The sequence below is a fragment of the Sylvia atricapilla genome, chromosome 13 (genome assembly GCF_009819655.1).
Source record: "Sylvia atricapilla isolate bSylAtr1 chromosome 13, bSylAtr1.pri, whole genome shotgun sequence".
NCBI classification, from domain to species: Eukaryota; Metazoa; Chordata; class Aves; order Passeriformes; family Sylviidae; genus Sylvia; species Sylvia atricapilla.
The window spans coordinates 14,325,191-14,445,784 of NC_089152.1; the positions used below are offsets into that span (position 1 = coordinate 14,325,191).

General features: G+C 39.3%; 2 protein-coding genes and 1 long non-coding RNA gene across 3 annotated transcripts; 2 read left to right on the forward strand and 1 right to left on the reverse strand.

Moving 5' to 3' along the window:
- Positions 1-1,500: 1,500 nt before the first annotated feature.
- Positions 1,501-108,347, reverse strand: LOC136366792 (uncharacterized). The gene is made up of 3 exons (XR_010744584.1): positions 108,153-108,347; positions 6,890-7,115; positions 1,501-1,577 (listed from the first exon to the last, which is right to left on the reverse strand). It is a non-coding gene; the product is annotated as an uncharacterized lncRNA (long non-coding RNA).
- On the forward strand, positions 10,465-37,278 carry LOC136366811 (neuronal acetylcholine receptor subunit alpha-7-like). Its single transcript, XM_066328054.1, has 6 exons — positions 10,465-10,712; positions 11,537-11,714; positions 28,352-28,396; positions 32,161-32,270; positions 37,091-37,170; positions 37,265-37,278. Exons 1-6 carry the CDS (start codon positions 10,465-10,467, stop codon positions 37,276-37,278), a joined length of 675 nt encoding a protein of 224 aa, XP_066184151.1.
- CHRFAM7A (CHRNA7 (exons 5-10) and FAM7A (exons A-E) fusion) lies at positions 38,159-43,907 on the forward strand. The gene is made up of 5 exons (XM_066328520.1): positions 38,159-38,461; positions 38,850-39,044; positions 40,281-40,367; positions 41,010-41,119; positions 43,209-43,907. Exons 1-5 carry the CDS (start codon positions 38,230-38,232, stop codon positions 43,725-43,727), a joined length of 1,143 nt encoding a protein of 380 aa, XP_066184617.1. The 5' UTR covers positions 38,159-38,229; the 3' UTR covers positions 43,728-43,907.
- Positions 108,348-120,594: the final 12,247 nt, after the last annotated feature.

Below are 120,594 nucleotides of genomic sequence, written 5' to 3' on the forward strand. Positions count from 1 at the left end.
TGGTTTCAAATTCCCAGAAGCAGAAGAACTCTGTAAACATGTCCTTGCTACACTCTAGTTCTAGTGGAAGCACACCAATACAACTTTGCTGGATGATAAAACAATTACCAGGTTTACAGTATCCCTGTTAAATAGGGATTATAACAATTCAGCTTAGAGGAGTGGCACACTATTAATTTTAGTCATCTCTCAAGACTACACAGCGCAGCTATGACACAGCAAGTGTGACAGTCACCAGCAGCCCTAACCATCCTCAAAAACCAACCTTTCAATTAAACCACGGCAGCAAGTAAATGCTATTTCTACAAAGCTTGCAGCTTGACTGTTTTATAAATGAGTATGTGGGAAGCAATGTGAAATATCAACTGATAGTTAATATTTAAATTACTGCTCATTTACACTTAAGGCAAGTTTCATTGCTATTTGCAGAGAGTTTCAAAGTTCAGATTTCTGTGAATCACTTCAAGAACTTTTATAAATAACATCGTATTATAAGAGGAAAAAAATAAAACCAACATGTGATGAATAAAACTTTCTCCCAGGAGAAAAGAATGTTTTTAAAAGACAGTGATCATTTTTTTACTTGTAGAAAGAACAGGCTCTTTGGTCTGTCTTAAAAAAGCATTCAGGAAGAGGAATGCTTCTGTCCCAGATGCTTAACGTTATAGAATTCATCCATAAAAACCAGGAAATTGATTGTACATAGGATAATCTGCAGTCAGAAATAACAATGCCTTTGCACTGTCATCATTCACCCGCAGGGTGGTTGGGCACTGGAAGAGGCTCCCCAGGGAAATGGTCACAGCACCAAGGCTGCCAGAGCTCCAGAAGCATTTGGACAACGCTCTCAGACCCATGGGGACTCCTGGGGTAGTTCTGTGCAGGGCCAGGAGCTGCACATGATGATCCTTGTGGGTCCCTCCAGCTCAGGATATTCCATGATTCCATGATCAGATACTTAACTAACGATAGTTTATGCCCTGCACATAAACGTGCCTTCTTATTAAGACTCAATTCCACCAGTAGTACACGCATCAATTTAAACAATCATACTCGTTTTTCCTAGTCAATTGTGAATCCATTTCTCTAAGGCACTCTGGACAGACATGGCTTGGATGCCTTTAGCACAAATGGAGAAAGAGGAGCACACTTGAGTCCTGCATGCATTCCCAGTATTTCTTCACCCCTCTGCCTTGGATGGCTCTCCACCCACGTACTGCTCATCTCAGAGCCTGCTCCAAGTTTTCCACATGTACCTACCAGGCATCTTAACTGGGGAACTCAAAGTTTAGTACCACAGCTTGGAATGAATCCAGGTTCCTTTTCTTAGTTCTTGATCAATAAAGCAATGAAGAGGAGATTGAGAAGCACAGCTCTGGTAAATATTTCATCAAATTTCATTTTGTTTCTATTTAATGGGATTTTCCTAAAGGAAGACTCTAGAATCATGTGGCTCTAGCAAGATGTTCAAAGAGAAAAATTCAAATCTTACCTGGCCATCATCTTCCAACTTGCTTTGTGTCTCAGCCCTACCCTTGACAAGGAAATTCTAATTTTCTTCACGGTCTATCCAGTCCCTGTGGAGGAAATTGGATGCATTGAAAATATCTCAATAATCCTCACTGGTTTATGAATTACAGGAGTACATTTCCTAAATATGTGCTAACACCAACAATAAGATGCTCTATGAATTCCCAGATGTAATCAAAACAAAAAAGAGAAAAGAACCCCGAAACCAGCAGTTCTGCAATTACTTCCTTTTCTGACAAAACAAACATCACTGAAGTTTAACCCAAATTCGGTTAATCTTTTCACTAAGGACATGCCATACTAGCTAAGCAGATATCACTTCAATTCAAAAAGGGGGAAAGCTGAATATATATATAAAGAGAGTCAACACTCTAACAAAGCCAATGCTCTCAAGATAGCACCTCAGTCTCGTCTTTTCCTGTCCTTAGTCATAAAACTCAGTCAGTCTCCCTCAGGTGGGAAACCTGTCAGCAATCCTGCCCTTCATCACCTGGGCACTTCCACACTCACAGAACAACTCTATTTTCTCCTCCTCCTAAAGCAATGCTGTCACTTCCTCTTCAAAACTAGGAAAATGCCGCAATGAAACTGGAATTTGGGGCTGAGTCTAGCAATACAACGTGCCAACCACACAAAGTGTAGAGCAGGGTAAAAAGGCAGGAGCACAGCCAGAGCAGCTCAGGAGCTGTGTGAGGCCCAGCAGGACTCCTCGGGCTGACAGCAGCCCTGCAGCTCAGCGGTGAGCAGCAGCGTATCCCCGCCAGGCTGCTGTGCAGGAACACCAGCAGCACTGCCACCAGAGAGCCCCGAGAGCTGCAGCACCTGTGCCTGCCTTCCACACAGCCTGCTCAGCTGAGCTCCCTCTGCCAGGGAAAGCTGGGGAAATGTGTCTGGAACACATCCAGCTGGGCATTTCGGGACTTAGATGTTCGCAACTTCAAAATCAACTGTTTCAATGTGTCCGTTACACAATAATTGAACTTGAAAAATTAAAATTAATACTAATGGTAGGGTAAGATTTTCAAACACAGTTTGGTAATTTATTATTTCTTTTATTGCCAGGAATAAAATGCAGCTACCTGCTTAGAAAACTCACTTTCGGGCATTCAAATTTATTGGGTCCCCCTAAGACTGAAACTCCCAGGCGATCAGAACCTCCTTAAAAAGTATGACATAGGCTCTAAATCACTGCAGGGCTTTTAAAAAATGTACTAACATTTTCTTATGATCATCACCACGAAAACATTGACATTTTTGCATTATAAAAATCAGCACCAGAGACAATCAATCAACAAAGAGATAAATTAAATTATTACTCAAAACATTCAAGCCATCTCAGCTACTTAGAGGCTATCCTTGCAGCCTGGCATGAGCAACGTCACTGTTGCCTCTGACCTGCCACATTGCATTATCTTCACAATTAACCAAGAATCCAGAAGAACAATTTTGACCATGATAAAAAGATAGCCTTGAATAACAGCCATTAAAGAAACCCACTGAATTTTTATTTAGGCATCCCAAAAGATTTAATAGGAGTAATAGCTTCAATTAAAAAATAAGGTTTACTTAGGTAAATTAGTGAAAGCGAAAACACAGTTTTAGGTAAGTAGGTTTTCCATGTAGAGAGCAAAACCAGACAAATCTCTGAAAGTTTGGTTTCATTAAAAGGCATCTGGGTATGCAAACATCTCTAGTTAAAAATGAACTTAAAACGCAAAAATAGAAAGCTGCTGTAAGCTTCTTTTTTTATTTGCCTGGCTCAGGTAACCGTGAAAATTTTTCTCATGCTCTCATAGCATAGCAAACAGATCAAACTCTAGACCAATAGAGTTATAAAATTAAGGATTTCATGTCTTATATCTGCATTAGCAAGATATGCAGAAAAATACACTCCTATATCTGTGTGAGGCAAAATTCTCTCTGAACATAAGAAGACATTCCAAAAACGTTGGTCTAATTGGTAAGGAAATTTTAAGTCAGATTTTAACTTTGTTTTTATCATATTTTTAAACTTCTAATTAGTCATTTAAATAATCAGTGGTCTAGAATTTCTCCTGCACAACAAATGCTTAAGCAAATACCTGAAAGCTTATCCAAGCTTGAAAAATCCACCTACCTAATTAAAAGCATTGAAAAAACCAGACAGTTGATTCCTCCCTCTCTGTCTCCATTCTCCCTTTTTTCATCCTCTCTGTCATAATAAAAAGACATTTCAGAAAAAAATTGTCCATAATAAATGTATGAACTATCCGTGGTCTTTTAAATCTAGTTTAAGAAAAATACACTGAAAGCAATTTGCATCCAGTCATGACTAACAAAAACCCTTTTGATGTTATTGGAAAAGAGAGAAGTTTTATTTTGAGAGCTAACTACCACCAAAATCAAAGGCAGGTCTAACACTGGAGAAGTCAGTGCATGTGTCTATTGTGGCTGCTCGCCCCCAGCTGCCTCGTTAAATGGTTCCTCAGACATCAGTGCTGGGGCTGCGCTTGGCCCTTTACTCTGCCAGGTTCTCCAGTGCCGAGGACGTGAATCACCGATGGCCGAGGGCTGTATTTCCTTAAATATGTGATTAATTCACATCAAGCCCCGATGCGTGGCCGATCAGCAGGAGCTGGTGTGAGGGGAGCGCTGGGCACTGAGCTGTGTTTGTCACTCGCCTCGGTCCCTGCTCCCGGCCCTGGGCACACCCACCTTCCCTCGCTGGCCTCGCAGCTGACGGAACACCGGCTGGGCTTGGAAGGCAGCGATGAGGAGGGAGAAGTCCCACTGGCTGTGTCACAGACAATACCATCAGAAGGCCAGCTGGAAGAGGGATCCGCTTCTCCCACACACTTGGCCACTCCAGGCAGCCCAGGCGCGCTCTGCTGCTCACGTTTGCTGTGTTCGGGAAATCAGAGCACGGCTGCTGCACGCTGCGCTGCCCGTGGGGAAAAACACGGCAAAGCCACAGCCCATCTGCAGGCCTCCACAAACACACCAATGAAGTCTGTATTTCCGGATTCAAGTAAAATAGATCATATCTAGTGGTTTGAACTGCTTGTCGTGAACTTTCCATCAAACCCTATATTTAAAGGAGTTTCAGTTCCTCCTCCAGAGGACCACAGCTCTTCATCAATGAAACAATCTAGCAGCTGCTTCCAGAGCTCCTCTGAGTCCAGTAAGGAACCTCATTCTGAAAATCTGCCTGTCTCTAAACGATCCACAGCCTCCAAATACGCTGTGTTCTGACAGCAAATATTATTCATTTTTGTTTCCGTTCTCTGAATGCTCCCATTTGCAACACTTTCCATGAAGGACTGTCACCAGCTGGCCGGAGACAGCGTTTCGCACTGAGCCATGACTGGCTGCCACTCTCCAGTGCTGCAAGCAATGAACTCCTCTCTGAATTCCTCTCTGGAGTCTCTGAATTTCTCCCTGTCTCCAGTCACTCACCGGGGCATTTGCCCATTGCAGCCCTTGGAAGCCCTGCTGCTTCTCTCAGTGTGCTGTGCTAGTACAGAGGGGCAATTAGAGAGAGCACAAGATCTCATTTCAAACACAAGATGGAACGTGATGTTTGTTGTTGTACATGCTTGAAAAATATCAGCTTCACCAGCCATTGGTTAAAATAAATCATACACGGAGTGCATGTCCTTAGAAGTGATACTGAGATTTTGCACAAGTTAGGAAGGAATATTAGGAGTGCTGGTTTTATGCAAGGTAAGAAATACAGTTGTAAATTCATAATCCATGCATTCCAAGACAAAAATTAAAAAATTATTTCTCCCCAAAGTCATATTTAAAATGTATGTGTTTGATGAACTGAAACTTAACCATAAGGATTCTAAAGGCCAAAATTCAATATTCTCTAGCAGACGAGGGCAGCCTGAATAGTTTTCCTTTTAGAAATCTTGGCTGTAGAAATTTGGCTTTGCAAGACTAAACTCTCCCATGTCCCCTGCCTCAAATATAAGTCCAAGGTTTAAATTAATTTGCTCTCAGTTTTGCTACAACATTCTGTCTTTGAAAGAGTTTGAGCTTAGCTTTATGGTCAAAAGCCTAATTAGAATGGTCTTCACAGACCAAGTGACCATTTTTGTGGAATTCATGTTAGTTATTTAAATTGCAGCAGATGGTAATTTTTTCAGGACAGAAAAATTTCTAGTGTGTTGCTTTAGGACAAGATAAATAAGGTTGATCTTCAGATGCTTATAGATGAGGATCTGTTAAAGCTGTAGGCCTAAAATGCAGATTTCCTGTCAACTTTAATTACCTTCTGTGAACCCTAAATTATGTAGTTGTTTAAAATAAACCAGGGTAAAGAAGTTTTGTCAACTTTCTGTTGTTCACACTCATACAAAAAGATGGCAAAGTGACACTGTAATGTGACTTGTATGTCAGTGAGAAATTAATGCCAAGCCCTGGAATTACAAAGTGCATCAGAAGGACTTGACAGAGGCTGAAATGAGAGGAACAATAATTCCTTATACAGAAATCAAAGTGCAAATGTGCTGAGCACGATGTCAGTGAAAACGTGATATGTCTTTGGGCAGAGAAAAGCACCTGTAGGGTAGATACGCTGAGAAGTCTCTGTACTTACAGCATTTGAGATGTTTCATTCACAGGAACACAGAGGTCCTGCCACTGCTGCTTAATATGCTCACATGTTAATGCTAATAATGTGTATGCTAACAGTAATAAAAGACAAGCATGAATTTTGAAAAATGTTTGCATTATAGAAATGATCACAGGTCTTACTCATTAGTTATGCAGTCATTAGGCAAATTTGACAAATGCTCATTCTTCACATCTGAGCAGTGTTCAGGAACACTCTCTGTAATTACTATTTACAAAGTGGCAGGGCAGCAGCTTTGTTATTTTTAAACAACAGAATAGTCTTATCCTTCCCAACAGATGACAATTTGGAGAATGGATTGTCTTCTGGAAATCACATACTGGTGTAGGAACTAAGACTTTGGGGAAGACATTGCCCTTATGACCCTCTGTTCAAATTAGCATGTAGAGAATATAAAGTTTAATCACAAAATTAACCATATTTAGGATCACTAATTCATCCTTCAATAGAAGACTCAAAATCAAAACTACTTGCTACCTCCTGCAAGGAAGCACCACATAATGTTTCAGGACATTTCACAGAAAAAAAATCAAGCTCATCATGTGTACATTCTCAATCCCTGAGACTATTCATTGGGCAAAGCAAACAACAGAGAATAACTAATAACATGGGATGCAATCACTAGGACTATCTAAAAAAAAGCAGCTAACAAATAAAGAGGTAATTTAACTCAACATTCAAGAAAATGTCGGCATCGAACATGTGCTGTAAGCTACCACTTAAAATCCCAGCCTATCTTACCTATTTCTCAAAAAAGAAGGAAAAGCAGATTATTTTCTGATATGGAGCCCCAGGTCATTGCAGTTGCACAATAATTAGATCAGAGTCAGAAAGGGCTGCAGTCACTGTAGATGGATATAGTACAAGATGGTCACTTCTTCACTATCAGCCTCTTCTCAGGGCTATTTTATCATCTCCTGTCACACTGTCACATCAGAATGATGCACGATTTTGTTCATCTGCAAATCTGTTCAAAGAGAAAAAGAGGATATTTCTTGCAATTCTGGGCAACTGCAATATCTTGTAATGACTGCACGAGTCATTTTGAATGTTCTTCAGTCCCTGCCTCTTTTGACCGACCAGCACACAAGATTAGCCTTGTGAACTGAACTGGGAGGACAGACTTTGGGTATAAACAATCATCTTACAGCCATGATGAGGGTCTCTTTCATACATACACTAACCCAGAATCCTGTAGCTGTTTCTCTAGTAGCTCTGTGCCTCTCTCAGACTCAAAACAGACCGGAAATAGCACTTGAGTGAAGTGTTTTGTACATTGACATATTTCTTTGCTCATCAGATAAAGAAGAAATAGACAGCACACCGGTACTAGATGCACACTATTACCACACACATTCTATGCCTGACCTTGATACATGTGACATGATCTGTGCATGATGTTGTGTCCTTGAGCACTTGGTTATTCACAAACAGACAGACACACAATTGGCTGTCTCTAATTATACCCCACGTCTGTGAGAAACAAACAGACATTAGGGGCTTGTTTGTATTCTGGCAAACACCCAACCAAGGTGTGCTGGGAGACCCACAGTGGGTTCTACAGCCTGTAACTGGAAAGTGAACTCACATTCATCACTGTGTCTCAGAAGTTATGGCCTAGGGAGGGGAAATAGCCGCCTCCAACTCACCTGGCTGGCTAGCAGAGAGAAGAATCAAAGCTCAGAGAAGAGTGGGCATTGTCTCCGGTGGGCTCTGCAGGCAAAGAAACCTCTGCTGGCCACAGGCTGTACCGCTTGCTTTTAAGTTGTAAACACCAAATTCTAGAGATAACCAGTGCCATAAATAAAGGCTTTTAGAGGACTTCAGTATACTGGTTTTTAATCTTTCTTTGCTAGTATCTACATAATATCTATGTTTGTGAAATTAACTTTTATTAGCCAGGATGTCTACAGAAAGCAGATAAGACCTTTTCCTGACAGTTGTGTGCATTCACAGCAGACTCTCTGACTTGAAAGGTAAAACCTTTAGTAAGAATTCACTTGATTGAACACAGTTTAGTTCAGGAGTTGAGGGGCTGATTGCTATTAAAGAACATCAAAATAATTCCTTCAGTGTCTATAAAATTCAATTTCCTAAAATCAGATGAAAATGAGACTGCCACAAATAAAATATAAATCTAGATTTATCAAAGAAATAGTTAAAAATTATAATTTCCTCCCTTATACTACAGGAATTTGGGGTTTCAGCAGCATCCCCTGAAGGGTTTGCTTTTTGAGACCCTGTGTTCATCACAGAGACATGAGGCAGCTGTCAACAAAGCAAAGTGTAAAGCAAAAAAAAAGAGCCAACAGTAGAGGTCAGCCATGAACTGTAGATTTCCTCTCCAATTTTCTTGTCTGAACAATTCATGCTGTTTACTGAACACCCAAAAATATCTGGGGCACCTGTGCCAAAACAGCAGTGGATAACAGTAGAAGGAGGAAAGAAAATTAGTCTTCTTTCCAAAATGAGACAAGGCAAAAATCCAGATCCTAAAAGCACTGCCAGGGGAGGGCTGAAGTACAAATGAATAATAACACTCGTTTTTTCTGTGAATCACACAGAGCTCCCCTAGCAACTCACTCTTGTCTGCTGGTCCAAAAAGGTCAGTATCTCATGGAAAAAAAAAAAACCCAACAACAAAAGCCTCCCCCAAAAAACAGCTATTACTTGGCTTTTGGAGAGTTAGCTTTACCACTTGCTGGTTTCTATTACCCCTTGGTAAAGCTGCTTTTTGGCTCATTTGAATAGTGGAAGGTTTCAGTCCTGCTGTATTTGACAGCTGGAACACGTGATGAGGCAATTGCTGAACTACTCAGGTTCCCCCAAGATGCATCTGCTTTTGTGCTCAAAATTTAAAAACACTTAAACAGTAGCTACATAAATTAGGTCAGTGCTTAAGCCAATACAGATAACCTCGATTTTTAAAGCTGAGAATTAACATGGGCTAAATAAACTGCTAAATAAACTTTGAAAAACAGGCACTCAGTTACCCCTTGCAAATGACAACATTTTTCAATACCATTCTTTTTTTTAAGTGCAGCTGCCTAGGACATTCATTTAATGTAGCAACTGGATTTGAAGGGCAGGGATTTGGACTGAAAGAAATAACCCATCTATGGTCTCAAAATTGCTCTTAGAGTTGCAGATGGGAACCAGACAATCAACAAAATGCGTTGAATTTTCTAGGCCCGCTTTCCAACTGTGGTGCATTATACCTGTACCGTGCAGGAGCTCAGGCACCATTTTACTGTCATGTTTGCCAAGCGCTAAACACAATGCCCCTCGGCCGTGGCTTTTCCCCCCCGTATCGAGACAAAACATCCAGCACCTGAGCCCCCAGCCCTGCATTTCTGCTGGGGATTTAATAGCTACATGTGCAACATCACTGTGGCCATTGCTCTCCCCCTCGACGTGATCTAAGCCAAGGTTCTGGCTGAGGCCAGCAAGGACTGGCCCTGCCCTGGTCCGTGCCCTGGCTGCCTTCTCCTTCCGCTGCCCCGCTCAGCCCCGGCAGGGGTTATCCTGCACTCTGCTGCCCCTCGGGCTAATTCACGCCTCCACAACAGCAGCAGCGGCTGCCGATGGTGAAGGAGGATGCCCTGTGCGGAGGAGGGCCGGGGAGCGGTGGGGGCTCGGGGCAGCTGATGCCCTTTGTCCTTTGGGGCAGCGCGGGCAGGGCGCGCTCCCCGGGCCGGCCGCCGTGCCCCGTTCTCCGGGCCCGAGCCGCCGGGGCTCCCGATGCCCTTTGTCCTTTGGGGCAGCGCGGGCAGGGCGCGCTCCCCGGGCCGGCCGCCGTGCCCCGTTCTCCGGGCCCGAGCCGCCGGGGCTCCCCGCGGTGCGGGCTCGGGGAGGGCAGCGGGCGGGCGCGGCTGGCGGGCAGGGGAGGGGGCCGCCCCCGCTCTCGGCTCTATAATGCCGGGGCCCCTCGCCCAGCGCACCGCAGCAGCCTGCCGGCGGCTCCGCTCCCTCCCCTCCGGCCCGGCGACGGCGGAGGATTAGGGAAGGGAGGGAAATCCATCAGGCGAGAGGCAGGGCGGGGAGGCGGGCCGTCAGCATCCCTCCGCTCCGCTCCGCCCGGGCCGGCGGCGCCGTAGGGTGAGCTCCGGTGCGGGCGCAGGAAGGGGCCGAGCTGCCAGAGGTGCCCGCGGCTCCCGGCGGCTCCCGGCGGCTCCCGGCGGCTCCCGGCGGCTCCCGGCGGCTCCCGGCGGCTCCCGGCGGCAGGATCCGCGGCTCGGGGCTGGCGGGGCGCGGCGGCGGGAGAAGCCGCCGCTGCTGTTGGCGTGTCCGTGCCTCCCGGCGCCGGCTCTCCCGGGATGGGCCTCCAGGAGCTGGCGCTGTGGCTGCTGGCGGCGGCGGGGATCGTGCGCGGTGAGTGGGCGCCGGCCCGCGGGCAGCGCCGGGAGCCGCGGCGGGGCGGGCGGGGACGGCGGCCGCGGGTCCTCCCGGCACGGCGCCTCTCCGGCCCCGGCGTCACCCGCTGCCCCTTCCCGGGCCCCGGCCCGGGCCGCGCTGAGGGCCGGCCAGCGCTGGGACCTGCCGGGAAGGGACACGGGAGAAGGACGTGGGGATGCGGGAGCGAACTCTGTCAGTGGTGGTTGTCCCAGGGCAGAGGCTGCGGCTTTTTGTGAGGGGAGTTGAGGAGTAGAAAACTGGGAAGAGGGAAGTCCCTCTGGAGTGGGACAGGGAGGGCTCCCATCCAGAGCACCTGCTCTATCCTGTCGCACGTTCCCCTTCATTTGAAAATTGCCTCTGTCCCTGGTCTGCTCTGCTCCATTCATGTAGACCTACTCCTCTCCAAAGAAAGACGGCAGAATAAGCATCCTCCTTGGATTTGAAGTGTAAAAAGGATAGAAATTCCCTAATATTAGCATTATATTAATGTAGTGCCTATCATCTCTGTCAGGAACGCCGTACCCCACTTCATTTATAACTGCATGAACAGAGAACAAAGCGAAACTCCTGCCCCAAAGAGTTGTCTGTCTGAAGCAGCCCGAGAGCAGTGTTCAGTCTAACCTGTGGCCATTTTTCTTCCATTGTCTTGCTGATGCTCTCTGCCGTCTCTCTGTTCTGCTTTTCTGGTTATAGCTGTGCCAGGACAGGGGGCAAATCACGGGTACTCTATTTCCTCTCCATCACTTCTTGCTGCTGAAGGGTGCATACATTGAGAAAGCATCATTAGCATTTAGAATGTATCACTCCTGGCCAGTCAAGAAATGATCAAAGAGGTAAACCCCTTTACAGGCTGGGGATTAGGATTTTGCTGTAGGAGCTAATGAACTATTTGAAATACAGTGGCATTTTTTTCTGGGAATGCAGTAGGTGTAATAATAGGTACATAATATCTGATAGGAGTGAAAAAGCATGCCTGAGCTTTTTCTGATGTAGAATCCTTATTATTTATCTTTTTGTTCCTGTGCCCAAAGAGTCCCTGCAAGGAGAGTTCCAAAGGAAGCTTTACAAGGAGCTGCTGAAAAATTATAATCCGCTGGAGAGACCAGTTGCAAATGATTCCCAGCCACTCACTGTCTATTTCACTCTCAGCCTCATGCAGATCATGGATGTGGTAAGTCTATAACCCTCTAGGAAACTGTTTCAAAGGGTGGATTTTTCCTTCCTAGAAGGGACATTTGAGGTAGCAAGCAAGATTACAAGAAATTGAAACGGATAACTAATTCAAGACACAATACCAAATTTTGTCTGCATTTTGAAAGAACTAAACTTAGAAGTACAACTTACCTCTTTCTTAGATCTCTTGTCAGAAATTCCCAACATTTTTAGCAGTAGAAAATATTTCAAGGGGAGCTCAAAATGCACACTTTGCCTTTCAAATTCTTATCTGTCCTTAAACCAACAAGCAGTACACTCTGGGAGGGATTTGCAAAACCAAAGTTCTTGATTTCTGGTGGTCACTTAAGAGCTGCCTATTTTGGAAGATGGAGGGGAGAGGAAATCCCAGGAAAATCCAAGTTACGTTATTTCCTTTGCTGTGTAGACAAGATCACTACATTCTAAATGCTTAAATAGCTACTGTGTTTACAACCACACTTGATTGGTGTATCAATAGGTATTCCTGTGCTGTACTTGTACAATGCATTGTAGGATCTTTTGGGGTTCAAATGTGACTAATTTAAGCTTTGCTGTGTCATAGAGGCACAGTGACACAACTCACCATATAAGTGGGTTTACAGTATTTGTTTTTACTGAATTCAACTAGCTATGACAACTAATAAGGAAGTTAAAGTCTTAAAATGTACTTAACCTCAAAATTCCATTATTTTCCCATCAGATGCCTAAAATTCAAGACACAGAGTTAATTTCTTCTGGAGTTGTTAAACTTAATTTAAACCCATACAAAATGAAATGAAAATATCCACAGATCTAGCCAATCTGGGTGTAGTCAATGACTGGCAGTCTTGGCCAATATGATTCAAAAGGTAGCTTTTGGTCCTATGTGCCTTGCAAGAACCACCCTTCACAGTCAGTCAGAAACCTTCATTTTTGTACTGGCTGTTTAGTTACAGCTCATTCTGCTTGCCATAAAACTCACTGCATTTCTTTCTCTGAGATCTGGGATTGACAGCCAAAGAAAGAAACCAACCATGAAGTAAATTAAGCTTCACGCTATAAAACAAATGAGTTTTCTTCATTGTCAACAAGAGGCAAATGCTGGTGGGAATGACAGCTACTTGCAATAACAATTACTGGCTTAACAAGCTAGAAACAAAACGTGTCACCATCATACTTTCCTGTAGTTTATACATTCATTTTAATGGCTTCTCAGCTGATAGCCACTGAGTCTAATTGGGAGTTAGACCTCTCCAGAGCCAATCCATCAAATCCCTGCCAGAACAGATTGAGCCAGGCTGGATCCTGGTTGCTGCTCTTCCTTAGGTGAAGTCTCTTCCATTCCACTCTGACTTTACTGACATGAAAAGGGAGAAGGTATATGAAATATTTTCTAAATACAATGGATGTTTCCTACCTTATATTTCTAGTTTTAACCTGTCCTAGTAAAACTAGAAATTTTCTACCTCGTCATTGTAGATATGTTTTTCTTTTAATGGTATTGCACATTAATATGCATGCAAGTATGAGCAGTGCATAATGACGGATCTGTAAGTGCCAATTGCCCCAGCTTAGTGGAGTTCACTAGAAAATAGAATTAATTAATTGTCTAATGAGAATACAAGCTGGCATAGTAAATTATCCAAAATGTTTCTAAATGGGGAGGAAAAGCAGTGGCAGCATGAGAAAAATGCAGTTTGGGGATGCATGACTGAAGAGGAGAGCTTGGAAACCAAGGGATTGCTTAGAGAGGAAGTGGGAGTACATAGTAGGCTGAGGTATAGCAAAAGAATTTGGAAGAGAGGTGGAATTTAGATGGGAGAGGATGGGATGCAAAATGGAAATAAAGTAAGAGGTTTGAAAGAGTGGACTTCAAAAAGAAAAGTCTTTAGAGATGAAGACTAAGGCACACCTTAGTGGAAGGAGAGGAAGAGGGGCTAATGGATGGTCATAGCTTCAGTACAATGGCAGTAAGAGTAAAGAATAGGATGGAGAGAAGCTACTTATTTTTCTTTACTTCCCACCCCTCAATCTGGCATAAAACTGGTCTTTGGCTTCTGCTTGTCTGGTTTTTCAGTGCTGGCATGGGATCTTAACCTGATTTAGGCTTACGAAAATTTCCAGCATATACATTTTTGAGAAACAGATGGATGAAATACAATGATATGATATGATATAATTTCCACACTGGAAAAAATTACAGCCACCACATTTTTAAACACTGTATGGAGGTAAATACCTTCCAAGAGTGTTGTTTTCTCTTGTAACATCCATCCCAATAATAGTATCAGAGGAGAATATTCAGCCACTGCCTATTGGTTTGGAGGGAGCACTAGGAATAGACTCAAAAGCAGCGCTGTTCTTATTCTGCTACTTCTCATACAGAATACTGAATGGCATAGAAAATCAAATGCAGTGAGCATGGGGGGAGAAGTTTGTGCCTAGCCTGGCATTTTTACAATAGACATATCTGTATCAACTGTAAGCTAATACAATTAAAAGAAACATATCAGAGGGTATTTCATCCCCGAAAGTCAGAAGATGAAACCTTAGAAGTTAAGTGGTCACACATTTATACTGCAAATGACTGCTTTGAGACACAAGTATGAGGAACTGGAATACACTGAGGTACAGAGTGATAGTTCAAACACAATTTTTACTGCTATCTAAATGAGTAGAAAAATCACAGTCTTATTTGAGTTTGGACAGGGTCTCTAGAGGTCATCCTCTACTGCAAAGGTGTTGTAAATGGATCATGTTACTCAGGACTGTGTCCAGTCAACAGCTGAGCACTTTGACAGCAAGTTTCCACAACCTTCCTGGGTAGACAGTGTTCAACTACAATCATGGTAGATTTTTCCTGAGATCTAAGCATAACTTCCTATTTTTCAGCTTGGGAACAGCACTAAAAAACAGTTATAGAAAAATGAGACACTTTTTCTTCTTCAGGAAAATAATAATAATAAAAAAATATACTTTTGGTGAAGTATTCCAGATTTCTTAACCATATTCACAAAGTGTGTATATTTCTGAATAAAATAAGAGAAAGCTAGAGAATGAAATCTTGGTAAACCTACATGGCAGAACTCATTCCTAGAGTAGCTGTCAATGGTTCACTCTCAATATATGTTTTTCAGCTTTCTGACTGGAATCTAGAATTTTTACCAGCTTTCTATGTGGAACTTGGGGCAGCACTTTGGGAGTGTCCTAAGCTGATCTCAGCCTTTGCTCCTGGAAGAAATCTCTGAGTTCTGGGCTCATGCTCCCACAGCTTTGGCTTGCACCGGTGCCTCTCTGAGTGAGAGTTACCTTATCCTATTTTGAGGGGTCAGTTCTCTACATGACCTGTGCTTTGGCTGTAGATCAGCTTAAACTGCTCACAAAACTACTTGTGCTGGTTCTTCACTTAACATGTATTTCAAAAAACACAAGTAAACTCCATCTCTGATTCTAGTTGCAAAACTTGGGATCAATACCATCTTCGCTTGTGACTTCAACAAGACTCATGGTGACAAACATTTTGGTGGGTATGAGTGTGACCATTTTGGTCTACTCTGAGCATAAATAAGTTAATTTTTTAGAATCAACATTTAATAATTTATTTAAGGAAGTTGAATTAAGCTACTTATCTACATGAATATTCAAATTCTTACTTATGTTGCATAACACTATTTAGTCAGGAATCTTTCATGGTTCCTGAAGACACTTGCTGGCTAATTAAATCATTTACTACACAACAGTTTTTGCTTATTTTTCCATTTTCCTTGTTCCCTTTTTTAAAAATTTCTAGTTAGGGGAAAGAAAAGCGCTGAATAGTTGTTTGTATGTAGTGAGCAGCAGCAGAATCTCAAGGGAAATCCTGTTCCTTTAGGCTGTTCAACTCACTTGTGCAGACCAAAGGATAAATGAAAGCATGCAAACTTTTTTACATTTATGTGAACTTAGTCAAGTTTGCTTATCCTACATTGCCCTTGGTTACTTGCATGACTTAGTTTTATATATTCAAGGGCTTTTGTCCTTGTTTCGTTTTACACAGTGAAGTGATCCAGCTGACTACAATGACTTACATACAAGGCTTTGCAAAGCCTCTGCATAAAGATCTGCAGTTCAGTAGTTGCAATCCAATACCCTGGACCCACTGGGCAAGATAGTAATGTTAAATATCTTGAAATTTTGAAAAATAAATTATGCTGTCATTCAAAGAAGCAGAACGGCTTCTCTAAAGAAACAGACTAAAAAACAATCATCTTGCCTGCCAAAAGAGGGGAAAAAAAACCAAAAAGAAATTTAAATCTGGAAAAATGAATAAAGCAACCAAATCAAGAGGCTCATTGAGAAATGGTGCTAATGAAGTTCCTAAGCTGTTTATCAGACCTCAGCAGCCTTTTGCAAACAATGGTTGGGGCAGAAGCTCATCAAATCTGCATTATTCTTTTAATTTTAGCATTCATTTGTGTACATTAGAAAATATCTCTCAAAGCTTTATTTTCTTCTCAGTTTGCTGCTTAAACTTTTTTTCCACCATGCTAAAGGGAGAAACTGTTTGCACTTTTATCTTGCAGCCATTTCTATTCCACCATAATTTATTCCTGAGAGTTTAGAAAAGTGGAAAGGTGCTGGGATATGCCTTCTGATATTTTTAGTTAGTTTAATACCATGAAAGTTACTGGATTATAACAGAAAACAGAGTATTCTATTTTTCCATGAAATCTGAAGAACAGATCAGGCAAGAGTCTAAAATATTCTGATAATTGATCTGCTTTAACAAGCAGACAACACCTCTCCCTACCCTACTGTGGTGAGATATTAATATACTAAAAGAAACCACAACGTTATTTCTGTGATATTTTTCTACCTTTTCCATGCTTCTAAATATCTTCTGTATTTTTTAACTCTTCTGTCAGCATTTCACCTAGTCTCCTCAAACAGTGTTAGATCCGGAAGGATATTTTAAACACAGGAGGATGTGTAGGATGGAATGGGAAGCAATGAATGTACACTAATTAAAGACAGTTTGCAGGAAGGAAAAAAGGACTGACTAAAGGCTATAAAAAACCCTCCTGATAATAGTTCACTTGAGGACATTAGAGGTGCTCTTTGTATGTGAAAATCAGAATTTCTATTCTGCTTTCTGGTTCTACAGGAGAGATGTTTGGAACTTTTTTGTAATATGAATCAGATGGGGTTTTTCTGTTTGTGTGGGTTTTCTTTCTAATACGAGTAAAGTGAAGCAGTTTCTCAGACATTTTTCTTATTATTCATGATACAAATAATCAGTTTGAATCATAAAAACCCAGTACCTCGTATTTAGTTTTCTAACTGCATTGGTATAGACGCCCCATTAACTTCAAGAGTGACTAAACATGTAATTCTATGTGGGTTGTGATGAAAAGGGCTTGTAACCCTCTTGTGAAAAGCATGGCTAAGGTACTAGGAAACAGATTCCTCTGTGAACTGCTGTAGAGCACAGGGACCACCACATACAGCCTTTTACACAGGGCCTCTTACTGGAACAACAGAACCTGCAAAGTCACATCATCCAGTAATTATTAGTAGTCCTTAGTAATCAGTTAATGAAACAAAACTACAGTGCAAGATGGGAGTCAGATCTGGGTAATACTTGGTCTTATACAAAGCTTTTAATTCACAGAAGTTTGGGACTGAAATGAATATACTCCTTGTAATATTCAGAGTTATTTCTCTTTTTAAAAAAAGACTGCCATGTTCAAATACCAGACAGTTAGGATGTCACTATTTGATACACAAGTTCACATTTTATTTTGACCAGTATGGATCATCTTGTTACTGTCTGTAGTAATTTGTACGGGAAGATTGAAAGACCAGTATTTTTCTTCATAAATGTTCTTGTCCTTGGCTAGTGAACACCACTGATGTGCACTGGCCAAGGATCTGGCTCCCTGAAGTACAAGTGCTAGCTGAGCATTTGGAGCCCTGCGTGTCTGGTGATGGTTTCCCTGCTCCTGGGAGAGCTGCAGGCTCACTCCCAGCCCAGGACTGTGTGCACAGTTTGGTCTCTGCTCACACACACCAATTACATGCTCCATAAACTGCTGCTCCTTGGGAAAGCCTCTTCTGCTGGGCACAGGGAGATGGGCCCTGCCTTGGCTCCTCCTGGGTTTGATTTGCAGTGTCAACATGCCCCAGAAGGGAGATCAAATGCGGGTGGCTGCCCCTGCTGAACACATTTCTTTTCTGGGAAGGCTTTTGGAAGTGCTGTGGGAGGATGCTGTGGGCTGGGTGAATTATGTGGGTGAAAGCAGCTCCCAAGTAACCATCACGGCCTCAGCCCCACTGCTGTAGTGTGATCTGTGTGGGTCTGTAAGTTGGCAGGAATGTGCTGCAGCAATTTTGGGGAGGATGGCAGGGGAAGGCAGGAAGTGCTGCTGAAGCAAGGTGGTATTTCTGTTGCTGCTCTCTGGCTCTGCTCAGGGCTGCATTCTCACAGCCCTGCAGATACACTGCCTGCTTTTCTCTCAGCAAAGCACATGTTATCAAAAGTTTCCAGTCATTTACAAATCCAATATTGCTGACAGCAGTTGAAAAAAGTATTGTCAATGGATTGGAAGCAAACAATTCTGTATCGCTGAACAGCATATTAACATAAATACATTCAAATGTTAATTGCTTCAAATGTTAATTACTTCAAATTTAGCTGATACAGATGTGAATTCTTCAGTTTCTCCTGAACTCTCCACCATATTCAGTAGCCTGAATAGACTACTAAACAATCCAACTGTTCTAAATCTAAATATATCTGTGAGTTACAAAAATGAGAAAGAAAGAGAAAGAGAAAAGGAAGGGAGGAAGGAAGGAAGGACTCTCACAACATGTAGGCAGCCAGGAGCCTATTTGTACAAGCACTTATTTGGAAAAAAATCTTTTAAAATTCACTTAGAATTTTAATTACTTAAATAATTTACTTTACCATGTTAACCGATTTATTTTTAATTTATTCAAAATTAAAAGATTTATTTTCCAAGAATTACCAGACGCAGCCTGAAGTAAATGTCTATTCAGCTTTAAGCTTCACTTGTGCTTGCATTTTCATGCCTGTTACTGCAACTAGAATTTTATTTGTATAGAGGAAAGGCTGGTAACCCTGGCTTCAACAACAGCTAACTGTGAAGCACCAAGAGCCTAGAATGAAGCCGTGCTGCTGCTGCTCATTAGCAGCAAGATAAGAATATGATGATCTGGTAGTGAAGCCACATTTACACGGTTTATAATCCTGTCTCCTCATTCGCTGTGTCCTCCTCATAAAAACTCCCCTGAAGGAAGAGGATCAATAACCATGTGCAGACTTGGGGGACCACGCACATGTTTAATTACACAGCACTGCTACTTTGAACTTTTATTGGCTTGTTGTCTGCCTTCAGTCAGAAGTGTTTGCACATTCCTGTGCTTGGCATCCCCTTAATTATTCTCAGTAACTACACAGGTGTGCTGCTTTCAGGGTTTGAGAGGAAGGCAGGCAGGAAGGAAGGAATGAGGTGTCATAGTCACCATCTCCAAAACTACCAAATGCAAGAATGAGGACAGAGAAGGTAATGAGCACTGACAGACCTCAAGAAATACAGATGAGCATTTTTATGTATTTTAGAGTGCTCACTCCATCTCTGTCCCCACAGACAGAAATAATCTTTTCACAGAGGAGAATTTGCTCTTTTGTGCTGTGGAAAAAGCAGCCTGAAGGACCGTGTAGGTGTTCTGACATTTCAGTCATGACGCTTGTTGCATTTGTGAAGAAACAGAGATATGGTTGATTTCCATCAAAGTATTCCTCTCAGCTAAGCTCACAGTTTCTCAGTGCCTTTGTAAGTGATTCTGTATAGGCATATCAGAGAAGTGGGGGCAGTATGGATTTTCATGGAAAGCAGGAAATGAAGACCCTTAAAGAGGACTCTTGAATGTGTCCCTCAGAGGACACAGGGTATGGAATAACTGGAACCTCTGCAACATGATTAATCTCGAGTTATTGGAGTGTCTTAGCAATACTTCTGCTAAGGGAGTTGCCGGGACATTCAGCAGGATAAGCAATGTGTTTTGTACTCTGCCCTTCCCCAGGAAGTTTTTTAACTGCCATGATGATGTCTGTGCTGTCTCCTAGATTGATCAGACAACCCAAGATATCCAAGGTAACGGGTAATGTTACGTATCACAGGAATTTTGGAGCAACTCTCCTTGTTTAATTTTCCTATACTTGGGAAGGTGGAGGTGGGATGTAATATAGTTAGAGACACTGTCTGGGATGAGTAATAGCAGTTTGCTATGTGACCCTCTGAAGCTGGCTTTACCTATGTCCATTTGTAGTGCACATAACTATTCCTTGTGGTTGTGTAAGATGTCTCCGTGGTTCTGGTGCTCCTCAAAGGATTCAGCTGATGCTAAGTCATGGAAAATATGCTCAGGTGTGGAAATTTTTGTTGCTGTTACTCACAAAAATCAGATAGATGAATGGCAGCAGCAGGCTGGTGCTGGAGCTGTGTGCCCTGATCACACACAGGAAGAGACAGCTTTAGGTTCAGCTGCCTGTTCTCCCATAACTTTCTCTTGCCTCCTTGAAGAAATTCCTTCCACTTCAGTCTGCTGGTACATTCAAGTGTAACAACTTGACCTTTCAATTTCAGGTTTTGCAACGAACCTCTAGGAAAGTGAACCAAGTTCAAAGGTTTTGATTCCCTCTGGTTTTAACACCATGTAATGAGTGGGGCTATGGGGGCTCTATTGTTTGTTCTTATCTTGTGGTACTGTTGGTAGTTCCCAGATTCCAGCATGTTCAGAGCTGGGATGCCTATCTGTGTCAGACTGGCAATGGTAATCAGCACCTAGAGCCAGCATTTAACCCTAATTCAGGGTTCAGTCCTCTCAACAGGAGTCTGCTGTGAAATACACTGGAACCAGGAATTATTTGTAAATAAAGCAACGGAAGACAGTTATTACTTTGCACGTTTGCAAGAAATTTAACTGCACTTTAGGCTCTATGCTATATTCAAAAATTGAACGGAGTGAAACCTACAATTAATCAAGACACAGAAATTCATAAGGTAACTTGAAAAATGCAACTTGCTCTTCAAAATATGTTTTTTTATGCAAGATGTGCTGATGTGTGTGATTAGTTATGCTGTACTCTGCTCATTTCATATGCCTTATCCCTGCTTGTCTTTGCAAAGATGAATGTGTTCATATCTAAATACAATCTCTTGTTAACAATGATGTACTGAAAAAAAAAAAAAAGAAGATAGACTGCTGTTACAATTACATCCCCATGGTAACAAAAATGGTACATCATGAGACTCTCACGTATATATTTATAATCTCAGCTTCTTTTTCCTGGAACTCGGTGAAAGCCAATTCTCCAGCCCATTGCCAGGACAAAGCCCTGGTGCAGCCAATGGCAGCACACCTCTCAGACCTAATAGAGCATATCTGGAACACCAAGACCTTCCCACATCCTGAGAAGGCTCCTCACACTCTGCTCAGAGTTAAGGTCACTCTTTTATGCTCTTTCTGCAGCAGCTTTTTGCTGTGATGGATTTGCATCCATCTGGGGAGACCTGTGTATGGTGTGAGTAAACTGCCTTGCTTTTAAAGTAATATAAAGAAATTGTGGAGAAAGCAAATGCTTTTTGCAAAAGCATGTAAGACGAGTTGGTGTGGAGAAAATACTGGCCTTTTTCAGACACAAACAGTGCAAATTAAAAAAAAAAAAAAAAAAAAAAAAAAAAAGGAGGGCAAAACAAACAACCTCCCTCAAATTTTACCTGAATTAGGTGAAATCAGAATCAGACTCTTTAAACTCAACCTTAACCCAGGTAAAATTCAAATTGTATTTTTCTAATTTTTTTTTAAAAAAGGGGAGATATTCAAAAAGCCAAAATTTAATATCTACTCCTATCCCAGCAACACAAAATGCTCTAGTACTATTTTAGCATTTTAACTTTAGAAACCTTTCAACTTTCACAGAACTTTAGCTCTAAGCAGAAGCATACTTGTCTGTTGTATTCAGGTTTACTAAACCAGGACATCCATATATAACAATTAAATATCTCAGCCCCAGAAAGCCATTTATTGCCTTGTTCCTCATTAAATTTACAGTCCAAAGTTATCTTTCCTAAAAAATCAAAACGGATAATGGCAGCAATCTGTGCCCGTCTGTGTTATCCCTATCAACAAAACTCCACTTTTCCCAGTCAGGAGCAATTCTCCTGAGCCATTTTTTATTTCAAAGACCCCCAGAATGCAGATTGCAGGAAGGGCCATTTGTATGCCATCCATTACAAATCTAATAAACCTAAGAGCTCAGTGCAAGAGAAGTTTTCAAACTTTATTTTAATTAACTACTCACATTTTGGTTGGCCTTTATAGTTTAATTCTTTGCTTAAGAAAAGCTAGAAAAAATTAAATCAAAGATCAAGAAGCACACCAAATAATGATGATATTTTCAGGCTGGGTTTTGGAGATTTCACTTTAAAACTCTTCTTAATGCTGCACGAGATATTTAACTAAATCCTGAGCACAGATGCAATTATCCCTAAAGGTCTGAAGGAGCCAGAGTCTGAGTTTGGGTGGCAAGAGTCAGGCAGGTATCCTAGCGGTGCCTCGGGCTAAATTTGCTTTGCAGTGGAATGTGGGAAAGAAAGTGATGTCCTCCACATCTTCAGCCTTCAGTAACATCACTCCTTAGGGGCTGAGTACAAAATAACAAAGACCAGCTTCCAGGGGATTCTTTGCACCAACAGAATCGGGGTAAATTAGCAGCTGATGTAAATGGAGTGGCCCTCGTTTTACATGAACACTCCAAGGCCAGGTCACAGGACTGGCACAGCATCCTGACTGTGCTGTTCAACTCTGGCTGAACAAGAGTTGCTGTAGTTTTGAAGGACCTTTGCTCTCCCAGCAGGAGGCTGTACCACAACAAAATTAAGTCATAAAAGCCAGAGCTCTGCTTTTATACAAAAATGTCACTGGTATGGCAAAAGTCAAAACACCAAATAAAAATGTGTTTAAGTCTGAGGTGTCAAAAATTGTGGTGCAACAGTGAAAATTTTTATTTTTCCCTTCTGACTATTTTATTGATTAGTTTTCTGTCTTTTCCACCTATTTTTAAGAAATCGGAAACATTCTGTCATCTGTTCCTGTTGTTGAATCTCACATGCTGGATCATGGAATATTATTAATATTATTTATGCAGTGGTAATAACTGTTTACACAGCATTTTCTGCATAATTGGAAATATGTGCTGCAAGCTGAGTCAAAACCATTTTACTGTATAAGAAGGTCTATTGCAGTCCACTGGAGAAGTGAAAGCCTGTTCCTTTCACGGTGAAAAGGAAATCAGGCAGGAAAAGAGGCATCAAGAATTCCAATCTTTTATGTCACAAATCATGTACACTGACATTTTCTTCATCTTTATATTGCCTGAACAACCCTCTTCATATTGACAAGTCTTTGTTTGGCTTTTTATTCCTGTACAAACCTCCCCCAAATTCTTAATTCCCTCTACTGCATTCTTCAAGATGGAGACTGGCTGCAGCTCCAGCCCACACCTATGTGTGATTAGGGGTAGTCCTTGGCCAGCAGCTGCACTTTCCATTTCAGTGAAGACTGAAATGCAGAAGCACCAGCATGGCTTTTTTAAGTAACTGGTTTTTAGCCTCACCACTGAGAAAGCAAAATTGAATTTTGCCTGCATGACTAAGAAGCCCTGAGCCACCTTTAGCAGAAAAGTTTAGCTTTACCCTTGGCACAGGGGGAGGATATTTCAGTACCCCCCAGGCTGACTTAGTGTGGCAAGACTGAGAGGCCACTGTGGTGCTGTGAGGGCTGCAGGTGGGTGAAGCTGGAGCAGACACTGCTCTGGTCCCTCCTGCAGGCTGGCCACACAGGGAGCTGCTGTGCACCAGCACCATGGGCAGGGATGGGAAGTGCAGCCCTTTCTCTACTCTTCATGACTTGTGAGGATCTTGGATCCATCCTGCCATTACGGCTGCTTGAAGTATGGACACAGCACCGATCTTCTGTCACCTGGCAAGTTTATGAGTGCTTAACTCACCCTCGAGCCCATCCCCTCAGTACTAATGCTGTAGGAATTCAGGCTTTTTCAGCTGATACAGTTTAGTGAGCTCAGTGCATGACCCTAAAAAAGACAGGAAGAAAACCCCAAGCTGTGTGAAGCAAAAATTAAACATAACAGGATTTTAAATGACAGGGGAAACGTCATTAGGCACAGGTAATTTGACATTGTGGATCAGATGTTGAGAATGTTTAATGAGCAAGTGCTGAGACAATAAGAGCTAATGAACTAACTAACCTGCTGGCCTCAGTAGCATGACATTCAAGCACACAAAAGTGAAAATCAGTAAAGAAAGTGTCTTTCATGTTTCTCACCAGCTGTCAGGGTTGTTAACTTCAGACGACAATTATTAGCTTCAGCTTTGCTAGAGGTTACCAATCAGGAGCACAGTATTATGGTGTAACATAAAATGTTCTTACAAAGTCTTTATTAAGGTTCAAAGTAATTGAAGCCCAGTTCAAAGAGCCATAACTTTTTCTGTCCTTTAGGTGAGATTCAACCACGGAAAAAATAAAGAATCTAAATTTGAAGTGCAGAAATTACAGCTCATAGATTTTGGTCAGGATATCACCTTATGCTAGTTCCTGGGAAATATGTGTTTCTTGCTAGGTGCTGCACATCACTGCATGTCACTCTCTAGACGTGCAGTTTTATTTTAGTTCTTTTCCCCATGGCAGCTGCTGTGTAGCTTTTCTAGTGTGGATGCCACAAGTGCTGAAATCCATTTGAAAGTCTACAGATGTCGTTACAGAGTTCATAATGTCTAGGCTAACACCTTTCACAAAGCATTATCAAGTCTCTGTCTTTTCTTTTATATATTCTGATGAACACAGGGTAAGGGAAGGATAATTGGAGACTCTGGTAACTGTATTTCCAAAGGTGATCATGGATTGTATAAATGGAAAAAACACAAAACCAGGAGTGGGAACTGGAAGAATGGAGAGAATGCAATTTCCTTCAAAGACCTGCAGAAATTATTACCTCTGCTTTCAAAAATGAATGAAGGACATTCAAGTCTCCTGATGTCAGCTACTTTCCCTTCAATAACTGCAGGGCCACAAAATAACATGACAAGCAGTCCAGTAACAATTTGCCATCTGTCCTCTCAGATATTGACTGCAGTCATGGATAGAGATAATCAAAGCAGCCTCCACCCACCCCCACTGTGCCAAGGAAACCTCACTCTCCATCAGCAGGGCTACCTGGCCAGTACAGTCTGAACAGCAAGCTACTTAAAGCAGCTGGTATGGAGGAAAAACCACACCAATCTGAGCAACATGAAACAGTGTCTGGTCTCGTTCTCTGTTGGGAAGGTTCTCCAACATCTCAGATTATACTGTGAAGCTATTTCTCTTTCTTCTTTTATAGCAGAAAAGGTTTGTAATAGGAGCTTCCCTGTAAGTGTTTACAAAATGAAGTGACAAAAGCTGGTGAAGTTTTATGAAGCATTTCAAGACCACCCATCATTTTATGGGGAGGTATTGCACAACTCCATTGAAAAGAGTGTTAATGTAGCTTGCTGTGAAGCATTTAGAACAGTGTCCAAAAAACTCCCCTAAGTAGGGAGAAACCCTGCAGGATGTCTCCTGCCTCACCTTTTACCAGCTTCACTTGGGGCCACAGAGAGTGACAAACCCTCTAAAATCAGAACCTTTCCTCTAGTGATGGATGAGTCAATGCAATAATGACTAAAATGTCGGAAATAGTTTGCTCCAACAAACAGTATTAAAACCTCAAAACACTGCTATAAACCAAGCCTCAGCAGGCAGTAAAGTTTTTATAGCTGAGAAGCAATGGTAGGATTTATGATTCAAACACTGATAGAACCTTAAATATAGTGATCCGAGTGGAAATTACTTAGTTCATGTGTAACCCTCTTTCAGGCTCTAAATGCTTCAGATAACAGAAAGAAACACCATGAACACAGCATGGGCCATCTTCATTTAGGCCTTGTCTTCACAGTACAAGTCACATCTGAGTCAGTGCTCTCAGAATAGGTTCTTTGAGCTAAGTTTGACTGAAAGATCACACTTCAGAATAACTCTTGGCTTTCTAAAAATACGCTTGCCAAGTGTCCTGCGTGCCAACCTGTGATGACTCTGCCATGTGTGTGGCAGTGGCAGGCAGCTGAATCATGTTGCCAGCAGCACAGCTGGTTTAAAAGTCTGTTGTCCCCCTCGGCTCTGCTACTTTGAGTGCTCAGTGGCAGCTCTCTGTCCTGGGTCTGTGATGTGCACTGATAGTAAGTAGAGCCCCTTCCTGCTACTCCTAAAATAGTTCCCATGGCTGTGCTGTGGGCTCAGGCCCTCCCAGCAGATCCCTGTGGCACCTCAGCTCAAGCACCAGCAACACTCCAGCTTCAGTACAATCTCTTTCTGGCTGCTGAAAAGGACTTTTTGAAACATCACTAATTTAAAGCTGGGACCATTCATGTGTAGAAAGAGATCACACTGGGAATAAAATGAGAGTTTAACTCAGAGTTTAACCATGCAGGAATACATGGCATTCAGCTAATCGCCCTGAAACAGGCTGCCTGCAACATAATGGATTCTGAATTGCTCTGCACCTCTGAGTAGCCAGTTCTGCCTGTGCAGAGAAACCACCCAGCTGTGGTGCTCTCAGCTTTGCTCAGCTGCTGAGCCAGGATATTGCATTATGTCCTGACAGGAACTTGTCATGTTTACCTGGGACAGCACACAGAGCTTTGAGAAAATGCTACTGAACTTTGTTCAATAAGTTATCACTGGCAGTATTTCCATCTCATGTCAAATTGCCTATGATGAATAGAAACATGTAGGTTTTACACGCCCTGAACTGGCAACCCTTCTCAATAGACTTTAGTTCATGGTCATATGAATGATCTCTTAAGGATTGTTTCTTCATTCATGAATTAAAGATCCCTTACAAACTACTTTCATAGTGCTCTAACACTATAAGCCAGTTGAGAGAGGTTCCAAATTAATGTTTATGCAGCTAGAGAATCACAGCTACTAGTGCAAACTAATTACTGCTTTGCCTGGCTGACATCCTCAATGCTTTCACCATACAGATTCAATGGACCTTAATAATGGATTTCTGAAACCAAATGGTTAGAGACCTGTTTCTCCAGAACACCATTTAAATGACTTGTTCACTTGAGATAGTTTTGAAAAAGATTAATGGGGGTGATGAAGCAGAAAATAGAGAGAAAAAGTGCTGAATGACTAGCTGTGGTCTGTGATTATTTATATTTTTTATTTTACTTTTTATTTTAAAGCAGAGTAGGAGTGTGCATGAAGATAGACTTTATTTAAAATCTATTTGTGTGTTGTACATTTAGTTGTGATTATACACAGACTAGTAATACTGTCATACATTTACTGATGCTGCTCCTTGAAAGGTTTCTCTTGCTTTAAAAATGCCATTGTCTCTTGCAGGGTATTTGATTTTACATGCTGCTTAACTTCCTACTATTATGCTGATCTAAAATGGTTGCAATTAAAGGTCTCAGGAGTTGTTTTTGGTTAGTAGTTCACAAAACAAGAGCAGAAGAGGAAAAATACTGAACTTTAGTAAAATGTGTTATTAAAAAGGGGTTTTTACTGTATGAAATATGATTAAATATTTTTTGGCCCTCTTTTTTGGCATTTAGGAATGACATTTAAGTTCAAGAGTGACAGATTTAAGTTCAGAGGTCTAGATATATGAGGTCTAGACATATGAACAACTCTGGCAGTCGAGGCTGTACAGGTGACTGAATTTCCTGACACTTTCTTGGACTGTAAATGGAGCTTTGACTGATGTCAGGACAAGAATTGTGTGCTCAGATTGGAAAATGTAGAATACTGACTGCATATGTAGTATATTCCATTAGCTTCACACAACCCAGGTGGATGCTGATATGGTACCTCCACAGAAAAATGTCACCAATATTTTCCTGTGTCTGAGCACTAAAGAATTAAAGCCTACAACTTCAGCGTTAAGATGCCTGCTGTGTCACCTGAACTTACATCAAACAGTCACAGGGGTCCAGGGGAAAGGCCTTCAAAGAGTAATAACACTCTGCCCTGACAACAGTTTCCTGGTAAAGCTGGTGCAACCCTCTTTGGTACAGTTCCACTGCCACGAGTGGTGCTACTTGCCTCGAGAAGCTCCTCAGAATGGCCTCAACACACCTCAGCTGAGCTTAGCCACACTTGGCTCATTATTTATTCTACTGCCTGCCTGTGTCTGGTGGGTAAGGTTAATCAGTGGCAGGGCTGCTCCTAAGAAAGGTGACACAGGCAGCCCCTACTGTAATCTGCCTTGCCTTTGGAGATTCCTTTTTAAAGAAGGAGCCCCAGGAAACAGTTTGACTGACTGGTAATATAAAATTGAAATTAAAAAGTACCTGTGAAAACTTCTGTTCCCATAAGGGAATGCCAATGATTCCCATTGCTTGGAAAGGTACTTTTAGCACAGCTGGCTATTTTATAATAGTGAAATGTATTTAATGGTATAATTTTATCTGTATAGTATTAAGCTGTGGTTTGTTTTCTTCTTCCTCTCCTCCTTCCCTCCAGGATGAAAAGAATCAAGTATTAACAACAAATATTTGGCTACAAATGGTAAGTTTTGAAACAAAGTATGTTTGTTTTTCCCCTTCAGTCTTAGAGTTTATTCTGGTGAGGGGTTTGAATTTTAGAAAACTTTCAGGTCCATAAGAAAATATGAGTTGACTCCTAATTCTATGTCAGTTTTTTGCTACCACTAGAGAATACAGAAGAGAATTTTGTCCTCTTTAATCATGGCCAGCATTGCTGGGCAAGAGTCAATTTTTATTCACTTTTTAATAAAAGGAACAGATAATAGACAATTCACGAGCTTTGTGAGAGTATTTTGAAATTGTTTTCTCTGAAAGGTTACCTTATGACTCAGAATTAACAATGTGTTTCTTGGCATGCTGACTCCTGTGAAGTCCTAATGCATCCACAAAGATTTGCATTGTAAGTTTGTCTTAAGTTTTGCAGAGACAGGGTGGTGTGGAGTTTTCTCCATTTATGGCGGCATGGATGAGAATTTGCCTTTAGTTGAATTCCCATCAGTATGACAGAAACTGAACTGTTTGAGTTAATCTATTAGTCCAAACAACCACACGGCTTTTGCAGAAACTTTGCACCTTTCAGTTTCTTTTACCAGCTCATTCCGTTTAAAGGCATTAGGTTTTCTTTTATTGTAACATTTTAGATAGAGCACCTCACTTGCACTGGGGTAGGCCTTGGGAAACAAATGAAAGACTATTCTGATGACCTGTAAGGATAGCATGGCTATTCCATATATTCACAAAGAAAATCTGACAGGGAAGAAACACTCAATTCATGCTTTTTTACAGGCCTGTTGTACAGCAAGATTAAAACTGTCAAATATAATATGTTTTTGGCTTTTAGCTACAAAGATCATAGTTGCTGTGATTTTTTACCAGTAAAAGAGAACAATTCATACTCAAGAGGCTGTAATTTATTTTCCTTCTCTTTTATCTCACAGCATCCTTATCCTTTTTGAGTTTGTGGTTTTTTCCCCCCTTAGGAAATTTTTGGTTATGTTATACATTCTGTATTTCTTTTGATTTATTCACCTTAGCACATACTGGATATGAAGCACATTAAGACTGCAATGAACAGATCACTTGTTACTACAAAAAAATGTAGCCACTCCTCATGGCTTGTGCACACAAATAAAAGTGTTTGCATATTAACTGTTAATGGTGTTCTAGGCAGATTCAAAGCATGCTTACCACAAACATGTCATTTTATTATTCTAAATCATCTGAAATCAGTTTTTCCCTGAAATCCCTCTCCACTGCATTCCTTGATATATATGTGTGTATAATCAGCAATGTATCTTAAATATATTTTATGTAATTATCCCCAAAATACTTAAATACAAAAAATAACTTAAGAGAAAGGGGAATATAAATCTAGTATTTATACATGCAGACCATTTCATTGGACCACTATCACCATGGCAATACTGTTCAGCATCAAAAATCTAAAACTTGATCTAAGTTATAGCAGAAGCCTTGCTTAATCACACAGATTGGTACTAACCAAAGCACCCCAAGATCTTTGCTATTTTAATCCAAACTAAAAGTGATGCCTTAAGATGGTTCAGCTCTTTTAATAGCAGCTCTAAAGTTAAAGCAAAATGAGGGAGGTGATGCCCTGCTGGATGGGTGAGCACTTTGCAGACAGGGCTAAGGGAGCAACCGTAAAATCTGTTTAACGTTATCTCTAACACAGGCTTGAATATTAAGTTTTCTGTTGCCCTTGGAGTGTCTTTACGTCACTCAGCATCACCCTGCGCTGCAGTGTAGTGGCCATGGTAACTCCTAACGTAAGCTGGGTGAGGAAATGATTGGATCTGTTGATATCCAGGGTTCATTCAGCTGGCAGGGAACACAGCCTGCCAGTCCTGGCCCTGCCACCACGACTGCGAGTGACCTGCCCTGGCAGCTCCTGAGAACGAGTCACCCACCGCCACGAGGGCCACGGCTTCCAGTGCCTTAAACCCACACAGCTTATTTGCTGGCCTTTGGGAAAAACAGATGTGTCCTGGCATCTCAGGACTTCTACATCACACAAAGATGGAGTGGTAAAAAAATCACAGTAATGTTTGTCAACCAGGAAGTTCATGTAAAACAGTTTACTGGGAAAATGCCTGTAAAACTTCTGGAAAAATGAGAAGCAGTTGATCAGCTTACAGAAGCTGTGAGCAACATGTATCTTAACTAGAGAACTGTGAAAACAAAAACTATGAACAGAGCCAAACAATTGATGATTTCCATAAAAAAACTATTATTTGTAAAGCTAGAGGAAAAAACAGTGCACGACTCAGATCTTTTGTCTGGTTTTGCTACAAACTCACTGTAAAAATGAATGAGATAAACACCAAAGCACAGGCCAAGAGTAAGTATAGCAAACACTCCATGAAAGCTGCATGATGAATGTTATTAGTTGTGTTGAATGCATCAAAACAGTAATTTATGCTGTTGTAAAGGTACAAGAATGTATTTGAATACCTGCAGTGTGAGGCTAACTGGGGACTTGGTGTATCAACCCAAAACTTGCCTGTGACAGTAATACAAGGAATTAGATAGACCAGTTTGATGTGAATACCCCATGAGAAGGGCCAATAACATTTACCTCCACAATACCCACTGGTAATTTTCCTGACCTTCATGTCTATCAAACATCTTGACAAGGATCACTACACTGAAGGGGTGAGTGTTGCACATTTATTCACCCATTTAAAAGTTTGCATTTAAGAAATTAACATTTAGCATTGCAACAGCTAGGGAAATCTGGACAAGTCCTCGCTGTAAGTTACATGATGCCTACAGCCAAGTGAAATTAATGTAAACAACATAATGATAGAGACACAGAGAAGCACATTATAATGAACCATAGACATAAGAGAAAATTTTGTATATTTTTTAAAATGAATTGAATTTATATATCCTTGGTGAACAACAGAAACCCCCCAGTATCATGACAAGTCATTTGCATAGTAAGGAGTGATGTACAGCCTCAATTTCAGGAAAATGCAGCAGCTCATGCTACTGTGTCCCTGGAGTGCAGGAGGTGAGCAGCTTGCTGGGGCTGCCACAGTGCTCAGCTGGCTCAGTCTGGGGCTCTGCTCTTGTTTATGGCTGTGCACCACCATATGTTTCAATGGCACAGTGTGGGATTTAGCAGTGCAGAGCTCAGATCAAAGCCCTGCTGGTGTGACTGTGCCAGCCTGCCTGTGCCAGCAGCCAGGCCTGGGCTGAAAGCAGCACAGGCAGCCCCAGGGCAGGCAGTGCCAGCCAGGGAGGAAACGTGTGGCACCCAGCAGTGCTGTGGAGCACCTGCCTCAGAGTTTGCCCAAGGCCAGGCCCCAGGAGTTGCCAAAACCTTCTGCTGGCATTAACCTTGTGCCATTGGCGTCATCTGTCAGCAGTGAATGCTGGCTGCTCTACCCATGGCTATTAGCAAGGTACTACAACACGAGAATTTCCAGCCACAGAAAACAAAGTTGTCTATGAAGATAAAGAAAATGGAAGTTACTGTATGAATTATAAAAGCAGTTCAGTCCCAAACTGACACCTGAGACAGTGTGAACAATAAGATTCAAACACCTCAAATCTCTTCTAGGCTGTTATATGCACTGCAGTGGGAATTGAAAAGGAGGGGTTTATGAGTTCCACTGTGCTCTAGGTGGCCTCTTTTCCAACATTTCACTTTCCAAAGCTAAACAAGAGAACACCTCTTGTTTCAGCCCATCTAGTCTGTAGAGAACTACAGTGAACCAGTGGATGAGATGACCTAACCTGCTTTTTGTGTGTATGGCTTAGTACTGGACAGATCATTATCTACAGTGGAATGTGTCTGAATACCCGGGAGTGAAGAATGTCCGTTTTCCTGATGGACTGATTTGGAAGCCCGATATTCTTCTCTATAACAGGTAGATACACTTTTCTTTGTGTATGTGAGGATGGATGGAAAATCACAGAATTATAGACTTGCAAAATATCCCTTGAAAGCTCAACTGCTCCATCCTTTCCTGGGAAAGGGAGTCTACATGAAGTTTTCTAGCACCCTGTCCAAACACAAAGATAAGGCAACATAAATGACACATTCATCTCATTGAAATGGCTAGATTTTTAAATAACTTTCCAAAACTTGCTAGGTGTTTGGAATACTGGAAAATTACCAGTCTTCTGTCCGTAGAACAGAAGGACATATTTGCAAATACTTTGTGAATAACAAAACTGCTACCCTCCTAAATGAGTAGCTTTTATGAGATGGTGTTTAACGCTACAGATAGTAATAATTTTCTGTGATTTTTTTTTTGTCTAAATGGTTACTGGTGAATTCAAATTTGATGTTTACCTGCTTGTTAGGGTGTAGTTTGGGTTTCACTACAGACAGGAGAAGTAATTGCCAGGAAGGATCTTTGCATTTTTCCATGTCCAGTTCTGGTGTTAGTCTTTCCTCCTGCTACAAAAATAGCTGGGATATTTGCTGCTCTCCTTGTCAAACTGTTCTGAGTTGGGCCTATTTCAGGGACAGACAGATTGCCATCAATCCACTGCAGAACCTTTGGCTGACATTGAGAGATTCTTTGGCTGTACTGTTACATGGTAATTCCCATTGTGGAATTTATTTAGTTCAGAATATAAAACACTGAGAGCTGCCTGTTCTATAGCAAGTTGCCTTTTGCTGCAGTTGTTGTGAGCTTGTGTGCTGTTGCCCAGGTATTGGAAAGAACTTACATCTGCTCTGTACATGGAGCACTGGCCCTTCTGTGGTAGCCAGGGTACATTGTTTTGCTGCCTGTGCAGATGACATGAACCTTTTGTCTTCCTGATGGTGTTCTTTCCTTTGTTTCTCTGCCACGTGTCTCATAAGAACACACCCTGCTCTGCTTATCAACCTGATCCCCCTGCCCACTTCAGGAGCCGCTTTTTGCTGCACCAAGACCTAGAGAATAGCTGTGCCCAATGTCAGCTGCAGTTTGCTCCTGTTTGCTCTTTGGTGAGCACCTTTATGTCAGTGCTGCCCTCACAGGTGCCCTTGCACTGAAATGGTGGGGTAATAATAATGGGATAACTGCCCCAGTGGCAGCATTTCCCAGGCACTGGGGTCCTTCTCTAGGGCCTGCACTGGGGCAGTGCTTGGCCCAAGGGCACAGCCAACACCGAGTGATCTGGGGGGAGCTCCAGTGCACTTCACCACACCCAGGGGAACTGCCTGGGCAAGGTTACTACTCACTTCTGGTTTAAGCATGGCAAGTTGTCCACAAAACAGCCTAAAAAACTCCTTCAAACCCTCTGTACACAAAATGGAGCAGCCTCATACCTGAGACAGGTATTTTTCGAAACATTAATCTTAATATAGTTTTCAATGCAAATTTGTTTTCTTGAGCAGTTATCCCTAGCTACCTTGATTCCAAAAATCAGTGTTCTTGGGAGAATCTGACAAATGACACCTTCATTTCCATTGTCCTGACGAATGACACACTGCATATACTATAAAATCAGTACCCTACAACAGCAATTTAGCGATTTAAAAAAAATGAGTTATGATAATATTCTTCCTCATATATATCACATACCTGAGAGAGACTTACAATGTGCCTGATGATTTAGGCTTCAGTATTTAAGTATATCCAAAATGAAAGAGTAATATTTCAGAATTAGTGATATTAATATATGCATGCTAACTGTAGCTGAAGTGGTTTATACAATGAGAAGGGTCACAAAAACCTGGAAAACTGAAACCACCATTTTTCTGTTAATGCAGGTTTTTAAATCTTCGGATTGTTAACTATGACTCAGTCATGAAATAATTATTCTACAGTTTCTCTGTTACAAACACATATTTAATCCAAAAATCTTATGCAGTGTTTAGTCAGAGAGCAAAGCTATTTAAAATAAATTCTTATTCCTGTATGAAATTACACTGGGAATATTATGATGCTCACTTCTAGTGACATGCCATTTTGAGATAGATGCTTTCAATTTCTATGCTTCACTAGGGACATGCATCTGCAGTTATAGAGAAATTAATGAACTATAAATTCACTTTCCATTTTAATGAATGCATGTTTCACTATGTTTGAGTTCTTACACATCTTGCTGCAGCCTAGTACAGAGAAATTGTGGCAGCTGTATTAAATTTTACATCCGGTCTATTGTGGGGAGAGCAGGGCCAGTTCATCTGTAGTTTTTCTGAGGAAAGAAAATCTTTCCACTTTTAACTACACTCATTAAAAGTGCTCATTTCTGGTGGAATTATTTTCCAAGTGGCCACATAGTGTTCAGTACTTCACGGAATAACAAAAATTCTAGGAAGCACATCTCATTTTAACAGTTTCATTTTTCCAGTTTTATAAACATGAGGTTAGGTCCCAGTGGGATTCTATCTGCTAGGTACATTCTATCTGAAGCTGTGTCATCTCAACGTCCTGTAATCAATATCTGCTTTCAAGTGGTATTCCTGAAGAGGAAATGTAGCAGAAATGGTTTTCTATCATTACATTACATTTCAACCCAGTCCCTTCAAGCTACTGAGTGCATTCCCAATAGAAGCAGTGCATTTCAAAAAATGATCAGAAGCACAGCACAGAAAAACACACACTCCTTTTTCAGAAAAAAAATTTCATACTTGAATCTGACTACCACTGGATAGTCTTTTAAGAATGTGCCTATGAAAAGCAAAGTCATGTGACAATGAAATCAAGGTTCCTTGATCATTTGTGTTCTTGTGAAAATTCTATTTTTTGCCAATTACCAGAAACAGCAGCAAGGTCTTAGAATCAGCTCCCTGGTGTTTAACTGCCCTCCACTCCAGAGGAAGAGAACAGAACCTAGCCCAGGAGTCATTAATTTCCACTTAACAAGTGATTTTTGCGGCATGGATAAATTTACATCCTAAATTTGACTACTTATTTGAATTCCATCATCTAACCCTTATTAATTTCAAGTCCAAGCAATTATTTGTCTAATACAGAATCTTGTGGGAGGACTTTAGGCCTGGTTTCCTAAGGAAATGAGACCCGTGTACACTTGTGTGAATGTGTGTGTGATCTTGCTGCCCCTCTCCCCAGTATCCTCTACCAAATCTGTCAGTGCAATCAGTAGAGATTTTTGCAGCACCAGTTTCTTACAAATATCACAAAAAAGGCAGCCAAGATGTGGAGGGAGAAGAATTAGAACTCCAGCTGGAAGAGGAGCTGCAACACAAACCAGGAGGATGCAGCCATGAGTGTGCAGCTGAAGGAGTGGCTTACACTGTTCAGTGGCCTTAGAAAGGAGCTGCCTTTTCCCCTCAGTGTGCCAGGATCAGGCATCATACATGCACAACACTGAGACTTCTCTGCTGCTCTTCAAAGTTCCAATTAAATACTTGCAATATTTTCAATACTTGTCAGACTTCCGCTCGCCACAGGAAAAAGTTCAACTCCATATGGGCAAGTAGTTATTTGGATTTAGCTTTTTCTTGTCTGCAAATTTCACAAGCCAACCCAGATAGTTTTTAAAATTAAAGTTCTTCAAATACATAAGGAGAAAATAAAATGCAAATTAAAAAATGCAAATTAAAATTGTCTAAGTTAACAATTAGTTGCTTTATTTTAGCTTCTGAGACACAAAATTTTCATCAGAATAGATCAAATATTAAATTCTTCTATTAAAAGAAAGAATATTTCAATAAGGGTTTTCCTGCTAAGAAACACCTTTTAATATAGTTGATTTTCTGCTAGAGCTATGAATATTTCATTTTATGACCATCTCAGATTTTTACTCTGTTTTTCTGATGATGTCTTAAAAAGCGATTAGAAAATTACGAGATACTAAATCACTAATGGGCAAAGAGACATTAGAGACTTGTGGTGTTCCAGTCAATGTGGAGATGCACAGGTTTTCAAAGTCCAGCTTGCTGCAAGCATCTGCACCCTGAGGCTTCTGTCACTCCTCTGCCCTTCCCACTACAGCTGCCTCTGCATTTTCCTCGTGTGCCAACCCACCCCACAAGGTGACAGGTTGGAGACTACAACAGTACAAATACAGTAGCCTGTGTCTCATTGTGTTTCCCATAGAGAAGTCCTTAAAATGTTAATGCCTGGTAAATTCCTGGGCCATAGTGCCAGACAGAACTGAGATATTCCTTGGCAATAGATGCCAATTCATAATTTGGAGCACTCTCCAAATGACAAGATTCTTTTTCTAGAGCTTGGAAGGCCAGCACACCAGGGCAGCGCTGGCCACACCACTACACTGACACCTCGAATGGAGCTGCTTTTTTTTCTTGTCTGAAGGCAGTTTGTGGGTTCTGAGGTAGTTAATGAAGGCTGGAGCTGCGTTAAAGGGTCTCATGTATGACACGTAGTAATAATGTTCACCCATGCCAAGAGGTAGGAAGACACAGACACTGGAGTATCCATCTCCTCAGTATTCATGAGCTGCTGTTCGTGTAGACAGCTGGAGAACAGATTTCCCTGTACACTTGCTTGAGAAGTTTTTAAAAAGTGCTTACTTTCCAAAAGGAAATCAATAGAGCTAAGGCACTATAATGAATCTAGTGGGCATGTGAGATGGCTGACCTTCACTTACAGTCTTTAATCAGGAGCAAACCCAGTATTATCAGGCCAGTTACTCTGAGGCAACAGAAAACTGATGGCAGGAAAAAGCACAGTCCTTTTATGAGAACAGATTTGTCTCAGACATTCTTCAGCCAGTCAAAGAGCAAATAACTCATTTTGGTTTTTTTCCCCTGTTCTAGTGCTGATGAAAGATTTGATGCTACTTTTCACACTAATGTTCTAGTCAATTCTTCAGGACACTGCCAATACCTGCCACCAGGTAGGCTGTTTGCATGTCATAAATTTTGATAGATTACTTGTATATGCTGTGGTTTCACATTTGCCATAAATTCTCTTACATTTTATTTGTTTAGCTAGCATCATCTGATAGGTGTAAGCCTAGATTGTATTATGGTTATATGGTTAACATCTTTGCATGAAAATCATCATACAAGACACGTTTTATTACAATTATGGAAATTCTTCTGTCATAATGCACAATTTCAGAAGTTTGGAAGTCCTTATTATAAAACGATGTTGTTTACTAAAGTCATGGTAATGCCTCAATAAATTTTTATTTCATTATTTTAGTGTTTCTTTTATTAATATGTTAACTCTACAGTAGGATGCTTAGTAACATCTTGCATGCAGTTCTATTTGAAATGATTCAATGAACGCTTCATCAAAACAAATTTTGGTCTGGATGTATAGCAGTGGAGCACTGTTTCTCTTCCCCAACTCAATTAGCATGATCGTTAGAAGTAACTCTTCCTAGCATCTGAAAACCCTAGCAGTACAGCCAGTGCTTTCCAGACAAATTAGGTTTTCTGCCTAAGATGTCCAGAGGGTTTCAGGGATTTGCTTCTTGATTTAAGATGCTCTCTTAAGATGTTCCATTTGGAGGGGGATTTTCAATTCAGTTCTGAAAGCTGCTTAAGGACAGGGTCTCATTCAACAAGTAAAAAAGAAGCTAGCTTTCCTGAGTAAATCAAGATCATACATATCTAATAAAACAGCAAATAAATATTTCAGGATTTCTTCTGTTTCAGGATTTGTTACTTTATTCAGGAAAAGAAATAGAAAGATTGCATATTCTGCTTCATTTCTTCCTGAAATACTGAAATCTAGAAATCTGAGTTCTCTAAATATTCTTCCACTACGTGCCAAAATGGAAGAGTATCTTTAAAAATAGTTAATAACATTAATACATTAATGGTACAGTTCTTTCCCTTCCCTATGACTGACTTTTGGTCTTTACATGTCAAGACAGGACTGAGACTGAATATGCTTTATAAATGAAAAACAGAAGTCACAATGTAGAACAAGTTCTGGTTACAAAATGTACATGAAATTATGTGGAACAAGCATTGAAATGAAATGTTCTTGTTTAAAATCTCACCTAGGCATATTTAAGAGCTCATGCTACATCGATGTGCGCTGGTTTCCATTTGATGTTCAGAAATGTAATCTGAAGTTTGGATCCTGGACTTATGGAGGCTGGTCCTTGGACTTACAAATGCAAGAAGCAGATATATCTGGCTATATTTCAAATGGAGAGTGGGATTTAGTAGGTAAGCTCTCAATTCCTTATTTACACTCTGAGCCTGCAGCCTTGTCTCCACTGCTGAAATGGATGGAGTAACAATTGGGAAATGAAGATGGAAATTAAATTATAAATTACCTAGCCAGTACATTTGAAACTCTTGAGAACAGATCTCAGATGCAAATCAACATTAAAAAAAAAAAAAAAGAAAAAGACTGATTTGCTGCTTGAGTTCTGTAAGTACCTTTTATCTGATTTTCCTTTATCATCTGAGAAAAAGTGGGAATAAAGCTGAAGTAGTTCTACCTGTAGTAAAACTTGGAAAACTACACTTATCCTTTTAAAAAATAAGCAGTATATAATATTCAGTTTATTCACATTCATTTCTTGTTTTCCTCCTCTTTTCTCCTACACAGGAGTTCCTGGGAAGAGAACTGAGAGCTTTTATGAATGCTGTAAAGAACCATACCCAGATGTAACCTTCACAGTTACTATGAGACGTAGGACTCTTTATTATGGACTCAATCTCCTCATTCCTTGTGTCCTGATATCAGCACTTGCCTTGTTGGTTTTCCTGCTTCCAGCAGATTCGGGGGAAAAGATCTCACTAGGTAAAGTATTAATAGGATGTTGTAAATATGGCTAAACCAAAAGAAGTTGTCCTCTTAAAGTTTCTTTTTAAACAGTCTTAGGCAAGAGGAATAGTTTGTGTGTCCTGTTCTGGCTCATGAGCTATTTTTAGTGTTTGATGCTGAACCAGCAGAGGCATAAACAGTTCCTGAGTACCTTCCTTAAGAAGCAGGCTTTCATTTTTTGACATTTATTTGCTGAATCTCACATTCATTGGGTAAAGCTTAAGTTTACAAACACATAATTGAACACTTCAATACTGAATTCTTCCTAATAATTCCTTTTAATATTGAGTTCTATTAAGAGCCTATGGTGCCTCCTTGGAAAGATTAATTGTAATTGCTCCTATTTTACTTTTTATAGTGACTTTTAACTTAAGCAATAGTTTGTGAAACAAATCTGGTTTTGACTACTTGATCTTTAAGAAGGAGCTTAACTATGTAAAGAAACCTTTTGTCCAATGTAAAATTCAAATGAACTGACTTCTACTAAGCAAACACTGCTGTTTAAAGGTAGAGAAAGTGACATTTCTCCGGAATATGGTTTAATTGAAAGGTAATAGCCTCCTTAATTAAGTTGTCCTTCACCAAATTTTAAGATTAATTCCTTTGTCCTTAATCCTTTCCCACCTGGCAATGACTCTTTATTGTTTAAGTCTAGTTCTGAGAAAAGATTCAAGTCTTTTTCCAGAAAGATGGGAACACATCACTGAGCAACAGAAGTCAAACTCCAAGAATCAACAGTCAAGACTGCTTGGGCCTAATCCCCTGCAGAACCAACACTAATATGAAAGGATACCAAAGTCTGCCCAAAGCAGCTAATTTGCTTTTGAGGAAATTCATGTATTACACCACCTGTAGCGTCCATGACAATTAATCAAGTGTCACATGCTCAAATACTCAGATTCACACCATGTTTCTAAAGCTAATACAGTGCAAGAATTGCTTTGATTTGCCTCAGCTAATTAGCAAATGATGATAAAAGTTGAACCATTACAAGGGTGTAAAAATATCCATGTCTGTGGCAGCATTGTTTCTGGTTTGAAGCACTGCTACCCTGGGCTTGGGGCAGTTCAGGAGGGAGAGGAGCACCACTGATGTCCTGAGCAGGGTTACAGCGGGATTGCATCTCGCAGACAGCACTCCTTCAGATTCATTTTGTTTCTCTGCCTGTTGCAATTACAAGCTACTGATATGATTTCATACTTGATCTTTCAGGTATAACAGTTTTATTGTCTCTTACTGTCTTCATGCTGCTTGTGGCTGAAATTATGCCAGCAACCTCTGACTCTGTGCCCTTAATTGGTAAGCTTTTAGTCACTTGGATTTTTTTAGCAAACAAGGTGCAGTGATTTTGCACAAAGGCCAGCATTAAGGCAAATCACCAGCTGTACAATGGATGACTGAAATTGAATTAGAAAAATCTTGCCAATTGATGAGAGGCCTGATGGGTGCTCTCTGCTCTGAATGAAGTAGAGAACATATGTGTATTTGGGGAAAGCATAAGAGAATCAATTTCCCTGTAAGAATTTGTTGCAGTTTTGACACAATTGGCCAGATTGTGTTCTGTATTCCTAATCCTGACTAGGAAATCAGAATACATGAGCTAAACATAATTAAATCTTCCCCCTGTAATAGTTCAAATAAAAAGAGAAACTTTTCAAAACAAGTACTAGTCAGTTTATATAATAATGCTGAAAAAAATTAGAAGGCAGCCTGCGTCAAGGTTTTTTAGAAAAGACTCAGTTCCACAAGACCAACAGCTAAATGCTGGCTATCCCCTCAAAATAATGTCTGATCTTTCTGCTGTTAAGAAATCCTTCAAAAGTACCTACAGCAGCACTACATTGGAAACAGAACTAAATGCTATGAATGCATACATGAACACTCCTTATTAAAGCTGTATCAGCCAAAGTATGTTCTTGTAATTATTTCTTTATTTTGCAGCTCAGTATTTTGCCAGCACTATGATTATTGTTGGTCTTTCTGTTGTTGTCACTGTTATTGTTCTACAATACCACCATCATGATCCAGATGGAGGAAAAATGCCTAAATGGGTAAGGTTTGATTTTCCTTCACTGTCCTTTGCATAAATGTCCAGCTCAGGGATGTGATAGAGTAGCTAGTGCCCCATGATTACCTCCTACTGTTAAAAACATAAATCCTTCCCAGACATTTTGTTTAGAAAAGCAGTTTCACCAGCAATTAGGTGTCCAGATATGTTCCACGTGGTTGGTTTCATAGAAAATGTTTGTGTGCAAGAGAGAATGGATATACCTCCACTAACTTGTCATATCCTTCAAAACAGCTACATGCAACTCAAGATTTTGTGAAAACCTAAATATATAAATCACCTTCAAAGGTGATTTGAAAATCACCCTCAAACAAGCTCCAGAAGTTAGAAGTGAGCCAGGTAGAAGAACAGAGTAAGGTGCTGACAGAGATGATAAATACATGAAATACACTTCTCTCGAGGTGCAGTTGTATGGCTGCTACATACTTAGCAGCTGCCCAAACAGAAACATCCACAGCATAAAAAGCATCTCTTAAAGATGGCTGTTAAAGTGGAATTTGCTCTGAAAATCCTCATCCTTATATCTCTGTTCAAGAGCACCTGTAAACTCCAAAGAATTAAAGTATCTTTTCTAAGCACATAAGACTTTTTAAATAGCGTCTTTCTATGAGGGGTGGGTTGTACAGAGAACACTGTGCTGGTCTTAGATTACTACACACTGCTGTTATCAGTTAAATGTCCCCTCTTTTGACTTCACCCAGCTCACAGCAGCATCAGACTTTTCTGAAGATGGAAAGACCTTTCTTCTATTTCTCTCTAGAACAATGAGTTATTATTATCCTTACTAGCTGGAAAGAATATGCATACAGCAGTACCCTGAGGAAAAGAGATAATAAGATATTCCTTGGCTTGTTCTGGGGTAGTGACTTTAAAATAAATTTCAGTGAAGAGAATAAAAGGTAGATCTCTTTAGACATGTGTTTGATGACCTAAAGAGGACAATGTTTAGTCCTGAGCCAAACATCTTCAGAAAACAGAGTACTTGAGGTTGAGGAGTGAGATGTAGTGTTGAGAAGCTGAAATCCAACAAACATTATTTGGACACTGGTGGATTTTGGATCAGGCCCTCTATTAACAGAATATTATCCATCTTGGTGAAGCTTGATAGCATAAAGAAATAATAGGGCAAGATCTGTCTCTGGCTGGGATATTTGCATGGATATGACATCTACTCTGAGTAACAATCCACAGTCAGAATAAACGGACCAAATCTAATATTAATTATAGGTTTGCATATTACATGATATAATAAAATTTCATTAGAACTCTGAAAAAGAAATGCTGGAATGGGCTCTTAAAATCTGATTTAAATAAATTACAGAAGCTTTCATTTGAAGTAGAACAGACTCTGGCTTTCCTGCACTTTCTGTAAGGCTAGATTAAGGTAGAAAACAGTAAAATGATACACAGATTAAATCTGCAAAATATTTTTTAATAAATCAAAGTAATTTTTTTCGTATTTTCTTTATGTTATATCCAGATCTCTTTTCTAAAGTCTGCAATCAACTGTTGTGAACACAATATGAGAACAAAGCCATAACATATTAAAGCTCATTGGTACAGTCCAGTCCAAAATCTGTTTTGGCAGGCCCACCCAAACAGTAATGGATGTGAATTTAATATTAGAGCATAAATAAGAGAAAAAGAACTGTAACTTTATTGATTACCATCCAAAGCAGTGTGATTAAGACTATTAAGAAGTAACTCTACTTCAGTAAGAGTTTGGCTTGGTCTAACCCATAGTTTCGAGTGAAGATGAGTGTCACTGTGTCACTGAGTAAAAGGTGTCACTGTTAAAGCATCAGGAAGAATTAACACTGTGGACACTCTCATCAGAGGAGGGGGAGTCCCAGTACTGACAGTCAGCCTGAGGCAATCAATCACTGCTAGAACAAGAAAAGAATCCCAGTGATTGGTAGATTAATCAGCTGGAAAATTCCAGCACCATTTTGTAGAATGTGGTGCGGGCTAAGCAGAGACCATAGACCAGTCACCACAGCTGCCTGAATACCCGCAGCACCAGAGACAGTGGCTGTGTGAAGAGATGCTTATTCTCACAATTTGTTTTTCAGACAAGAATCATCCTTCTGAACTGGTGTGCTTGGTTTCTGAGGATGAAGAGACCGGGGGAAGATAAAGTGCGTCCTGCCTGTCAACATAAACAGCGTCGCTGCAGCCTGTCCAGTGTGGAGATGAACACTGTGAGTGGACAGCAATCCAGTAATGGCAATATGCTCTACATTGGGTTCAGGGGGCTGGAAGGGGTTCACTGCACACCCACCACTGATTCAGGTGTGATCTGTGGGAGGATGACCTGCTCACCAACAGATGAAGAAAACCTGCTGCACAGTGGCCACCCCTCTGAAGGTGACCCAGATTTGGCTAAGATTTTGGAAGAGGTCAGGTACATTGCTAACCGATTCAGAGACCAGGATGAAGAGGAAGCCATTTGCAATGAATGGAAATTTGCAGCCTCTGTAGTGGATCGCCTCTGCTTGATGGCCTTCTCAGTCTTCACGATCATTTGTACGATTGGTATTTTAATGTCAGCACCAAACTTCGTAGAGGCTGTGTCTAAAGATTTTGCTTAACTCCTAACTAAAACCTGCTTCTCTGATTGGTATGTAGCAAATAAGAATGTGGGGTCTTTTGATTGCTTGTTTTTACTGAGTATAATGCTTCTCATTGTCCACTTTCTTTTGCCCCCTGCTCTCTGGTCCTGAGTTCCTTTTGGAAGAATGACACCATTTCAAGAAAGGAAGCCAAGGGTTTCTCTCTAGGCTGTGTCTGTGTAGCTCCTCTGAGGACTGTTTTATGGAAAATAACAAGTGGCTGCAAGTCCCTTCAGAATGACAGGGTACTGCACCACCACCTCTTCCATATGCTCGAACGGGCTGTTCGAAAAGAAGAGGTAGGGAATGCCAGAGATGGCACTTCTTCCAGACTTTGTTATAAATGATTGCACATACATCTTATCTGTTTGATTGAGTGATAGTAAACACATTTAGGAGAGGATTAAATCCAAATGGCTGCTCAAACAGAGAAAAGGGAGAAATGTCTTATGTAGCTTTTCAGCTCCTCACTCACACCCTGTAACTTCCTCCATGCACTTTGTGTACAACATATATGACTTTCAGGATTTTGAATTTGTCTGAGACACCAGAAAGCTTAGAGGACACATCACAGAACTTGTCCTTCCATATCTTTCCGGATTTGACCTAGAAATTTGGCTTGAGTTCTAAAACAGGCTTCACAGTAATTGCTGCAGTGTTTACCACTCCTTCCTTCTCCCCAGAAAGGCATTCTTTCAACTAATAACTATTTGAACTATCAAAAAGAAAAATGATTGGTTTAAGATGCCTTCATCATCACTTATTTAATAAAACCCAACCCCCATACTTGTCTCTTTACTGTTAAGTGGATTCCAATGTGAAAAAAGTAACTCAATGTCTTGTACAGGCTTAAGCATAAATGAAGAATCTAAAGCAAAAAAAAAGCCATTAAATTGTGAGATCAAGGTTTTTATTTAAAAATTAAATGTTTGATCTGTTGTATGCTTAGCCTTTTATAGAAATCCTTCTGTTGAGTCACCCTAACATTGTCTTTACAAGAAAATTGCACCTTTTCTGCTCAGTCTATCATCAGATGAGTACTAATGAACAATAAAGCTTCTTGCTTCTGATATAAACTATTAACTGTATAAACATATATTTATGTATACACACTGCAGATACATCCAAGGGAAGGTAAAAACTTAAGGACAAATCTTCCTAAGTCTAGACAGAGTTTTGCAAAGCTAAGACTAGTAGTTCAGCATTTTATGTTACTTTTGGTTCTGAAATTCTCTTGTCAACATATGCTTAGTTTTGATGTCACTTTGATGTCTTAATGAAAAGGGCTGAGCTGAGAATACCAGGACCTGAAACTTTGTGTGCACAAAAGAGCTGAGAATTAGTCCCTCACTGGCACACCTATATTCCTAACCAGTGCTTTAAGTGGAAAAAGATGGGGGAGAGGATTAGTTTAGCATTGGTTGCTTCCTTTATCATACAGAATCCAAATTTTTGGCTGAGGTCTTCAGAGACACAGAGGCCTGCTGTTTTACCATGTTTTCACTGTGAAATAAACTCAAAGCCTCAGTTTCTCTCTAAGATCAATTAAAATAAAGTGGCTGTAATGCTTATTCTACCTAGATAACAATTTCCCTCTCCGAGTCTGCTCCCTTGAGGGCAGGAGAATCAAATTTCACGGAAAGCAAGCCTAGAGTCCCCCCTGGTACCACTCTTCACCTAATGGAACACCTTGTTACAAGCACCTTTGTGCCTGAGTTAGGGTAGGAGGAGTGAAAGGGAGGCAGGGTATTTCTCAAGTTTGTGAATTCTGTTTTCCTGAAGGTGCATTCTGAATCTCACACTTTAAAGAAACAAGCGAAACATTCAAAACCTTTTTGTAAGTTCATCCTGAAACCACTGATGTGAAGAAATTACGTTTTCAGGAACAACTATTAAGAATAAGCCATGTAACAATTCCTGCAAATAGTTTCTAGTTTATAGATTGCATATGAATGGGAAACTATGAGTGCAAACTCTGAAAGGTGAGTTTTGTTCATTTGTGAATAACTGCACTTATCATGTGGCATGTGCTCCTCTTGTGGGTAATCTTTCTAAGCCAGGCTTCCTGAGAATGTTGATTTGCATTGATATTTTTTTCCTGCTGCAAGTATCCCTAAATAGCTATGTAGAGTGTTCCATTTAGTCTCTGTAAAGTTTTGGGGTCCTCTTGGAGAATAGTTTTTCAAAGAAAAATGAAGACTTCTGAGGAATGCCTTGCACAATGGGACACAGCTATTGCACTCGTAGTAGATGATGCATGTGGTATAGGAAGCATGAGAGTCCCCCTCTTTCCACCCAAATCCGTTTACAGTATCTGTGGAGATCATCTTTCTAAATACAGCAGGATGGAGAAAGCAAGTTCCAATTTGACAGTAAACTTCATTTTCGGTGACAGACATGGCTACCCTTAAAAACTGCAGAGTATGGCCTTGAGTGAAGTCCTGCCAGAGTCTGTCCCAGTGAGTTGGTAAAAGTGTCAGAGGACTCTGGGTGCTGCCGAAGGGGCTGTGAGACACCAGCATTCTGCCCACACTGCCTTGCTCGTTGGCAGGGTCAATGAAAAGGCACCAAGGGGACAAGGGAACCCTCATTTTCCCACTGTTGACACAACCTGTAAACATTTGGTAATTTGTTTGTTATACATTTTAAATATAAGAGTGACTCCTCCATTATAGTATTTGACACCTGTAAGTTAAATTTTCCTGTACCTGAGCTGAGCAAAATCGGTATGGTTGTTGTCAACTTGTGTGTGTCTTAAATATATTTGTGTATGCGCTAAACAATATTTTGATCTAAATGCTGTGAAAAATATATTTATTTACAATTCTGGGCATAGAGATGGAAATGAAATACTGTATACAGTATGTGTATATAATATTAAAGTCTACACATTGATGGTAAAGATCTGTTATAATCTTAAAAGAGTCCAGATAGAGAATAAGAAGTGGTTCACCACAACTAAGCTACGACTTGCCTGACAAATTCAAAAGCTCACTCTAGAGCTCAGGTGTCATGTACAATACTATGTGTGAACAATGTATATTAATTTTTCTGGTTTTATATTGAAATGTATTGAATATTTAAAAATACTTTTTAATATTTTAAAGAAAATTATTTAAGTGTTAATGTCAAAAAGGTTCCAAACAAAATTTTAAAAACTTAGTTTTAAATACAGATAAATTATTTAAAAAGTATTTAAAATATTAAATTATTTTGTATAGGAATTGATAATACTATGTAAGACTTTTTTTAAAGATTTCTTTAAATTCTCTTTACATTCTCTAGCTGCAGGATGTAGTCTCAGTTCACCTGTGACAATTTAATTCTTCACCTTCTTTAAGAAGAAAAGGAGGCAAACCAAAGCCCCAGATTTTCTTTCCTTTGTTTTGCTATTTTTTACATTAAGAAACATTGCATAAAGGGCATTAGAAAGAATTGTTACATCCATCAGGTACTGATTGTCATATAAGCAACTCAATACCTTTTCAGTCCAGTACAAATAAAAGATTTAGATCAAGAGACTTTTGATTCTTTTTCATTTTGCTAACATGGAAAACACTCAAGTGGTAGAAAACACAAATAGCAATAAAAGGAAAAAAGATGTTATTGGTTATATCAATCTGGGATGACAGAGTTCTTTGATAATTAAATATAAATTCGTATCCTCCTGCCAATCAGTCCCACACCATACATATATTACTTCAGTCTTATATAAGCAATCAAAGCTGACTGAGAAGGACTGAAATACCATGTAAATTTTGGACTGGCCTCAATGCCAGTACTAATTTATTTTTTTTAAGTTTTACACAGAAGAGAGAAAAAACAAATCCATGTCCAGCTGAATAAACTGTTGGTTTTGCCGGCTGCAAAGTTGTTTGTTGGCTACTATTGAAAAAAGATCTAATCAGCAGAATATCCCTCAGATGCAAAAAGATGTCAAGTGTCGTTTCTTGCAAAGAGATTTGTCCTGAAACAGCTTCCTTTACAATTGAGCATGCCCTGCTGAGCATGTGCCAGAAGTGAGGGATCAAGGGTGCTGAACCCAAGACTTCATTCTCTTACTGCTTCCCTAAGTAAGGAACAGCTGAAGAAGGCCAGTGTGGCCCAGGGCACCACAGGGGTCATACAAGCCTGTGGTTGTTACTGACCCCAGGCTGCCCCTGGGGAAGAGCTGCCATGGTCACAATGTCAGATACTCAAGTGAGGCTCCCGCTGGTGCTGCTCACCCTGTCCGTGTGCCCCACCCTTCTCCAGTGCTGAGGAGCAGGACAGCCCGTGTCACAATTCCTGTCAGACTTCAGCAAGTCCAACAGGTTCAGTTTAACACACAGCAGGCAGGCTCCTGGCACTGCCCATGGCCCCACCATCACACACCTCCATCTCAGAAGCCCCTGGGAGGGGGATTGGAATCAGAGCACTGTGTGCTCCTGCTCGGCAGCAGCTGGGTGGTCCAAATGCAGACTGAGAGCTGCTGGGGTTTAGGAGAACACTCATGAGCAGACACAATGCCATTGCCCTCTGGGTGGCAATGCCCATCAGAGCCCTGGGTCTTGTGGCTATAGGGATTAACACTGTCACCCAGTTTTAATCCTCAGCATATCAGGCTGTATTTTACTTCAAGAACACTGATTTCTTAACCTAACCTGGTCTTAAAAAGTCACTAAATCTTAAAAGGCTGTGAATAGAATCTCCACGTTAAAACAAATCTAACCTGGTAATCCAGCAGGATCTCAACAGCACTGCAACCACAAATGAAAGCCTTCTAGTGTTACCTTTTTTTGTTGTTGTTACATTGTTCTTGCTTAAGAGAAAACTTTAGCGTTTATGTAACATTGATTTATGCTATTGAGCAATTTGCAGATGATGGCATAGAGAGAAAATAACAATCTCTCATGTCCCTATGAAGACATTCAAAACTGTAATTTATTCCCAGAAAATGAAAATTTTCTGAAGTAGTCTGAAACTCAGCATCAGTGTACAGGTATCACAGGTAAATCACTGGGCTTTTTTTCACAAGTAAATTACATGGACAAGACCTGCAGGGACTTGTCCATGTAATGATGCTATATAAGAATAACAGTTTAACCTTCAAAATAATTTGAGCTATCTACTTATTTTTACCTTTAAAAACCCCCAACAAAACCAAAACCCAGCAGGAATTTAGCAATTGTGACATGATATAATGCTACTCTGGAAAATGTGCACATGAGAATAACATCTATAGAAGCTTTCCTATTAGCTAAGTAATTAAGGATATAACCCAATGCCTCAGTGCCTATATAAGGCAGAGAAATCTTTCTACTGAGTCTGAAATTCTGGGATCAAGACCGCGTTCAATCCAACAAACCTCACAGTTATCATTTATGTATTAGTGTGGTTCATGGTAGGTATGTAAATGAATAATAATAAGCCAAATATTAAATATTTATATTAAATCGGTTTTAGGCTAAAAAAATCCCAAACAATATGCATCCCAGAGCAGGATATATGCACAACATCCCTAAGACAATATTATCTTGTCTCTCAATGTACGTGTATTACATACAGCCATGAAATATTTCAATAATAACTTCTGTTCCTATAGAAGAATTCTGGTTTGAGATTGCTTTTGCTAGCACAGCACATTTACTGCTCCCTGTCCTTCTTCCAAATTCTGGCCACATGAAACCCAATCAGCAGACTATTTTGATCAGAAAAAATGTTACAGAACTGACATTCAGAAATCCTGTGTAAGTTTAACACTTGACTTAAGTTTTCTGACTTGTCATCAGAAAATGTGACATTATTGTGCCAAGCTGTGCCAGAAGGAAGATGCTTCAACGGGAAGTTCATGCCAGCCCTGCAGTGCACAGATGCCTGGGCAGTGGAAGAGGCCTTCCCAGATGGCAGCAGTGCAGTGGCAGGGCAGAGCAGGCTCCCCCATCCCTCCGTGGGGCACGGAAAGGAAGTTCTCCTGGCTCTTCTGACTATGCTCTGTATGAGGACACAATGAGTATAGCTGTCTTTAACCAATAAGCTAGCAAGGTTTTATTTCTTGTGAGGTAACAATGTAAAATACTTGGGAATTACAGTTTGCAACACACAGCTCAACTGGTCTTTCCCTAACACCATTAGAAACTGTCTTAAACTGGACTAAACTGAAACCAGGTTAAAAATAAGGACAGTGGCTGTAATTCTCTCTTTACCAAGCACTTTTAAAACCTGTAGAAGTCATTCTGCTGCATCTTTCTCTGCAGTCGAGGTTAACATTCATATTCCTGCTTGCAGTTAGCAAAGCAGTAACATTGCTTAATGATACTTTACACTTTTACACTGTCCATATTGTTTATAATTGAAAGGATCTTGCAGTGAAGAGATTAGAAACAAGGACAAGAAGCCAAAGTATTTGACCTTTTAAAATGAACTGTGAAAGGTAAAAAGGGCATGAAGGACTGGCAGAGGGTGAGTGGAGGCAGGTTTGATATTGTCAGCAGAGAGGTGTGACATGTCATCACCACACCTGCACCCCAAAGCCCAGAAAGCCAGCAGGGTCTCTTTGACCACCAGCAGCTGAGCACAGCCTGTGCTGTCTGTGCCAGGTGGGATGAGAGGGGCAGGTCCACGCTGGGGACAGAGCAGTAACAGAGGGTCAGGCTTCAGTCTGCGGCCTTCACATCCCTGTGCCTCATTTGTGATGACTGCACTTCATTTGGTGACACACAGAGGTACAGGTCTAGAGCTGGTCGTGGCTTGAAGCGCCTTTCATCTCACTCAGAGAACTCCTCACTATTTCTACATCCACATAAAAAGTCTGCTCCTCCAGGGAAACAAGGTCGGTATCAAACACATTCAAAGACTTAAATAAACAGTTGCAAAATATTCTGAAAAATCTATGCAGAGGAAATCTCTATGTTAGCTCAAAACCAGTATGGTTTCTGTTGCTAAAAATATCCTGAAATTCCTCGTTTTCCAGTCAGTTTCAGTTGCAGTAATATGTCAGGGCTTTAATCATGCCAGCTGATAATGGAATGGGGGTAGCAACCTTCTTGCTGAAATTTCTAAGCAATCTGTGTGGGTCGAATGAGGTATAAGTGAAAACTCCTACGGCCAGCACAGCTTTTAGCCGAGCACACTACAGCCTGTCTTTTAAAAAAGCTCACTGCTCTTTGCAATCATTTAATGGATTGCTCCCTGCACCTAACAGAAGCCAACCCATAATGAATGGCACTGCAGACATTTGAAGTGTCCAGCCTCAGTTCTGATAGCCTGGATCTGTGCCCATTTATTTTCTCATGCACTTTTCCTAGTGCTCTAGAAAATATCCTATGTACTCGGAGCAATAAAACTGGCACAGTGCAAATTCTGAGATTTGTGTCTCCTTTCATTGGCTTCATCATTTTAACAGTAATCCTATATCAGTGTAAATGACAGGAGATTTAGCCCACTATTATATACAGAACACATCTTCATTTTGCAAGTTCAAAACCTGTCCCTAGCTCCAAAGACTCAAAGAATAGTGATATGTCTCTGGAGAGCAGGCAGAGAATAACGGCACCAGAAAAATGTTTTCTTCAAGATAAACAATGCCAGAACTTTTTGCATAAAACTAGTGTTTGTCATCTTTCACATATAAACCTTGTTTAGACCATTTGGGCTCAGAAATAACATTCAATTCTCTGACATTTCAGAGATGGCTCTTTTCATGTCTCAATTTTCTCATTAGTATGCAATGTGTTTGGTCAAAGAGCTTTCATTACTGACAATTTTCATACAGGGTCTTCTCCTCCAGTGAGGGTGGTGAAGGTTTTCTCTTGAACTGAGTTAGTATGGAAACTTCAATAGTCCTTCTGTTGTGCTATGAACTGCCTGGCTGATTTGGAAAAACACTCTGGATTGGGGAGCATAATGAGTTACAGGTACTCCTGTACTTTTTTCAGATAGCAGCAGCATTGATTTTCCCATTCACCTGATGAAAAAAATCCACTTCAGCAAATTCACTGATTCTTCATTTACCTGACAGAGACACATATGGTCCAAGTTTTGCTTAACTGTGGTAGCAGGAGTGAATGCCATAGATTGTAGACCAAACTGTAATTATTTTTACAGGATTTTTTTTTTTTTTAGGTTTTAACTATCCTTTAGCCTAAATGTTGAGAGCTAGAGTAGCTAGAACCCAAAATATGTTGAGAGCAGACCAAAGCTACAAAAATACAAGTACTTAAAGAAGCTGCTGAAGCAAGATGTATTTTTCAACACCAAACTAGTTCAAAGAAACTGTAAAGCAGTAAATTTTCAGTTCCCACACTGCAGAGGAGTCAATTTGCTACTCTGTGACAGAGCAGAGCATGAGCTCTTGCTGAGTCAGAAAGCTGCTGAAGCTGTGAGTGTGCAATGCTGGTCTGTGTGCAGGCACAGGGAGTCTGCTGCCACTTGCTACAAGCCAATAATCCACAAGGAGCAGGAAAAGACTCAGCAGGACTTCAGTGGAAGCAAACCTGCAGGAGGGGACACATGCCCTTAGACAGACAACAGGACCAGTGCCCTTACAGTGTTGGGAATCTTTAACTACTATATGCATGTAAGTTTTAAATGGTTTCTACCAAAAGTTCAGAACACCATGAAGACCACAAGTTTACCAAAATAGATGTCCAAATATGGGTGAAACTTTCAAGAGCACATGATGGATTTCTAGATCTCAATACTTTTCCATGAGTTTGTCTAAGTCGGAAAAAGAAGGAAAGAAAAGTAGTGGTATACAGTAAAGATCTGAAAATTAGCTAGATCTGAAAAACTGCATCTGCAAAAATGTTCAGCCAGCAACCTCAATGACCACAGCTTGCTGAAGAGTTACTATTGAGCTTGTGAGTAGAGTAACAGGATTGCCCCATGAAAACCAGCACAACATTTTGGGGAAAAAAGTCCCTGGAAATACCAAGAGGTCTTTTGGAGTTTTATTTGCAATATTCCTTTAAATTATTGACCATATGACTGTGCCTAATACTGAATAAACAATTTCTTCTTATTTTAATGAAAAGCTTGTCTAAGTTGCAAGGCAAACTGACAGACCTCTGATTCTGCAGAGGCAACAAGACAGCACCAAAGAAGAAGGCCCTCCTGGAGAATGCCCTCAGGGACTAAAAGCACAACAAGCCCAAGAAATACTGGCTATCACTTTGAAAACAAGTTCTTTTTTCAGGGCTTGTGTTTGGGGAAGAAATTCATCCCGTCCCCTTCTGCAGTCCTGGAGTGAGCACAGAACAGCTCTTTTTGATGATAGCAATGCATCCTCCAACCTGGAGTACCTGCTCTTCCTCCTCTGGCTTCACTGCAGTTGATGGACTAATATGGCCTAACATGACTTGTATTTACACACGGATTCATAGAAAACCTGCAAATGGTTCCTGGTGGTGTTTACGAGCTCCTCACACCTCCTGTCAGTGAGACAGTGGCATCTACATTTAAAAGGGCAGCTGCTGGGCTATCAAACCTCCTACTTTATCTCTGGGAAAACACTTCTAATTTCTGATGAGAATATCCTAATAAAATAAAGTAGGTGTACTGAGAAAAACTGAGTTTCTATACCAACCCATAAAGGGGTTGAGTTTGACTTCATATAAAGCTCTCATAACTCTCAGCACATTGTTTACAGGCAGAGCAAGGGAGTAGGAGTGCTCTTGCTTCCAGAGAAGAGCTACAGTATAATAAATTTAGCAGACACCAATTACTGACTGACTTCCAGATACTACTGCATTATAAATAGCTGACTTTATGATACTAATTTATTACTGTAAGCTGAACTGGTGTATGCATGAACAGAAATTTACTAATTTATGAAAATGCTGGGGACACCAGCTGATTTCACCAGGAAAGGATGCATGCTGAGGATATTTTGAAATACTTCAGTGTGAAAATACAAATTTTGCATTAAAAAGAGAGATGGGATTTTACCATTTCCGTGTGGAGTACCACACACTGCATACAAAAGAAACCTCAAGAGGGTGGAACAATATGGCACAAGTGCACTGTTATTAACCTGAAAATGTCTGTGACATATGCATGTGAAATATTAGCATCAAGAAGATAATTAAAACACATAGAATAAGGCTTTTTTTGTCAGAATATGAATTATTTATAGCATAGAATAAGTTTGTATTATAGACATACAAATATAATTTGGACAGTAACAATTACTTTTCTACCCTGTGTAAAATTCTGCCTGTACCTACAGCTGCATTCTCCATTTTTCTGATTCCCAGCTGCCAGCAGTCCTTGCTGGAGTGCCACATCTCTGAAGCACTCCCAGTGCTGATGCACCCAAAAAGGCCCAGTCAGCTCTCAGCTCTCACAAAAGGATTGCACAACCAAACAGGGAATACATAACAAGACATGCCTGGAGCTGCAGTTAATCAAGGCGCGCTGAAGTTATCAAGGAAGTTGCAAGAAAGGCTGGGAAAGGACATGAATTTCAAATTAAATGACAGACTAAACACTACAGTATGACCCAATGTGCTTTCGGAGTTATCTTTTTCTTTATTTTATCATTGCAGAAATTTTCTTGTGACTTATCCAAGTTACACCTTGCCTTGTGCTTTCCGAGAAAGCATCAAGGTCCCCTACTAAAAAGAATGGTGAAAATTCAACTGCAAAAGAGCTGTGGAGCAGGATTAAAATGCTATTATAGATCCTTAATAACCACAGGATGTCAAACATTAACACTAAGAGATAGCAGCAGGTAAGAGAGACAATCTTCTTGCAGTTGTCAAGCTTATTAGGAAACGCCTTGACCCCAGCCAACCCTCCCTCCCCTCTCCTCCCACTCCAGTAATTATCTCAAATCAACAAGACAGTGAATTTAGCGGGTGAAGTTAACAGGTCTTCAAAAAAGCCACTATTAGTCTGTCTAACAGCCCTTCAGTTTGCTTCATTTCTGTCTTAATGAGTTTCCTGTTTCGGCAATTACAGAGTTGGTTAAACGGCACCTATGTGACCTGGCAAATGGAAATCTATAATTGTTACATTTTCCTCATGTAAGGAAAATAAAGTTAACATTTCTGAGACAGAAATTTCTCTTCCATGAATAGAAACCTACTCACATAATTCTGTGGTTTAAAAAAGCAGTTTACATGATCCTGAACTGCAAACTTCTAACATATTCCTCATGTATCCATGCCTGTAGTATTTACTGCACAGTAGTATCTGGATTTCATAACCAGTGAAATGTTCAATTCTTCAGATGTTAAACCCTTCCCCTTCCAAAATTTGTCTTCTCAAGTTCAAATTTACCAGTTTGTAAGCACCTGATGCTCGAATTTTATCACAAATTCCCATCCTCAGGGTATGTTAAATAATTCAGAGTTTGTTCCAAAGCTCAGTGAAAGCACAGTATCTATTTATGAACTTAACTCCTTTTGATTTTCTGAAAAGTTCTGGTTCTGGAGCTTTCCAGGCAATTGGAAAGGAAGGGAAATATATCAAAAATGTCAGTTTAAAACTGCCTTGACAAGAAAAGTCTTAAGCTTGGAGGTGGTCTACCCTGAGGAAAAGAAATAAGAAGGAAATGATTCAGGTTTTTAATTTCTTTAAAATCTTTAAATTTCTTTCTTTTCTTTAATTTATTCTTTTCAGCATGAGGAAATAGGTTAGAACATGTGTTCACTTCCCTGAAGAACCAATATTACACACTACTCTGTAAATTTGTAAATACAATTGTAAAAATGCATCCAATTCACTTTACAGCCTATATATTAACTGGCTATAGCTCTATACATGTGCATTTTTCCATTAAAAACCATCATTTTATCATATTTTGAGTATCACAGTATCATCACAGGAACTTTCAAGACAAAATAATTACCTTCTTTCAAACCCATGATTAGCACTGCAAGAAGTATAAAAGTAGTATTATCTTGAGACTTTTTTGAAATTTATTTTTTAGTAAATGTTCTCTAAATCCACTATGAAGCTTGTACTGCTAACCTCATTCTGTCTTCCAAAAGGGTATTTCCCTGGAAAATTGCATAATCCTAAATAACAGATGAAAAAAGCAAGGCAAGGAAAAATCTTTGGAGGGATTCAGTTCTTAAACTATTCTAATTAAAAATTTTGCAAGCAGCTTAAACAAAATGTACAGTGACTTTCAACTGACAGACTCATTTCGGACAAGGAAGTTAATTCCAAGATGAGGAATGGTAAAAGGATTAAAGGGTAAAAGGCAGAATTTAAACTGCAGTAGGGTAATTAAATTGACTATGGGTTTGAGATTACACTTTCTAAAGCTGTTAATGCTGAAGACTCCCACTGAGTCTAATGGAGGTTGGATCCATCTCTTCCTAAAACAAGGCAACTTCCTACACAACTCCCCATTCTGAGGAAGTCCAAAGGTTCAAACCACCAGAGCCATCTGAAAACAGGCAAAAGTTGGCCCATAATGTCTGTCTCTGCAGCAGTCTGTGGAGAACATGTACAAGAAAGCACATGGTGGCCTGATCAGTTTTTTAAGTTTGGCGGAGAGAAAAAACATTAATTTGGTGGCACATGTACAGTGGAGATCCTGCAAACAGTCAAACACAGGCCTAAAACCTTCTGGTGCCACCCTCCTGTTGGGCACGTGGCAGATCTCAGGTGGTCTCTTCCCTTTCCCCAGCAATTCTCTTCCTGCCATTCTTTCAAGCCGAGTTTGTAGTCCTAGAACATCCCTGGAAGGTCCTACCAAGGAGTACCATTATCTAGAATTGATTTTTACACTAAGGGACTGGAAGAAAGAAATATGAGCAAAAGAGAGAATAGCAAAGAACACATAGGGGACTGACATCCTACTGAAATCCTGGGATTTGAATCCTGCAGGTCCTCAGAAATCTTAATCAGGCTGAATATACACTACTGAAAGAAGTGAAAGAGTGGATCCAGGTAGTAAACTTCACTAACATATCTGTACCTACCATGCCTTCAGGAAAATAACCTTTGCATACATGTTCAAGATGACATTTAATAGTATATGAAAAACAGACAAAACCACCAAGGCCACAACTAATCATGAGAAAAATTAGACATTGTTCTCCTAATCTACATAGTCTTACGCTATCATCAACTAATCTGAAGCTCATATAGTATTTATCAGATATAATAAACTAATCACCATCTGCATTTACAGATTTTTGTCATTAGGGAAATACAAATTTATGATGAAGTAACACCACCCTAATTTTACAGTTATTCCATGACCCCTGGAAGCACTGGGAGGTTAAATATTTATGAAATAATTATATGAAGGTGGACATCCATTCATGGTATGTGGGTTTTTTCTGTTTTTGTCAGCTTCTCGTGAGGATATTTCCTCGGGCAGAACTGGATAAGGAGCCTATCTGTGCCTGCTGCTTTCCTCCTGCCATATTTACTGGCTTGCAGATCTAAACACAGAAATGGAGCATGAGAAAACAGCCAGCTGGAGACTTGGCACCACACTGTGTGCTATTGGGTCACACTGATATCCTCCTCCTTATACCAGCAATGTGGACAGTTCACGAAGAGCCAGACTTCACACCAATGAAGACAAGACCTTTTTGGATCCTAAACATAGACTATGTTGTGGACACTCATGTTTTAATACATGTATTAAAGATATTCAAAAAACTGAGAAAAAAAATCTCCACAAAAGGAGATTTGCTACTGATATTCTAAGGCTGAAATTTTGGTTTTAGCTGCTCAGATTAGAAATGCCAATTCTTCTACCACCTTACAAGAATTAGGTGTTTTTCTGCTACTGAAGGTCAATGAATTTTTGATGTCTTTCTTACTTGAATACACTATTCACAGTGTAGAATAATAAATACTCTGTTCTTGTTTGGATCATCTTCTTCAAGTCTGAGTGCAAGTTTCCTTGAAGGAAGTTCTGTCAGGACACAGCACACTGCAGACTGGGTTAATTCAAGCACTAGGAGTGAGTTTCCATCCATCACAAGTGCCAGCTGGATGATCCACCTGCTTATTCAATGGCTATCAACAGTCACTGTAGCAACCACTCCTCCCTCAGTCGTGCAGCTGTGTGCACAAGAACACACCAGAGAGAATCTCCTTCAAGAACAGATTGAGATCATTGGAACATACTGATGACTCCCACTAATCCTGACTCCCCAAACTCCTGCACTGCACTTACTTTTCCAGATAAAGATCCCCCTACACTAACCAGAAATATTTCAATAGGTAAAACAATTATGTTGATCTTCAGAATTAGTTTTTGAGAAACTCTTCAAGGAATGAGAAATGGATTTAAATCAAGTCTAGTTAATTGCAACAGAAGGCAAATACCAAACTGTTGGTATTCCTGTCTCCCTAATACCCCTTATGAGAGAGACAGAGAGGAAAAAAAGCCCCACCAGACCCGAACCACCTGTTTTAGATCAGCAGAGTAAGGTTTCATCTACTGTAAGGGTGATTATGAAAAAACAGAAAAATGAAATTTGACAAAATAGATCTCATGGTTCAGAAGGTAAAAATCACTGAATAAATCAATAAAAGAATGCCCCTGCAACACTACTCCCACTGACAGCATCAGGCTGTCATTTATTTCTTTTGGGTAATATTGAAATTGATTTGAGCTGAGTGTAGGATGCACTCAGGAGAATAAAATATTTGTAAACAGAAGGGGTTTATTTCATTATAGAGCTGTTAGACCTGGAACACTGGACAGATTCCAATCCACGTAATTACATTCAGTCTTCCTAAATTCTCTCTGCAGCCTTAATTGGAAATTACGTTTTTCTTCATTTCCTCTCCTGCATTATGATTCCACCACAGAAGTGTCTGCACTTGAGCAAAATTACGTTTTATGGTCAGCATAAAGGACAATTTGCAATGCAAGGATAGAAAAGAGTTGTTACAAATATAAGTGTGACAGAAGACTTTCCAACAGGTCCTTACAGACTCCTCTCTGATGAAGAAAACCAGCAAGAAGTGTGCTTCTCTCACTATGCCTGAAGGCAGACAAGAGTCTCTTCATTTTCTAAACCAATCATGGAGTACCTCCAAAAATCTTACTCCTTCTCTTGTTGAGTGCTAAAGAAACTACAGTAGCTTTCCACACTGATAACAGAGAATTCACATTTACTTTGTTCTTAATGATCACCGTACTGTGTGTGATTAATTGTATTGAAGTTTAAAACTGCATCCAAACCCTAACTAATCTCATTCTTAATAAATAACATACAACTTCCTAAAGACTTATATTTAAGTAAAACAAGCAATAAAATAATCTTACACTGAATTAGCTAAGTATCTTTCCCTTCTCAGCCCCTTCAATCTGAAGTAGATGTCCAGGCACACGTTTTAGTGTCAGAAGCCACACAAGGAGACTGCAGAGTGTTCCCACTCACCAGCAATACAGATTTTCAGTAACCTTATTTTTAAAAGAAAATATGGAAAAGAAAAGTGAGGTGCTCTTCATTTCCTGGTGAGAGATGGCAGGGATATATTCACATAGGCAATCCCTGAGGTGCCAGACTCCCTCTAAGACAAGTTCAGACGGAAAAATTGCTCAGCAAGTTCCAGTAACAACATATATATCTTTTCAGTAGTGTCAGTTATAAACAATTCACTCATTTAACACAAAGCTGCCAACAGAAAAGCAACAGATTTTCCACAAATCATGAGGCTGAATGTTTTAACTGTCTTATGCTATTGATATATTTGTGTATGTGCACATAAAGAAATGATATATGAATATATAAAAACTTGTCATTGCTTAATCCTCTATAAACCAGGATATATGTAACTAAAATGTTAAACATAAGCATAGCAGTCTTATAATTCATCTGATTTAACCTTTATGCTACAATGTAATTAAAAAGAAAAATGATTGAAGCTTTTCTCACTTAGCATTCAAATATCTGCATAAACCAGTATGATACATTTTCATCCTTTAATTATGCTACAGAGCTGATGCATGAGCAAGGTCTGGCATTTCATCTTCCAAGGGCACTTAAATGTTACATGGTTCTCACTGAGACTATACAGACAACATGAGCACAAGGACTTTTCTGTTTACAGACAGAACTTGAGCTGACTGTAAGATACTGCAAAATCGGCCTCTGGTTACACTAATCAATAGAGGAGAGAAAAACAATATAAGAAAATATAAAAGAAAAATAAGAAAAATCAATATATGATGAAAGAGTAAAACACTTTACACTTCAGGTTCACACTGATTTACTGCCTTTAAAACAAGCAAAAATAAAAAAAGGCAAAAGGTTCAGCAAGTGCAGAAGTTCAAGAATAAATTGATCACATATAAAACACAGTCTCAACATTTTCTTGAGTGATTCATGACCATACGTATTCCAATATATTCCCAATTCCCTGTAAACATGTCAGGAAAAAAAGGACAAAAATGAAACTGTAAATATACACGTGTACCTTCGTTGGTTTTCAGCACCACATGGTGGTAAAGCCCCATAAACATGAATGCATTCATCCTCAAAATATTCCCTGGATCTTCTAACACCTTATAATCACATCACTACACTCCTGGGAATTTCACAGTATCATCAAAGAACCAGTGACTCAAAATGCCTGTTATCAGCCATTTCAGCTACAGGATCAGTAGCAAAGTGGATGATCCTCCTTTTTTCGTCAGAATTTATGAGGATGAAGCTGGCCTTAATCAAGATGATTAAACCCTTGCTTTGAATTGGTGGGAAAAGACAGCAAACATGGCAGGATTTTTCCTTCAGTCTATTTGGCCAGAAAGAATATGATCAGGACACAGACACAAGTAATGAATTTGCAGTAAGTTCATACAGGGGAGAAAGAGAAGCCTAAGGATATCCAGGATCCAGTGAAGAGAACAGCAGACAGCATGGTGCAGACAGCAGCTCCTCATCCTAATCTAACAGGACTGACGAGCCAGATGGCAACTGTAAATAAAGTATCAAAGAACTTTAAGAGAGAATGAAATTCCATGGCAGCTGGAATCAGATTTACAGATTTACATTAGCATGGAGACCAAAGGGATAGTGGAAAGTACTGTAATCATGAGGAGAACAATGACCTTTGTTGCAGTGAGCTCTTCAGCTCCTCAACCCAGCTCATTCTGTTTTTAGTTTCCTACAAAAATTTAGACTCTTTGGCATTCATTCTGTGGGGGGAGTGGCCTCCTACTTACTCTACTAAATTTAAAAAAACTCATAAAGAATAAATAACAGCACCAGAAAATATATGCTACATTTTAAATTGACAGTGAAGGGTATAAACATCAGACTTAAATTATGCAGCACAATGAACAAGTCCAGATCAGTGTTGGCTTCAGTACTAATGTAGTGCTGCTTTAGACAGAACCACTGCAAGTGCTTCAAGAGTCCCTCAGCTGCTGGCAGTTACCTGCTCAGAACAACTAAATTCCACAAAATACAAACCCAGAACATCCAAAGAGGAAAGTACTTTCTCCTAGGGTGGAATCCCATAAGAGAAGAGAGCACTGACAGAGGACAGAGTTCCTTTGGTCTTCAGAGGATGCCAGAAGTCAGTGTTTTTATGGAGACCTTCAAATCTGAATTACATTAAAAGGCTTGTAACTATCATCAACCATAACATCAGTCCTTTTTCTCAAAGCCCCTCACAGCTAGCTGAAGATTCATCTCTCCATAATTTTCATGTTTTCCTACCTAATCTTTAATCTATCAATATCAAAAGTACAGGATGAAAATTATTCCAACCCTACATTTACAATACAGCTTTATCAGAATAAGCAGCTGAAGTTCAAGTAGAAATTGCAATTATGTAATCTGTAATTACTATTTCTCCCTTAATCAGAATATTCTGAGACCAAGGTCAGTGTAGCTGGGCTGACAATTAATAAAACTAGAAGGGGTTATAACACACAAGGAGTTAATTGTGACTCCAGATGTCCTGGCTCCCAGCTGTGTCCCTGGGCAGCCCATTCTACTCACTGGGTGTGAGGGCTCACTGCAGGTGTAGAGCTGCTCATGCTGAAACAGTGCATCCCCACCTTCCTCTACCACTGAGACACTGTAGCAACTTTTAAAACACTTCCACCCCTACCCACCCCAAAAGAAGCTCAAAATAATCACTAGCCATGATTCAAAAAATCCATATGGCACTCCAGCAGGAAACACCTCTAAAACATTCTCCAGTGCTGCCAGGGCCTTGCTAAGGGGTTGTTGGTGTGTTACTGCAGCCCCCAGGCGTTCCCAGCCTTTGTCATCCATATTCCACCACACACACTGCACTCCAAGAGTTGTGCTTTAATATGAGCTTCCTCAGACATCACATCTCACTAGGACCAGCATCATTAGGTGCTGTCATCATATAACTAAAATCAGGAAGAATACAACACACTGAAAGTTCCATGCTTTTACCAGGGCTTTGAAAGCTTTAGTATTCCATTAAGCCATCTGAGAGAGCTGACATTCAATTCACTCTGCATCTAGTTTGGTAACTTCTACAGATGCAAAGATTATTTTAAAGGAATACTTGGAAATAGATGGGTTAATGCACCATATCAATATTTGGAACATTTGAGTCATAGAGCTCTCTTTGATCTTGCATTCTGTTTGCTATTGAAAAAGCAACCATCTCACCCTATGCATGATAAAAAATGAAACAGAATCTGACATCATGTTAGAAAGATTCAAGCCATTAGTAGGATTTGGTATGAGAACTGCAAGCCATGATCTACAAAGTTGCAAATGGAGAAATTAATTTTAAAGTTTCTTCATTTGCAACAGATTTCAAGCTGCCAGGCTCTCCAAGATAGTGTCCTGGTTATTGGAAACTAAACTGGAGATGTGGATCCAGGGTTATTATGTTCTTTTAATGACCCAAACTCACCAAATATTAAAGATTACAGAATGTCCACATTCACCATTCTCACTATTCTAAAATGTGTACACTTATTTACCATTTAATATAAAATTTGATTCTATTACAGATGAAGCCTGGACAGTTTCAGATAATATTTCAAAATATCAACAGAGAAGACATATTCCTTACTATTACTTTGAAAAACAAGTACTTAATCTGCATTTCTGCCCAATAATTTTAAAATTGGCTGTTTGTGAACAGCCAATTAATTAAGATAATTCTTAATTAAAAATTATTAATTAATATCGTAATTAAGATAATTCTTAATTAAGTCCCTTTACTACATAAAGCTGAATTCTTCATTGCTTGTGCATTTCTAAATAGGTCTGCATTATGGCCTCAAAACCAAGAAGTGTGAACAGAAATCTGGTATCAGCTCCTTAAAGAGCAGAACAAACTATTTAATATTCTGGTGCTCCTGCACTAGTTTGATCTAATACTCAATGAATGACATAATATTAATTATGGACATATTTTTCTTCATTATTTATGCTTCACCAAAAGTTAATGTTTAAGAAACAAACCCCTCATGCTTAATTCTCTTTCAACTTTTTGCTAATTATCACAGCAGTAGAAATGCACATTTAAACCAATCCAGATGACTCCTACTGTTTGCAGCCTCTCAAACATGTGTTCTGTTTGTAAGCTGTACTTAAAGCAGGCATAAAGGTCATGTTTGTATAAATTCAGGCTTCTAACACCAAATTATTGTATTAATTTTTATTCTGAATGACATTCTCTCTGGATTTAACTTCATTATAAATGAAGAATGCGCCTCCTCTCCATAGAGAGCTCGTTCTAACATCCCTGTGGAAGTAGCTAAGCAGAGTATTGTGCTCTGTGTGGAATGCAGGAGTCCACAGGCACATACTCAGGGACAGAGCTGACACTGCCCAGCCAGGGCAGCTCCTCACAGTTGCAATGGAATCCCTGCTCCAGGGAAAGCTCAGTACTGAAGGCAGACTCATCGAGGTGCTTGGAAATGTCCTGTGGAGTCTCTCTCTCCAGTTTCTTTGGGAGGCTCGAGATCAGCTTCCCACCTCCAATGAGTGAAGTACCCTCACTCTATTCCTGGTTTTACACATTGCTCCATCTGTAAACTGCTTACACCTGAGCACAAGGGCTCTGTGCCCTGCTGGAACCATCCATCAAGTCAATGTAGTTATTGATTTAGACCATAAGGTTATAAATCTGACTGCAAACAGAGGCAAGTATTCATGTAGACACCAGGGACATGCAGATAATTCTTTTCCTAGCAATCTTTAAGCTACTTATACCAAACCCTCCCCCTCTATTTTAAGAGCCAAAGTAATAGGCCATAATTCTAGAGATGAACAACAAGGGCACACACACTATGGCTTAATTCATTCCATATTAACTGATCTCTTCAGGGAACAAGAAAGCATCAAAGCAGTGACCTAGCAATATACCAGAAACACGAGCAGCACCACATCATTTTAGCACAACTATAGTACCTCTTAATTGGTAACTGGCTCATGTCTGAAAAATTAATGGTTTTGTTCTCCCACTATTCTAAACTGTAATAAACCAGGATTTTGTTTCCTTTCTCCCCTCTGATAAATATTATCTCTACTTTTGGAATCAAACAATTGATGTAATTATATCTTTTCAGGGACATTATGTGAAAAAGTCTGTTTCATTCACAGCTATATGAAAAGACAAGGATCAAAGGTTTATATTGTTTTTCTCTTTGGTCAAGTTAAAACAATTTTTCCTATAATTTTGAACAGTACATTTACCTTTCTATGTTAAAATGCTTTCAAGAAGTTGGCAGAAACCTGTCCCAATAATGCAGTTGGTTACTGAAGTATAATGGCTGACTGCAATGACTACATCTAACACAAGGGCAGTCAGCTCCAGAAGTGGCTGTGCTGCCTCTGCATCCTTTCCAAAGAAGCATCAGAAAGAATTCATGGCCAATGTTTTCAAGAAACTTCCCAACTAAGCTGGGCTGTCTCAGAGCTCAAGACAGAGTTTTGTGAAGCCTCTTCCCAAAGTTCAGCAAGTAACAGAGTTAAATAGAAACTCTTTCACTACTTTTTCCAGAGAGCATCCAGCTGTGAAGACAGAGATGAAGATTAAAACAGAACAAACCCCTTCTAAGCAATTAAGCACAAAGAAACCCCATGACACAGTCAGCCCTGCTGAATGGCAGGTTTGCAATACCACCAAAGTGTTTTGTAACTATTCCCATTGAAGTCCATGTACTAAATCTTTAGCTGATATTGATTCATGAGCACAATTTATAAATTTCTGCTGAAAATATTGGAGAATTCCATCAGCTGTTTAAGAAACAGTCTGGGGCTTTAATTTTACACTTTGACAGCAAAGAACAAATTTGTACCTCCACATGTATACGTGACTATACATATTTATGCCTGCATGTACATACACATACATATAAACACACACATAAAATAATATATACACTGCACATTAATGGCCCTTTTCTCTCTGTCTGTGTCTAAATATATTTCTCTTGAAGCTTGTATCCAAGCCTCTTACTGTAAGTATTCATTTTATGAAAGAAACTACAGACTTGCAGAGCTATATTAATATTGATAAGCCCCTCAAGCTGCTGTTCTTTGTAAGCAACCAGCACAAACAGGCACACACAGAACATCTCATCATTATTCTACAGATGTGCATTAGGGGAACACAAGAAAAGTCAAAAGCAGCATTTTCTTCTCCTACCACATAAATTACCAGTGTATCCCAATATTCTGGAAATTTATGCTAACCCCAGGATGCACCAAATAATCTTCATCTGCCCCAGTTAATAATTTGCAATTCCTGAGCACATCAGCACCATGAATAGCAGCATTATTAATAACTATGCAGGGAGAAAAAACTATTACCATTTATGTATTTTAATTAAATCCTTTTTTTGATATCCAAATCTTTCCATTTGAGCAGAAGGAAACCACTTTCTCTGTGCCTTGGTAAGTAGTAGAACTAACCTGGCAAAGATCAGTGTCTCTCCTAAAGTACACATAGAAAAAACCTCATCTACTTTTGTCCTATTCTTCCTAATAGAACATTCCTAGCAATATTCCACATGCACACAGAATCAGGCAGATTTCCTTTTGGAGTTACAGCTGCTCAGTGTTGCCTTGCTCATCTCTTGTGTTTGGTTTGGAAACAAACTGAACTTTAGCCTGCCTGGCTTGAAAAACCAATGGAAGCTACTGGGTTTTGGTCACTCCAGAGACAAGATTCCCAACAAAAGACACAGCAGTCAGTGGCTGTAAAGATGCCTGTTGCTGTTGAAGCAAGATCCACATCTCCATATATTTTATTTTCACAATAGTGAATATCTAGAGATGATGCTGCAGGTAGTATGGCTTGGCTCCACTCCCCTAGTTCTGTCACAGGAATCCCACTGTGGTTTAAGATTATCCAGTCTTCAAGCATGGAATTTATGGAAACAAGGATTTTAGCCCCAACAGTCTCCCCATCAGTAGAACACATGAACTATGGCACAAGATATTTCTTAATCTGTCTTGGTGAGGTGTTGGGAACTGTGCTGATGGCTCAGCATTACAGAGCATAAAGGCTCCCTTTGGAGGGCAGGGCTGCAGGCAGTGAGGTCTGAAAAGGGGAAAACCAGATGCAACTGCTACATCACAAACAGTCTGGTATCAAACAGCAGCTCTTGGGGCTACTGTTATTAAACTGGGTCACTCTACTCATGTCATCTGTCACCCTACTCACTCCATCTTGATCCTTAGAGAAAGTCTGTCACTGCTTTCTTGCCTTCTTAGCCCAAGCAGAGCAGGAAGAAAAGCTCTGGAGACAATTCCCTTCACATATAAGATATGAACAGCCTACATGATTTGTCAATACTTTCACTTGTGGTGTCATTCACTTTTTCTAGGGAGTTTCACTAAGTAAAATCAGCTTCAAACACTCCATAGATATTTGTTGGCTGTAAAAAGCTCCCAGTCACCCACATTTATTCCTATTCTCTGCTATTACACTGGATGCATAATCATAAAGAACATACCCCCAGTGTATGCTCCATTTCATCCTCTGCAGAACACGGTTATAAAGGTTACATAAACATGGTTATATGTGGTTAAATATGGTTATATAAATAGGTTATAATTATCCATTATAAATCAACAGACAGTCCTGCACAGCGGAAAAACATATTAAACTATCACAGGGGATGCATACTTATTTTACATTTGAGTAATTACTACCATTTAAGCCATGAATAACATAAGCAGAAGTTGCTCAGTGAAAGCTGGAAACTGGTTTCACAGCTCAGTGGGAAACATAATACCATTTGAGGCAAACAAAAGAGGATCATTGTGTCTTGCAGGCAATAAAAAAAATAGGGAAAAATGACACTGATAATAAAACCTATGTAATTGCCATAGTCTGATGCAGCTAAAAGTGACACTATGCCCAAGCAGCTAAAAAAGAAAGAAAGTAGAAGTCTTTCATTGCCTATTCCATCAGCATCATCACTCAAAGCCTCATTTATTGGGAGTTAGGAACAAAGTAAGTCAAAGAAAGCAATAAGCTATGAGATATTTATTAAGGCTACATCATAAAAGTGACAGAAGCTATAAACAAAAGCAAGCTTTAATTTTTTTTTTCAAGCCATATTAATAATTGTTTCAAGCTATTTCTTTTTTTGGAGTGAACAGTCTACAAAGGAAATTTCAGACATTGGCAAAGTGAGACTGGGAAACAGAGAACCTTGTTTGTTTACCAAGACAAAATACAAATCACCTTCAATTACTATCAAAATGGAATTAGCAATAAAAAATGCATAGTTGAAAGAGCACGGTCATGTTAATTATTAATCCAATAAACACTAACTGATGACTACTTTGGAAAGCTGGTGCATTGCTAAAGTTCCCTCAGACCCACTTTTAGCTGGAGCAGGTCAGGGCTCATTTGGGCAGCTGAGCTGACATATCTGACAAGTGGCAAATACCTGGGAGAGAGAGAAGTGGGGACAAACAATGCAGTCAGAAGTGAATTTATGAACAACTTGTGAATGAAATGAAACAGAGAAAATAGAACATTTCTACCATTTTAAGATAAAATTTTACCATGACATAAAAGGACACTGGTTTTCAATGGTGCTTACTGCTGCCCTGACAGCCATAAACAGAGTGGTCACCATAAAGAAAACCTTCACTGTTTAGGATCTGGGAATCAGGTGACACTGATATGGGGAACCAGAGCTCCCTGCCAGGATGGCCAGTGTGTGTCTGCGAGGCAATGGGAGCCTCTGTGGCCAGGCTCCTTGCAGCATCATTTACATCTGGACTGTGACTCCCCAGACAATTCTACTGCTCAAATCTCACCATCCAGCTGGCCCATGACCCAGCATAACCAATCTACCACAGGTAAATCCATTGTCTTTATCTTAACTATATTTGACCATTTTCACACCTACAGGAACAGTTTCTATAGACTATATAGAAATATTTCCCCTAAATTCAATTTGCCCTCTTCTGCAGCAGGAACACTCTAGGACACTCCATCAGGGCAATAATTTAGGCTTACAAATTGGACTAGACACAGCAGGAACTGGCAGGGGAACGTTGATTATCCACCAAAATTCCCAGCTGGAAAGATCCTGAAGCCATCAGTCAAACACATCCCCTTGAAGGTGACTGGGAGAGCTGTCCATCACTCAGGTCAAACCACTCCATTCTCCTTTCTGTGCAGCTCCCACATGCCCTGGCCAACAGTGGAGTGACTCCCATGCACTGAGAACAGGCACAGGCCTGTTAGTGGCTGCAGCACCGTGAGAACTATGGAACAAACCTTATTTCCTCACAGCTCAAATCCCACAGCTCTTGCCACACTTGCAGCCTCCAGCCCCCACTGAGTCCAGTCAGAGCCTGGTGAAATTGTCTGAAGGCCTCAGAGAGAGATCATTCAATACATTCTAGTTTGAAAAACTACTGTGAGAAGTAACCAATCTCTTAAGCTAAATGATAACGTGATGAGATGCATACACTTGTCACACTGTCAAAGAGCCTGATTCTTTATAGAAACCAAAATAAATCACTTTAGAGAAGTAATTGGTGGTCTATCAGCCATAGAATAAATACAAGTGCCTAAGGCAAAGCAGATTATTTTGCTTGTACTCAGAGCAAACTTGCATTTTTAAGGCTCAAAGTTTAACAGGGAGAAGTTAACAACAGTGGTGATGGAATGAGGGCAATCTTCCACAAAAGAAAGTCTTCCTCTCTCCCTGCCAAATAGAATAATATAGAAAAAGTAATGCTCTCAAAAAAAAAAAAAAAAAAAAAAAAAAAAAAAAAAAATTTGAGCTTCTCAAAAGATCAAGACCCCATATATAAAATCCAAAGAGCACAAACTGGTTCTTTCCAAAACTTTAACTAAAAAAAAAAAAAGAAAAAAGACATTTAATGGCATGGCTATACTCTTCAACATGCCTCTCAAACTCACTGGACCATTGAAGATAAAATCATGTCACAAAACTGATTTGTTTTATCTCTCTAGTAAAGTAAACATGTAGTTGGGATACATTTCAATTCCTGAGGAAAAAAAAAAACTTCAGCTATTTCTGTACACAGCTGCTTCTAAAGGGTTAGAGCCTAACACACGTGGTATTGAATAGAAAGGTTTGCAACCACACTCAGATTCAAAACACTGAAAATGTTTCTTCTGACTTTCAGATGTTGTTAGAAGGCAAAAATGCAGCTGACTGCAAATGAAGGGCCTGATATTGATCTCCTTTATCTATCAAAACTATAAACCCCTTGACAGGAAAAGAATTAGTATGATTTATTTCAATATACAGAATAAAGAACATGGCCCCTAGAAGTTACTGAGTGTTCACAGAGCGCAAAGAACATCCAGAGTAGATGGATGCAAAGAACATTACCCTCAAGGAGTCCTGATAACATTTAGATACAGACTAAGCCTTAAATTTGCATTTTTTGGTGTGTATTAGATGACATTACCAGCAGAATATAGCCTAATTGCATTATACTGCATTTTAATTAAAGATATACAAATGCAAATTTTAAATGAAATTAATAATTATATAATAACTACTATTCATCAGGAAAATGTAATAGACTGGTAAATTTTATCAAATATTATCTGAAAAGTATTAAAAATGAAAAGCTATGAAGCCTTGCAGGGTAGAAATACCACAATTGCATTTTTAACTAATTCAGAGTTCTCCTCCCTTAGCTCACTCAAAGAAATTCAAAAACTGTTTTATAGCTTAATAAACAATGTATTTTTCTAATTTAGAGAGTTTAATACCAATTTATTATTCAGTTCCCAAGTTTCTTTGCAACATATTCATCTTAAATGAAGGATCTCCGGAGTACAGGACCATCATGGAAATGCTTCCACGGCATCATCAACAAAGGACAGCCATCAGTGACCAAAGGCCACATACCAGACTCAAATGTGTTCAGCTCTCTGCAATTTTATCACTAAGAAAAAGTGGAATTCAGATCAGCTATATATTAAAAGGGATATTTCTTGAAAAAAAGAAAATGGAAAATGATTCTAAGTACAAGAAGCATGAAGTCTGTAATGACTCTCTAAATAGATCCCTTTCTGAGTGAGAAAGCACATAATGTGTATGTTTGAGCATTTTCAAGAGGATGTAGCACACTAAATTAAATAGGAAGATGCCATGTAATCAGTAAATGAACATGTAAGAGTAATTATTACAGAGGATATACAGAAAGAGGATAATTAGCAACATCAGTGATTCCCAGCACATTTAAAACACTTGTCTATTCAAAATTTTTAAATGGTATGCTCAATAATGAATATTTAAAATTAAATCACTTCCTTATTTACACTGTCCATGGATTCTAGTGAGGAGATGTTGTGTGTGAAGGCACGAGGTGGCTATTAATGCACATCCTGACAGCAAGGGAATTCCCTGAGGATGAAATAGATGGCTCTCCTCTGCACCTCTGGACTTTCTCAATATTAGCGAACAGTTAATGATTTTTTTTTCATACTTCAGAAAGAAAATACATGACAAAATACAACAGAGAAAAAATCAGCATGCAGTTTTGAGCTTTCTAATCTTTCCTCCAATTCCCTTTAAACGACAGGAGTGTGCCTTCAGTGCATGTTGCAGTCAGAACTGAGTGAAGAAGACACGGTGGCCCATCAGTGACACAGATCCTGCTTCTGGTGTGGTTGTTACAGCAACAGCTGTGTGATTAGGAAGTCTCTTTTTCACTTCCATAAATCCTCTTCTATGCCTGATTTAGTGCTTCAGTGATAGTTATAATTTGTCCCTTCCCTGCTTGTCTGAGGCTGCAGTTGGATCTAGATCCATTCTCAGTAATGCACAGTTCAGTAACAAAGGACCAGAACTGCTCCTTCCTTTCTTCCCTGCTCCCAGTCACACAAGGGAAGCCACTTACATCAGGCTCTGTTCTGCTTTCTGATGTTTAAAGCAGCCCACACCTACTCTCTACAGAAAACTGCTTAGAGGCTTTCCAAAAATGAACTTACTGAGGATATAAGCCTAATTTACATACAATTTGTACTACACTGGATTTCTCTCCCATTTTTATCTCCCATTACCTTGGATAACTCAGAGATGACTAAGTAGTTCTACTGACAAATGTATTAAATGTTTTGAACTTTTGCTATATACAGGGCTCTTTTCCACTGTGAAAACAAAAAAGCTGAAATGCCTTTTGTAATGCTTTTAGTTTGATGGGTAGCACTTGAACAATCTTCCCCATCTACGATCCCCAATAAATAGATAAGTCACAAGAGAAAGTTGGTATTTAGATTTAATTCCTTTCCTAATAATCCATTATATATTATGGGCATAGTTTAGAGAGAAGCAAACAATTACTCAGCAGAGAAATGCGTTGTACTGTGGATATATGGAAAATTCCAAATAGCAAGCATTAACCTGATGGTGTGAGCCAAGTTGTGACACCCCAAATATTATACTCCATATTTTATGTGCAGTGTGTCTTGTCAGGGAAAAGACCTATGCTCCTTTTACAATTTATACCAAGTTATCACTATTAAAGCGTAAAAGAGAAACAGATTCTCATACAGCCCTCAAAGTTTCAAAATACTTGAGGACACAGGGTTGCATTAGGGCCATAGCTGCCATCTATCAGTAGCTCTGGATACAAATTCATCAAAGGGTGGGAAGTGAAACTCAAAGTCAGTAAGGTAACTCATTGGCAAGTTTGTAGTCCATGCTGTTTGTTCCTTTTGCTACTGCTTTTACTAACCCTGTAGAGCACTTGAGGCAATCACAAAGAAACACAAAGTCAAAGCTACTCTTGAACAAAGACTGAGGAACAAATTTGTAAAAAGTTAAATCATAACACCGGTCTTGAGTAAAGCGTACTTGAGAGACCAAATGGATAAAGGTTTTGTCTGTGCTGGTTATTTTAAGCAAGAAGAGCATGAAGATGTACAGAAAGAAACAAATTAGACACCAAAATACTTTAAATAAAGATCATGCTGAGAGTATTTGGCCCATTTAGGAGTTGAAAAAAAGCTACTTCTGAAATATTACTTATCTCACAACATAACGAGCAACACAATATTATGGGACAGATGCAATGACCAACCCTTTTCTTACCTTTAATAAGAGTCAACACCACCATGTTTCCACTGTTGAGATTAATCAGGCATTTATCATTTTATCAAAAAAAAAAAAATGCTTGCCCTTACACTCACACTTCTAGGTCTTCATAATGCATATTCTGTGTTATACCCTTCTATTGAAAGTTCAGATCCTTGTTTTGGTAATCAAACCCATGCAAATTAAAGTGCAAGCAAATTGTTCATGTTCATTTGCAATCCACTACCCCCAGTGGGTAAACACTGATGCCCTTGGTCATAGGGACCTGGTCCACACAACACCCAACCTGATCATCAGGGATCAGACTATCAATCAGAATACATTTGTCAGACTCATTTCAGCTTACACCAAGACCACTGTGACAGTAAATGAACAATACTTATACAGCAGCAATGACCAAGGTAACAGCAGTAGTTATACACAGGAGAACATGCATATGAGCAATCATACACTCAGACACTTGCAGCTACAGGATATTAAATAAACCTTCCCAAATTACTGAGAGTGTAGTGGTAGCAATAACAAAGAATGAAAAGCCTTACACATACCTCCATGTTTGCTGGGACATAGATTTTTATGCTCCCAAAGAACTGGCCCATGTTGCAGCATTCTGGGATGAGATGGTGCTCTCGTGAGCTCAAGTGATCTGGAACATTCATAAAACAGTTCAAGGTTAGGTTCAATTTTTATGTGCAAATTTCAAACTGCTGAATTATTCTTTGCATGTAACATCCAGCTTTGAAGATATCGGTATTTTAGTCATTGCGTCTTTAAATTTCAATGGTTCTGAAGTTAAAAAATTGTTTTCTCAAAAACACAACACTTTGTTGTTGTTTTTAAATCTGTAAAATGTCAGAATAACCATATTCTTCTGAAATAACTGTTGGTTTAAGGAGTATTCAAACAGCTTTTTCTGCATTTTAATTACATTAACATTTTCAAGGAAAACTTAATTGTACAGGCTGGATGTTTTTCAGTATTAAAAGGAATCAATTTTTTGTTTTAATGCAAATGACTAGTATGCCTATTTATCATTTACACAGCTATAAGCTAAGAAATATTATACATACAGTGTGACATTGGTTAGATATGGACAGTAATTGTACCCAGGAAAGCAAAAGCTTCAACTTCCAACCAACTCAAGCCAATAAAACCTATAATCATAGATTCTAGGAAAAACAGCTCAGCGTGTTTTATTACAGAAAGGATATACACCAAGTCCTCAGAGTTCTATTTCCATTTTTTAAATAAGGAAACAAAACAGAGTCCTGGTGGGCTGAGAAGTGCAAACCAGTGAACATTTAAAGGAACCCAGAGCAAATGTAAACAAACAAACAGATGCTCTCAGCATCCTTGGCAAAACTGCCCAACCTGCATGAACTAGAAAGCCACTGCTGAAATACAATTAATCTTTTCTGCTACAAATAACACACGAGGAAATCTCTTTACACCAAAAAAATTATTGGAAACATCAGCATAATTGACATAATTCCTGTTGAAGGGAGATCTTTGATTGATTTAAACAACAGATCACATCTTTTGTGAGGAAACCCACGTAAAAATCTGGAAACGATTTCAAATCTGATTTACAAAATCTTTTGGACAATGATGTTAATGTCTTACTTCACCCTCTCAGCAATATTAACAATGTCATGAATTGAAAGAACTAGCTTTAAAGTTCTATCTATATTCCAAGGTGAATGGCACTTAGACAGACTTTGTGCAAACATTTGGCAGTTTTAAGCAAGCCCCAAATCTGTGTGAGTGAGGCTACAAAGGAGACAGCACCGTTGGATGCTGAACCCACACAGTCTGCTGCGAGGACAGTGGGAGTGACTTTGAAAATCATCAGCACTCACCAGAAGAGCAGAGACAGCCCCTGCTGCAAAACTACACTGGAGGTATAAACAACTTGGTATATAAGGCTGTTTTCACAGGAGGAAAGGAATCTGGGGCTTGAGGCTCTGGGTTACCTCTGCAGTGAAAGCAGTCTGCATGTGAGTAGAGATGTGCTGCACAGCATTTTTTTATCAGCTAAGCTTTTACTTAGCTGATAGCAGCTGTGATTTGCAGCTGCTCTTAACTGGGCAAAAGAACGTGGGGAAGAGAGGTGATCTCTTATCAGAAGCCAATTCTGATCTTGTAACCAGCTTACATAATACTGCAGCAAATGCCTGGGAAGCCCTGGAGAAAGACTGATTAATGATACTGTGAGAATCCTAAAAGAACAAATACTGACATGATCCATTCTGAAAGACATATTGATTGCACAGAATGCAAATCAATAAACATGAGCCAGAGGTGAAGGCAATAAAATTAGATTCTAACACCCTGGAGCAGAATTGTATGAAATCAGGAGAAGCTGGAGGTTTGCTGTAATTGATTCCCAAGTTGACACAATTGCTAGGGAGGCGTCTTTACTTTTCAAAGAGTAACTTGAAGGCTGTGTAAATCCTCTTTCTGTAGCATCACAGTCCACCTACTACTACTCTTATTATTAGGAGCTTTGTGAACTGTAGTAAAGATTTTACTGTAGCAAAGACCACACAACTTGAGACTGTAGCACACTAACAAGACTCACCTTAAACTGATAAATACTATATCAAGAATCAGGGAGCTGAAACTTAAGTTCTCTTAACATGTTAATTACTCTGATTTCACTTTTAGAACTTTTATCAAACACTAATATCCAATAAGCTCTCTTTGCTAGAATAAGGCCATGTGTTCTTTGTCAAACACCACAACGAGGGCATTAACAAATACTATTTGCTTTAAAGAATTTTATAAAGCAGTGCATTATCCAAACAGCGCACTGACAGAGAGAAGATAGAGAACATTAAAGGATCTGAATAGCAAAGCCAACATAAATTTGTACAGTAATAAAAAAACAAAGGTGAAACAGCAACTCTGTGACACAGAGATGAAAAGGAATCTTTTAATCTCAAACATCTCTCTGAAAAATGCAAAACATTCTGCCGTTTTTCAGAACAGACAGAAGTTTGTATCAGTTTCTAGAGCAATTTATGAATCATGGCATAAATTGCATGTGAAGTGCAAGATGGTGACAAGACTTACAGGAGTGAAATGTTAATAGAAAATATAACTCATTTGTTTCACTAACCATGCAAGTATATGACAAATTATCATATTTACTAGGTCTCCTAGCAAAAGAACATAGAACACTGATTGATGTGCTCAGTTTGTGGGGATTTATTAGGAGAATTCTGAGTGGTTTGACAGGGTATATGAATTAGCTCACAGTTTATGCTTTCTTCACCTTCTCATGGCTTTTTTGTCACCCAGAATTATTTTGTTTCATTTGCAAATCCACCTCATGCATGGTTTATACTGAACTGATACACCAGAATTGCTTTACTGACTTATGGTGCCACTTCAATAACTGCCACATTCTGTTGATGACCTCACAGTTCACATTCATTATGCCCTAATACAGAGTATATCTTACCAATAGATCAAATAAACATGCTATCTATAGATCATTTGAAAGGATACTTTTGGAATATAAAGCATGTCTCTTTCAAAAGGCTGTTACCCCTTCTTAATTATATTTGTTCTGTTATATTAACTTCCAGATTAACTGTGGAAAAAAAATAGTCTATTCCAATGACAAGCTTTTGGACAACAATAACTGAAACTAGAACTCCAGCTGAGTCAAAGACATAGGGAAAGACATCATGACAAGTGTATATATAGTGATACAACATCATAAATCCAGTTGGTCACAGAACTGATTCCTTTCACACTGCACAGCATTAGGAGGGAGCACCCCATACTGTCTATAAGCCCCTGAACCTTAGCTTGAACATTTAAGCAAAATCTGGACAAGGTATTATGCCTTATCACAACTGAATACAATTTCCTTTGTGCTTATACCAATTTAAACATGCAATTTTAAAAAGGAGCAGTAATCTATATTCTCAGAGCTGTTCATGTTCAGACATTCAACAGAGTAATTTCTGTCAAGTGCAGTTATGGCAAGAGTCATCCTTTTGTTTTTGAATTCAATGACCGGGGATAGAATAATAATCTTACTTTGCATATTAAAATCTTTGCATTATCAGGTAAAGTAATGACTGGAAAAATTAAAAGTCACAATAAGAAAAAAAGTGGCTTTCAAAACTAGGGAAGTAGTTCTCTATTTTTAAAGTTAGATTAGGAACTATATCAAAGAGACAGCAGGCAATCCTGGAGTCCAGTGTGCTTATGCTTGTGCCAATAAATAGATCCAAGGGTAGGAGATTCAGCACACCCCGTGTGCTCAGAGCCTTCAGGATGGCGTGGTGAGATTTATGAAACAATATAAGGACAGGACTGCCCTGGGTGATGAATTGGAAAGAACAAGAGAAGATAATGAGCTGCTTTTGCTTGTTTCAGCAAAGTCATATTGATGTATCCAAGCAAAATCAATGAAAGAGTGACTGGGTGTTCTTGTCAGCAAAAGACAAATACCTACCTGTTGGGGTAAAATGATTTCAATTAAATAATACATAAAACCCACTTAATTTGACATACTTCCTTTTATCCTTCATCAGTGCTGATCAACAGCGATTTTCAGAAAAACTACTGTCTTCCCTCCACTGCTGCCACACTACAACATAACCTGTGTATCACTTATTTACACATACTAATTTGTTTTTTGTGAGCTTAAGGATTCACTATAGAATTCATTGGTGAAAACAGATTATTTTGGGCAAGAGAAGTATACTATAAATTCATAGTTCTAGGAAATTTTAATTTTCAAGAAAAACTATCCAAAAAATTAACCATCATTGATTTTAACATTTCTCTGAAATAAATTTCAGAAAATGTATTTTAAAACATGAGCAGCTTAGAAAAGGGTACTTGACTGCATATCAAAGGGAAAAATTAGGATATTTTTAACTGTTTCCTTTACAGCACAAGGAAAGTTAATAAAAAAGAGATCTGATACCATATTTGTCCCACACAGTTATGATTGAGAACATTGTTCCACTCACAAGGTTTCTGTATCTCATGGAAAAGAAGATTGTTGACCATAGAAATGTTGATTATATAAGAAATGCCTCATCAAAATGTGCAGACAGTTGTTTTGATTTTAATAATTCACATGGTTGCTAACTCCTGCCCCTTTTTCTCATCTGAGGGTTCCAGTCACCAGCATGAAACAGCAACTCAGCAGTTTTGCCTTCCTTCTCTTAAGAAAAGCCTGCTCTTGATGAGTAGTGCCATAAGCTCCAGAGATAAGGGATGGGGGTCAACACTGGACATGAAGAGTTCAGCACTCAGGATGAGAAAATGCAGTCAGAAACGCAACAGCCCATAAAAGAGTCGAGATAACTGAACAAATGCCCTGCTGTTCTGGATCCAGAAGAGAGATTCATTTAGGGTCAAGACTTCCACTCCTCCTGTCTCAGGGGAGGTGTGCCCACTGTGAGAAATCATTTCAGGGTTGACTAATGGACTAAGTCAGGGAAATCTCCTGTGGAAACTCTCCCATAGTAACACAATACTGTTACCCTCAATCAATAGGTACTCACAGCTGTGACTGTGAGTTCTTTTTAAAATGGAATCCTAGTTTTTGCACTATAGTTAACCAGATGTGTTACTAAGAAAGTTGTCTCTGAAGGGAAGATGTATCACTCCAGTGCTGATGCACACTTCAAGTGGCAGCAAAACAAACAAAAAAAGAAAAAAACCAAGGCTGTGGAAAATCTGAAGTCACTCATTCTTAAGAGCCCAACTTCTATTCATTAAGGTGGGATCCTGCAATTCTTATAGTTGCAGTATTTCTAATGTACTAATCCTAAGGATTCCTAATCCATCTGAATTTTGCTTGTGGAAAGCTGAGAAAATAGACTGAGCATAAGAAAAACTGCTCACTCTTCTATCAAAATGCATGCATCGATTTCATAAGAACTTCTTTCTCATTCAGAATTCCACCAGACCCTTCAAACTTTATTCTGAATGAGTCATTGCTCATTCTATTACACAGAGGTGCCCTGAAGCCTCTTCATGCCTTCCAGACTACGTAGGCATCTTCTGCTGCTCTTAGCAAATGCTCTGTGACTGTATTTCTATTCTTTTGAAAACCTCCAGCTCTATCTTTGAGCGACTGGTAGCTGGTTCTTTTCATAGCTCCATACTCCAGTGTAGCAGAAACTTTGCTGCTCTTGCATTTCTTTATTTCCACTGGCAAGCCTGCAGATCAGGACAAAGTGCAGGGATCCCATTCACTCCTCACTTATGCATGAGTCCTAACTTGACAAACACTGGCACAAACACATCTCGTAATGATGGAGGAAGACAGGTGACAGTAACCCTTCATTCATATCTTTCTTCAATGAGGTGACACATAAAACTCATTAATTAGGCAGAAGTGATCCATTTCATTCAGCCAAACTTTTGCTCTAAGACACGAAAGGGCAAAATTGCCTTTTGAATGATAAATTTGAACATCCTAAAGCCAGTTAGGGTTCAACAGTGCATGCAGATTGCATACACATAGAATATGAAATTTTCTGGCAGGACACTGTGCTGGATGTGTGGAACACAACCCTTTGCCAGTTTTACCACAGTGCCTGTTCAGTGTCACGGAATGCTACAGGCCACCCTGCTGAAATTCCTTCACTCCCAGTCAGAAGGAGTGCAGAGCAGTTGGGAAACAGCAGCGCACAGCAGCACAGAACACACTAAGTCCTTCTATTTCTGTTTTATCACCCAATGATCACATTATATAACACGAGATTATATCAACAAAAGATTTGATAGATGAAAAATGCTACTGTCATTACTGATGCTTTAAAATATTTCAGATGATTGTTTCATACTTAAATTTCAAAACAGTGAAAGGAAAGCTAGATAAGAGTAGACTTTTTTTATTTGATTCTTTTATAAAGAGTCAAATCTTAGATTGAATTTGAAGGTTCTTGTCTTTTCAAAGCATATAAATCCTATTAAATTTTGATAGTGCGACTTTGTAGGACATAAGGACTGTAAGACAGCAATTTATAGCTGCATATTAGAAACCTCTGCTTCACAACAGAAGTCTATTTTGGTACAAAACTGCAAAGTAATTTATTAATGACACATACTAAAATTACACATTTGAATTCTAAATCCTTTAGTACCCAAAACGTCTTCAGAAATGGCAGTTATGGGACTCTGCTGCTTAAGGTACAACAGCCTAATTCTTCTGCAGAGTTTTGAGCTTGAAAAGACTTTTCCACAAAAAGAAAGTAACATAAAAGGTATCACTACAGAAGAGACTTGCTGCCCATATATTTCTTTTCCCTCCTTCTCCTCCCCCAGCCTTAGTACAACTCTTCAGGCAGGTAATTTTTACCTCATGATGGCAACTCAGTTAAAATAATTTCCTACAGAAAGTTGCATTATTTTTTACCAAGAACACTGAGTAAGGAAGCATCTTTTCTTTGCTTATTTGAAGCTGCAGTAAATACATCGGACCACCCCTGCTGACTGCTCATTTTTGGTCAGGGTTTTGTGTGCTATGGAACAATCTCCTGGGGCATTCCTGGCTTTTGAATACTGCTGCTGTGCAGCCAGCAATGGAGGGAACATTCCCATGAGAGCAGGACAGGTGTGCACTGGGAAAGAACATAGCAAAAGGAGCACCCTCGAATGAGGATGTTGAAGGATTCTGAATTGGCTGTTTGAAGCCAAGTCCGTTTTAGTTTAGGAATAACATGACTGCTGCACTTGAGAAAAACAAGCATGTCAGGCCAAATATTCCATGCCATGAATTTCTTACAAATAATGAAATACATCTTAAATCTCAAGAATAGAAACATCACTATTATGATTTCATTCTACTTACTACTCAGGTTGCAAACCAGATAAATCCAACCAGCAGAAATCCTGTTCAGCCACATTATTTGTGAATTACACTGAGCCAGATCACCAACTCTACATTTCCCTTAAGCATTAAAGGTTTCGTAAGCTGACAAGTATGTTCCTATATATTGCTATTAGTACAGGTTTCCAAAGGCAAGTTGACATCTTGAGATTAAAATCAGAAGATGCAGCTGCAGATAGAAAACATTCCAAGCAGCATCAGAATTGAATAATGAAAAGGATTTGTAAATAAGTAATCTGAAAGAGCAAGATGTCACCTGAATCAAGACATCTAAAATACTGAGGGATTTTTTCTCTGTCAGCTCCTTACATCAGGGATGAATATGCATTTTCACATCAGAGATAAGCAAAATATCATAGTGGAGTTTTCTCCTAAACAGTGACACCAAGGTCAATCTTGTGTGTTCATCAAGTTAGACTTCTTAGGGAAAACAACAAATTAATATCTTAAGCTCATTTAGGTGCACAGGGTGCCTGAATTTCTGATGAATGAGACATAAAATCCCCACACAAGGCAGAAATCAATGAGAACTTAGTAGAGATTTACACACACAGAGATCCCATAAGGACACATGGCCTGAATTTGGATGATTCTTTTAAAGTTTTGCTAAGGCTATTATGTAATATTCTAAGGAGCTTCTGCTAGTCCAGTGATTAAAAACTCATGCATCTATTAAAAAGCCACTGAACATGTCATAAACTTAAGTATGTTTAGTGTCACACTGTATTTTATTTGCCCCCTTTTACGAATGGAAAGCTGCACTACACAGTAACTCTGCAGTGGAGATTTGGTCGTCAGCCTAAAAAATTTAATGTAAGCCTTGCCATAGATTTTCTCTCAAGATACTTTGGATATTTAAAATATGCAGAAAACTTGAATCTATTTGAACATGGGCAAACCAAAATACAGCTTTTGCAGTCTGAATACCAGATGTATTCAGACACACTTTTGTTGCATTTGAGTCTTATATCTTAACAGCGATGAAGCACTGAATCCCAAAGAAGGCTCTAAGTACTGAAATAGGATTGTATTTAATTGTATCAAAACCAATTTCATTTATTTCTCTTTATTTCTCTTCATAGACACATGCACTTGAAAGAAGCATATGTGAATATACAAATTCTGGAAATGCTTTGATGGCAGCCATGTAAATGTTCAATGAAGTTTCTGTCCTTCCCTTTGTCAATTCTTACCCCGCTGCCCCAAGTGAGCATCAGGCCAAATGCACTTCTGATTTAGTTAATAGAGGAAGTTAAACCCTACAGAAGAACTACCTAAAATTCTCTTGGCCAGGCTTCCTGCAGGAAACACCTCTAATAAGGGCAAGCAGTCTCCTGGAGTGCATCAGTACTACATTACTGATTACAGAGCAGTGAGCTGGGCAGAAAGGTGAGTGCCCCTGGCTATGACATTGTCATTAGCTGCTGCAGGGGATCGTGATGTGGGCACGATTCATCAGATGCTCAGCTCTACTTCAACTGTGAAAATGGCAAACAAAATCACTAACACCAGAACATACTGTTTTAGTGTAGTTTTTAGTAAAACTACACTGCTAAATTAGGAATGACTGATTAGTCAGACTGTACTCAGCCTGGTGAGGCATGTGTTACAGAACTGTACAGAAAGCTTTTATACAACTCTCTCATAACAGCTCTTACTCTGAAATGCAACAAGCTACAACTAAAAAAATTGCCTGTTTATTCTTGGCACAACAACACTGCAACCTGTCTTTGCCGAAGACAGACTGCCAGTAATTATTTTACAAAACCTCCTTACGTGCCATCTGTCAATAACTCTCCAGAGACTCTCATTTATTTCCAAGATTTCCAGCTATATCTGAGTCATTAATTAAAATGAGATATTAAAGAAAATCATTGAAGGAACACTTGCCTTTAATACTGCCTGCCTAGGAACAGATGAACTTCAGTATTTCCAAGTTTTATTATATTTTGTCATATGAAAGCTCCAGACAGAGTCTTAAGCCCTAACTATGAAAACATGCAAAGTCTAACTTCTTATTTATTTTACCTGTCTGTGTAAAAACCTTCCAAAGGTTGAATGACAGAAGAAAAGTTGTACGGGTAGTACTTCAACAGCCTCTGAGTGAAACAAGGTAACAATGGGAACATGTAATTAAACATTCTGACTATGGAGGCTACAAATGGACCGAGTGTCAGACTGATCTGCTGCCTGAGAGATCGGCCACTGGCTGAGCCAAGGGTCAGCTACTAATGCCTTTACTGCTGCAGCATTTGTTTCCACTTGCATTACTGAAAATCTGTGTAAAGGAGACTCAAACTCACCACGCCAGCCTCTGCATGGACAGCAAGGCAGACATCCATTGCACTGCAGAAACCACAGAGCTTTACAAGTTATATAACCGGCCATGAAGGCAAAGATAACTGAAATCTCAGCCTTTTCTCTGCAGATACACATTTTCAGCAGCTTCACTGGAGCACTTATAAAAATCAAGACATCAGAGTCACACAGCAGCTCACCTGTGTGACTCACAGAACCCAGGGCTGGTACAATCTCTGCCCAGTGCATTGCCACAGGACCATGTCCCTCGTGTAGGACACCAAGCTCAGGAGCAGCAGAAAGCTGTAACAGCAATAGCTACAGTACAGCACAAACTTTACAGGTGTGCTGGAGTCAGGGATCAGACTCTTAGTATACATTATTCTGAGATGTAAACATATTTTATCACTCACTTTCCATACACATTTTCCTAGAGATGTTTAACCAACTTTAGTTTGTGAGTGGTAACAACCATTTTTAACAATTTACTGAATTTAGATATTTTATTTTTAATAGTTTAAGACTCACCAACTGCTAGGTTAACACCTGAAAATACCCAATTATTTCTCACTGAAGAAAACAGCTAACAGACCCAGGAAGGGACACAGACAGCAAATTATATCACTAATAATTGATATTATTAAATTTTTGTTGGCCTGCAATTTCAACGTTAATTTAAAGGACTGAGGGATCTTACCAGAACAGATCAAAAGACAAAAAGCCATTATCTTATGGAAGAAGAGTACCTAATTCAAGATAATTGTACTGTAGCAACCCTTTGGCAGTTTTTATTCTCTGGGAAAATTGCCTTCCTTTCATGATACTGTAGGACCCCGTCTGCTAATATTGTTCATTTGCATTTTAATTTTTTCAGGAGTGCCTTCCCCAAACCAAACACCAGAGTTCTTCTTCTTACCACAGGAATGAAAGGCCTTAATGTCAGAAGACATAAGTGATGCTGATGTCTTGTTTACGTAAACTACAGTGAATTCAGCGGAAGTGTTGAGCAGCACTGCACATTGGGATATGGAGGAATGACACAGGCAGAAGAACAGATTCTCAGGTATGTTTTTAATGTATGGTGCAATACTGAAGCAACAACTTCATGGTTTACATGTATGTAGGGTAAATTCTGCCCATCAGTTTCCTCTCTTACTGAAAATGAGGACATACTACACTTCCCCAGAGATTAAACTGCAAGGATTAGGACTGATTATCTATCCTACTACGTATTTCCCGTGTCTAACTGTTTTGTTCTCTGGAACTATTCTAAACTCATGCTGAATTTAGAAACACACACAATACCCTGTTCCCTGCTGACTGGCACAGGCCTCCAAAGCCTCTAATTCTGGACTCTCCAAGACTTGCTGCCATGCTTTTGTTAAACAGCAGCAGCAGCCTGTATTTTATTCTGCACATAACACTTGCATAAACCAGAGGATAATTTCATGCTTCCTTATGATTCATATTTAACATACAACTGATATTCATCTTGGCATCTTTATGATGCTGCCGCAGCAGGTTTTATACCCAGCTTTTATCAAATATTCTCATCTAATTGTAAATGCCTGCATGAGTCATGTAGCTGGCTATAGATGTTGTCAGTGAGCCCCAGCCTCTGCCAAGTCCCTTCGGGTTGGACAGTGCACATTTACAGCCACAGTGGCACCTGTGTGACTTGTGCAGCTGACTGCAGCTTCTGAATTCTGTGCTCATTTCAGATGCTATGCTGGAAGTTCTCTAGCACTGACTTCTCTTTTCAGACTCCATCAGTGTGGGTTTCTCTTGTGGCCATGCTGCACCATGCTATTTGTTGTATATGCTGAACAACAAGCTTTTAAATCATAAACACATTAGGAAATTGCTACTGGCACACAAGGTGTTGTTAAGTTACAGAAGGTTGGCCTGTCTGCCTCCGTTATGAGGTTTGAGTTGATATTATTACCCCAATAAAAGTAGTTCTGAAGAAACACATCTTCAAATCTGCTTCTCCTCTCCCTCCTTTTTAAAACTGCTCTCCCAGGTCACAGATTATATTTTCATTTCAATGTGCTACCAGAATGATTGAATTTCTCCAGTAACAAAAGTAGCAAAGCTGTTTCAAAAGTTTACATAACTGTGCAGCTTCTAATCTAGTAATAACTCCTTCAAAGCAAAACAAACTCCCTCAGTGCTACAAACAAGTGCTTTTTAACCTCTTCCAAACACACGAACAACAAGGACAAAGCATTTATCTCTTCAATAATTGGTGTTCATCATCTGTATCTCAAGGAATTGTTTGCAAAAATAATTTATGTGCAAGTGTTTAACCCAGATTGATTACATTGCCAAGTAGTATGTCAACTACTTGAGAAATGTAATTTACAGTCTCACAATAGATACTTTACTAAATTTTGCATTCATCTGTCACAGCTGTGTTCAATGATTTGACCCTGATTAAAATTCAGACAGTTTCTTTCTGTGGCAATTCTTTTTGATATCTCATTCATCTCCACAATTTCAATAAAAGTGGGAATAAAATAGGAACATTCTGGCCTCTATTTACTGTATATATTACCAGCTGTCTGCAGATCCTTACAGTGACAGTACAGCACAAGGGGCTGACTTTCTTAGATCCTCCTCCTGAGTCTTTCAGGTATGAGACAAAGAAATCAGCAATATCCCCCTCTTCCCCTTCCAAAGCCACATGGAGTGTCACAGACAAAAGAAATCAAAAGCTTTAAAATCCCATCACATGGAAAGTAATCTTCTAACCATTCTGCGAGCCAAGACTGAGGAATGACTCATAAAGTAGTCTAGAATAACTAGAAAGTTGTTTCCACAACCTGTGTAAGCAGTGATGCTCTGGCTGAATCACAAAGAAAATAGGAATGTAAGGACATTCTTATGTAACCAGGAATGCTGGGGTTGCCTGACTGGCTCCTGCATCAGCTGCCTTTGGTTTTTTTGCTCAGGAAAACAATGACCTCTCTGATCACAATCACCCAGGAAACACAAGTAGGAAGAAGGTTGAACCAAACTTTCCTCTCACATGAGAGCTTACAGCATATGTTGAATTGCTACAACAGTTTATTTCAGTGACCAGATAGATAGTGTTTGGGAGAAATGCAGAGAAACAGGAGGAAAACCTTTGGCAATTGTCAGACTGCAGAGAAAGATTAAAAACTGATTATTTAAATCAATGGTTGAGTATGGGAAGATAAATAAACAAACCAACCAACTCGGAGTAAGAAACAGAGAGCAACTGGAAACTGGCCTTGTGAGAGGGTATTAGATTGACTTCTACTGCCAAAGGCAAACTTGTTATGCACAGAGGCTTCCTAATGTAAGAAACAAATCCAGCATGAGCTCTTCAGCAGAAAGAAAAGGTATCAAGGGCATCTTCCGTCGATGATGAGACAAGCTTTATGTTGAAAAAAAGATAATTTTATACAAAAATGTCTATTTGACTAGAATTCCTCCACATGAAGTTACTAATATGCCTCCATTTGCTGTCAGTATAACAAACTGAAAGCACGGAACCAATCAGACGGTGACAAATACAAGCAACAAGGCCACAGGCCAGAAGGCCTCTGATATTTTTCAAGTGCAATGTGATAAATGAATGCCAATTTAAGAATTTCCATGTCAGTAAATGCCTTTCCAGACTCTTAGGCAAAGGATATGACAGACACCCTCACAGAGAAGTTTTATTGTCATTTAACAAGATTCTCAGTTGCTGCATTTTCCCATCACAGCAGAAATATTAGTGGAGCCCAACCAAGGTACAAATAACAGCAGTACCAAGGAAACACATGGCATATGCTGATGCTTGGATGAAAAATCCAGCTGGATTTATACTGGGGTACTGTCAGCTTAAACACTTCTACGTCATGGCAAATTGGTATAGAAACTGTAGAAAATGTTTAAGTCAGAAGCTATGGCCTCAAAATGACTCTTTTTCTTACAGAGTTACACTTATTTTTTAAAAACATTATGTTATTCTAGTATAGTTTTGCTAAGGGAAAATGGTTTTAAAAAATACAAAAAATATTTCAGTAACTCAGGAAGTCATTTTTCAATTTTTATATTCTCTTTGAATGCAGAGAAACAGGGATAGCAATTTTGGGTACAGCCAGCCATATGGCATCCATACATACTTTAACTTGAAATTTGTCTTCTTTTTTTGTAAGTGCACTATACAGCACTGAATGTTATAAAAACTGTGTGGTAACCAGCATTAAATGTTATACAAACTGTGTGGCAACCAAAAAGTACAGCACAGCTCACAGTCAACAATCATCCACCAGCTGCTACTTGAAGTAAAAGGCATCCATGTGAATCTAGAGATGGCTCACTGAGGAAAAGTTAGCCATCATTCTCTGGGAGCTTGGTTTGTTTTTTTTAAAGATGAAAAACAACACAATTTGTCTCTTCAAATGAAGTACTTTTCAGTGAAGACGTTTCCTTTCTGAATTCTGCTCAATGCCTCTCAAAAGACATGGCTAGTGAGAGTCAAGGAAACAAAATTCTGATCCCTGAAACAAATTAGGCACATACAGATGGGATGTAAAGGAAAAAAACAAGGTTTCAGACCTACAGCATTGGCCTCTGTCTTCCTCCTTGAAAAGCATTTAGGCCCCTAACAGCTACCACATAACTCCTGTCTATAGCTCTATTTTTGGGCCAGAACAGGCGAATCTAGAGAGATTAGCCTAGGAAGACATGCAGAGGAGTGAAGGAGAATTCTTGCCAAATGCAAGAACAGAATCTAAGATCAGAACAATTCCCTCTAGGTATTGGCAGGTGCATTCCTCCAAAGCTTATTTCTGATTTCCAGTGTTTTTTTCCAGTTACAGCCAAGAAAAAATGTCTTCACTTAAAGACAGGCAAGGAATCAAGATTGCCCACTTCTGAGGCTAACCCTCTAGATTTCCTTCAATATGCCTTCCTGAAGAGCAGAGTGACTCAGCAATAATGAAATGGCACTTAACAGGATACATTCAGGATTATGAATCCTGTAGAACTCCTTTTTCCTTTCTCTCCCTAAAGAAGAGAAAGAATTCAGTACCACCTTTCAAAATCTCTCAAGTTTCCTGTATGTTAGTCCAGGGGACACAACACCTGAAGACCTGGCTGCACTTGGCAGATCCAAGTCACTTTTCTATTACAGCCAACCAAAAGATATATGAAAAGTAATTGCCCATCTTGGGTTCAAATCATGTGTATGAGTTAGAAACGAGATGACAACAGATTTAGGACACTGGTCCATTTAAACATAGTACAAAATGCTACAGTTAAAACAGAAAAGTAGTTTTGATTTCCTACAACTAAATTTCGTCTTCAGTAAAATAATGATAATGAAACAATCCCCACTATAAATAAAGCATAGAACCTGAAGAGTTTAACTCTCATTAGGGTAAACTGTATGTACTTATAATTTATCAATATTTATTTTTCTTCCAGTTTATCACTCTGCATAACAAGATTTTATTCCATTATTTCTGGACTGATTTTCAATAAATTAAACAGTTACAAAATACTCAAATAGCTCACAGTCAAAGAAATGAAAAGTCAATCTGAGCAAATCAGTTTTCCTTTTCCTTTCATGTAATTACTTAGGATCAGATGCTGATATTTCACCTCCTTGAGAATCAATGTGAATTTCCAAGCAAAGTCAACTACACCATAAACAACAAACTCATGCATTTCAAAGGCTTTGTTAAAGACAGAGAGCAGTGGCCAAGAGCACAGCTGTAACACTGCTCTGACAAAGTGACTATCAAAAGGAAACAGAATTGCAGTAAAGACCATGAGATCACTTTTCTCTTCTGAATTTGTTCCACTACTTGAATTCAGAACCATTAGCTTTGATCAGTAACTGAAGATCAGAACAAGTTACAGAAGGCAACTAGAATGACAAAAAGCTAAATAACAAAATTTTCCACCTGAACAAATGTTAAAAAACCAAAGTCAGTCAAAAAAGGTAGGTTGCTTTAGTCTGACAGTACCCTCAGATAAATATACCAAAGCAACCTGCCCATGCACCTTCTGGACAAACTTACGGCTATATTCCACAGCAACTCATCTAGGGAAAGGTCAAAATGGCACATAATTTCCAAATCCATTAGAGCTGAGGATCACAAAATTTTCAGCTCCTGTTGTTTCCCCTTTACTAAGATGGTATTCCAAATCACAAACTGCTGGTTTGGGCAGCAGTTCTGGAACACAGAAGATATTTGGAGCGTAGATGTACCAGCTGTAGATCTGTTATAGCACCAGAAGAAGGGTTTGGTCATTTCAGGATTTCAATTCTTTTGAGCTTACATGATTTCCACTTTCAAGCCCTTACATCCTACCTCATTGGAAATATACAACCTCTAACATATGGTTTTACTCACAGGATTTCAATACACAAAATGCAGGATGCATTCTCATAGAAACTACAATAATAGCACCAAGTGTGCAGAGCACAGCCCTAACAACAGCTTTCAGATGAGGTGTTACTGAGCACTGCAGGGAAGTGGAGAGCTCCAAAGTAAGGACAGAAAGTGAACCTGTACCAGCAATAACCAGAGGCATGAGAAGCAGTGAAGACTGAGTGCTGCCTGCAGGAATTCTCTGCTCTCTGTCTCCCCACCACTCATCCATGATACAGCTCCATCCCAGAACCTAGGTCAGGCTGCCTTGGGACTTGGTGTGCTCTAAAGGCATCACCATGAATGCACTGACACCCCACTGATGGAAGCTTGATTTGCTCTGATCCATAAGCTAATAAGTTACCAGTGCCCATTTTTGCCCTCAGCACTTCCCAGCGAGAACACAGCCTTGTCAGAACCTGGAGTTCAGGGAAGGCTCAGCAATATTCATCTCAAAGACACCTAATACCCCTTGCTGTCAAAAGCATCCATTAGGTGTGAGTTTGACACATCCTGCCATCTTCCCTTCTCATTAATAACTGCAGTGGCTGACAGGCAAAGGAAGGCTAGGATAATCTAAAAGATAAGCATCTTTACTGAAAGGTTTGACAAAGTTTAGTGATCTTGATATCATAATCAGTGCTCCTAGAATTCTTTCCTGATAAAACATTCATCAGCATGTGAATTGGTTTCAAAAATTATTAGACAGGAGGGAAACTGTTCCATTACAAAGCTGCCAGATTTAAATCTTCCACAATATTTATAGGAGTATAAAAAAAAAAAAAAAAAAAAAAAAGGACAAAAAGAAAAGGTCAGAAAGAGTTAGATAAAAAATGAAGCCTTCATCTTCTGAATAATCTGTAGGGGAAAACTGCATCTAATTAAACTGCAAACCTGAAAAACAAACCCTCTTATTTTAAAAGAAGAAATAAACTTGGAAAGAGTCTGAAGAAAAAAAGTGAATTTTTTGCTGCATCCCTTAGTTATTTATAATTCTTGCTGACATTTGCAAACTTAATTCTGCAGCTACTTTTAAACAAAAACGTAAGCAGAGACAACTCATGGAATAATTTGTAGAAAATGACAACTCTGGTACCTGCCACTCCTTTTGTGCTCCTACTTCTAAACAGGGATAAGTCAGAAGACCTGCACTGCTACCTTCAAAAGCTGTTTCTGAAGGAAAGCTCTTCATCACACCAGGAAGCTCAGCTCAGAATCTCTGCAGTGTAATCTAGTTTCCACCAGAACTTCAGCCAGGAAAATACCTTTCTGTTTCATATTCCAATTACAGCTTTTCTCTGAAGCAGCTGAGCAGGACCACCGCTTAAAGAAGTGAAATCTTTTCTCACTGGAATGCAATGGCAAGATAAAGCATCTCAAAAAAACCATCTCCCATATATTACCTTGGCCCAGAACAAAAGCACTCTGGAATAAAAAATCCTGAGCAGAGAATGCAAGTCATACCAAACAAAACAAGGACAGGTTCCCTATTTAGAACAAATTTAGGACATTTAGGACAAACATTTAGAAACACCTTTCTTCTTCTTGTGACAATACTTGCCAATACTTCAGGGAAGCAAATTTTAAAAGACAGAAATATAATCTCAACATGTAATTCACTCTGATAAAGTCCAGATCTTAAAGCAGACACAAAATCCCTGAGCTAGGTGGCTAAGTAGCACCTGAATACACAGGTCTTTCATGGAGCAGGCTCCAGCTTTTCCCTTACTCCTAAAGGAAATTAAGAGTCAAGAGACCCCTTGGCTTCCAAACATCTCTTCATTAGATTTATTCTGCCATTTGTGGGCTGGAGCAAGACAAATACCCTCCTAAATATTTCTCTTCAAAGAATAAGTGATCCATAAAAGGGTCTCAAACAGCCTTACAAGACCATGAGGTCTTTTCTGAAATGATAGGACACACTCAGGACTGGAAGATTTGTAGATGAGAATAAAGCACACTTATCCCTTCCTTCTTATATCAAAGGCATACTGATATATCATTTGCTCTTGCTATTTATGAACTACTTATATGAACCATAGAGAAATAAATGAGATTACACCATTTGTTAATTCTGTTGACTCATCCAGAAGAAGAAGGTTATTACATTAATTTGGATTTACATCAACTAATACCAGTTTGCCCCAGCCCACTTTCATCAGTATACCAAATGATAATGACTGGTTTTAAGGCACACAAATACACTCTATTTTCAGTTTAATTCTATTATACTGAAACTAATGGCAATAGCAGGTCTAAACTCACAATTGTTGCAGGTTTTCTATGGTTTGTCAAACACTGATTACATTTTGGAGAAAGACAAAGCATCAGAATCTTCCCTCACACATCATATTTGTGCCCATTTGCCTACCTACTCACAGTATCAAAAAACCCACCAAAACCTAATTGTACTCAGAATTTCATTCACAAAGAAAGAGAAAAATAATTTTCACAGAAACACCCTTGGATAACAAGGACAAGCAGCAGTGAAGTCCCAGGGTTCTGTTTCAAAGGAAGACAGCATTCACAGAGAGTGACTCTCCAGGGGCACGGCCTGTGCTACACAAACTCAGCCCAGCTCAGTGCAGTGTGCCTGGCATGCTCAGCTTGCAAAGCTTCTGCAGCAGTTCTTCAAAACAGCAGCCTGGAAGTGCAGTTCCTCACTGCTTAAGAAAAACCCCCACAATGTTTCAGCTAACTGCTTTACAATCCTAATTATCCACATTTATGCAATCAGTACAAGTCTAATAAAGACTTTTTGTGCATGTGCACACACATACATGCAAAGCCCCACCCACATCAAATTCATACATATTCCTGGAGAGACACGCTGCTGGAGGCAGCTTTGAGGCCAACAGCTTCTTCATTGATCAGAGTCTCTGACATAATCTGACATACAGCCAAAAGGCTCAAGCATTCTGCTGAAGAGGAGTTTGTACAAGTAGATACTTAATATACACATCATGAGTTTAGTGACCTTTCTGGACTTGTAGATTTTAATATAATTTTCCCCCTTTTTCCATAGCAGTCTTTAGTTGGAGATACGTAGGAATTAAGAATCCTTTAAAAAGAAGGGAATAGTTTTAAGAATCGCGTTTTAAGAAACACTGTTGTGAGGTTTCATAATGACCACTTCTCAATATTTGTAGTGATGTTTGTTTAATCTACACTAACACCTATTTTCTTCAGCTGCCATAAAAACTCCTAAAGCCAAGCCCCATTGCTCCCTTCTCATGCACTATCAAAAGCAATAAAGATTTACAGATCAAATTATGATCTCTAACATCTCAGCATTATCAACTTTGCACCAGTGTAACAGAGCAGGAGTATAAAATTCTCACACTGATAACGCCATATTTAAACTCAGCAGTAGTGGTTTTTTGACCAAGAAGAGTATGAAAATATATTATGAAAAAATTAAACAGAATCTTTAAACTACCCAAGGATATTCCTTGCACTCAACATGATAAAAAGGGTCATGGAGGGGTTACACAGAACTGGACACAAAGGAGTCAGTGCAGAGACACTTCAGGCAAAGGGCAGCATAGCAAATTAAAAAAGGAATATGGGGGAAGCCCCAGCAGGAGTCAGTGGCTAATTCTGCACACTGGGGTATCACCCCTTCTTGTTCCAGTCCTTCCTCCAGTCATAGCTGACTCTGTTACTCCAGTTTAGGATCCAGATTTTGAGTCCTTGCATGCATTGACACCTTTGCATGCATTTGGAGGAGGTATTAATTCATCTCTGCATGTGACTGATGTGCATCTTTACATTTCCAAATATTTCCAGAAAGAGTATCTTAATACAATTCTAGATCAACTTTACAAAGTTAATCACATTTCACCATTTCTATACCTGCAAATTGGTAGAGTTGATTTGGAAGTTTCTGAGGACCACTTGGAATAGTTACCCTAATTTAAAGGCTGTTTATCTCTTTATTCTTAATTATGTTTTATTTACACAGAATTAAGCTCAGAGAGATTATTTGAGGATATCTAGTCAGAATGTCTCTCTCATTCTGTTGATGTCACAGTATTTCTATTGGGATGATGTTCTGCTTTTGCTCATTCAAACAATGAAATGAAAAGCAAATCTATAATCACAGCAATGCATTATAAAACGTGTCCAGAGCACTGCTCAAAAAAAAAAAAAAAAAAAAAGAATTTTACTATAATTATTCCTGTAGAATCTATGCAAAATAAGCAGAAGGAGTATTGTCTAGTGAAATATCAGTTCACATGAAGGAAATATAACAAGACCACATCTCACCAAATTTCCAGCTTCAGAGAATATAAGGTTGATATTCACTGCTTCCCTTGGGATTAAGTGATATTGGAACATTCATATGCCTAACATTAAAATGATGACATTGTTACAATACTATACATTATTTTTGCAAAACTCACTACATTATTTGAAAATCAGGTCTACTTTTGTACTAAATGAATGTAAGCAATTCTTATTTATCTATTGTATGATACAGGTACAAAATCATAATGTATATACAGGTGTGGCTGACAGATCATTATAACCCTCTTTCCTGGTAGGGCACAAACTGTAAATTTACAAAAATATCCACCTTGAAACCCTCATAAATGTACAACTCAATCTTTTCATAGTGATAAGACCTCGCTATTGGTGACATTACATAACATTTTCTACACTTAATTCTTGTCTCTTCAAACAGTACAGCTGACTCTAACTTTGTTGTGCACCTCATGCATCATCTGGGCAAAGCAGAACTGATCAGGAAAATGCCTTCCTAGGAAACCAGGCTCTGAGTTAGAGCACCATCTAGGGGCATCAGTTTCTGAAGTGACATTTAGCCACAAATGTACATGGGTATTTTTACAGCTTTATCTTCATGACATTACCATGAAGCAGTCTGGGGAACTCGCACTTCTTTCTCAAAGCTTGTCTTGCTATCCTGTTCAGTGTTGAAGGGTTGGAGTTTAAGTTTTCGTTACTCTGTTGTAATATAAACCCCACAAGATAATGGATCAGTGAATCAAACTGACAGAAGTCATTTAAACCCTCATCTAAGCAATCACAACTATACCTGACACTTGTTATTGCAATATTACATAATTGTGCTAATAATTTTGAAGTTACTTATTTCTGAAATTTAAATGGTGAAATAAAGAGAACCAGACTACACGTCTGAGTGGTTTCTAGTGAAATTACTGTACCTTTTCACTTATGGCAACAGACCATTCCACAGCAAAGGCACTGTTTCAATACATAAAAGTAGCTTAATCTGCTTTTTTAGATTTTCAACCTTGGAAATATCAAGCAAAGTATACTCCTACAATAGGAAGGAAGTTGGATAACTTGCCTCAAGAAACTAAAGGAGTATGCAGAGCCAGACAATAAAACCCCATCTCTTCCATGGAATGACAAGGCATTTAGAAAAAGAACTTTGAGAAAGAAATCTTTAGCACTTATCACACAACCTTTAGTGATTTTCCCCACAGGTCTCATGAAATCTGAGCACTGAGGAACTGTAAATCCAAGGAAGGCTTTCACTGAGAAGGTCATTCTGTTTAGTGTTCAGCTCCTGGGCTCCTGCTCCCCATGCAGTCACACAAGCCCCTCTTCCTGACTTTGGGAAGGGAGCTGCAAACAGCCCTGAAACCCCTTTGACCCCACACACAGCTCAGGCTAACCAGCAAACTGTACTAAACTGCTTTTGTGAGAGTTTCCAAAACCTGTGCGATAATCTGCATGATGGTAAGAAGAGAAGCAGGAAAGAGCAATTTGGTCAGTTTATCCCTTATCATTCAACTACTATCAATCACTTCCTAGTTGATTGGAAAAACACATAGTGCATTTCAAGGTTTTAAGGTTTTACACTTGCAAAGTCCATTGTAGCTCTAACAGAAAATGGTAGGTAACAAAAGCTAAAGGGGGAGAAAAGAACACAACAGCGGTTGCTTTCTCAATTCCTAACTTTAAAACTAAAAAATCCCCCGACACCACCCAGGCTTACAAAACTGCTCACCACTAGAGACAGAGATTTGGTAATTTGTGAATCCACTCCACATCTGGCAGGCCATAGGTGAAGCTTACAACCTGCCACATTGAAGCTTTGTTCCAACAGTCTATTGAGGGCAGACTGGCTGATCTGTGATTAGAGGCTCCAGTGCAGACCAGCTTTGATAAAACCCATAACAGTGTTATTTTTGAACAAGGGCCAGGCCCACAGAGCTGAAGCCTCAGGCCACAGTTCGAAGGGACCTCTCTAGCCAGCTGTCAGTGTGCAGTAGGTCTGACACATCAGGACACACTGTATGGACATAAGAGTAAATTGAAGCCCCTTGCAGTTATTTTTACAGTCTTTGACATTTACAGGCACATTTGCACAATGATTTCTTGTCTGCCTGATGGTATGTGACCTTTTCTAATGGTATGCTTGAGGTAGAGGGGCAATACACAATGAAAGACTATTAAAAAAAGACTTTGTCATTTGGAAGCATTTGCTTTTTTGAAGTTCTTGTCTGTTCTAATTCCATTCAAGAATTTAATTGCTGTTCCAGAAAGAGAGCAACATCTTAAATGGTGTAGAACCTGCACCAAAATTTAGATTGCATTAGCAATCTAAAGCTTCTGCAAAAACACACACAAGTCGGTCAACTTTTGACAGAACAGAGCTGTGGAAATCCAGAAAAAGAAAACATAGCAATGACAAGACCAGAAATAACCAGAAAATTTGTACTGCTATCATCACAAGTCAGAATCCCCACACTATAAACTGTGATTCTAACAGCTGTATGAGCAGCAAAAGTGGATAGCTCCAAATTATAGGTATATTAGGCATTTTAAAATTATTTCATTTCCTAGGAGCATTCCTTTTTACTAAAGGAGGAAATCCATTATTACTGCAGTGACTGCTCTTAGCTATTAGTGATTTTTAGAAGATTACCAACATCTGTTTGTAATTGCAAAAGAAAAGGAAGAACTCCCCCACTCATTTATACTTTTAGTTAATGAGAATTCTTTCACGCCTGAGGATGTTCCTTTCAACATCTCCTGCAGTCTTCATCTATTTTACACTTTCCTTGGACTAATCTCATCTTTTGGAAATCAAACCACTTCCTGTGTGGACAAACTTTACCGAAATCTTTTAGAGTATAATGTCAACCTATATAGATTTGTACTGGATATTGAACTATTATTAAACTATTAAATCTCCTGTAGGTAGATTTGTACTGGGTTTTAAAAGAGGTTTTATCTCTTTGTTTACATTATAAAATTGTCCAACTTCGGACAATCCACAGTATAGCTTCTTTTAATCCCCCTTTTTATTTAATAATTTGCAGTAACTTTCCAATGCCAGCCCTGCCAAAAGTATCCTGAAATGGTGCAACACAAGCTTGTAAATAAGCACACATAGGTAATGAACCTGAGATGTCAAGAAATTTTTCTTGTATGATAACAAAACATCAGCTGCTGTATTTTACTATGAATATCTCAAACATTCAGCACGGATGATGCCAGAAAACTGAAGAGCCCTGAAAATGATAAAATATTCTAAAGCTAACACTGTAAACACTTATAGAGATCCAGAATATTAGTATATTGTTTTCTTGAAAGAGCACTACAGTTTCTTAATAAAACTTTATTTTTCATTCTGATTCTAGTCCTTAAAATCTAGTTTAGTGATAAAATTCTGTACTGTCAAGGTATTAGCACCTTGATAAAGAAAAGCTCAGACCTACCAAGGTTTACATAAAAATCAGTGATGAGAAAGTTCATGGGACAGGTCACACAGGGGTGTTTTTTATTCTGGTACTTTTTCTCTTACCAGAATAAAAAAGTTTTCATCAAGTACTCACCACTAGAATTACAGGACCTCTGGTTTATGGTACAAAAAGTATTTAGGGGAAGAAAACACCATGTTGTTTAAGTTGATCCATCACCAAGCACTGCTGCAGCTCTTCCTGCAGGTGTCCAGCAGAGTCAGCTTTTTGAGGATTGCTATTCCCAGACTGCAAAACTACGGTTTTGCAGTCCTGTAACATTTGGAGAGCTCCTTACACTGGATGTTCCTTTCTCTAGATCAAATTCACTTGATCCATATAAAGTTCATGTTATTGGAATCCAGACAGACAATAATATAAAATCATTATATGAAGATAAAACCATTTAGGTAAGTGGAAAGAGCGAGGACAATGAATACTTCCACACTATGACAAATACTGCTGATGTCCAAAACAGACTAGATGGCACTTGACTCAGCCAACACAACTGTCACAAGAGAATGCAAAACCCCCTTAATTTAGCAGACAAGAGATAGAGGTTTGAATCACCCCTTCTGGGACGTCAGTCTAAAGCTCCAGAAAGATCTTATATTTCTAAGTCAATGTTCAGACTGCACAGGCATCAGTTCTTATTGTCACTGTCATTGAAACAAATAATTTTACAAGAGTCACAACATTTTTATGGCAGCAAAATAATTCCGCAGCAACAAAAGGAGCTCTGTAACAGCAAAACTTACACGGCATTTATGCTCTTTTATAGTACTTGAAAAGCTCCCTAAAAGGAGCTTTCTTCTAAAAAGTAAATGGAAAATGAGCCCCCATATTTATATGAGAAAGGAACTGCCCTCTCTAGTGCCACTGTATCAAATGCCCATCACACTTTATCCTGAAACATTAAAACCTCCTATTGGTGACTATTAACACAGATGGAAATTGAAGACATGGTCACACATATGTCATTGCACTATCTCAAAATGATAAAAACATTATAAATTCCAGTACATTCCCTTACTGAAGTGCTGTACACTTGTGATAAACTCAAAAATATTGCTAACACAAGATGCTCCTCATTAAATTAGCAGAAGTTTATTGATTGAAGCAAACAACTGCAAGCTGTTTTTCTCCCAGAAGGGAGTAGCCATTGAAAAAAACCGACATTGGGTAGGGAGACAAAATAATGTCCTATTCTCTTCTGGTGTAACTTCGTCTCACTTTGCTAGAGGAAAAAATTACATGCTTTCATTGGGGGAAAAAAAAAAAAAGGAGTTAGCCGATCTAATCGGAGTTAACTGTAAGAGGAGCAATGCAGGAAAATTAATGCAAAAACCTGCAGGGTAACAAGTTCAGTTAAGCAACTCAGTAGCTAAACAGTAAGTATTCCAAATTATGGAGCATAACCCTGATTCATCAGTGCCTATATTTCTGCAGCTTCATTATCATATTCATTCAGGAAAGCTGCAGGAAGCAAACTCCCTGAAAATAAAAAGTTATCACCAGAGACCCGTCATACATCATATATCTTATCTATCAGTGGAATATATTTAATAACTGGGAAATTATGCCCTCATCTTTTTATATTACTCTATTCAACTATTCTATGGAACTAATTAAGTATAAAACACCTTAAGCTGGGAAAGGGAACAGCATTTGTAAGTTGTCATAATCACTACAGAGAAAGAAAAGCATATTCTTCTACAGTTGCCTGTACTGCCAGATGTGGTAGAGTCAACCACCACTGAGAAGTGACATGGAGGAGGCAGGATTTGCCATTAGGAAACATGTAGTTTGCATCAAAACTTTGACCTGATTGCATGCAATTTTGTTTTTTGCATTTTAATCACTTTGGTTTTCATTGAAACTCCAAGTGAATAGATCTCTAATATATTAATAATTTATCCAAAAATAGAAACAATTCTAATGATTCTGTGGGAAAATGTGCCTGTCTTGTTTCTGTAAATGGTCTGGACCTCCAACTGACACAGGCTTTTTGTTGCATATAGGTAAAACCTTACTAAATAAGGGCCTTGTTACCCTTGTAAAGTCATGGCTCAGGCCTGTTACTTTGGCTAAGTAGAAAAGGACTATGGGAAAGTGGTTCAGCTGAATTAGAGATAGAGAAACAAGTTCTACAATCATTACGTGTTCACATCATGGTTTATGGTGGTTGGTTGAATTACATTTGTTGTGCTTAAATGGAATATAACTGACAAAGGCCTAACTGCTTAAAAAGGCCTGCTTTTTGCAATAAGGGGCTCTCTCCTGCACCTGCCTGGGGACCCTGCATCACTGTGCTTTGTAACAGCTTTTGCCTATCCTGTTACCTCAGCACTGAAACCTTCAGTCAGCCCTCCACCCTCTGCTCTCTGTCATGTCTGAACTGAGATTTGTGTAAAGGCCATCAAATAGAACGAGAGCACATTTTTTTATATAAGCCTTTCCTCAATTTGAAGACCAAAATAGTGACAACAGAACATCAAAGGCCGGTTTGTTTGCAACTTTTATACCTCATTAGAACCCACCAGAAAAGCAAGCAGGCTCTGTAGCTAGAAACCTTTTTCCACTTCACAAGGAAATAGAGACTTGAATTTTTACACTGGTCATATTTATGGCCAGCAGTCAGTGGATATGAAAAATCCTCTCCAGTAGCATCTGTAATCTACAGAGGCTCTCCAGTCATCTTTGGCAAACTTGTGGCCACAAGGGCCACAGTAATTTGACCTAGTGCCATCCAGTGCCTTTCCCCTGTGGCAGCTACTGCTTGTGCAGAACTCTTGCTTGTGACCACTACTCTTAATTATTGCCTTTGACATGTTTTAATTATATAAAGGTCTCATATAACATTGCCAATTGCTGTCTGTTCCTCAGGATATTATTTTCTCATTTTCCTCCTGGAAAAGCATCTTATCTTTAAAACCACACCTGGATATGAGCCAATATCAGGGCAGTGAGTGTGCCAACAGCCTTAAGGGCACTGCCCAGCCTCCCTGGGAGACTCCCCAGACAGCCCCTGCAGATGGAGCAGAGGGCTCCATTTCAGCTTGAGCCTTTATGGCTGCCCGAGCTCTCACTGTTATCCCTGTGTCCAGCTGCACCATGCCTGTGCCTGGCCATGAACCCCACTGATCCACCTGTGGACCCTGTCACCTACATGGACCTTGGCTCAGCTTCACCACTGTGGAACAGCTCCATAATTCATTTATATTTTCTTCTTTTTAAGGAAGACTGCGAATGCTACTAGAGTGTCTTTCACAATTTTGTAAGAGGACATAATCTCTGCTTCACATTACAAATAAAACAAAATGGAGCCAGGTGAAGATATTTCTCAAGACTTTGTACTGCCTGCCACCATCAAAGCTGACTCAGCAGAGTATTCCTCCTAAAATCCAGGGCTGTTGTAACAGAGTGTGAGAGGCAGCTTGGGCAAAGACACAGAAAAAAGTCCCAAACCATAGAGCACTGTGTAAGATTAGGAAGGCCATAGATAAAATGCTTCCAAGGTCTAGATATGAAAAATGAGAACCACATGCTTGCTAATACTTGTAAATGCTTTGATGGAAGTCAAAGTTACCCAATTAATCACTGTTCTAAAGAACTGTGAAATGCACAACTTGACTTCGTAGTAATAACAACGTGAAGTCATTATTTTATCACTTCATTGATATCTGATTTTCTGTTCCATTGGATTATGTTCCCCAAGTATTTATAATAATAGTAAGAATTAATAAGTGCCTTCAAGAGAAACTAATTCATTTCAATTTCAAGCCATATAACTGATACTCAGTTTCTTAATGAGAAAATAATCCTACATTGCAGCCAATATGAAATATTTGCCTTTTTATGCTCACAGTTGATTCAATATGGGCAAAAGATTATTGTGCTGAAGCTATTTCTTTTTGGAAGTTTCCAATACATGTAGATAAATACCTCAACAGAAAACAGAGTGCCAAAGGAGAGTTGATGATTCACCCTGATGCTGAGTTGATAGACTCTGATGCCGAGTATCTGCCTTCAGAATTAAAAAGGACTTCTTTGCTCTGTGGCACTGAAGATGCTGAATAAGGTACAAACCAGTTTAGAAAGATGCATCACAGACAGAAAAATAATGTTCACTAAAGGAAGCTCACGCATATTTTTCCATTACAATTTATGCTTGCTAGCAAAAAGGGCATACATTATTTCTGAAACACATGAAATATCCATCTTCTATAATTTCTATTTTCTGAATGTGAAACATCTTTCTATTTTAGTCACATTCTGTTGAGCCATTAAGTGGCATCCATCATTACTTGCTCACTGAGGAATTATACATAGGAGACAGGAACATTTAAAATGATTTAAACCAAACTTGGAAAGACCTTTAATGGCTTCTCAGTCTTTTAACTTCCAATAGACCTTCTGCTTGTTTAAAGAAAAATAAAATCAAAAATAGAAGAAGCCACTCTGGCTAAAGCAGTCTTGCACATTATTGATTTAGATAACTGGCTTCAAGACAACAATTTTTAAGCCACAGTGGAAAGAAGAAATAGGTAAAGGGAAAAGTCTCTTTTCAATCTTGGCTCATGCTTTTACCACAGTTGTAGCATTTTCCTTGCTGTCTGAGAAGAAACTGCACGATTCCAAATCATGTCATAACTATAACAAAACTTTCACCAGCTGTTACATTTGTTTCATTAGCAGCCATGTACTTTTACAATTGCACTAAAACTACAGAAAATTTCGTGACTGACTTAGAACCATTCACACGAATAAAGGAGCTTCTCCAAATTCACACCCTTTCCTGTCCTGAGACACGGCCATGGACATTGTCTTGTGCACAGTTTTCATGCCAACATACATGTTCCAATAATCTTTAAGATGACAATATGAAGATACCATAAAGTTGTGATTTTCAAATGATTTGGCACTTATAAATTATTTGGATTTGCATTTACTATTAGTGTAATATGTAACTCACAAGGAACTTCAGACGTATGCCAGGATCCTGAAGTGCAAGGAATCAGAAAAAACAATGACAAAGTATCCATGTACAACTGACTCTATGAACTACAAGAAAAGCAAGTTGCAAAAGAAGACAAACCCAAAAAGCATTGCTCTAAAGTCATCATATACTGAAATAACGTTGTCTCTTGATTAGAGTAAAGCTCGTAATTCAAAAACCTCAAAGAAATTTAAGGTTTACTTAATTAAAAAAGGATCATTTTACACACTCCATATAAATACAGTGATACAGATGAGAGGAGTCACTTTAATCTTATTTTTACACATCACTGAGAAGTAATGCCACATTTTAATTACTAACATATAATTTTGAAGAGTAACTAAAACTTCATTTCAATTCTGAAAGGATCCTTTGGATTGAGGGCCTAGAAGGTTGATAATTTTCAGCTATCTTGAGGACTGCTTTTGGAAACAGAATCATGGCTCACCCACGGTTTAGGACTTGGGCCATTTCCTGCTAGAACCTGTTTTATTTCAAAACACTCCTATGACTGTTTGGGACTTCACCTACACTTCACAGACAGGTGAATTTGACTCTCTATACAGCAAAATTCCTACACTGAGCAAGCAGTTACTACATTGAATCAGCTGCTTTAATTAGAATTGGTTTGATTTATTCTAGTTGAGAAATCTTGCTGACAAAATGTTATTTTCTGTTCAAGGATTAAGCTTGAAGCTAATTACTGGAATAGGCCCGCTCACAAGTCTGAAAAGAAATAAAAACCTGACAGTATATTTTTCCTTTGGACTAATATAAAGGACTTACCTCAATTTGCACCATTAATCTCTACAAATGAAAGGAAAAGTTTTTTCAGCCACTGACAATGGCAATCACCTACAGCACCTTTAGAAATGCTCTCCTCTGGAGGTTTGAGAAGATTTTGTGCTCTATCTGAACAAACACAGCTTAAAGGCAACATGTGATCCAAGATTTATGCAAATTTTCATTAAATTTAGTACTGAATATTCAATGTAATGTTTTCCAATCACCACCTACTACAGAAGATAGAACAGTCACCTAATTTACTCTTCCAGCCCTGGAGACTGAGTGCTTAGTATTCTAGTCTTATACTTCCCAAATGCAAAACTGCTACTCTGGTATGGAAATCTTAGCAGCCAGGAGACAAAAAAATCCCAAATTAACAAAAACCAAGTGACTATGTTTCCTATTTACACACTTCAGAAAAAAAAAATCAAATGTGTGCTTCTGTAATTGCTAAAACAACAAAGTTTATTTTCCAACTTCAGTTTTGTTGCAAAGCCTCCTTATTTGCCTTCAGAGATGCCACTTGAAATTGTAAGACCTGCTTGTGTTTTATCATTTAAAATAAAAACACCGTCATGTGAAGTGACTCTCAGATTGGCTCATTTCAGATAGGTTAAGTCCTGTAGTATGAGATTAACACACGATTGGCTCTTGGAAGACTGACTCATATTGATGTGACCAAATAAATAGGTCATCCTTTCACACCCAAGCTCTTCCCCCTTAGGATTCCATTTTCATTGCTTAGGCTTGAATTATGAGTACTCCTGTAACAGAGTTGCAGGAACAAGAGAAAGAAAACCCCCTGAATTGGCTGACAAAGACGTGCACTAGACAGGAAACAAGCAGCTCAGCTGCAGCCAGGCTGTGCCATGAGGCTGCATGTAGGTGTGTCACTAACCCCAGCAGAAGGGCTCTGCTCTAGCAGGGTCTGCAGTAAGGTGAGGAGCCCTGGGCAGCACAGGAGAAACCAGCCCAGCCCGGCCTGCTCCTCCCAGGACTCACCGTGGCCTCTCACTAAACCTGCACAGAGCACCCAGCCCTGCCTGCTACAAACACCAGGGAGGTTTAGGCCAGGAATTCTCCAAGCTGAGAATTTTAAACAGTACAGAAGTATATGAACTTAAATGGTTAATTTAATGCTACATACATATTAAGTATGAGATTTAAAGCTTACAGTGCTTTAGCATTTAGGTTATTCAGTTTTCCTGTCAGCATAGTCATTCTTGGAAATCTTACATTCATACAGGACATCTGCTGCTTTCTCTTAATTTCTGTTGGAGAGACTATAGCAACCTTCGTTTTTATACTGGTTTTCTGTATGCCACAAGGACTTCTAGGTAAATGAGTTTGTCACTATAAATGCATTTTTTGACCTCTCGAGCTTTTGTTTATTTTCTTAAATCATAACAGATTTTCTTCAAACAGGATTTCATGGCAAAATATGAGAAAATAAAGTATAGAAAATAAAACAGAACTGTACAAACACAATTCCTGTCATCTATAATTCATTAAAAATACAACACATGCCAAGATAAATATATTTAATCTCTGCACATTGCAGACAACCTGACTGAACAGAAAAAAAGGGGAAAATTATCAAAGGAACATACAGAATCCCACTTGTTTAGATCCTTGCAATATGGGCTAACACCCTCCCCAAGATCTATTTGGCAGCTAACTCTTTATTTTACTCACAGAAGCTCAGATTATTGGATGAACACACATCATCCTCCAGAGAAGTGAAACCCACCTGGAATCTACAGTAAGACAAGGCAGCATCTGGTACCATCAGCAAACTTCATCTCCTGTCAACTTTTAAAAGTGATTAAAGATTATCATTGGCACACCATCTTTAGTGAATCCCTCCTCTCCTTTCTCCTGGCACACACAGCTTACAGCTGGGAGGCAGTTTCCAAAAGTATCTGTGCTCAGCAGTTCTGAACACAAACGTGTTCTGCATCCCAGATTATATTCTTGTGCCTGAATTTGAGTATAGCAGCTTTCATCAAATGTTGATAGCTTCATTACACAGCTAAGATTAAATGATTTCAAACTGTAAAATTTCCCAAGCAGTGCTTGCAATTTGCTCTGAATTAAAGTCAAGTGTGTATGTGCTATTGGAATCTGCTGTCAAACCAGTCTGTATCAAATTCTGATTTATTTTAATATTTCTAATGTAGCTGTCTTCTAACCCAATCAAAATAAAAGTAGTATCTTTCCCACCAGAGTATTTTTCAGACACAGAAGGACACAGTATGTTTCTCTCCCTAAAAATCTTCCTACTGTATGTGCAGTCAGCCATGCAAAGGCTAGGGAAGTGCAAGGATCTTATCTAATCACACCTTCATATTTAATTATTTCAGACAACACTGAGAAGCACAGTACAAGGGAAAATCACAAAACCAGGCACAGCTTCTATGTACACTAGGGTGAGCATCAGCAGAACTAATGCAGGGTGGAAATCACCTCCCTGGACTGCAATAACAATCCAGTCTTCAAGTTACTAAGGGGAAACACACAAAGGCTGCAAACACCAAGAACTCTATTAGACCTGATACACTATAAGATAATTGGACCAAGTAATTATATCAACCAGAACAGGTACACCAAACTATTCAATTCAGCATCACTGCCCCTAAAAACTGATTGACTTCCTTTTGATTTCCTTTCTAAAGATAGGAACATGAACAGTAACTACTGCATCCTGGAAGAGGAAAACAGTTAAATTCCTAACTGAAGATGAGTAAGATTCAATTTAAATTGCATTATAATACAATAATCAGCTGAAAGAGATTGTGGATTCTTCTATGGTTCAGAATCTATCAATCATTCAGCACTTTCAACACCACTACAACAGAAAGTAAAATTTGCTTATGATTCTACATGCAAGTAACACCCAAAGTACTGTCAGTAGGAAGTCTCAGAAAGGTCTGAATCCTTTTTTTAATGATTCTGCTCAATTAATTCTGAACAGCGTGTTTCATCTTCTACATTTAAAACTAGTCAAAAGTAATAGACAAAGCCCAAAAGCACACTATTAATTGCAATTCCATCTGTGAAAGAAGGATTGTCTGCTTTGCCCTCCCAAAGCTTTCCAATATGAGCTCTGAAGGGCTCTTGCTGTGGAACCAGTGACAATGGTAATCAGATTCAGACAAAGTCCAACAGTTTAAGAGATACTGGCACTTGTTTTGTGACAGAAGACCCAGTTCATTATAATCTAGGTTAAGGATCAAGAAATAAAGGCCACATTCTTACATGCACTCCTGCAATTACACATTCAATAGTACCAGAAGAGGCCTAAAATTTTGCTTAAAAAGGTAAAAAATTAAATAATTCCAGTTCGTTCTAGAGAGAAATTTACATATAACTTGATGTCATCTGAAAAAATGCACAGGATTTCTAATAGAGTCCCACAAAAAAGAGGGGAGGATGGGAGAAAATGAAAAAAACTTGCAAATTTTAAAGACTATTTTTTTGTCATGTACCCTGGAATGGCACTTGGCATTGACTGTATTCTCACAGGGCTTTGCCTGTCAGGCAAGGCCACTGACTCATCTGAAAAAGAATAAAAAATATAGGAACCTATAAAAATAAACCTTCCAAAGAATGGGATCCAGTTTTACAAGAAAACAAACTTTCTGTGAAAAAACAGATCAATTAAGAACTCTCCAAACAGTGACCTCAAAGCCTTCAGCAGACCTGCTGCACAGCACAGCTCTGGCACCAACAAACTGAAGCTACGTCTTCTCCAAAATCAAATAATATCCAGTCCTTTGAACCAGAAATTGTAACAAACTTCTAAATCTTGGCCAATGTAGAAGGACAAGTCATATTTAAAATATCTGGCCTCTCTTAAAATATAATCACCCTGCTGACAAAATAAAAAGGGTACAACACAACACAGGTGATAATTCTTTGTGCAAAATGTTCTGTTTACCCTAGAAAAAGTTATGATTTGATCTCTTTGGAAGATACTAAGACAGGATGTTGTTCCTTCAGTAATGACAAAGCTGTGATCACACAGACAAAACTGACAGTAATCAGAATACATTTATACTTGAAAAAGCGAGAAACTAGTCTTCAAAACTAACACAAAACCTTCCTTTTGTAAGAAGTTCTTGGATTCACTGATCAGTCAGCACACACATTTTATACTTACTCATTTTCTGGGCCACTTCACCAGCTGCCTGCAGGGGCACAGAGCCTCTGCAATAGCTATTGTAAGGAAGGTAAAAAGGATTTTTGTGGCTGCTTGTGACTGCTGAGGAGAAACGCTATGATGAGCAGCTCTTCTCCCAGTATCTGTACTGCACCAGGCTCTAGAGCCAGGAAACACCCTATAAACATTCCATAACCCTTCACAAACGGAAGGTCATGTCCTGACCCACTCACTTGACTCTGCCAGGCACCTCTACCCACCCCACCCTCAGCCAAGTAAAGGGCAAAACTCTATCACTCCTAATGACTCTCCTGTGGATATAAACCAGGACAAAGATGCATTTCCTTCATGCAGCAGTTTGGATTTTGTTATATGTGCACTGCACTGGTGCTTCTGCCTAGCTGAACACAGAAGATACTCCTATATACATGTGAAATTAATTAGTTTTATACTAATCCACAATTCCCACTGCAAGAAAAAAAGCAGAAGAAAAAGATGGCATACACGGTACTCAGCTTGATGATAATGCCTTTCAACTTTGCTTTCTGGGGAAACTGCCACAAAGCTCACTAATCCCAGAGCCATTCCCTGTTACCCTGCTTTCACAGTGTTCCAGCATAATCAGATAATTAGATTTCCTAGCACAGACATTATAAAGTTGATTGATGCTTTTCCCTGACTCCGCTCATCAATTCCCCTTGTGCTGCTGGCAAGTCTGAGCAGAATCTGGACATAGATAAGCAGCTGCATTCCAGATCCTCTCAAACACAATAAGATAGCTGTGGGAGCTTTTTTTCCTTTTCATTTTTGCTGTTACTAGAAAAATAAAACATGACTTCCTGAGGAGTTAGTGGTCAGCTCATGGATCATTCCTTCATATGGAACATTAGGATTCCTCATTCTATGTGGAGCACTTAAAATTCATTGCAGCTCAAAACAATATCACATTTCAGTATCCAGATTCTGGAACTCTTCAGCCTTTTAAAGTGTAAACTATTTAGGATAAACAGCACTTCTGATCAAACTTTCACTCCTTTTCTTAGCCTCTTACACAAACAGTGAATGCCCCAACTACAGGCTTTGAATTCATTTACTATTATATTTTCTGAATTCTACATGACAAACTGTTCTTCCTTATGAGCCTATGTCAATATTCACAGAACTGTTCAGTCCCAAGGGCTCATCTGAGCTTAATGCTGTAGCTGATTCAAGGATTAGAGCAAACTCACTAAAGACAAAATAAAACAACTAAAGGATGAGAGATTTGGTTTAACTCCTATGAGCCCCACAGAAACTAAGAATGCTAGTGGATAATAAGTCACATTTGGCACAGTGTGTTGGGATAATTTTTCCGAAAAAATTAAATTCACAAAAAAAAAAAAAAATCTAAGATAAGAAATACTCAAGTATGACTGATGAAATACAATGTGGTTGTTTTTATTTTGGGGTGGTTTTTTTTTGTTGTTGTTTTTTGGGTTTTTTTTGCTTTGAACCTTATACTTTTTGCACAGGAATACTGTTTCAACAGGGCTGTTGTAAAATCAGTTTATAAGTTCTAACACCTGAGAAACACAATCACAGCTAACAAACTCAAGTTTGATCAGCTACCACACCAAACTGGTCAATTTAAGCAATTTACATGCTGGAACAAGAAAACCAATAGACCAAGTCTCACCTTTTTTATAAACTTGAAGCAGAATTTTAAGAGTCAAGAAAAGAGAGCAGGGGCAAAGTCTGTAGCCTGGAGAAGAAGCCATGTTCTGTAGGAGCCACATGGTATTAAGCAGCATTTGAACAAACTAAACCACAACACCTGCAGCAAGGGTAAGTTCCTGCAGCTGAGGATCACGACCACTAGAGGAGGGTGATGCCTCGTTAAGATGAAGAGAAAGCTCCTGCACCACAAGACACGGGAGTAAAACAAAGCAAAAGGAATGAAGCTCAAATTTCCAACACGTGGAGAAGCAAAACTTCCCAAGCAAACATTTGTGCTGAGAGGTGCTAGAAAAGCACCAAACTCCACAGCTAACACCAGTACGAATTTAGCTCTCACAGCAGCTCCTAGATTTGACTCTCTTGAACAGCACCAGGGGAACACTTACCTGGCCAGGTACTGAAGCTTTCTATTGAAGTCATGTTTGGGTGGAGAGACATCCAATTGCTACAGTGTATCTGACTGAGGCTGAGTCAACAAATGTTATTCACATTATTAAAAATCTGGATTAACAGATTTCCTTGTTTAAAAGAAATATGAATATATAAGCAAGAATCCTAATTAGAGCAGTCATTGCTCAAATGCTACAGTAAGACTTGACCAACCTCTAGAAATATCTCCAGCAACCAGAATTGAAGACTGAATTGTTTCATGGATTTAGTTATATTACTTACTGTCTTTGTAGTTTAAGGTAAAGAAGACACTGTTCAGGAAAGTGCTGCATGGCAATGCAATACCCTTGCTATAAGTGTTACAGAGATATCAGCCACAGCCTGGTTTTACTTTGTTATTATGACAATGGAAAAAAGCAGGCAATACCAAGAGGCAGTGCTTTTCTACAGATGCTGCTAAAATAATCTGACAGTTTAAAATTTGAGACAAAAGCCAACAAAAATCGAATACAGCTCTCCAAGGGCTATTTAAGTGCACGCTGGCTACAGAACCATCTCTACTTCAGAACTGAGAAAACGTTCAGCAAGGAATCCACAGGAAAGGACAGAAACCTCTGCAGTTGGAAATTACACTATTTATAGAAGTTGCTCTTTGGATCATTTGCTGTATGGAAAGACACATGCATGCAAAGGCCCAGCCCTCAAGTCTTCAGCAACTTTCCCTGGGGTCTGTGTGTGCAGGACTTATGACAGGAGCTTTTCTTTGTACAGTCTGGAAACCAAGTTAAGTTCTCCCAAAGCAATGTCTAACACAGCAAGTTCTTGTTCCTGAACTGCTTCAAAAGATTATTTTCTCATTTAGTTTTCAAACAACATTCTCACCACTTGTAACACAATGGTTGGGAGGTTGGTTTTGTGAGAGACAGAAGAGGAAAACACTCCTATGAAAACCTCATGAAAAGGAAAGCAAATTAAGGATTTTTTTCTGGTTTTTGGGGAGGGGGGAGCTGGTAATATTGCAGTGTTACAAATCTGATTCAGATAAATAAAACTTACTACCCACTCTGGTAAAACATTCTATACTTCAGGTTTGTATGAGGAAGGGAAGTGTTATATTCTCATTATTACTGTGTTAGGAGAAAACAGAAATCAAGTGCCTTACCCATAATGCAGATTAGAATCCTCCCCTAGCAAGGAAAGCTCTGGATTACTGACACAGGGCACTGGGAGAGTCAGTACTCCCACAGCCCTTTGACAGTGCTGTTACAAGGCTCTTCCACTGCTTCAATAGAACAACTTGTCAAGTTTCTTTGGTATGAAGTGGGAAAGGCACTGTTAAAAGATTTTCTCTTTCCAGCTGCCAATTTTTGGAAAGCACAGTGCAATGTTTTAGAAATGAAAGGCACTGTACAAGGAAAACTCATGCTACTTCTCAAGCATAGTCAAATGTTGACTTATGTTGAAAAACAAAACAAGAAGATAGTTCCAAAAAACAACAGCAAAACCACCCAAAATAGAGTGTTAACATTGATATTAGCTGAAATTGTCATTTGACTATCTTGTAAATGAGGCATCTTCAATCTCAATTGCAGCTAATATTTTCTAACTGAAAAGCCACAAAATATATGCTAATAGAAATCCAAACTAGAAAGTTGCAGAGGAAACATAAGTCCTACCCAGAAACACAATTTCCATTCCTTCTCCTGTGTAATAATCTTAATTCCACCTGTGGAAAGGACTGTTTAATGGCATTAACTTAAATGGAAATGAAAGGATCACGTTTTATTTAAAAATTCTTTTAGCTTTGCTTCAAGTGCCTCAAGGAAACTTGCTGCCTCAGACTAAAACCATCTTCATCAAGTATAAGGGAAGTGACCTTCTCATACAAGTGGTCTGCATGAGCACAGACTCTGAAACTGAAAGGATCTAAGCTTTAGAATGGAATTCCTACCCAATTTTTCAGCTGCCAGAGATAACTGCAGGAAAAAAAAAATGTTGCACCCAGAGAGTAGGCAGAGCTTGAGATGTATTCAGTTCAAAGCACATTTAAATATTACTGTGCAGATTTGTACTGTGCAGGACACTGAGCCACAAAAGGTGGGTATGCAACTGAAATACACGTGTTTAAATAAAAGGTCCCATGATACTAAATTTATCTAGATGAAAATACTGACAATACTTCCCAAAATTATTCAAGTCACTTTCAAATGAGTGAAGATCTAAGTTTCCTGTAAATATTAATAAGGTTAAACTGAAAAGTAAAACTATTCTATTTTGGTCAAAATTACTTGGCATCTCCTGCATGAGGCTGTAGAGCCAGACAGAAAGAAGTAAACTAGCTGATAGCTACTTTCAAATATTTTATTGCAATCTTACTCTGAGTGATAAAAAGGAAAATGCAAGTGCTGCATCATGTGCAGCTATGCTGCCATTATTTTCAATAAATCCAAGCAGCCTCACACTGGATTCTAAAATGTCTTTCCAGCACAGCACTGAAAAGGTACTAAATGTGCTGACATTGTTTTAGTGTGGAGAAACTAGGACTTTACAGCTGGAAGCAGGGCATGGGAAGGCAGAGGCAGTCATTCCTTCTGCACTTCTAAAAGAAACATTACAGTTTCCAGCAGCAGAAAAGGAATGGCAAAATGGCAACTGAACTTTACAGCACTCTTGGTCTGATCAGTCATTGCTCATGTGGACAGCCAAGTGCTTCAACCTTTGTGCTAACAACATTCATCACCACAGTGGAAAAGTGACAAATTGGGAACCAACAGGACTACACTAAAATGTTCTGTTATTGCAGAAATCTTACAATAAAAGAGAAATCTGTATCTTCATATAAACACCACAGAAATTCCCACCCAGAGGATGACATATCCTAGCAGTTTGTGAAGGACTGTTATTGAAGTGAAACAGCTTTGAACTGTATTTCTCTTGCTGTTTAAGAAGTATCTATGGACTGAAAACTCAGCCTGCAAAAGACAGAAAATGCACGCAAGGAATTAGGAATCAGATATGCAAGCAAGATTCTAGAACAAGTGGCTGTGGAAAAGTAGTTTTAAGCAATAGAGACTTGTGGTTGAAAACCTGAGTACATCCAGAGGAAATTCCAGCCTGTGGTCCCCCAGGCCAGACGTCCAAGTTCACCTCCAGCATGACAAGAGCTTGTTCCTAACAAGGAGCAGAGTCCTCTAGAAGATACAGAGCCAGAGGACTGACCTCCCATAACTGGAATGCACTTCCTATGCACACATATTTTAAAATATATATTAATAGGGAAACCCCAAAACAAACAAAGAAGCAAGCAAACAAAGAAGCAAGCAAACAAACAAACCAACAAACCAGAAAGCACCATTTCCTTGATGTGGAATATGAGTACAGCTGAATGATAATTGAACTATTGTCCTTTAGCAAGAAGTTCTCCATTCAGAGCTCATTAAAATCAGAAGAAATTGGATGCTCTTAGCAAGGGGAAGTTGTATATAAATTTTATCTACTTACCCATTCCTGCCAGGTCCCCGATCAAAACAAGAGTCTTTTCTGAGAGCATCCCCCACTCTGAATATGCCTATTTCCCAAAATTTAGCACAGCTTTTTTTCTATTTCACAAGACACAGAACATCCAAGACAAACAGAATCACTTTATTGTTCTTATCATTATTGCTGTACTGTACATTAAGGAAGGAGTTTTAAAAGACTGCTTAGTCCTTCTTCCTGTCCTGAAGCAAGATTCAAAAATAGACACCCATCTAAAGTATCCTTATCCTGCATCCACTGCATCATATCCCCTGGTCAGAAAATACTTCTGTTATTTACACATAATAAGTGCCATCTTTTTTCTTGAAAATAGAGTTGCTATTTTCCCCCCCTTATGCAAGACTCTCTTATTGATCACTAGCCTCCTAAAGATCAAAATAATTAAATCCACAAACTTAGCACACTGTGGACTATTAAATCCATATCCAGGCTTTACTTTCTAGAGTAAACAAACATAATTAGTTTGAAAATTGCTCATAGTAGATAGAGACAAATACATTTATTTTCATTTCCCTTTTTCAGTCTCCTTTCAGAACTCCCATAATATTTTTCATGTGACACATGATTTAGGTACAGATCTTATCAATGCTACTGAGAGGGAAATGACTATTCTTTCATGAATTCATATTGGTAAGACAAAAACAGTGATGGAAGTGTGACCTGTAATGAATTATTCAGTTTGATTTTTTGTAATTCTTCAGTTTACATTTGATCATTACATTTTGCATTCCAAGTGCAGCACTTTATAATGTAACCTCTCTTTCTGTATTAAATTTCATTTTATTGATCTCAGATTTACATTTGCAGTTCACAGTTTGTCTTTCTAATCTTGCCCTTAAAAGTGCTTGCATAAAACATGGAGATTGAATATGTATTCATATAATCACACATTAGCAACAATAGGGAAGTTAAGAATCTGATCCATTGTCTGTATCCACACACACAATCTATCTGTTCCACTCATTCTTATTTAATAAAGAGGAATTTTGTATTCTGCATCAAAGACCCATAGGCTGAAATTACCAACCCAGTACAACAGCACAACGTACCAATTTACATCAAGAAAAGATAAGAGTAAATTGGGCACTTCTAGGATCTTTTTTGTATGCTAAAGATGATTATGGCAAATTTAAAAATACATAAAAAAAAAAGAAAAAAAAGAAGGAGGTGGAAGGAAACCCTCTTATTACAGTTTAGTGTAAAAAACCATGATGTTTTCAAGAAAAACAGTAGCTCCCACACTGGACATATTTTATACATTTTATATACATTTTATATGTGTTAAACTGCTGCAACAAGCAAATGATTAAAAATGGACACTGTGTTTTAACTGCTAAAATGTGAAGTATGCACAGAATTTCTCTTTACTTTTTTTGGAAGCAATTGTTCAAATAAGCACCATTTCCCAAGGTTATCTGATAACAACCATAAAAAAGCTGGTAGAACATTTGCACATTTCCCCTTGTTCTCTCCTTCACTACTTAGTTGTCAAAATAGCATAAAGGTTTAGTGCTGCTACAGGCTCCCAATGCTTTATATTTTTGAGTCAATATATATCAAAAATCTGATTGCCTCATGCATTTATACAGCCAAGAGCATCACTTGCCAATCTCTAGTTTTAAACCAGAAAAAATGACCATATTTTATTCTCCACTCCCAGCCAAAGTTCAGTGCTGAGCTTGTAAACTTCGGTTACAAGCAGGAATAGTTTTTCAGAGAGCTGCTGCTTTATAATGAAGCTGGACAGGATTTCACAAATTCTCATTTTCCTTTATTCTGTGGTAGCCAAAGAGCATCCACTCACCTTTAAAAGCTCAACTGACCTAGTGAATCCATGTCAGTCTTTTGAGCAGCCCACATTCTGGCTAATTCTTAATTCTGCCTCCCATCCTAGGGCAACAGCAACAATTTCCAAGGAAAGTTACCCCTGAGCTGTAAAAAACCAGGAAGCATTCTTCCCACAACACAAATTAAATGGCTTTTTCAAACAGTAGGAAATTATTTTCAAAGTGAACATACTACTGCTGGAAATAGAGTGTGTGATGATCTCATAAAACCCAATTAGCCCACACTAGGAGGAGCATGCTAAATGTCTCTTAGAGAAACAGTAAGATACCACTTTTTCAGTTACCTGTTATTTTATTTTAATTAAGTAGGCCTCCTGTTTGAAATACCTTCTGCAGTCTGACACCACCTGACTGGCTTAGAACCAGCAGCAGCTTTTCCAGTGGGCTGCTGAGACCAGCAGCAGCAGTTAAGTCACAAATTGCAGGTAAAGAGCTCCAAGAGCAGTGAAGGCTGGAACTTACAAAACTTTAAAATTCTGGAGATAGAATAAAGTGAACAGTCCTTAAGAAAAAACAGAGGATACCTTAGACTTGCTCCAAAGCATTACCTTCAGCTCCAGGGACATTTTCTTCTGCTGGCATGTTTCTTCTACTTTGCCCTAAGTGAGAAGGTCCATCCCTTCCAATGCCCAGGCAAATTTGAAGCAACTGCTAGCTTTGTTCTAAGGGAGAGAAAACAAGTTTACTGTACTCCCCGGGACAACACACTTTTAATTCAGTTTTGATAGTCTTTTGCAGGTAAAAATAGATCCATTAAAAAAATGGAAATGCTTTCTGTTTTCTTTAAACTTAGCACAGACTGCCTGTATACACCAGCTACAGCAGCCTGGAGTAGTTCCCTTAGTGCCAGTGGAATTTTCTGATTTACTTCCCAACCATCAGATTCAAGGTTCTGTTTTCCAGAGTAAGGAAGAGTATCTTCCCAAAGTTCCCCAACAACACAATCCCAAATCCCTTTTTTCTCCTTGGCAAACCTTGTGCTTTCTTCCAGCCACACACACATACAGGTGACCACACAAAAGCCAGCTGGCAACTTGAACTGGGAAGTAGGAACAGTCTGCATGTGTTCACTGTTGCAGTCTGGGCAATGCAGACAACAGCAGCTACCTCTTCTTCAGGAGGGCTGGCCCTTGCTCACGTGCTTTAATATAAAACAAAAATGATTAAAAACGAAGACAGCTTCCTAACCCAAAAGGTCAATATTCCACTGCTACCTACTGCTATTTCAGTCATTTCTCAGGGGTGTGCAGTGACATGATTGCAGAGAGGCAAAGGGCACAAACTGAACAACAAACAGGGAATTCCATCCTTTGGAGGACATTGAAGACTGGACACAGACCTGGGCGATTCGCTGTAGGTGACACTGCTGTGAGTAGAGAGGTTAAAGTCTCCCTGGATGCCTTTCAACCTTACCTAGTGTGTCAGGAGCCCCACACTCTTCTGTGGACAGGTGCTATACCACAGTCACTCTGTTTATACAGCTCAAAAAATCCCCACCAAAGCCAACCAAAATGAAGGCAGCAGATAATTCCTAATGATCAGGTCAGCCTAGCTACATCAGAAAACAGGACAGGAGCCCAGCACTGCCTTTTCTATACTTGTTCCTCATTGAAACTTGCATCAGTGGAGAATAAAAATCAAGTTTTGGGGTTCATTTAAGAGCAATTCTTTGAATTTTACCTCATCAATAAAATCTCTGTAATAATTTCCATTTCCTTTTAAGACTGTGGCTAGCAATAACTATGTAAAACGGTTTGTGTAAGAATATTCTGAACCAACAAATTAACGCTTAACATGGAAACAGGGCATGGAGACAGGCATTAAAGATGAGCATTGCTCAACAACAGCTTAGTGCAGGGCTGCACACAACTCTTGTAACTTTGGCTACAGCCTCTATTTACCCCAGAGACCCGCTCTGCAGGCCTCACAGAAAGCACGGAGCCTGAAACCAGCATCCTCTGCTGATGTGGAATCCTCCTCGGGCTCCTCAGGCTTGAGGGCCCGGATAAATCACCACAGGGAAGTGCTGCGGCTGCTACAGGGCTCCTAATTTTACACCGAAGTTTTATTTTAAATGTAAAGAACAGCTGGGGGAAGAGCAAGGCATTTATTGTATAATCTTATAGTTTAATACCTCAAGTTCTACTTTAAAAACCAAAATAAACCAAAAAAATCAACCGACCGACCAACCAAACTGAAGCACTCCCCCGCTCCCATTAAATACTTAAAATCTGTGTCCCCAGAGAGGGACCCAGGCGCTGGTTCCCCTCACGCCGTACCCATGAGCCGCGGAACGCGGCCCGGGCCAGCTCTGCGTTCGCTGATCTGCTCCGGAACGAGGGGACATCGTGAGGGGACATCGTGAGGGGACAGTGAGGACACCCCGGGGACACGGTGAGACACAGCGAAGACATCATGCTGCCGGCCCGGCGCGGGCGGCCCGGGGCCCTCAGAACCCGGCGGGCGGGAACGCGGCGCCCCCTCGCGGCGGCCACCGGAAGTGCCGCCCCGGAAGTGGCGCCCCCTCGCGGCGGCCACCGGAAGTGCCTCCCCGGAAGTGGCGCCCCCTCGCGGCAGCCCCCGGAAGTGCCGCCCCCGGAACCGCCAGGCGCCGGGAGCCGCAAAGATGAAGGGACAAGTAATTCTCACCATACTCAAGTGCAGATCAAACAAAAATAACCACCCCAAACCAGTCACGTCAATTCATCTTGAGTTACTTTATTTTTCACAATAATAAAAAATAAATTAGTCATAAACAAAAATAGTTAACATTTTTTCATCAAAGAGAAAATGTATACAATATGAAAATGATGCTGTACAGTTCTGGTTCAGGTACATTGCCACGGATATATATTCCTGAACGAGTCAGAAAGCAATTTGCCTATACTCTCCCCCTTTAATTCACTCAAGGAACTGGCTAATCAGAAAGTTTAGAAAATTGTATTATGGATTTACAGTATGACATATATATATAAATATATATGTAATACCTGTGCTATAAAATTCCCTAAAAAGATGGGTTAGTATAATGAAAAAGCTGGACAAAATTTGAATGGTATATGTAAATAAATACATATTAGGTCCCTTTTAATAAAAATATCTGCCTATTCTAAATATTTGAAATATTTTGGTGCAGTGGCTTGTTCCATAGACACAGCTCAGCATTACATATTTCCCATAGACATCTTGTATTTACAAATAACATCAAAATAAGTTATAATAAAGTATATCCTTCTGCCAAAATCAATTATGAGGGTCAAGTAGACAATTTTATACATATTTAAAAAGTTAGGGTTTCTTTTGCCTCCCGCCCTTCCTGATCCTCTCTGTAGATCCTGAGTGACTACGATGGGACTTGACAAACTCGTATGTACCCAACCCCTGCCAAGGCCACTGGCCTCAAGGGACCCAGCCACAGCACGGGAACACAGGTCAGGACACGCAGCCACGACTGGTGCTCAAAGGTCCATCAGAATTAAGCTCCCCTCCTCTCCAGGAATGATGGTACTTTGCTCTATCCAATTACAGTACACGGGGATAAAGAAAACTGGGGACTCTCACCCCTCTGAACTTCTGGTTATTAAAAGCTGAGAAGCCAAAGAACCAAATTCAGGTCTCCCATGAATTCTCTTGAGAGAATTTTCTCCCTTTTCCCCAGGCCAAATTTTGCCCATAGTGAAACATTATAACAATTACAAGTTTGCTTTATGTTTAGTGGATGATTTTTCATTTCTGATGTAGAAATATTTATTGTACTCTGTTTTCTAAACAATGCCTAATTTAGTCTCCCACATACGTTCTGTAAGTTTAGAAATAAATGAAGTTGACTTTTGTGCTCAAAACTACATGGTTTTTGTTCCAGTTACAGGCATATACATGAATTATCTGCCCAATACACAGAACAGCTCCCAAGAAGTCAGAGACCCTAAGTCTCAAGAAAACCAGATAAACACATGGGTTTTTAACCATAACTCTTTCTGTGAAATAGATGTTACATATGAGAATAACGGGCCACTACAGACTTCAACAGCTGTGCAACCACAGGGTCACTGCACAGGAATTAATTCAGTATGTCCTTTACTACTGTGCATTTAAAACCAGCCAACACGGACAGACACAACAATCCAGAGGCTGACAAGAATACTACTCTCTTAACAGCTGGGCTTATTTCTAACACAGATTCTTACAAATCAAAGGCCAGTTCAGCATTTTCAGTAATTCTGGCAAGATTTAATATTGTTATCCAAAGGACAAAGGGATGAAAGTGAGGTAGGAAGGAGGAGAAGCCTTGGTGTTGGTGTAAGAAGGAGATAGATCAGGATGAAGATGGCGAAAAGCAAAGCCCTAAAAGGCACATTTTACTACTTACAGTGATACAGATTATAAAGTGAGGAGGCGAAGCCTCCTATACGAGCCCTATACGAGCCATAGGCTGTTAGGACCTCCCTCCTTCCTCCCTCAGAGGTGACCACTGGCACTTTCTAGGCCTACAGATTATATGACTGATACACGACTGCACTGTATTGCCATAAAACTGGGATCCAAGCAATACCATTGAACACTGCTTTATTCATAGGCAAAGTTCTCCATGTGCTGAAGTACTGGTAAAAGCAGGAAAACACGTGTGTAATGAGGAGGACAGCAGTTCTCAGTGCAGGGATCTGAGGAGGTGCTGCACTGAGCCCGTGGCCATGCAGTGCGGGTGGGTTTCAAGGCTGGCAGGCCTGCAGCACACCCAGGTGTCCTGTGCTGCTCTCCCAGCACTGCCCTGCCTCCTGACAAACCCTTCCCTGTTCACAGCCCTGGGGGCTGAAGGCCACAGACACCAAAGCAAACACTGTCCCACTGCTGGCCAAGTCAGACACATTCACAGGGTCATTCCCACAGGAGCAACCCTCATGTTTCCACACCATCTTCTGGCAGAGGAAGGGAGGACTCCATGAATTCAGTCTCAAATTTGGAGTGCATTTGGTGTCCACAAGGAATTCTACCTACATATGCTTGAAGATGACATTGCACAGGAACTAGCAAACCCTGACAGACCCTTGGTAAGCTGATAAACAACTGCACCAGGAATCCTCCATTCCACATGGAAAGTGCTTTGAGACACAGAGCCTGGTCTGGCTGAAACTGATTTTGGCCAGATGCATGTCTGTAAGACATGGAAGTCCATAAGCAGCTGGATTCTTTCAATAAAGTATCTAACTTATTCTGGTCTTCCTGAATTGCATAAGGCACCTTCAAGGCAAGGAAGCACTTTTTCCACTACTCTGCATGTTTTTGACTGTTATTAAAATGTCAGGAAAAGAAATTAAAACATTAAAAACCAGAAGTCTGCATAATTGATATTTGCAATTGATAATATGCATAATTTCTTACTTATACTGCTTTCATATTTGCTCTAAGTCTACTACATTCATTAAGGCCACCTTTGACTTACAGAAAATAAAGTCAGATCCTCTGCAGGCATCATCCTAAGCTGCAGCACTGCTCCATTAGAACACACACTTGCTACAGGCACAATTTCAAAATCATGCTTTGTGAGATGGTAAAATCTTAGCACAGCACTTGTGCAGACAATGTTAGTACATCAAAGTGCTGATGAAAAGGGCTCATTAGTTCATTTTGCAGGAACAACTACTTTAATAATGCTGACACATGAGAAGAGATGATAAATGATTAGTTTCAGCAGCATTCTGGCACTTTCCTTACCATTAGATATTTAATTAAGTAAAACAGTATTTTTTTGTTTTATCTGGTACATCTGAAAAATGTCTCTTGACTTAAAAAAAAGTATAATTTGTATAACCACAGCTCATTGCATTCAATTGACAAAGCTGTATACATTAGATGTAATACAGGGTTATACTGCTATGTGTATGTAATATTCTTTGATAGCTGTCACAAACAATGTTTATGTTACTGGCAGCTTAACACAGCCTACAAGATGATCATCTTTGTAAAATAAGCTAATGGCCATATATTCCAGAGCAAAGTAACAGATTTTATAAGATAGGAGGATCAGTCTGTGTGCTGAGTCACTGATGGCCTCACAGCCAAAGTGTGTGCAAGAAGAATTTGTTCTGACTGCAAACCAGATTCCCTCTGCATCTCATTCACCTTGGGGTTTTCAGGAAGCCTTCTTATGGAACAGGTATTTCCCTCTAGCTGACAGGAAACACTTCTTGGGACAAAAGAGACAACAGCAAAAATTATATAATGCATGTCTCATTGCATTCGCTGCAATGAGATACACAGATGAAAATCTGTATTCAGAAGAAATGGATCCCAGAGCTATTTACACTGCACTTCATCCATATAATTCTTTGGTCAAGAATCTAAGGAACATAATATGGTAACAAATCTGTAAGTTATCTTTGTGGATAAATCTTTGTAATACAAGGGAACAGGAGGACTGTGGAAGACTCATGAACTTGAATTAGAAGTTTCCTAATTAGAGTTTATCTTTCTAACATTATGTCTATTATTTACAGTGAGAAAGCTCAAGTCAAAGTGTACAGAAACAGCCAATGACATTTTTGGCTGACACAACCATTTATAGTCACAGAGAGTACCTTCAAATTTTAGGGGAAACACTTCTTCATTTCATGTAGCCAAACAGTATTA

What these genes read in the sequence shown, in the direction of transcription:
- CHRFAM7A (XM_066328520.1), top strand. Translation starts at nt 38,230, where the DNA reads ATGTACATGAAATTATGTGGAACAAGCATTGAAATGAAATGTTCTTGT. An exon ending in TGGAGAGTGGGATTTAGTAG is followed by an intron (nt 38,462 to 38,849) that starts GTAAGCTCTCAA and finishes TCTCCTACACAG; the next exon opens with GAGTTCCTGGGAAGAGAACT. An exon ending in GGGGGAAAAGATCTCACTAG is followed by an intron (nt 39,045 to 40,280) that starts GTAAAGTATTAA and finishes TTGATCTTTCAG; the next exon opens with GTATAACAGTTTTATTGTCT.
- LOC136366811 (XM_066328054.1), top strand. Translation starts at nt 10,465, where the DNA reads ATGGGCCTCCAGGAGCTGGCGCTGTGGCTGCTGGCGGCGGCGGGGATC. An exon ending in AAGGGACACGGGAGAAGGAC is followed by an intron (nt 10,713 to 11,536) that starts GTGGGGATGCGG and finishes TTTCTGATGTAG; the next exon opens with AATCCTTATTATTTATCTTT. An exon ending in CAAATATTTGGCTACAAATG is followed by an intron (nt 28,397 to 32,160) that starts GTAAGTTTTGAA and finishes TGTATGGCTTAG; the next exon opens with TACTGGACAGATCATTATCT.